Source organism: Salvelinus fontinalis, chromosome 10, assembly GCF_029448725.1.
Source record: "Salvelinus fontinalis isolate EN_2023a chromosome 10, ASM2944872v1, whole genome shotgun sequence".
In the NCBI taxonomy this organism is placed as follows: domain Eukaryota; kingdom Metazoa; phylum Chordata; class Actinopteri; order Salmoniformes; family Salmonidae; genus Salvelinus; species Salvelinus fontinalis.
In genome coordinates, this window is record NC_074674.1 from 20055762 (window position 1) to 20199044 (window position 143283).

The 143283-nt window shown below is 43.8% G+C and overlaps 8 protein-coding genes and 1 long non-coding RNA gene across 12 annotated transcripts; 6 read left to right on the forward strand and 3 right to left on the reverse strand.

The window, feature by feature from the left end:
- The first annotated feature begins 10657 nt into the window (after positions 1–10657).
- On the forward strand, positions 10658–13788 carry LOC129863221 (uncharacterized). Of its 2 annotated transcripts, none has more exons than XR_008760947.1 (3): positions 10658–10992; positions 12626–12885; positions 13002–13788. It is a non-coding gene; the product is annotated as an uncharacterized LOC129863221 (long non-coding RNA). The 2 variants fall into 2 exon arrangements; XR_008760946.1 differs by lacking the exon at positions 10658–10992 and adding an exon at positions 11014–11375.
- A 12464-nt stretch (positions 13789–26252) lies between these two features.
- On the forward strand, positions 26253–29838 carry wdr45 (WD repeat domain 45). Of its 2 annotated transcripts, XM_055936034.1 has the most exons (11): positions 26255–26393; positions 26623–26764; positions 26889–26963; positions 27048–27152; positions 27472–27577; positions 27736–27830; positions 27922–28001; positions 28229–28437; positions 28529–28630; positions 29141–29286; positions 29487–29838. In XM_055936034.1, the coding sequence occupies exons 2-11, from the start codon at positions 26716–26718 to the stop codon at positions 29594–29596; spliced, it is 1077 nt and encodes a 358-aa protein (XP_055792009.1). In that variant the 5' UTR covers positions 26255–26393; positions 26623–26715; the 3' UTR covers positions 29597–29838. The 2 variants fall into 2 exon arrangements, with proteins under 2 accessions (XP_055792008.1, XP_055792009.1); XM_055936033.1 differs by having other exon boundaries at positions 26253–26393; positions 26889–27152.
- A 189-nt stretch (positions 29839–30027) lies between these two features.
- Positions 30028–39154, forward strand: LOC129863783 (ras-related protein Rab-7a-like). Its single transcript, XM_055936038.1, has 6 exons — positions 30028–30235; positions 32888–32978; positions 34759–34885; positions 35608–35826; positions 37164–37292; positions 37569–39154. The coding sequence occupies exons 2-6, from the start codon at positions 32926–32928 to the stop codon at positions 37656–37658; spliced, it is 618 nt and encodes a 205-aa protein (XP_055792013.1). The 5' UTR covers positions 30028–30235; positions 32888–32925; the 3' UTR covers positions 37659–39154.
- Positions 39155–39761: 607 nt separating this feature from the next.
- LOC129863784 (EKC/KEOPS complex subunit Lage3) lies at positions 39762–40710 on the reverse strand. Its single transcript, XM_055936039.1, has 3 exons — positions 40606–40710; positions 40335–40463; positions 39762–40168 (listed from the first exon to the last, which is right to left on the reverse strand). The coding sequence occupies exons 1-3, from the start codon at positions 40653–40655 to the stop codon at positions 40018–40020; spliced, it is 330 nt and encodes a 109-aa protein (XP_055792014.1). The 5' UTR covers positions 40656–40710; the 3' UTR covers positions 39762–40017.
- A 183-nt stretch (positions 40711–40893) lies between these two features.
- Positions 40894–54535, forward strand: LOC129863780 (cGMP-dependent protein kinase 1-like). Its single transcript, XM_055936035.1, has 21 exons — positions 40894–41339; positions 41639–41829; positions 42099–42231; positions 42349–42415; positions 42644–42743; positions 45431–45544; positions 47445–47550; positions 48615–48678; positions 49209–49286; positions 49477–49571; positions 50977–51042; positions 51423–51497; positions 51662–51758; positions 51861–52000; positions 52088–52177; positions 52760–52901; positions 53048–53211; positions 53320–53442; positions 53609–53671; positions 53902–53968; positions 54049–54535. Exons 2-21 carry the CDS (start codon positions 41643–41645, stop codon positions 54145–54147), a joined length of 2070 nt encoding a protein of 689 aa, XP_055792010.1. The 5' UTR covers positions 40894–41339; positions 41639–41642; the 3' UTR covers positions 54148–54535.
- Positions 54536–54626: 91 nt separating this feature from the next.
- Positions 54627–59410, forward strand: stc1l (stanniocalcin 1, like). Its single transcript, XM_055936037.1, has 5 exons — positions 54627–55584; positions 55856–55998; positions 56150–56257; positions 56511–56614; positions 56682–59410. Exons 1-5 carry the CDS (start codon positions 55470–55472, stop codon positions 56974–56976), a joined length of 765 nt encoding a protein of 254 aa, XP_055792012.1. The 5' UTR covers positions 54627–55469; the 3' UTR covers positions 56977–59410.
- Positions 59411–63109: 3699 nt separating this feature from the next.
- On the reverse strand, positions 63110–85888 carry fgfr1b (fibroblast growth factor receptor 1b). Of its 2 annotated transcripts, none has more exons than XM_055936042.1 (17): positions 85287–85888; positions 73143–73381; positions 69980–70069; positions 69647–69819; positions 69225–69348; positions 68941–69116; positions 68680–68824; positions 68353–68543; positions 68062–68207; positions 67436–67557; positions 67166–67276; positions 65922–66112; positions 65638–65760; positions 65197–65267; positions 64894–65031; positions 64582–64687; positions 63110–64443 (listed from the first exon to the last, which is right to left on the reverse strand). In XM_055936042.1, exons 2-17 carry the CDS (start codon positions 73258–73260, stop codon positions 64144–64146), a joined length of 2325 nt encoding a protein of 774 aa, XP_055792017.1. In that variant the 5' UTR covers positions 73261–73381; positions 85287–85888; the 3' UTR covers positions 63110–64143. The 2 variants fall into 2 exon arrangements, with proteins under 2 accessions (XP_055792017.1, XP_055792015.1); XM_055936040.1 differs by having other exon boundaries at positions 68926–69116.
- An 18620-nt stretch (positions 85889–104508) lies between these two features.
- marchf5l (membrane-associated ring finger (C3HC4) 5, like) lies at positions 104509–108582 on the reverse strand. The gene is made up of 7 exons (XM_055936043.1): positions 108435–108582; positions 107898–107984; positions 107594–107796; positions 107322–107452; positions 106958–107132; positions 105476–105642; positions 104509–105376 (listed from the first exon to the last, which is right to left on the reverse strand). The coding sequence occupies exons 2-7, from the start codon at positions 107924–107926 to the stop codon at positions 105200–105202; spliced, it is 882 nt and encodes a 293-aa protein (XP_055792018.1). The 5' UTR covers positions 107927–107984; positions 108435–108582; the 3' UTR covers positions 104509–105199.
- Positions 108583–116420: 7838 nt separating this feature from the next.
- Positions 116421–124894, forward strand: LOC129863787 (beta-centractin-like). Its single transcript, XM_055936044.1, has 11 exons — positions 116421–116633; positions 118831–118895; positions 119019–119094; positions 119274–119399; positions 119542–119666; positions 119766–119982; positions 120123–120215; positions 120365–120539; positions 120697–120758; positions 120918–120958; positions 122884–124894. The coding sequence occupies exons 1-11, from the start codon at positions 116586–116588 to the stop codon at positions 122984–122986; spliced, it is 1131 nt and encodes a 376-aa protein (XP_055792019.1). The 5' UTR covers positions 116421–116585; the 3' UTR covers positions 122987–124894.
- Positions 124895–143283: the final 18389 nt, after the last annotated feature.

The window sequence follows — 143283 nt, forward strand, 5'->3', positions numbered from 1 at the left end:
TTATTTTTTATATTTTATTGTCATTGCGACATTGACTGTGTAATCATCTTGATAAGACGTTTTCAGCAGCTTTCAAGCGCACGGATGCTCATGTTCGTTTTACTATCCTTTTGGGCACCAAACAATTGATTCACATTCAAAATTCTATTTTCCCTAACGCATAACCCTTAACCTAACCAGAGCTATAAGCTTAACCCTAACGTTAACCCCAAACCTTAACCGTAATTGTACCCCTAACCCTTAACGTAACTAAGCGTAAAATAGCCTTTTTCCCTATGGGGACCACTTCGCAGAATTGTCCTTGTTTTACAATCCTTGTGAGACCCTTGGATCCCCACAAGGATAGCAAAACCAAAGACACACACACACACACACACACACACACACACTCAGAGGACATCATTCACATCTTAATTAGCAGGTAATGGGACTGAGGGTGATATACTAGATGTGTGTGTGTGTGTGTGTGTGTGTGTGTGTGTGTGTGTGTGTGTGTGTGTGTGTGTGTGTGTGTGTGTGTGTGTGTGTGTGTGTGTGTGTGTGTGTGTGTGTGTGTGTGTGTGTGTGATGTCCTAGGGGGAAGTATTCTACCTAACTGCCTTTCCACCAGCTCCCCATCCCAGATACATTTTCTTCCCCAGGGGAACAGGAATATCGATTTGTGGTTCCCAGGACATCAATCTTGTTTGGAGGAGATGAACAAGATTAGAGAGAGATGAGAAACAGGGGAGGGAGGTGATAATCTGTGTGTGTGTGTGTGTGTGTGTGTGTGTGTGTGTGTGTGTGTGTGTGTGTGTGTGTGTGTGTGTGTGTGTGTGTGTGTGTGTGTGTGTGCGTGTGTGCGTGCGTGCGTGCGTGCGTGCGTGCGTGCGTGCGTGCGTGCGTGCGTGCGTGCGTGCGTGCGTGCGTGCGTGCGTGCGTGTGTGTGTCAAATCATATCAAAGTTTAAGGGTCACGTATACAGTTTAGCAGATTTATAGCAGGTGCAGTGAAATGCTTGTGTTACCAGCGCCTAACAGTATAGCAAACTGTCAAACAAGAACACAAATTATAATAAAATACAAGAAATCACAAATGTCAGAATGAATCCAACTAACACGGTTTCAGTAATCTAAATACAATCTATTAGCATACACACCAAAAATATATACTTCGAAAGATATGAGATAAATTGTAGTGAGCTATGTCAAGAATCCAGTGTATAAATAGTGTAACAAAATGCAATATAAAGTAGTAGATACAGTGCATTCGGAAAGTATTCAGACCCCTTAATTTTTTCTACATTTTGTTACATTACAGCCTCATACTAAAATTGACACAATTACTTTTTTCCCCTCATCAATCTACACACAATACCCCATAATGACAAAGCGAAAACAGGTTTTTAGAAATTCTTGCAAATGTAAAGAAATACAAATAATAATATATATACGTATATATATAAATACCTTATTTATGTAAGTATTCAGACCCTTTGCTATGAGACTCGAAATTGAGCTCAGGTGCATCCTGTTTCCATTGATCATCCTTGGGCAGTTTCTACAACTAGATTGGAGTCCACCTTTGGTAAATTCAATTGATTGGACATGATTTGGAAAGGCACACACCTGTCTATATAAGGTCCCACAGTTGACAGTGCATGTCAGAGCCAAAACCAAGCCATGAGGTCGGAGGAAATGTCCTTAGAGCTCCGAGACAGGATTGTGGTCTGGGGAAGAGTACCAAAACATTTCTGCAGCATTGAAGGTCCCCAAGAACACAGTGGCCTCCATCATTCTTAAATGGAAGAAGTTAGGAACCACCAAGACTCTTCCTAGAGCTGGCCGCCCGGCCAAAATGAGCAATCGGGGGAGAAGGACTTTAGTCAGGGAGCTGACCAAGAACCTGATGGTCACTCTGAATGAGGTCCAGAGTTTCCCTGTGGAGATGGGAGAACCTTGCAGAAGGACACCAATTTCTGCAGCACTCCACCAATCAGGCCTTTATGGTAGAGTGGCCAGACGGAAGCCACCCCTCTGTAAAAGGCACATGACAGCCGCTTGGAGTTTGCCAAAAGGCACCAAAAGGACTCAGACCATGAGAAACAAGATTCTCTGACCTGATGAAAGCAAGATTGAACTCTTTGGCCTGAATGCCAAGTGTCATGCCTAGAGGAAACCTGGCACCATCTCTATGGTGAAGCATGGTGGTGGCAGCATCATCATGCTGTGGGGATGTTTTTCAGCAGCAGGGACTGGGAAACTATTCAGGATCGAGAAAAAGATTAATGGCACAAAGTACAGAGAGATCCTTGATGAAAACCTTCTCCAGAGTACTCAGGACCTTAGACTGGGGTGAATGTTCACCTTCCAACAGAACAAAGACCCTAAGCACACAGCCAAGACAACGCAGGGGTGGCTTCGGGACAAGTCTCTGAATGTCTTTGAGTAGCCCAGCCAGAGCCCAGACTTGAACCCGATCAAACATCTCTGGAGAGGCCTGAAAATAGCTGTGCAGCGACACTCCCCATCCAATCTGACAGAGCTTGAGAGGATCTGCAGAGAATAATAGGAGAAACTCCCCACATCAAATCAAATCAAATGTTATTTGTCACAGGTGTCGACATTACAGTGAAATGCTTACAAGCCTTTAACCAACAATGCCGTTTTAATAAAAATAAGTGTTAAGTAAAAAATAGAGAAGTAAACAATTCAATTAAAATAAAATAACAAATAATTAAAGAGCAGCAGTAGAAAAGCAGTACGAGTGTGCCAAGCTCGTAGCGTCATACCCTAGAAGACTCAAAGCTGATATCGCGGCCAAAGGTGCTTCAACAAAGTACTGAGTGAAGGGTCTGAATACTTATGTAAATTTGACATTTCAGTTTCATATTAAATAAATAAATGTGTAAAAATGTCTAAACCGGTTTTTGCTTTGTCATTATGTGGTATTGTGTGCTGATTGATTTAACATTTAATCAATTTTAGAATAAGGCTGTAACGTAACAAAATGTGTAAAAAGTCAAGGGGTCTGACTACTTTCCGAATGCGCTGCATATTAGAATGAGTTATGTGAAGAATAAAGTATGAATACACGGCGTGTAAAGCAGTATAAAAGAAACGTTCCAGTGTTTAATGTCTCTATTTACTGTACATGGGATAGCAGAGTTCGCTGTGTGCGAGTTTGTCTATGTGCGTGTGTTTGTGAGTATGGACATATGCGTGTGTGTGAGTGTATATGTGATTACAAGCGTCTGCATGTGTATGAGGTGTGTGTGTGAGCTTACAGTATGTGTGAGTGTATCTTTGTCTCTTACTACAGTAGATTGCGCGATCGCTGTTCAACAGTCTGATGGTCTGGAAATAGAAACTGTTTTTCAGCCTTTCCTTCCTTTGATGCACCTTTACTGTCTCTGTCTGCTAGATGGTAGCAGAGTGAACAGACCGTGACTCGGATGGCTGAGGTCCTTGATGATCTTTGACACAGAGTGCTGTAAATGTCCTGGAAGGGCAGGCAGCGTTTAGCCTCTGGAGAGCCATTCAGTTGAGGGCGGTGCAGTTACCATGCCAGCGCTTGATGCAGCCCGACAGAATGCTCTCAATGGTGCATCTGTAGAAGTTTGTGAGGGTCTTGAGGGCCATGCCGAATTTCTTCAGTGCCTGAGGTTGTGTGTGTGCTTGTGTTTCTGTGTGCCTGTCTTTGTGTGTGTTTGGGCGTGTGTGTGTGTGTGTGTGTGCTTGTGTTTCTGTGTGCCTGTGTTTGGGCGTGTGTGTGTGTGTGTGTGTGTGTGTGTGTGTGTGTGTGTGTGTGTGTGTGTGTGTGTGTGTGTGTGTGTGTGTGTGTGTGTGTGTGTGTGTGTGTGTGTGTGTGTGTGTGTGTGTGTGTGTGTGTGTGTGTGTGTGTGTGTGTGTGTTAGTACCCATTATTTTATTCACATCATCACCTCAACTTATCCAAGGTGTCAGACAGGACTGTATGATCAATCATACTACGCTCATGACTACGTCTATATTCTGATAGGTGAAATATATCTCCATAGACATTAAATGCAAACAGAACATGTTAGTATTCTTTGACATTGTGTTTTGGGTTGTTCTTCAATCCCGGAGAGCTACAGGTTGTGCTTTAATATCAGCCCAGCACAGTCACCTTATTACGCATTGTATTTATTATGAATCCCCATGGCAGCAGCTACTCTTCCTGTAGTCTGGAAGAGTAGTTGATTGGTTATCAATCAATCTTGATTAGCTAAAGCAGGTGTGTTAGTGCTGGGCTGGAACTAAAGCCTGCATATCCTGAAGACTTACGTGCTGGATAGATTTCTTTTTGGCTCCCTCTTGAGCCACCCACGGCCCTCCTACAAAGCAGCACAGGAGCAGAACCGTGTGTGTGTGTGTGTGTGTGTGTGTGTGTGTGTGTGTGTGTGTGTGTGTGTGTGTGTGTGTGTGTGTGTGTGTGTGTGTGTGTGTGTGTGCGTGTGTGCGCGCGCGCGCGTGTGTGTGTGTGTGTGCATTTGTGCAAGCAAATGTGCGTATGGCTGAAAGAAGTAATCCATTAAAAGCCGCAGTTATACACAATACCACAGCCAAGCAATACCACAGCTACTGTGTAACCTCATCAATATCATAATATAAGATGGCGCCGTACTGTATGGCTGCCGTCTTGAGAGCTCCGACCCAACTTTGCTAAATTGGGATTATTTTGGCGTTTATCTCTACTCTTTTTGCACTACATGTATTTGCTATCCTTTCTTATGAACGACAAAAACTTTAAAACATCAGATTGGCAGTTACTAACCTACATTTCAGCTGCAACTTCGACCCATCCGCACTGTGCTCTTTATGTACCCCTGATCTAATCAATCTTTGGGCTAGCCAAGAGGAATCGCTGGTGAATAAGATGCAAAAGATTGGGTGTTCTGTTGATACTAAGGCGAAGGGAATACCGGCAACCACCTCCCTCCATTCTATTGGCCAATGTACAGTCACTTCATAATAAGATGGATGACCTCCCATCGCAGATTTGCTACCAACAGGACTCTCGTAACAGCAACATGTTATTTAACAACATGTCTCTGTTATTCTGAAACATGGCTTTCAGACAAGATAGCCTGTCTATCCAATTGGATGCATGCTCCATTCACTGAGCGGATAGGACACCGGATTCAAGGAAATCCAGAGGGGTATGGGTATGTCTCTTTATCAACAACAGATGGTGTTCAGACTGAAGTGCAGTGGAAGTCTCTACCTATTGTTCACCTGTCTTGGAATACCTGATGGTCAAATGCCGACCCTTCTACCTCCCGAGAGAGTTTTCATCTGTTATCGTGAATGCTGTATATATTCCACCTCAGGGCACACTCTATATATTCCACAACAACAACAAGCTTTGCAAATCAGATCATGTCTCTATACTCCTGCTTCCTGTTAATGAACAGAAGCTTAAACATGAAGTACCTGTGACATACTCCATAGAAAAATGGTTCCCCGAAACAGAGGCTAAGTTACAGGACTGTTTGCTAGCTCTGACTGGAATATGTTTTGGGGACTCCACCGATAGCGTTGATGAGCTAACCACCTCGGGTTTCATCAGGAAAAGCATTGCTGACTTTGTCCCCACAGTGAAGGTTCACTGCTTCCCCTATCAAAAGCCCTGGATTAACACTGAGGTACGTGCTAAGCTAAAGGACAGACACACATAGGGCCATTGCAGCCAACTCTGAGGCGACAGCTGTGGACACGAACACATACCAGAACTCCCGCTATGACCTCCGCAGATCCATCAAAAAAGAACAATATAGGAACATGGTGGAATCCTATTACACCGGCTCCGACGCTTGACACGTGGCAGGTGCTACAGTCCATTGTGGATTACAAAGGTAGACGTGATCTATCCAACAATGGCTCTCTACTAGACGAACTCAATGCATTTTATGAACACTTCGACAAAAACAACACAGAGCCGTGCATGAGGGTCCTCGTGGTCTCAGAGGACTGAGTAATCTCGCTCTCCGGGGCTGTCACGCCCTGACCATAGTTTGCTTAGTATGTTTTATGTTTGTTTGGTCAGGGTGTGATCTGAGTGGGCATTCTATGTTGTATGTCTGGTTTGTCTATTTCTATGTGTTTGGCCTGATATGGTTCTCAATCAGAGACAGGTGTTTTGCGTTGTCTCTGATTGGGAACCATATTTAGGTAGCCTGTTTTGTATTGTGGGTTGTGGGTTATTGTCTATATGTTAGTTGCGTGTGTCTGCACTGTTTATATATAGCGTCACGTTCGTTTGTTGTTTTGTAAGTTTGTCAAGTGTTCTTCGTTTCTTCTTTAATAAATAGAAGAAAGCATTCACTTCACGCTGCGCCTTGGTCCTCCACTCTTCCACATTACGACGAAAGTGACAGGGGCCAACATAAGGTCAACACTCACAAGGCCACAGGACCAGACGATATTCCAGGGTGAATTCTCAGAGCATGCAGACCAGCTGGCAGGCATCTTCACGGTAATTTTCGGGGGTGCACACCCCTTTCCACATCGACGGGGCCACAGTGGAGAGGGTCAAGAGCTTCAAGTTCCTCGGTGTCCACATCACTGAAGACTTAACGTGGTCCTCTCACACCCCAGAAAAGACCCCAGAAACCGAGACATGAACTATTCTCCATGCTCCCATTCGACAGGCGGTACCGGTATATCAAGGCTCAGACAAACAGACTCCCAAACAGCTTCTATCCCCTGGCCATAAGACTGTTAAATGGCAAACAACCACTCCCTCTCCCACAGACTATCCACAGTGAATCTATGCCCATGCACAGGTCTCTACCCACTCAGACACAACCTACAATGCTGCTAAAATGAAAATTGATTGCCATAACCATTAGTATTTATCTATTTATCCTGCTACTGGTCACTATTACTTCTGTTTACATGTAGATTTTACCATTAGTATATTACCATCAGTATTTATATATTCCAGCTACTAGTCTCTTTTCAGCCCTGTTTACATGTGTATCCTACCACTAGTCAATTGTTAGTGCCTCTGCACATTAAATAAGGTACTGGTACTGACCTGCATTCTCGTGTTCTCATCGTGGTTCTTCTCTGGTTTTATTCTTAATTTTAAAAAAATATACACTACCGTTCAAAAGTCACTTAGAAATGTCTTTATTTTTATAAGAAGATTTTAAAAAATGTCAATTTAAAATAACATCAAATTGATCAGAAATACAGTGTAGACATTGTTCATGTTGTAATGACTATTGTAGCTGGAAATGACTGATTTTTAAAGGAATATCTACATAGGCGCACAAAGGTCCATTATCAGCAACCATCACTCCTGTGTTCCAATGGCACATTGTGTTTGCTAATCCAAGTTTATAATTTTAAAAGGCTAATTGATCATTAGAAAACCCTTTTGTAATTATGTTAGCACAGCTGAAAACGGTTGTCCTGATTAGAGAAGCAATAAAACTGGTCTTCTTTAGACTAGTTGAGTATCTGGAGCATCAGCATTTGTGGGTTCGATTACAGGCTCAAAATGGCCAGAAACTTTCTTCTGAAAGACTTTCTTCTGAAATTCATTAGTCTATTCTTGTTCTAAGAAATGAAGGCTATTCCATGTGAGAAATTGCCAAGAAACTAAAGATCTCGTACAACGCGGTGTCCTACTCCCTTCACAGAACAGCGCAAACTGGCTCTAACCAGAATAGAAAGAGGATTGGGAGGCCCCGGTGCACAACTGAGCAAGAGGACAAGTACATTAGAGTGTCTAGTTTGAAAAACAGACTCCTCACAAGTCCTAAACTAGCAGCTTCGTTAAATAGTACCCGAAAAACACCAGTCTCAACGTCAACAGTGAAGAGGCGACTCCGGGAGGCTGGCCTTCTAGGTAGAGTTGCAAATAAAGAGCCATATCTCAGACTGGCCAATAAAAATAAAAGATTAAGATGGGCAAAAGAACACAGACACTGGACAGAGGAAGTCTCTATATTTATGTATTCATAAATATATAAAAAAATACATGAAACAGAAAACAAACAGCAAACGTTGTTTCCAACTTGACCGCCGTTTATCTCCTCCACACTTTTCCTTTGTTCCCATTGATTTGTCCTCTTGGCCCCTCTCTCTGCTTTGCCGGTAGTGGGTGAATGAGTGCGCGTGTGTACATGAGAATGCGTAAGTGTCAGGGCCTTAGCTTCTCTCCCTGCTTGGCCAGTGGTGTATCTGCTCCAGCTTCTTCACACAGATCTGTACAGAATTATCCTCATTAAACTGGATCCATCCACATTAAACATATTGATCTGCCCTGCACCGTCTCCCAGCTCAAGACTTCCTCCTCCACCTCTCTCTCTGTCTCGCTCTGTGAAGTTAAGAGCCCACCTCACCTCTGCTCTGTGAAGTTAAGAGCCCACCTCACCTCCGCTCTGTGAAGTTAAGAGCCCACCTCACCTCCGCTCTGTGATGTTAAAAGCCCACCTCACCTCCGCTCTGTGAAGTTAAGAGCCCACCTCACCTCCGCTCTGTGAAGTTAAGAGCCCACCTCACCTCCGCTCTGTGAAGTTAAGAGCCAACCTCACCTCCGCTCTGTGAAGTTAAGAGCCCACCTCACCTCCGCTCTGTGATGTTAAAAGCCCACCTCACCTCCGCTCTGTGAAGTTAAGAGCCCACCTCACCTCCGCTCTGTGAAGTTAAGAGCCCACCTCACCTCCGCTCTGTGAAGTTAAGAGCCCACCTCACCTCCGCTCTGTGAAGTTAAGAGCCCACCTCACCTCCTCTCTGTAAAGTTAAAAGCCCACCTCACCTCCGCTCTGTGAGTTAAAAGCCCACCTCACCTCCGCTCTATGAAGTTAAGAGCCCACCTCACCTCCGCTCTGTGAAGTTAAGAGCCCACCTCACCTCCGCTCTGTGAAGTTAAGAGCCAACCTCACCTCCGCTCTGTGAAGTTAAGAGCCCACCTCACCTCCGCTCTGTGATGTTAAAAGCCCACCTCACCTCCGCTCTGTGAAGTTAAGAGCCCACCTCACCTCCGCTCTGTGAAGTTAAGAGCCCACCTCACCTCCGCTCTGTGAAGTTAAGAGCCCACCTCACCTCCGCTCTGTGAAGTTAAGAGCCCACCTCACCTCCTCTCTGTAAAGTTAAAAGCCCACCTCACCTCCGCTCTGTGAGTTAAAAGCCCACCTCACCTCCGCTCTATGAAGTTAAGAGCCCGCCTCACCTACGCTAAGTGAAGTTAAGAGCCCACCTCACCTCCGCTCTGTGAAGTTAAGAGCCCACCTCACCTCCACTCTGTGAAGTTAAGAGCCCACCTCACCTCCGCTCTGTGAAGTTAAGAGCCCACCTCACCTCCGCTCTGTGAAGTTAAGAGCCCACCTCACCTCCGCTCTGTGAAGTTAAGAGCCCTTCTCACCTCCGCTCTGTGAGGTTAAGAGCCCACCTCACCTCCGCTCTGTGAAGTTACGAGCCCACCTCACCTCCGCTCTGTGAAGTTAAAAGCCCACCTCACCTCCGCTCTGTGAAGTTAAAAGCCCACCTCACCTCCACTCTGTGTTGTTTGCTCATTTTTATTCACTGTTCCCAAAATGCAATATCAATGCCCTCTACTCTGAACTGTGTGGTGCTAGCATCCCACAAGCTATAATTACGCACACACACACACACACACACACACACAAATTACCCTCCTTTCTGGTACAAATGTACTCAGATGCACAGGGGGGTGGGAGGCATGTTTTAGATTCCATTCAATTCCAGGAAAACATTTTAATCACAGACCTTTAATTGTGGTGATGAGTGTGATGACTGAACCAGAGGAGGGAAACACAGACCTGATTGTTGAGTGTGACAACCTCAGTCTCTCTTACAGGCAAACAAATGGTGAGGGTATGGCTGCGTCCCAAATGGCATCCTACTCCCTATATAGTGCACTACTTTTGACCAGAGCCCTGGTCCCTGCATTTGGGAAGCATCCTATGAGTGGCCCCTGCGACAGTCCTTCATCTGAATAACTGCTGTTATTCTAATGAAGCATAATTACAGCAGACACTGTTAATTAACAGGATCATCATGTGGGCACATTGTATCTGTTCATTAGCATTATCCACAGACAGACACAAATTAAACTCAATCAGCAACCCTTAGAAGGTGCTTAGTTTTCTCGGAAAACCAAGTCTTGGACAACCACAGAAACATTAACACAAACAAATTACTTTAACCTCTTTCGAGGACCAACACCTTGTGACCCCTACTCTCCCTCGTTATGTAGTTATAGAGAGAACGAGAGAGAAGAGAGAAAGCAGGGAAAAGAAAGAGAGAAACAGAAAGAGAGAGGGTGGGAGAGGGAGAGAGAGAGAAAGAGTAGTTAGTATCATTACATCATTAGCATCAGTCCCAGTCCCAGGCACAGGCGGTTGGGGAGAAAGGCTCGTGGTAACGGCTGGAGCGGAATGAGTGGAATGGTATCAAATACATCAAACACATAGCTTGACTTTATTCCATTTCTGCCGTTCCAGACATTATTAGGAGCTGTCCTCCCCTCAGCAGCCTCCACTGGTCCCAGAGCACCATCAGCCTATAGCCCAACGGCCGGCAGATGACGATATTGAGTCTTTTAACATTACCGTCCAACGGGAATGCACGCAGCTGGCTATAAACTTTGTACATTCAGGCTGCTAAGTCACCAATTTCCTCCTTAACTCGATTTAATGGTGAGAAGGCAGAAACAAACGGAACGCTAGTCCCGGATGTTGCGTATCACGCTCAGCCAATCAAGTGGCAGCATGTGGGGAGCAACGTGGGGCGCAACATCACGAAGTCTCATTAGCCACTCCAGCATGGTGATGGGAAATGTTTTGTAAAGAAAGTATGCACATTTTCCCTCTTTATTTCCATACCTTCTCACCATGAACTACTGTTAAGGAGGAAATCGATGCCTTTGCAGCCTGAATGGACAATGTTTTATGTATGAACCGGTCCACGGGGGATACGGGTGTGTACAGCCAGCTGCAAACATTCCCTTTTAACGGTAAGATGAAACGAATCAATATGGCCATCTGCCGGCCTTTAGGCTACATCAGCCTGCTAGCGGCAGTGCCAATTAGCCGTTAGCGCTGGCTAATCGCTAGATGGCTAAAGACGACCACAACAGCTGTGTGTGTGTGTGTGTGTGTGTGTGTGTGTTCGTGCATGTGAATGTGCGTGCATGCATACGTGTGTGTGCAACACGGAGTGTGTTAGTGTATCCCAGCTTATTGTCACGTATGAATGATTGTATATAATGTTTTATCATTAATATATTATGCTCTGAAGTTGTGAAGTAGTTGAGTTGACGAAGCAGTTTAATGTAGTTTAATGCACACGCACACACACACGTCTGGAAACCAGGAGGGGAACAGAGATTGGAAAGAGGTGAGGCGGCATGATGGAAATATATTGTCATTTAAGTGTTGCAGAGACAGTTTGCCTGTGTGTTTTTCTGTGTATAGAGAGGCAGTGTTAGAGAGGGTTAGTGACTCAGTGAGGGCTACCGAGTGGTTGTTATGTGGAATGAGGAGCCGAGGTTTGGCCTTGTTTAGATGCGCTGGCTGAGGCAGGCTGGCGTTTTCTGTCTCTGATTATTTCTGTTTCTCTCTCGCTCCTCTTGTGGACTGCCCTCTCACTCCCTCTTTATAAACGGGTAATTTGATAGCATGATATCATCCAAAATAGTATTATGATGTGATGTAATCTCCCAGTCTCCAACCTACAGCAGAGTACCTGTCCCTCCAGTGCAGCTCACCACATGAGTCTACAGCGCCCTCTACAGCATGGCTATGGCAACACACGTGTCACGTGTGCCCATGGCTCTTTTTAGTCCTTTTTCTTTCGCCCCTCGCATGCTTTATTTTGAATGTATTACAGTTTTAATCTGAATGCTGAAACACTAACGGTGATTCTTGAAGCACTATCTCTGATACCATTAACACTTGTCGCCAATGCGTTTACCAAGTGTGCCAAACTGAATGCACAGTCTCTGCTTTACACTCAGGTTGTCATTTTTAAAACTCACTTTTTGCAAAACTGCAAACACAACTCACTGCTTTACAGTCAGTTTGCAATTTAATAACACACTTCTAGCAAAACGGTAAACATTGGCCTCTACGTTGGTACGCTATTTCGCCACTTGCCTTTCCACATTGACACATGAAAACACTTTTAGATAATGAGTTCACTTACAAATCAGAGCTTGAGCACTATAAATAGGCCACAGGCAAACATTTGGTTTGGACAACAATGGAGGCCAATATTGGACAGAGAGTAAGAGAGTTGAGAACTAGAGGAGGATGAGGAAGAGATGAAGAAGGAAGAGGTGAAGTAGGACGGGGGTGAAGGAGAGGATGGGGAAGGGGAAGAGGAAGGGGAGTCAGGAACACAATAACTGATTAAATCAGAGCGACTCTGGTTGACCATGTTGTCAACCATGGGATGAGCATGAGGGAGGCTGGGCAACGGGTTCAACCAAATCTGAGCCGCTATACTGTTGCAGGTGTCATCCGGATATTTTGAAATGAGAACCGGTAAGTAACTGTAAATGCTGTAGTCTTACTGATACAGTAATATGTACTGTACGTTCACAATGAGAAGGATCTATCACTAAAACCATTCAAATGTTTTCACAGAACTGCAAGAAAACCAGTATCTGGTGGAAGAGGTCGACTGTTCACCCCAGAGCAGGAGACCCACATTGTAAATATGGTCATTGCAAATAACTGCATCAGACCCAGAGAACTGCAGGACCACATAATGGCAGATAACACCATATTCCAAAACGTCAACAGTCTCTCGGCACTGTCTCGTCTACTGAAACGCAATAGAATTAGGATGAAAAAGCAAAAGAAACTCAGACCGTGTAAAACAACTGAGATATGAATATGTGCAGGTAAGCTATACTATCCTATCATTGGTACTGGATCTGGAAGTGTCTGGTGCTACATCATATTGACTGATCCCTGTCTTTTCCTACTGTGCTACATTGTCTTGTCTTGTCTCTTTCAGAGAGTCATGGAGCTAGAAGCAGACGCAGTGCATCATGAGCTAATATATGTGGACGAGGCAGATTTCAACCTTGCAAAAAAAGGGGCCGTGGCAGAAATATAATCGAACACCGTGTCAACGTCCCGGGACAACGTGGTGGCAACATAACAATGTGTGCGGCTATTAGTCAAAACGGTGTCCTTCACCATCATGCAATCCTAGGCCCATACAACACACCCTTTCTGGACACCCTCCACAACAGATTAATCCCTAATGACCAGGGGCCAGAGCAGCCCAGGTACGTTATCATCTGGGACAATGTTAATTTCCACCGGGCTGCTGTGGTCCGCAATTGGTTCATAGGTCACCCACTTTTTATCGCACTCAATCTCCCCCCCATACTCTCTGTTCTCGAATCCCATTGAAGAATTCTTCTCTGCATGGCGTTGGAAGCTGTATGATCGCCAGCTCCACCAACCCATACCCTTTCTACAGGCAATGGAGGAGGCTTTTGCAAGACATGTATAATGTTTTGCTGGTTTGGTGTAAGGTTTTGTGGTTAGTGTGTAGAGTTTTGTAAAAATAGCCTATATTTTCAAAGATGGTGCCTAAGCAATCAGGAAAAAAAAAATACCCGCACACTGCTCTTGATAGTATCACTGCTCTTTAATAAGCTTTACGTATCAGCCTCACGGCTTATTAAAGAGCGGTGATACTTTCAAGAGCAGTGTGCAGGTTTCTTTTTTTCAAAATTTTATTCAACTGTTACCATGCACTTTCAAAAAAGAGATGTGCGAGGGCCTTTTGAATTTTGACTGTATTAAACTTAAATGTTTTCCTATCGTGTGTTTTGGTTTATTTCTTGTCTACTTGAGTGACTTTTCAGTGTTTGGCTCATTTTGTGAATGAGGGGGTTAATCAGGGACCTGAGCCCCCCCCCCCCCCCTCCCAACACCTGAGGAGCATTGGGGTTAATGAGCTGTCCCTGAACAAAGGCAGCTCTCAGACAATGTTCAGGAGATTCAAGCCACACCCCATTACATCTGGGGAGAGGAGAACTTCTCAGGATAGAGAGCCGAACTCAGAGTACCAATGGTTTCCAGTATGATGACGTTACTGATAAAGCTTTCTCCACCCTCTCCAGACGTGGCCTGCTACGACGAGACTGCGACTACCGCATTGGAACCCTGTGATGTCGAGGTGGCGAACGTTCCATCCCAAACAATTCTGGACTCTAGCGTGTATGTGGTGTGAGTGTGCACGGGCCTGTCCTTGTTCTTTGTTGCTTTACCCCTTTTTTTTCTTTCATAAATAATATTAAAAAGAACCATAAATTGACTGTCTGTTCGTGGTCCCGGAATTCTAATGAATTGGTTCACACCCCAGAGGACTAGATGTACCTACGTTAACTAGATATTGATTCCAAGACAGCCCCAGAACAAATGACATCTCATTTCATATCGCTGATATAAAAACCTGTTTTCATTCTCATAATCAGCACTATGAACACTTGCTGTTCTCTTATTCTCTCCCCCTCCTGAGAGGGTAACACAGCCTCAGATGGGTCGGGGGGAATACAAGAGGAAAACCTGCAAAAGGATACATTAGACTAGAAGAGATTCAAACTGACCTGATCTCGGATGGCTGTCTTCTAAATGCATTACCTACAGCTGTTGGAATTGCAAGTACATCTTTCTAAAGTTTCTCTCCTATAATGTGTAAGGAGGTACAGCAGGTAGCCAACAGTATGGCATATTAGCAAAATGATACAGTAGCTATTTGGCACATTGCAGTGGAGCTGCAGTACATTAATACTAGGCAGAGAGGAGGCAAGCAGTTCATTTACATACCGCCCACCTTATATCCCTCATACTGTGGGCACAGCTAGGGAACAGAAGGGACTGCATACGACACACACTTGGCTGGGTGTATTGTTCCTGAGGCTTTGCTTTGTCATCAAATTAGCTGTAATTACTAGACTGTACAGTATATTCTCACAGATCTAGGCACACTGCCTGCCAATATTAGTTTCACCTTTTTAATATGGCCACTGCTGCCTGTAGTGCTGTTGATGGGGCTTATTGTAAATACCTCACACACACCACAACAGTCAACTTTTCATTGCCGCATTGGTTGAGAAGGTTTTCAAAAACAAGACAAAACAACAGCAGAGCAATTAAACTAGAATCTCATTTCGATTGGATTCCGTCAATGCCACGACCAGCTCTGTGTGTGTGTGTGTGTGTGTGTGTGTGTGTGTGTGTGTGTGTGTGTGTGTGTGTGTGTGTGTGTGTGTGTGTGTGTGTGTGTGTGTGTGTGTGTGTGTGTGTGTGTGTGTGTGTGTGTGTGTGTGTGTCTTCTAGTGCATTATGAAAACCTCATATTGAAGCTGTTTTGATTTGATGGCAGCCATAAAGACAGAGACTTTATGAAACATAGAGATATACAGCAGCGATTTGGCCATAACTCAGTGATTTGTTAACTTATTAATTCACCATGACTGACTGTGTTGCACTGATGTGGATTTGGTGGAATGATAAGCTATGAAGGCAGAGATGAATAATATCAACTTCGGGACTATGGATGATTCCTCACAAAACTAGAACAAAAAAGGACAATTTTTTTGATTTTCACAAAAAGTAATCTATAGACGGGTCCTTCGGAGGAAGGATTGTTGGAACATTGTTGACATTTTAGTCCTACCCAGACCTTTAAGACTCCATTATGTTTAATCTGTATGTGCTCTGTAGTATTTGGATTTCAATAAACATTTTCTTGCATTAATATATTAGTATTGAAAAATATAAACATGAATATTGAAAATACAATTTTATATTTGGCTAATATTTCTATATACTGGCACAAATGTTCCAACTTCAATGAATTATTCCTGAATTATGCTTTAAGACAACAATCCTTCCTCCAAACGACCCTTCTGTTGATACAATTTTGTGAAAATAAAAAAGAACCCTTGTTTCATGAGGAATCACCCATATCTAAGGCTATAGATCCCTGTAGTAGACACTTCTCTAATTCATAAGAGTGTGTAACAAGATCTCAAGCCAGTTCTTCTTCATAATGACGGCCTATACTGGCCAAACCCGGACGACACTGGACCAATTATGAGACGCCCTATGGGACTCCCAATCACAGCCGGTTGTAAAACAGCCTGGATTCGAACCAGGGTGTCTGTAGTGACACCTCTAGCACCGAGATGCAGTACCTTAGACTGCTGCACCAATTGCGGCTGGTTAGGTTTCGGTAGTAATTCTGAATAGGGTCAAGGTTTCGGATAGGGTTAAAACAAAAAAAAACTAAAACTAGTGCCTATCACTAGGCTTGAACACAACACCCTTGGAGCCGCCCCTGTCCACAACACACTAGCAAAACCCAAGCCTGCTTGATGGTAATAGCGCTCACTGTTGCCCCTATCGGCCGGTTTTGAAGGCATCTCCCGACGTCCTGGGTACCTAAACAGACAGCAGATTTCGAAGTGGATCTTGAGCTACCTGACTGGTGTGTGTGTGTGTGTCTTTGATCTGTGTGGTCTATTGCTTCCCCTTCTCAGTGGGTCATCATAACAGGAGAGAGTGAGGGAGTGAAGGATAGGAAGGGAACTTCAGGGGACACGTGACTATTCCTTTCCTCCTCCTCCTCTTCTCAGACACCCTGGGAGAATCCCAAATGATTTTGCTCTTTTCCTTTCTGCCGTCCTCTCCTTGCCTCTTTTTGAAAAAGGTCAAAAGGTAATCGAGACTCTCCTTCTCCACTCGCACGTCATCAGACAAATTACGTTTCCAGGGGTTGGAATCCCCAAATAAATGTGTAAAGTGATCAAAACAAATGTAGCTAGTTGTGGCAGATGACAGCATATGTTTTTAAATGTGTGCATGCTTTTCTCCATTGAGAAAACAACAGCTGATTCAAAGGGGGTGTGGCATATTGTGAGAATAGTCTTGTGCATGCTTTGTCGAAGTAGGTAATCGGGGAGGGGATCAGATTCTCCTATAACACTTGACACTCTCCTTGACCACTTATCAGTTTCCGGGTCAAGGAGGAGAGAGGATGGAGGAGTTGAGGAGAGAACAGACTTTTGCCCAAATCTCCATTTGTCACATGACGGGATCAGGCAGGTACTACCTGCATGCATATCTCATTTAACTCTTTAACACATATATCTTGGTCATTTTTCACTCGGGGTCCCTCTTCCAGCATTGGGGAACATCCCGCACCCCCACCTGCGCGCACGTGCTGCGTCTACTTCTGAGGGCACAAGGACTGTTCATGACATACACACCCCTCTTGTTGTTGGACAGACTTCTGTAGATTTAAAATGTATTTCCTGTAATTCTACACAATTTGTCATGGGTTGCAGAGAAAATGGTGCAGTTTTAAACCAAATGTTCTTGCAATCCTATATATTTTCCCATGTCCAATGTGTATCCATGTGATATTTGAGTGACAAAAAATTACAACAATATCTATGGGCTAAAAAAATGTGAGCTGACATGGGCTAGCTGATCTGGACATGTTATAAATGGCTCTCTACGGTATGCAATGACTAAAATGACAAGAGGAACTGATGATGCACTACCCAATTTCGAAATTGCAGCTTGTGCGATCTATATTAAAACTTTCAAGAGTAACGGCATTGGCCGTGCTGCATTTAAAGGGATACCGTCTCTGCAGAAGTCAGGTCATTCATACCTCTTGCGCTTCGCAGAGCAACACAGAGCTGTTGCGCAGAGCTTTTGTCAAGGAAGTGAGTTTGTGTTTATACCAAATCAAATGTATTTATATAGCCCTTCTTACATCAGCTGATATCTCAAAGTGCTGTACAGAAACCCAGCCTAAAACCCCAAACAGCAAGCAATGCAGGTGTAGAAGCACGGTGGCTAGGTAAAACTCCCTAGAAAGGCCAAAACCTAGGAAGAAACCTAGAGAGGAACCAGGCTATGGGGGGTGGCCAGTCCTCTTCTGGCTGTGCCGGGTGGAGATTATAACAGAACATGGCCAGGACCTCCAGCAACCCACCTATCATCAACCAAACATGTCATTTCGGAGCTACAGTGCATTCGGAACGTATTCCTACCCCTTCCCTTTTTCCAAATGTTGTTACGTTACAGCTTTATTCTAAAAGGTATTAAATACATGTTTTCACCATCAATCTACACACAATACCTCGTAATGACAAAGTAAACAATTTTTTTTTTTGCAAATGTATGAAAAAACTGACATTACTTATTTACATAAGTATTCAGACCCTTTGCTATGAGACTCGAACTTGAGCTCAGGTACATCCTCTTTCAATAGATCATCCTTGGGACGTTTCAACTTGATTGGAGTCCACTTGTGGTAAATTTAATTGATTGGACATGATTTGGAAAGGCACACACCTGTCTATATAAAGGTCCCACAGTTGACAGTGCATGTCAGAGCAAAAACCAAGCCATGAGGTTGAAGGAATTGTCCGTAGAGCTCCGAGACGGGATTGTGTCAAGGCACAGATCTGGGGAAGAGTACCAAAACATTTTTGCAGAATTGATCGTCCACAAGAACACAGTGGCTTCCACCATTCTTAAATGGAAGAAGTTTGGAACCACCAACACTCTTCCTAGATTTGGCCGCCCGGCCAAACTGAGCAATCAGGGGAGAAAGGCCTTGGTCAGGGAGGTGACCAAGAACACAATGGTTACTGTGACAGATCTCAAGAATTCCTCTGAGAGAACCTTCCAGAAGGACAACCATCTATGCAGCACTCCACCAATCAGGCCTTTATGGTAGAGTGGCCAGACGGAAGCCACTCCTCAGTAAGGAGGTAAAGTAAAAGGAAGTAAAAGGCACATAAAAGCCTGCTTGTAGCCAAAAAGCACCTAAAGGACTCAGACCATGAGAAACCAGATTCTCTGGTCTGATGAAACACAGATTGAACTTTGGCCTGAATGCCAAGCGTCACGTCTGGAGGAAACCTGGCATCATCTCTACGGTGAAGCATGGTGGTGGTAGCACCATGCTGTGGGGATGTTTTCCCAGGGACTGGGAGACTAGTCAGGAGTGAGGGAAAGATGAACGGAGCCAAGTACAGAGATATCCTTGATGAAAACCTGCTCTAGAGCACCCAGGACCTCAGACTGGGGGCGAAGGTTCACCTTCCAACAGGACAACGACCCTAAGCACACAGCCAAGACAATGCAGGAGTGGCTTTGGGACTAGTCTCTGAATGTGTTTGAGTGGTTCAGCCAGAGCCTGGACTTGAACCCGATCAAACATCACTGGAATGACATGATAATAACTGTGCAGCGACCCTCCCCATCCAACCTGACAGACCTTGAGAGGATCTGCAGAGAAGAATGGGAGAAACTCCCCAAATACAGGTGTGCCAAGCTTGTAGCATCATACACAATTAGACCCGAGGCTGTTATCCCTGCCAAGGGTGCTTCAACCAATTACTGACTAAAGGGTCTGAATACTTATTTAAAATGTGATATTTAAAGTTTTTTTTTCTGCAAAAATGTCAACAAATCTGTTTTTGCTTCGTCATTATGGGGTATTGTGTGTAAATGTAATCAATTTTAAAATAAGGCTGTAACGTAACAAAATGTGGAAAAGGTCAAGGAGTGTGAATACTTTCTGAAGGCACTGCAGATCCCATGTCACAATAAGTTGACAAATTAGGTTGAAACAACATTGATCAATCAGTTTGTGCCCAGTGGGTCCCTCCGGTCCAAAATCGTCTCTGGTTTGATCATCAGGGCAAGACTTGGAAGTCTCCGCCACACCTGTCGCCACAAGTACCTCATCCAGGTCAGGCTAAACTTCAGAGCAGTCACTACTGCCGAATGACTCCATTTCAAAATTCTCAAGGTTCTCAAGAGAGCAATTAGATTCATAAGTAAGTTTACTTGGTTTGTACTCAGGAGACAGTGGTTTGTAGTTAGTGCCATTGTTTCGCCTTTGTGTCGTCACACTTCTGTCAACCTGAGCTTCTTCTTCTTCTTCTATAATATATTGGCGATTGCACATTTTAATGTGCTTCCTGCCACCTACTGTACGAGATGGAAACAGGATTTCCCCCAAGAAACTGAACAAACTACATAAAATAAAATAAATCAAACAACTTTATTGTTAAAAAAATCCCTTCGCAGGCTCAAGGGGAGCTTGGGAGGGTGGGCTGTTTTCCAGCGCCAGTAGCCCTTGCAAGTCTTCAGATGTAAAATCCTTAAGCTCCAAAAACATTTCTGCCACAGCCCCAATTTTCAGTTTCTTAGACTTCTTTGAGACTTGAGCCGTACAGTTTATAACTGTGGTAATGAATGCCACAAAATCCACCTTTTTAACACACAGGGTATCTTTTGACTGGCAGAAAACATTTACTACAGGCTGTGGTGCTTCCACTATCATATCTTCACTAGCGTCACTTGTTTTCTCAATTCTTTTAATCGCCTTCGCCTCTAAGATTAGATTGGTCACTCTAACTTTTGCCACCTCAATCTCCTTCACAGGGCACTCCAGGAACTCAGCATTATGATCCCCATCACAATTGCAACACCGCCGTCCTTCTACACACTGTTCTTTAGTATACTCCGTCCTTCTACACACTGTTCATAAGCATGCTCCGTCCTTCTACACACTGTTCATAAGCATGCTCCGTCCTTCTACACACTGTTCATAAGTATGCTCCGTCCTTCTACACACTGTTCTTTAGTATGCTCCGTCCTTCTACACACTGTTCTTTAGTATGCTCCGTCCTTCTACACACTGTTCATAAGTATACTCCGTCCTTCTACACACTGTTCATAAGTATGCTCCGTCCTTCTACACACTGTTCTTTAGTATGCTCCGTCCTTCTACACACTGTTCTTTAGTATGCTCCGTCCTTCTACACACTGTTCATAAGTATGCTCCGTCCTTCTACACACTGTTCTTTAGTATACTCCGTCCTTCTACACACTGTTCTTTAGTATGCTCCGTCCTTCTACACACTGTTCATAAGTATGCTCCGTCCTTCTACACACTGTTCATAAGTATGCTCCGTCCTTCTACACACTGTTCATAAGTATGCTCCGTCCTTCTACACACTGTTCATAAGTATGCTCCGTCCTTCTAGACTGTAATTTAGTATACTCCGTCCTTCTACACACTGTTCATAAGTATGCTCTGTCCTTCTACACACTGTTCATAAGTATGCTCCGTCCTTCTACACACTGTTCTTTAGCATGCTCCGTCCTTCTACACACTGTTCTTAAGTATACTCCGTCCTTCTACACACTGTTCTTTAGTATACTCCGTCCTTCTACACACTGTTCATAAGTATGCTCTGTCCTTCTACACACTGTTCATAAGCATGCTCCGTCCTTCTACACACTGTTCATAAGCATGCTCCGTCCTTCTACACACTGTTCTTTAGTATACTCCGTCCTTCTACACACTGTTCTTTAGTATGCTCTGTCCTTCTACACACTGTTCATAAGCATGCTCCGTCCTTCTACACACTGTTCTTTAGTATACTCCGTCCTTCTACACACTGTTCTTAAGTATACTCCGTCCTTCTACACACTGTTCTTTAGTATGCTCCGTCCTTCTACACACTGTTCATAAGCATGCTCCGTCCTTCTACACACTGTTCTTTAGTATACTCCGTCCTTCTACACACTGTTCATAAGTATGCTCCGTCCTTCTACACACTGTTCATAAGTATGCTCTGTCCTTCTACACACTGTTCTTTAGTATGCTCCGTCCTTCTACACACTGTTCTTTAGTATGCTCCGTCCTTCTACACACTGTTCATAAGTATGCTCCGTCCTTCTACACACTGTTCATAAGTATGCTCCGTCCTTCTACACACTGTTCATAAATATGCTCCGTCCTTCTACACACTGTTCTTTAGTATACTCCGTCCTTCTACACACTGTTCATAAGTATGCTCCGTCCTTCTACACACTGTTCTTTAGTATACTCCGTCCTTCTACACACTGTTCATAAGTATGCTCCGTCCTACACACTGTTCATAAGTATGCTCCGTCCTTCTACACACTGTTTATAAGTATGCTCTGTCCTTCTACACACTGTTCATAAGTATGCTCTGTCCTTCTACACACTGTTCTTTAGTGTACTCCGTCCTTCTACACACTGTTCATAAGTATGCTCCGTCCTTCTACACACTGTTCTATAGTATACTCCGTCCTTCTACACACTGTTCTTTAGTGTACTCCGTCCTTCTACACACTGTTCTTTAGTGTACTCCGCCCTTCTACACACTGTTCTATAGTATGCTCCGTCCTTCTACACACTGTTCTTTAGTGTACTCCGTCCTTCTACACACTGTTCATAAGTATGCTCCGTCCTTCTACACACTGTTCTATAGTATACTCCGTCCTTCTACACACTGTTCATAAGTATGCTCCGTCCTTCTATACACTGTTCTTTAGTATACTCCGTCCTTCTACACACTGTTCATAAGTATGCTCCGTCCTTCTACACACTGTTCTTTAGTATACTCCGTCCTTCTACACACTGTTCATAAGTATGCTCCGTCCTTCTACACACTGTTCTTTAGTATACTCCGTCCTTCTACACACCGTTCATAAGTATGCTCCGTCCTTCTACACACTGTTCATAAGTATGCTCCGTCCTTCTACACACTGTTCTTTAGTATGCTCCGTCCTTCTACACACTGTTCATAAGTATGCTCCGTCCTTCTACACACTGTTCATAAATATGCTCCGTCCTTCTACACACTGTTCTTAAGTATACTCCGTCCTTCTACACACTGTTCATAAATATGCTCCGTCCTTCTACACACTGTTCAAAAATATGCTCCGTCCTTCTACACACTGTTCATAAATATGCTCCGTCCTTCTACACACTGTTCATAAGTATGCTCCGTCCTTCTACACACTGTTCATAAGTATGCTCCGTCCTTCTACACACTGTTCATAACTATGCTCCGTCCTTCTACACACTGTTCTTTAGTATACTCCGTCCTTCTACACACTGTTCATAAGTATGCTCCGTCCTTCTACACACTGTTCTTTAGTATGCTCCGTCCTTCTACACACTGTTCTTTAGTATGCTCCGTCCTTCTACACACTGTTCATAAGTATGCTCCGTCCTTCTACACACTGTTCATAAGTATGCTCCGTCCTTCTACACACTGTTCATAAATATGCTCCGTCCTTCTACACACTGTTCTTTAGTATACTCCGTCCTTCTACACACTGTTCATAAGTATGCTCCGTCCTTCTACACACTGTTCTTTAGTATACTCCGTCCTTCTACACACTGTTCATAAGTATGCTCCGTCCTACACACTGTTCATAAGTATGCTCCGTCCTTCTACACACTGTTTATAAGTATGCTCTGTCCTTCTACACACTGTTCATAAGTATGCTCTGTCCTTCTACACACTGTTCTTTAGTGTACTCCGTCCTTCTACACACTGTTCATAAGTATGCTCCGTCCTTCTACACACTGTTCTATAGTATACTCCGTCCTTCTACACACTGTTCTTTAGTGTACTCCGTCCTTCTACACACTGTTCTTTAGTGTACTCCGTCCTTCTACACACTGTTCTATAGTATGCTCCGTCCTTCTACACACTGTTCTTTAGTGTACTCCGTCCTTCTACACACTGTTCATAAGTATGCTCCGTCGTTCTACACACTGTTCTTTAGTATACTCCGTCCTTCTACACACTGTTCATAAGTATACTCCGTCCTTCTACACACTGTTCATAAGTATGCTCCGTCCTTCTACACACTGTTCTTTAGTATGCTCCGTCCTTCTACACACTGTTCATAAGTATGCTCCGTCCTTCTACACACTGTTCATAAATATGCTCCGTCCTTCTACACACTGTTCTTAAGTATACTCCGTCCTTCTACACACTGTTCATAAATATGCTCCGTCCTTCTACACACTGTTCATAAATATGCTCCGTCCTTCTACACACTGTTCATAAATATGCTCCGTCCTTCTACACACTGTTCATAAGTATGCTCCGTCCTTCTACACACTGTTCATAAGTATGCTCCGTCCTTCTACACACTGTTCATAAGTATGCTCCGTCCTTCTACACACTGTTCTTTAGTATACTCCGTCCTTCTACACACTGTTCATAAGTATGCTCCGTCCTTCTACACACTGTTCTTTAGTATGCTCCGTCCTTCTACACACTGTTCTTTAGTATGCTCCGTCCTTCTACACACTGTTCATAAGTATGCTCCGTCCTTCTACACACTGTTCATAAGTATGCTCCGTCCTTCTACACACTGTTCATAAATATGCTCCGTCCTTCTACACACTGTTCTTTAGTATACTCCGTCCTTCTACACACTGTTCATAAGTATGCTCCGTCCTTCTACACACTGTTCTTTAGTATACTCCGTCCTTCTACACACTGTTCATAAGTATGCTCCGTCCTACACACTGTTCATAAGTATGCTCCGTCCTTCTACACACTGTTTATAAGTATGCTCTGTCCTTCTACACACTGTTCATAAGTATGCTCTGTCCTTCTACACACTGTTCTTTAGTGTACTCCGTCCTTCTACACACTGTTCATAAGTATGCTCCGTCCTTCTACACACTGTTCTATAGTATACTCCGTCCTTCTACACACTGTTCTTTAGTATGCTCCGTCCTTCTACACACTGTTCTATAGTATGCTCTGTCCTTCTACACACTGTTCTTTAGTGTACTCCGTCCTTCTACACACTGTTCTTTAGTGTACTCCGTCCTTCTACACACTGTTCTATAGTATGCTCCGTCCTTCTACACACTGTTCTTTAGTGTACTCCGTCCTTCTACACACTGTTCATAAGTATGCTCCGTCCTTCTACACACTGTTCTATAGTATACTCCGTCCTTCTACACACTGTTCATAAGTATGCTCCGTCCTTCTATACACTGTTCTTTAGTATACTCCGTCCTTCTACACACTGTTCATAAGTATGCTCCGTCCTTCTACACACTGTTCTTTAGTATACTCCGTCCTTCTACACACTGTTCATAAGTATGCTCCGTCCTTCTACACACTGTTCTTTAGTATACTCCGTCCTTCTACACACTGTTCATAAGTATGCTCCGTCCTTCTACACACTGCTCATAAGTATGCTCCGTCCTTCTACACACTGTTCTTTAGTATGCTCCGTCCTTCTACACACTGTTCATAAGTATGCTCTGTCCTTCTACACACTGTTCATAAATATGCTCCGTCCTTCTACACACTGTTCTTAAGTATACTCCGTCCTTCTACACACTGTTCATAAATATGCTCCGTCCTTCTACACACTGTTCATAAATATGCTCCGTCCTTCTACACACTGTTCATAAATATGCTCCGTCCTTCTACACACTGTTCATAAGTATGCTCCGTCTTTCTACACACTGTTCATAAGTATGCTCCGTCCTTCTACACACTGTTCTTTAGTATACTCCGTCCTTCTACACACTGTTCATAAGTATGCTCCGTCCTTCTACACACTGTTCTTTAGTATACTCCGTCCTTCTACACTGTTCTTTAGTATACTCCGTCCTTCTACACACTGTTCATAAGTATGCTCCGTCCTACACACTGTTCATAAGTATGCTCTGTCCTTCTACACACTGTTCATAAGTATGCTCTGTCCTTCTACACACTGTTCTTTAGTGTACTCCGTCCTTCTACACACTGTTCATAAGTATGCTCCGTCCTTCTACACACTGTTCTATAGTATACTCCGTCCTTCTACACACTGTTCATAAGTATGCTCCGTCCTTCTACACACTGTTCTTTAGTATACTCCGTCCTTCTACACACTGTTCATAAGTATGCTCCGTCCTTCTACACACTGTTCTTTAGTATACTCCGTCCTTCTACACACTGTTCATAAGTAAGCTCCGTCCTTCTACACACTGTTCTTTAGTATACTCCGTCCTTCTACACACTGTTCATAAGTATGCTCCGTCCTTCTACACACTGTTCTTTAGTATACTCTGAGCAGACAGGCCTAAGCTGGAGCCTAGTGGCACCTACTATATAAGTCTATGGCTGGCTGGCTTGCTGACACACACACACACACACACACACACACACACACACACACACACACACACACACACACACACACACACACACACACACACACACACACACACACACACACACACACACACACACACACACACACACACACACACACACTTCGGGTTGCAACCATTTATCTACAGTTCTATTTTACTTCAGCACGCTAGGTGGCGGTATAATTCGTTTGTGGCGTGGAGACACGAAGTCAGAAACCGGATACACGCGACCATCGTCATCTGCAGGAAAAATAACAACAAAACATTTCGTCACTGTGTAGCTTTGTTGGAGACATTTTAACAGTGTCAAGCGCTTTTAATCTTTAACTCGTGTTCTGCCCTCGCTTCATGGTAAGCTTTTAAACACCATATTCGTTGTTCAATAACATGATACAGCTGTTACGATGAAAAATAACTGCAGCAGATAGAGATAGCCAAATTTGCTTGAGTTCTTCACTGGCTGGGTTTGTTTACCAGGCTAGCGAACTTATTTTCGCTTGGGGAAAAAACACGTTGACGGTGCCCCTTCTAAACAGTGGTCGGTGATGTTTCCTTTCTCTTTTCTTCTGTTTCAATCAAGGTGCCTAGCCCTGTCCGTAAGGCAGAAACAAGCCTGGGTTTTCTTCTAAGCTATATCTACCTGGTAACATCAGCCTAACGTCACTCCTCCAACATGGCCCAACCGAGAGGAGTCAACAGCCTGCAGTTCAACCAGGACCAGAGTAAGACAAGAGTAGCCTCCTCTGTGAAGCCAGAAAGCGATCTGTAGAGTACATTACTTTTGTGAGTCTTACTCTTGTTTCAGACAGTGTACATTTATCAGTGTACCTCCCCATCCCTCCCCAGGTTGTTTCTGTTGTGCCATGGAAACCGGTGTCAGGATCTACAATGTGGAGCCTCTTATAGAGAAGGGACACCTTGGTGAGTGGAATTCAGACCTGTGGTATGAGCGAACTGTGTGTTCTCATACTGTGTGTGTGATCATCCTGTGCTTGTGTGTGTCAGACCATGAGCAGGTGGGTAGTGTGGCCCAGTGTTCAATGCTGCATCGCTCCAACCTGCTGGCTGTAGTAGGAGGTGGAGTCAACCCCAAGTTCTCTGAGATCTCAGGTGAGTGGATGAGCGGACCACATATTTTATTGAATTACTGATTAGACTTGATTTTCCAAACTACTAAGGGTGTTGAAGAGCGGAGATAAACTTTACATATGCCCAGATACTCCGTATGACTGTGAGAGCAAATTCCTGCATCGTGCTCATCTCAATGTCAGCAGTGCTGGTCATGGCAATGTCAAATTGCTGGGTCTCAGTTTAAATTGTGGTAGTGACTGGGACTGATTGTATTTAGATTTTAGAACATTTTTGATAATGATTCTCATGTATTGTTTTCATTTAATTCAAAACCGAATGTATTTTTTTTAAATCCTAGTGTTGATCTGGGATGATGCTCGGGAGGGGAGGGACCCCAAGGACAAGCTGGTGCTGGAGTTTACCTTTACCAAGCCTGTTCTGGCCGTACGCATGAGACACGACAAGTGAGTTACTATCTGAACGTTTAGTAACATTCTCCTGAACAAGCCCCAACTTCCCATAGAGCCCCCTGTAGTGTGTTGTTTTACTAACCCTTCTCTCCCTCTGCTTTCTCACACTCCAACCTCTCCCCTCGCTTTCTCTCTCTCTTTCTCTCTCTCAGGATCATCATTGTGTTAAAGAACAGGATCTATGTCTACAGTTTCCCTGACAACCCTGTGAAACTGTTTGAGTTTGACACCAGAGACAACCCTAAAGGTACAAACACACACACACACACATATACGCACACGCACTTGGTTATGTTATCTGATAGACGTGTGGATACTCCCCTCTCTCTCTCTGTCAGGACTGTGTGACCTGTGCCCCAGTCTGGAGAAACAGCTGCTGGTCTTCCCTGGACATAAGTGTGGAAGTCTACAGCTTGTGGTAATTCATCCATTTCATTTAAAAGTGTATAGCATGGTACCTTACTATGTTGGTTTATAAGATGTTCATAAAGCACACCTTCACATGTCATTCCATTGACTGATGGATTCCTAGTGTTGAAGACTATCTGCCCTTTCGAAACTGCTCTGTGTGTGTTGATCATTTTTCACATTACCCATGAGGTCCCAGTCAGTCAGTGTTGAACTCTCTCCCACTATCCGCTCCAGGACCTTTCCAACACCAAGCCTGGCACATCGTCCGCCCCCTTTACCATCAACGCCCACCAGAGTGAGATCGCCTGCCTGGCGCTCAACCAGCCTGGCAGCGTCGCGGCCTCGGCCTCCCGCAAGGGCACCCTCATCAGACTTTTTGATACTACCACCAGAGACAAACTAGTGGAGCTACGCAGAGGAACAGACCCTGCTACACTCTACTGGTACTGGGGGGAGAGAGAGTAAGGGGGGGAATGGGGAGATGGAGGTGATGCAGAGTGTCTCATCGCTTCTCCTTCTCGCTCTCTCTTCCAGCATCAACTTCAGTCATGACTCTTCGTTCCTGTGTGCCTCCAGTGACAAGGGCACTGTTCACATCTTCGCTCTCAAAGATACTAAACTCAACAGACGCTCAGCGTAAGATGCACGCATGTGTGTTTGCGTGTGTTTGAGAGAGAGTTTCGCTGTGTGTTTTTAGCATTCCATTTGAGCTAATATTCCAATCCTTGTACTCCGTGTCATATGCCAATGACAGATGACACGGAATACAAGAAGTGGAATTTTAGCTAAGAAGACTGGCAACCAGGCTAGTGTTTGTGCGTACCTCAAATCCAAATTTGACAATTTACTGTTCATGGCTTGTTTATACCACTATCAGCCCTCTTCCCCTCTCTACAGTAAATTGTCAAATTTGGATTTGAGGTACGCACAAACACTAGCCTGGTTGCCGGTCTTTTTAGCTAAAATTCCACTTCTTGTATTCCATTACATCTGTCATTGGCATATGACACGGAATACAAGAAGTGGAATTTTAGCTAAAAAGACTGGCAACCAGCCTAGTGTTTGTGCGTACCTCAAATCCAAATTTGACAATTTACTGTTCATGGCTTGTTTATGCCACTATCAGCCCTCTTCCCCTCTCTACAGATTGGCTCGTGTGGGGAAGGTGGGCCCAGTGATTGGTCAGTATGTGGACAGCCAGTGGTCATTGGCCAGTTTCACCGTTCCGGCAGAGTGTGCCTGTATCTGTGCGTTTGGGAAGAACACCTCTAAAAACGTCAACTCTGTCATCGGTCAGTCCTCTAAGCAACTAGACAGCAATGTTTCATATCTATCAATCAATATAGTTATCGTCCTACATGTAGCTGGAACATTCATTGTACTGTGGGAATTAACAATATATTTATTTAATTTATACAATGAAGCTGTGTCGTGGAAAATTGTAATAATAGTTTTAAATATGGTTTTTTTTCTGCATTCCTCCCTTTTCTAGCTATCTGTGTTGACGGGACGTTCCATAAATACGTGTTCACCCCCGATGGCAACTGTAACCGAGAAGCCTTTGACGTTTACCTGGACATCTGTGATGATGATGACTTCTAAGAGGATGGAGAGAGGGAAGAAGGAGAGCGGGAGAGAGAGGGAGGGAGGGAGGGCAGGGGAGAAGAGACCTGGTGATAAAGTGATAATGGTAGGTTGGATCTAGAATCACAGAGGTGAAGCAGATGTTGTACAGAACAAAATACAGGTGTCTGAAAAGGTCTGTTTAACACGATTGCCTCGTGTTTTTATTGTAACCAAGTGTATTTAAAAATGTATGAAGATTAAAAACATTTTTAAGATGACTGCTGGCTTGTCTGTGGTCCCTTTTGTTTTAACTGTGGATAAATCAAATCTGTTTAAATGTAGTGTAGTCACTTCCAGGACACGCACAGATACAGGGTGCAATTCATATTATAGGAAAATAATAAACAATTGATGCGAATATTTAAAGGGCGTTCATTGGTTTCGACCTGGGGACACGTCAACCCCTCGTGACTGCCATATTGAGCAACAGCGTAACAAAAAGCGGATGTTCTTAGCTAGGACAAGATTTCATCAAGCTAGTTAACGTTAGTTGGTCAGGTTTTTTCACTTTCACTTCTTGAAAAATAGTGAGTGATCCCGGCAAACTGACATCAACGGACTAAGTTGTTAAAAATTGTCCCGGTGCCGTAACATCGTCGCTTGATTATTGAACAGGTAACGTTAACTGGTCCACTTTTTTTTTTTATATTCTTACACTAGCTAGCTCGCTAACGTTAGAACATTGTTTTCTGTGACAGTCCATATAACGTTAGCTAGCTAGCTAGTATTTCGATGATAAATTAGTAAAGTTAGCCAACGATTTGTCGTATATCTGTGTACTTGGTTGGCACCAATCAATATGAGCCGTTAGCCTAGCTGTTTGACAGTTCTTGATAGTCGGCAGTGCAGCGTGACCAGTCAGCAGATGGCTAGGTAGCATACACTGCCTGCTAGCCAGAATAGATTCCGACCCTATTTTTGCTTACACTCTGCACTGGGGTCTGACCGTCTTCCTGTTTAGATTAAGACAGCGGAGGCGGTGCGAGATAAGGCTCAGAAAATGTACCTCAATCCAGGGATGAGATATGCATTAAACTCAGAATTGTCTCATTATCCCAACCATTACACTGAAGATTGAACTACTGATAGTTTTCTCGGAAAACTGTCCTTGTCATCATGCTAGGTAGCAGAAGCCATTTTGAAATGTCAATGTAAGCCAATCAGCTCTTTTGTTGTTAAATGCAACGTGCCATTCCATAATGGCTGCTGTGGCTACTGCTAGTTAGCATGAGGACAAATGGCGTTTATTAAATACTAGCAGTCTTTACGGTGTAACAGTTGGAATAATGGGACAATTTGGAGAAAAACGCATTTCTCATCCCTGGATCGAGGTATGTTTTCTGAGCCGTACATTGTGCCCGCTCAACTGTCTCTAATCAGGAAGTCTGTCTGACCCTAGCCCAATTGTGGACTAAAAGAGGATTACCTTACTCCTTATACTCCAAAGACCATACAATTTCTGTTTAGAGGTGAATTGGCTTTGGCAGCCAAATACTCCATCTAAATGTGAATTAATTCTCAATTGCGGTACGGTTCTGGAAACATATAACCCTCTACTTTCATATCACATCAAAATAATTTCCCAAATGCTAAATATATACTTACTGTACACTGTTTTAACTGGATTTAACACAGTTGCCACCAACAGTATTTTTCAGTGACAACACCTTTGTGGCTTCAGTCTTATATTTAAACACAGGTGTTCGGAGACGCAGATGGCTAATTAGCACAGGCACGCCTCTGTCTTCGGGCTGTTTTCCATAAACAAATGCTGTAACATGGAAATATGGCTGTATAAGAACCATAACCCTATAGACGGGTTAGTTGTTTAGCAACAAAACCGACGTGTGTGCAACTATGGGGCAAAACAGACGGTCTTAGATTGACAACATGTAAACCATATTTTGTCTCCAGCGTTTATTGAAAACATAAATACATTTGCACAATGAGCACTTGTTGTTTCTCAAATACCTCGTTAGTTGTTGGTTAGCTGGCTAGTGCATTTTTGCCATATTAGCATAGGCGTGACATCTGTTAAAACGCCTCAAAACAAGACCTGGTATCAAGAACAAGATAAAACTATCTCAAATGTGCCACCTACGATTCCCCACATAGCAGCTTCTTGCCATTTTGTTTCTCGCTGATGAGAGACATGTTTCATATGTTTTTAACGTTCAGAACGAGCATTGGGGCTCTTAACAAAAATCCCCCAGCTAGAAGATACTATCATCAATAGGTGTTAAAGGCAAAGATTTTTATAATTTACCCAAGATGGACCACCGCCTGTCATTTCCAATGGAAGCAAATTCATTATAGTGGGCAGAACAAGCAAGGAGGTGGACAGAGCCAAGCATGAGCTAGCGAGATCCGTTCTAGCATGTATTTGCGTATTTCTGTTAGGGAACGCCAACTCTGTGAAGTGTGCGGGTGCAATAACTCTATTCGCCCTTGCACTCCTTCTAAACAACACAATTTAAAAAAAACTTTGGCAAAGAGTAAAGTCTACAAAACTTGGTCCAGTCTGTTCGTAACAGATTCTAGTACAGAAAGCTGTGTTGAGATCAAATGTTTCATCAATGACAAAATTAGCAGAATGACAGACAAAATCCACATCTTCTTCCACAGCTGGCAACTGGGCTTCCTCTCATCACTATATTTGGTGATTAGTGGTAATGCTAACCAGATGCTTCAGATATATTCATCCAGTGAAACATCTGGCTCGTTGTTCTCCGTGCTAAAGGTAGTTGGCTTCTATGAATGAGTTAATCTGACCCCAGTGCAGCTGTAAGCAAGAGTAGGGTCAGAATCTATTCTGGCTACAGTGCCAGCCTGGTAACATTAAGGTCACATTTTTTAGTTATTAGCTACAGTTAATAAGATCACAATTTGAATTAGATTTGAACTCGCTATTCTGTTTAACGGTTTCCAGATGGACAGTCTATTGCATTTCAAGTTAGCTAGCTACATATTTAGCTAGATGGTATGCTAATTTACTAACGGTTTTTAAAGGAAAGGGGTGATGGGTTTGGATTTCTAAACTTAAAATGGTATTAATCATTATAATAGAGACCTGAGGGGTGCCATACCTAGTCAGTTGTCCAACTGAATGTATTCAACTGAAATGTCTCCCGCATTTAACCCAACTAACAAGTCTGTGTCACGTGTAAATAAGGGTGTTATCACAATTAACCCAAAAGCCGACTGTTTCGTGACGACTGACTTCCCAGATCCAGCTAGTTGACTGTTGTCCCGTCTGTCTCCTCTCAGAAGAGTAACACTCAGAAGAGTAACACCCCCAGGGAAGGATGGCCTCCCGTAAGAAGGTGCTGCTGAAGGTGATCATCCTCGGAGACTCTGGGTGAGTGATCAGAAGATCATCATGGTGTTTACACAACCAGATGTCACTCATTTTCCCAACAGACGTGTATTAGTTCTGTAGCACCCTTGCATGTGAGTGTACAACGGCCTCTGTCAAGAAGTCAGGATCTTTCTGGCACATGTAGTTGTGCAGGTCGTCAGTGGTTCGAAGTAGAGGTCGACCGATTATGATTTTTCAATGAAGATACCGATACCGATTATTGTAGGACAAAAAAGCCGATACCGATTAATCGGCCTATTTATTTTTTTAAATAATAATTTTATAGATATATATCATACACACACACACACATTTTTGTAATAATGACAATTGCAACAATACTGAATGAACAATTAACACTTATTTTAACTTAATATAATACATAAATACACACACGCACACAGCTCTGAAGTGACAATGATACTGAAGAGTCTGCTTAGGAGACCAATACTCTCAACTGTTTGAATAAAAATAGAGTTTAAGTTACCTGTGATGAATGTTGAAAACAAAAACTTTAATTTCTATATGCAGGAAATCCTATTTTAATAATGGGCATGGTAAGAATTGACAACCAAAGTGCGAGTCATAATTCCTATTACACCTAGCAAAATCTGAAAAGCGGTTCCTTCATTTATTCCATAGGATATTTTTAGATTCACTTAAAATAAGGTCTGTGTTTCGTGTAGGCTTACATCACTGTGCCAATTTTATAACTGTGTAGATATATATAGGACAAGGTAACTCTGATCAATATTGGCTAAATATAAGCGAAGATTAAAAAAATTGTAGAGTGGATTTATGAAAATATGTTGACAAACGTTACCTTATCCTAGTGAGATTTACACGGGTATCAAAACGTCGAGGCGGTTTAAGCCTGCACGAAACACAGACCTTATTTGAAGTAGATCAAGACATTCTCTATGGAAGACATGAACGGTAAAATAACGAAGGAACCCCTTTCAAATTCAGCCGCAAGTTATTACAGGAATTATAACGCGTCGACTATTTCTCTCTAAACCAGTATATGGCTAATTTTGACTAATCAGGAAACTATCACCTCGAAAACAAAACGTTTATTCCGTTCCGTATTTTATCTAACGGGTGGCATCCATGAGTCTAAATATTCCTGTTACATTGCACAACCTTCAATGTTGTCATAATTACGTAAAGTTCTGGCAAATTAGTTCGCAAAGAGCCAGGCGGCCCAAACTGTTGCATATACCCTGACTCTGCGTGCAGTGAACGCAAGAGAAATTACACAATTTCACCTGGTTAATTTTGCCTGCTAACCTGGATTTCTTTTAGCTAAATATGCAGGTTTAAAAATATATACTTGTGTATTGATTTTAAGAAAGGCATTGATGTTTATGGTTAAGTACACATTGGAGCAATGACAGTCATTGATTGATTGTTTTTTATAAGATAAGTTTAATGCTAGCTAGCAACTTACCTTAGCTTACTGCATACGCTAACAGGCAGGGTCCTCGTGGAGTGCAATGTAATCAATGCAAGATTGGATCCCCCGAGCTGACAAGGTTAAAAATCTGTCGTTCTGCCCCCTAGGCCGTCATTGAAAATAAGAATGTGTTTTTAACTGACTTGCCTAGTTAAATAAAGATTAAGGCGCCCAAGAATACCGATTTCCGATTGTTATGAAAAGTTGAAATCGGCCATTCCGATTAATCGGTCGACCTCTAGTTCGAAGCCCTTCTCTGGCTGTTACCCTCAATCGCTACAGTTCTATATGTGCAGTTAAGTGTGTGTGTGTGTTCCTTCCCAGGGTAGGGAAGACTTCTCTGATGAACCAGTATGTAAATAAGAAGTTCAGTAACCAGTACAAGGCCACTATAGGAGCTGACTTCCTCACCAAGGAGGTGATGGTGGACGACAGGCTGGTCACCATGCAGGTGCGTCTCGTGTGTGTGTGCTGGTATATTTAAGCAATAAGGCATGAGGGGTGTGGTATATGTCCAATATACCACAGCTATGAGCTGTTCTTAGGCACGACGCAAAGAGGAGTGGCTGGATACAGCCCTTAGCCGTGGTGTTGGTCATATACCACAAACCCCCAAGGTTCCTTATTGCTATTATAAACTGGTTAGAAAGTGTAATTACAGAAGTAAAAAGACCGGTTTTGTCATACCCGTGGTATACTGTCTGATATACCATGGCTGTCAGCCAATCAGCATCCAGGGCTTGAACCACCCAGTTTATAATATTAGCCTAGTCATGAGTGCTTACCTCTGCTGGCTTGTCATAGTGTGTTTAAGTCAGAGATTGGGCAACTCATTCTGTGACGAGTCATATGGTTTAATTCTCTCTTTCCCTCTCTTTATTACCTCTTACGCCTCTCTCACCCTTTCCCTCTCCCACTTTCCTCCCTCTCTCCCACCCCCATGTCCTGTAAAGAGTTTTTGTTGCAAGGCACATTTCTGTGAAAACAGACAATTAAATGCTATTTTATCTTAATCGCTGTTTCCCCCCTTTCTCACCCTTTCTCTTTTTCCTCCTCACTCCTGTCCTCTCCCTCTCTCTCCTTTTCTCTCCCTCTCTGTGTAATCACCTTTAAAAATGATACAACAAAGTACTAAAATGCCAAAAACATGGTAATCGTCTTCTCTTCTGTCAGATCTGGGATACGGCGGGGCAGGAGCGGTTCCAGTCTCTGGGCGTGGCGTTCTACCGCGGCGCTGACTGCTGTGTGCTGGTCTACGACGTCACGGCGCCCAACACCTTCAAGACACTGGACAGCTGGAGGGATGAGTTCTTGATCCAGGCCAGCCCCAGAGACCCAGACAACTTCCCCTTTGTGGTGCTAGGCAACAAGATTGACCTCGAGAACAGACAGGTTGGTGTGTCTGTGTCCGTCCATTGGAGAGACAGAACAGGCAGGTGGTGGGGCGTAGGCAGTACAGAGTCAGACTTGGTCAACTGTTTGTTGTGATTGCTACATCCCTTAACCTTTTAATGCATGAGTTCCAAATATCTCTAACGGTCACCCTAGCGTGAGTTTTTATTTATTTATTTACATTTATTAATTTTTTTATGTGCGTGATGTCAGAATGCACTCACTGTTCCAAAATGTGATTGTTACACAACAGGACCGGTCAAACCAAGGCACTCTGCCTGCTAATTATCTATAGGCTATGTTTTGTCAATTTTGAAGTTATTTTCTAGCAAGTTTTATTTTCGAATAACATTTTGAATTAAGGCGTGTTCTGCCTGCTCATTAATTCACACAGAAGTCGGCCCTTTCACTGTATATCGCGTTGTCGTTTCTATTGTAGCACATCGTATGTATGGAGCATAATGTATTTAACTGTTATTCACATTTTTAAGCACTGGTGACAAATAATGCATTCCTATTCTTGCATAGATTATAATGGACACATAATGTGTGTGTAATACTTTTTGAAGGTTGTACTGATTATGGTGAGCTAATGCTAAGCTAATTGCCAGCTATATGTGGCGCCATGTTTGTTGACATGCAATGCATTCTGGTTGTCACGTAAACGTCTGTCAGACCAAAGATGTTATAATAATAAAATGAGGTAAAGAGATGGTTCACTCATCTTTCGAGTAAACTTCCAGAAGTGATGGTAAACGGACGCAACTCATCTTGTAACCTTTTTTGAGAGTGTTTTACGCAATTATTTCTATCACTGGTGAGGTCCCCCGTGATGTGATGAATTGTAAGTAGTAATTACTATTAGCTAATTCATATATTACGGTTTCTGTCAGGAGAGTTGGCTAAATATGACCTCTTGTGTTGGGTCAATCTTTCCTCAGTTAGCGCTACGACTAATGTAGCCAAACTGTTCCCGTTTTGGATGGGAATTGTGTTGTGCTGTCGCTACTTCTGTGAATGTGTGAACATTGCGTCCCAAAATAAACTGCTCACATGGAGGATATAACGCTGTAAAGAAGACATGCAAAATGTTTCTGTGACAGAGAAGAGAACTGTGTGGCCAGCTCGAACGCTGACTGTTGCGTCAATCCTAACTGGGCCTTCGAAATAAGTGTTCTAGTTTGAGCGTACGCTGCAGGAACCACTGTAGAACGATTACACCCGTGTGTTCGTACGTGTTAAAAAGATGAGTATATGCCACAGGTAGTTCCATGTAAAATGAGGAAGTATGTATGACACAATGGCGTTAATAATAATAATAATCTTATGTTGTGTAGGTGACGACAAAACGTGCCCAGGCCTGGTGTGCCAGTAAGAACAGCATCCCGTACTTTGAGACCAGCGCCAAGGAGGCCATCAACGTAGACCAAGCATTCCAGACCATTGCCCGCAATGCCCTTAAACAGGTACACACAAAAAATATAGACTCAAGCAGCCACAGGTAAACCTGTAGGCAGAGTGCCTCCAGCTGTTCAGAAACCCCCTTTCTCTCCCTGGCTGGGAAACACCTGTTAGACTGGTTCACTGAGGTTGCTGTGGAACTCATGATGTCATAGTAAAAACACTGTGTCATCAATGAAGAATATTTTTTTGGGGGGGGGGTGGGGTAGAGTTCTTGTACCTCTGATTTGTGCACACTGTGTTTGTGGCTGTGTGTAATCCCATGCTTTGTGTGTCTGTAGGAGTCTGAGGTGGAGACGTATGACTTCCCAGACCAGATCAAACTGAGAGACGACCGGCCCGCCGCCCCCAGCGACGGCTGCTCCTGCTGAGACCAACCAACCACGGATGGATAGAGGGGACCAGGAAGACATGGGGTGCAGCTCAACACTTCTCCTCGTCTCGTTTAGCTCCTCTGCACTGGTGTGAAAGACTGGGACAGGTGAGGCTAATTCGGAGGCCGTCTCCCACACAGCCTTCCCGTGCTCTCACATCAGTGCAGATGAAGGTGAGTCGAGGGGAGATTGAGATGCACCCCATGGAGAGAGCCAGGGGACACACCCCCAGTCAATGCCCCCAGTCCTCTCCCCTCAGTCAGCTACAGAAGACTCCAGATGAGAAAGAGAAAAAAAGGAAACACTTATTTTTCTTAACTCCCCATCTCCAGTGGCGACCTGACCGACAGGAAGGAGAGAAAACCCCTCTTGCACAGCATCACTTTTTAATAAGGTAGAAGAATCCTTGCTACTATGGAAAATACAATCATGATGCTCCTACTATAATTATTTCTAATGATGTTTTCATGTCTTTTGTTCTGGTTTTAATTGTTCCTTTCTTAATACTGAGGTACAGACTGCTCATCTGTCTGTTTGTGATCCAGGTAGACATTCTCCTTAACTACAGATCTAGGATCAGATTCCCATTTTCCACAGAACCTAACCTTAACCATTGGAGGGATTAGAAACGGATCCTGTGTCAGTGTTAAGGAGAAATTTGTACCTACTCGACTCGCTCTGTGCCTTTCATCTCATGACAAGTATTACTGTGGCAGATCTCATATATGTATGTATACGTGTTATTTTTCTGCAGTTATGTTGCCAAACTTTGTCAATCCTAGACCTTTTCTTTGACATGTTTCTCGTTGAACCAGTTCTCTTCAATTATTTAGTGTTTTAAACCGCTGTGTAGAGAGTGATAAGCTAACCAGATGCATTGAAAGTAAATCTGCAATTATAATACAAAGGTGTGCACCGAAATTCGGTCAACCCAACAGCAACCCTCTGCAGTATCAGTTCTGTGTTTAGGTTCTGTTCTCCTTTTTGTATTGTATTAAGTTCTGTACGTTTCTTGTTTTTTGTTGCCTTATCCATACTACACATTACTATGTCCCTGTACATTGGCTGTAAATTGAGTCCAAAGTCAAACCTAACCTCAAGGCCCCTAATAAATCTAAACATATCTGATTTGTGTTATCAGTATAGTACTACAATAGTTTGTCATATTATTTTACACCACTTGTCAGGTCTAGGAGCCTATCTCGAAGTGTCTAGGGAAAGGAATAGGGTCTAAGTGTTGATTTGGGATGTCCTCTGCCCCAACAGTAGTCCCAGGCCAGACCTTCATTCCACTGTAGCTTACATCTGCCTGTCTACACCATCAACTAGTGTCGCTCTATATTCATGTAACAGAAATGAACATGTTCTTAAACCAATTAACGAGAATCCTTAGTCCTACGTGGTGATTTTTAGCACAACTTCAACTGTCATCTTTTGTTGAATATGCTCTTTCTCCACCGTAAACAAATAAATGTTTACTTTATGGAAACGTGTCAGTTGTCTGTCTTCAGTTATATTATTGGACCTGCAGGGCCCACTGCTCTAAATGGAATTCTAATCTGTGACAATGTTTGCGATGAACTACACTGAATGTACAAAACATTGGGAACAGCTTCCTACTATTGAATTGAACATTTTGCCCTCAGAACAGCCTCAATTAGTTGGGGTGTGGACTCTACAAAGTGTCAAGCATTCCACAGGGTTGCTGGCCCATGTTGACTCCAATGCTTCCCACAGTTGTCAAGTTGGTCGGATGTCCTTCGGGTGGTGGACCATTCTTGATACAGAAGCGTGGAAAAACCCAACAGAGTTGCAGTTCTTGACAAACTCAAACCAGTACACCTGGCACCTACTCCCATACCCCATTCAAAGGCACTTATTTTTTGTCTTGCCAATTCACCCTCTGAATGGCACACATTCAAAATCCATGTCTCAAGGCTTAGAAATGCTTCTTTAACCGGTCTCCTCCCCTTCATCTACACTGAAGTGGCTTTAACAAGTGACCTCAATAAAGGATCATAGCTTACATCTGGTTAGTCTCATGGAAAGAGCAAGTGTTCCTAATGTTTTGTACAATCACACTATCTGATGTAAAACTAATTCATTTTGAAAAATAGAAAGTTTATTCCACAATACAACCAAATTAATACATAGACAAATCTAAAAGAAATAGTCTATCCATATGTCACCGAAATAAGGCAATTCCCATGTGTCTAAATAAATAGCACTTGTACTTATATTGTTTTTTTGTTCCAGTTTCCTTATTTGAATAGGATGATTGAAATTGGGACATGTGTCCGTCTGTACTGGGGATCATTGCAGCTCATCCTGGGTTTCTCTTCTTTCCCTCTGGTCATCATGTCATTGTAGAGCAGAAGCTGTGTGTTTGTGTGGTCACAGAGACAGGGGGTCCAAAAGCCTCCATGGTCTCCATCACAAGGGAGAGGTGGTCCATAAACGACCCCACAGAGACACGCAGAATACGGGCCTCATCGGCTCTCCACCTCCTGATGGAAAGAGGGATGGAAGAGACAGGAGATAAAGGAGGAAGACGAGTGGAGGGAGATAGATGGACATGGACGGTCAACTCAACAACCTCGTATACAGTAGTACCACCATACACACACCATCGATACACTTCGTGGTAGCACACGGGATCACACAGACACTCACACAGACAGCGTGCTGCCGGACACCATGAGCTCCTTGCTGATGCCTCCTTTCCGGGGCTCGCGGTCTGGGGAGAGGGACTGGAGCGCGATGGACGCCTCGCGACTTGTTGGGAACGGGACGTCTAGTGCACTGCGGGACTGTCAAGGAAGTTTTCACCCTGTTTCATGCTAAATTATCAAAATATGCATACAATATTAAAGAGGCAATTTACGACCAAGCGTTAATGTCAATAACCGTTATATTGACGTCTTATGTGGAGTACATAGGATACAATTCCAATTTGCCTTGCTTGTGATTGTTTTCCGTGCAGGGCGCCGCCATGATGGTTTTTCTCCTAAGTAAATCTAGATGTTGGCGACCGCAGATTCGCCTGAATGCAACAAATATAGATTTACAATCTGATGTGGAGATTCGCCACGGTTGATAAATAAAGTTGTTTTTACATATACAAAAAGATGTAACGTGGGTTTGTCTACATAAAAAAGTTTTTAAAAGTTGTTAACAATCTTATTAGCAATAGACCTATTCAACATATTGAGCTTGACACATCTCAGGCAAAACATGTGAACCCAATATGGATGTTGATAAGGATATTATTTAATTGGTGTAAACTAATCACCCATACATTTATGTAAAAATATATCTACATTTGTATGCCAATGGACGCGCGCACACCGCTCCGCGTATGGCTATATTGCATACTCTAGAAATTGTCATTTGAGCGATCGGTTCTTCACTCGAGCGCAATCGACAAAGGGCGAGAATGTGTCTGGTTGGTATGTCTATCTTCATGATCTGAAGTGTCTTTTTACACCTTTAAAACTTTCGTTTTAATTAACATTCGTCGCAGTCTCATTTCGATTAGCCTATCCTGTTTGCTTTTCACATCAGCTATAAATCAATTTACACATGATGAGATTGGAGATCGGCACATAACTGTGAATGCAACATTAGCAGTCGGTACGAGCTTCTTCTTCACTTACACCCAGACAAGCGCTTGGACAGGTAAGACAAAATGTTTTACTTCTTCAAATGTATTTTTACTGCATAAACTCGACATTCCCTTAGTATCAGTAAGTGGTTTATATGTGTTAGATATTTCCGTTTTATTGTAACCTGTATGTGCATATGGTTATTGTATTTCACTGTGTTTGTGGGATTAAGCAGGCAATAATTAATTTAGCATGTGGTGGAGTCCCCAAAACTCACTAGTGAAACTCTTTATTCCCCATGGCTGTGTGTGTGCCTCTGTCTGCCTGCCTTTCCTCCTGCATGTAATGTGCATGTTTATATGTGCGTATCAGGGCTATGGGTACTCTGAGGGACTTGCAGTTTGCACTGCAGCTGAAGATCGAGGAGCTCCGTCAGAGAGACAGTCTGATAGATGAGCTGGAGTTGGAGCTGGACACCAAGGATGATCTCATCCGACAGCTGCAGACAGAACTGGACCGCCATCGCAACGCTCCACAACACACAGGGAGCACAGAGAACACAGGTAGGTACTGCTCGTTACACCTTAAATAACATTAACATACACCTCTAATACACCACAGACCTAGGGGAAACGGAAAACAACACAGGGTACCAAACCAGTCCTAACGCTCCTGGAGGTGTTCAGTGAATTCAAGGGTAGTTAGGCATGAACCTATGAGCCATCACTCTCAAGGCTAATGTGACAGATTGGGGTTGAACGTGGTCTCCTACTTGCCACGAGACTGTGTTAGCTCGCTGAGGTAAAGCCTAACCAAAATGGGTGTCTGTCAGGACCCGGGCTGTCCCCACCAGTGCCTGATGAGCCGCAGAGGACTAAGAGACAGGCAATATCAGCAGAACCCACAGCCCTGGACCCTGCCCAACTCACACACGTCACACTCACCAACTACAGCAAGAGTGAAGAGTGAGTACGCGCGCGCGCGCGCACACACACACACACACACACACACACACACACACACACACACACACACACACACACACACACACACACTGATCCCGTCTCTGTACATGTGTACAGGTCTAGAGAGCTGATCCATAGAGCTCTGTTGGAGAATGAATTCATGAAACACCTGGAGCAGGGACAGGTACTAGTATTACTACGGCTGTATAGTATTACTGTGGTACTACTGCTACTCTCACTGTCTATTCTTAGATATCCATTTAGTTATCTCCTCCCCCCTCTCTCTCTCACATACTCTCTCTTTCTCTCTCAATTTAATTAAACAAATGCTATATTTTTATGAACAGTCTCTTGCGTTGTCTCTCTCTCTTTGTCTCTTTCTCTGTCTCTCTCTCCCACTCTCACTCTGTAGATTCAGACCATAGTTGACTGTATGCATCCCACTCGTCTGGCCCGGGGCTGCTGTGTCATACAGGAGGGAGACGACGGATCTCTGGTCTATGTACTGGAGGGTGAGAGGCATGGAGGGAGGTGGAGGGATGGGGTGGAGGGAGGGATGAAGCGAAAGAGAGGAAGGGGGAAAATAGGGCAATGAAGAGGGATAGAGAGAAGGGGGGAGGGAGGATGAGAGATGGAGGGAGGGAGGGTGAGAGATGGAGGGAGGGAGGGTGAAAGAGAGGAGGGCGAGACTGAGAGAGTAAGGGGGGAGGGAAGTAGATAGGTGAGAAGTTATGACAGTCTAGGCGAAAGGGGAGGCAAGGGAGGGACAGATAATACCACAATGAGACAGATATTTCACAGAATGTATAAATGTGAAGCATCCGGTTGGCGTTTCACTACCAAGTATGGTAGTGAGAGGAAGCCCAGTGGCCGGCAGTGGGAGATGATGGAACGAGATGGATTTTGGCAGACATTCTGCTAATTTACTCATCAAACATTTGATCTCAATACAGTTTTCTGTTCCCAAAACTACAATTTGTTACGAACAGAGTGGACTACGTTCTTTAGACTTTACCCGTTGCCAAGATTAAAAAAAAAAAAAAAAAAAAAATAGAAGGAGTGGAAAGGTGTATTGAGTTACTGCACACGCGCACTTCAGAGTAGGCGTTCCCCAAATGCTAGAACACGCCAATAGGATCTCACTAGCTCGTGCTTGGCTCTGCCCACCTCCTTGCTTGTTCTGCCATCTATGGCTCATTTGTTCCCATTTGAAACAACAGGCTGTGGTCTATCTTGGTTTAGTTATAAATATCTTTGATTATACTGTATATATCAGGTGATATCATACAGTGAGCTCACTGTAGCAGAGGCAGACAGGTCACACACACACACACACACACACTTCTTGCTCTCTCAGGCGCTCTGAAACATCTGTTCCTGACACCTCGACTCCTCTCCTCTTAAAAATATCTAATCTGTCCTCTCTATTTTTACCACAGTCTCTTTGTCTCTCTCTGTTTCTCATTCACACACACACAGACACACAGAATTAGACCATGTTGATTATACAGTCCATTCACTTTGAAACATCCATCTAGAGAGTGTGGGTGTATTACCATGAAGAGATGATTAATATTAATGCAGTCCTTTACAGTTAAAGTCGGAAGTTTACATACACCGTAGCCAAATACATTTAAACTCAGTTATTCACAATTCCTGACATTTAATCCTAGTAAAAATTCCCTTCCTTAAGTCAGTTAGGATCACCACTTTATTTTAAGAATGTGAAGTGTCAGAATAATATTAAAGAGAATGATTTATTTCAGCTTTTATTTCTTTCATCGCATTCCTAGTGGGTCAGACATTTACATACACTCAATTAGTATTTAGTAACATTGCCTTTAAATTGTTTAACTTGGGCCAAACGTTTCGGGTAGTCTTCCACAAGCTTCCCACAGTAAGTTGGGGGAATTTTGGCCCATTCCTCCTTACAGAGCTGGGGTAACCTGAGTCAGGTTTGTAGACCTCCTTGCTCGCACACGCTTTTTCAGTTCTACCCACAAATTTTCTGTAGGATTGAGGTCAGGGCTTTGGATGGCCACTCCAATAACTTGACTTTGTTGTCCTTAAGCCATTTTGCCAAAACTTTGGAAGTATGCTTGGGGTCATTGTCTATTTGGAAGACCCATTTGCGACCAAGCTTTAACTTCCTGACTGATGTCTTGAGATGTTGCTTCAATATATCCACATAATTTTCCTACCTCATGATGTCATCGATTTTGTGAAGCGCACCAGTCCCTCCTGCAGCAAAGCACCCACACAACATGATGCTGCCACCCCCGTTCTTCACGGTTGCAATGGTGTTCTTCGGCTTGCAAGCATCCCCCTTTTTCCTCCAAACATAACAATGGTCATTAAGGCCAAACAGTTCTGTTTTTGTTTCATCAGACCAGAGGACATTTCTCCATAAAGTATGATCTTTGTCCCCATGTGCAGTTGCGAACTGATACTTTTGTACCTGTTTCCGCCACTGTCTTCACAAGGTCCTTTGCTGTTTTTCTGGGATTGATTTGCACTTTTCGCACCAAAGAACGTTCATCTCAAGGAGACAGAACGCGTCTCCTTCCTGAGCGGTATGACGGCTGCGTGGTCCCATGGTGTTTATACTTGCGTACTATTGTTTGTAAAGATGAACATGGTACCTTCAGGCGTTTGGACATTGCTCCATGGATGAACAAGACTTGTGGAGGTCTACAATTTTTTTCTGAGGTCTAGGCTGATTTCTTTTGATTTTCCCATGATGTCAAGCAAAGAGGGACTGAGTTTGAAGGTAGGCCTTGAAATACATCCACAGGTGTATAAGAAGCTTCTAAAGCCATGACATAATTTTCTGGAATTTTCCAAGCTGTTTAAAGGCACAGTCAACTTAGTGTATGTAAACTCTGACCCACTGGAATTGTGATACAGTGAATTATAGTGAAATAATCTGTCTGTAAACAATTGTTGTAAAATTTACTTGCGTCATGCACGAAGTAGATGACCTAACCGACTTGCTAAAACTATAGTTCGTTAACAAGAAATTTGTGGAGTGGTTAGAAAACGAGTTTTAATGACTCCAACCTAAGTGTATGTATACTTCCGACTTCAAGTGTAAGTGTGAATGAGTGGGGAGTTCTGTTCAGTTCAGGCAGGTTTGATGATGTAATGTTGTTTATGTGCGTGCCTGAGTGTGTGCGTGTGTGCGGTTGTGTGTGTGTAGAGGGAAAGGTGGAGGTGACTAAAGGGGAACAGAAGCTGTGCACCATCGATCCCGGGAAGGTCTTTGGAGAACTGGCCATCCTCTACAACTGTACCAGGACTGCTACTGTTACAGGTAACTCACACACACACACACACACACACACACACACACACACACACACACACACACACACACACACACACACACACACACACACACACACACACACACACACATCACTGCTATTTTAGGTAGGACACACACACACTTATTTGATTGAGTTCAGGATTAGGAATTGTTTTTGTAGTTTTTGTAATTTCTTCATCCTCCTCTCTGCCACTGACGTTTAGTCTGATGGATTGAGGTGAGATTTGGTGTGTGTGTGTGTGTGTGTGTGTGTGTGTGTGTGTGTGTGTGTGTGTGTGTGTGTGTGTGTGTGTGTGTGTGTGTGTGTGTGTGTGTGTGTGTGTGTGTGTGTGTGTGTGTGTGTGTGTGTGTGTGTGTTGAGGCTAAGTGATTGGGGTGAGGCGTGGTGTCAGATCTACGCTGTGCTAAAAGTATTTATTTAATTTCAGCAGAGAGATACAGTAATAATTGAAAATCCTCCCACGGGTCATTTTCACACACATACACACACTGTAGGCGGTGACTGTCTGATTTGGGCTGTAATATGCCAGTCCTGTCAGTAGGCCGCCTGCCTGTTGTGTGTGTGTGTGCGTGAGTATGTGACAACCTCCGCAGTTCACAAATCGTCCTCTGACATCTTCTACTCTTTCTTCTTTTTTGTCTCTCGCTCTCGCTTTCTCTCTCTCTCTCTCTCTCTCTCTCTCTCTCTCTCTCTCTCCTCTCTTCTCTCTTCTCTCTTCTCTCTCTGAGTGGTGAAGTGTTTACTGTACAATGCTATTCAGGGTCAGGCAGATATTGGTCTGCTGAGCGAGAGGGGGAGAGAGAGGTGAATGGGAAAAGAAACAGCTCCTCTGACAGCTTTCTCAGTCCCTCTCCTTTAGCATCTCTCCCCCGTCCTTTCCCCTCTTCTGTCCTCTCCTCTTTCCACACCTGCAAGTCTTTTGATTTGACCATGTGTCGACAGAGTTCAGTTTTGCCCCTTCATTCTTCCTCATCCTTGCCTCTGTCTCTCTCCATCACCGGAGTTGATTGACAGGTAGTGAACATGTGTGGTGTGGGCGGGGGGGGGGGGGCAGGGTCTGTGAGGGGTGGCAGGAGGAGGTGAGATATATATATATATATAATCTATATAATTACCCTCTTATTAGAATAGAGAGAAACAATGTGTGTGTGTGTGTGTGTGTGTGTGTGTGTGTGTGTGTGTGTGTGTGTGTGTGTGTGTGTGTGTGTGTGTGTGTGTGTGTGTGTGTGTGTGTGTGTGTGTGTGTTATAGCAGATAGTTAGAGTGGGATGTGAAGGCTCTCATCTCTAGAAGGAGAACTGTTGAGATAAGGGCATTTCCTATCAACTGCTATGTGTACTGTGCTGCCACGTGTTGTTGCACATGTGACTGCATGTGTACTTTCGTCCGTGTGTTATTGTGTGTGTATGTTTTTCATAAAGTGTGCGTTAATACAGTATGGGTGGTTGTAAATGTGTGTGAGAGAGAAAGAGAGAGACCTTGAAACTGTGCCCTGTTCATTCCTTTAGCAACCACGCACACACACGCATGCAGGGCCTGCATCTCTCTGATTGTTTGTGTATGTAAGGCTTTCATTGAGATTCCCTCTACTGAATACATGCTAAAGGATTGAATCATATTATCATCTTTTTTTTGTGTGTTGAATGGGATGGAGAGTGTTCCTGTGAGCAGTAGGTGTGAATATGGAGGCTTTGAAATTCATTGAAATTGTCCTGCTTTTCTTTCACCCCTCTCCACTTCCTCATATCTCTCTCTGAACTCTTCGCTCTGCCTTTCTATCCCCCTCTCTTCTCTCTTTCGTTCTCTCTCTCTCCCCTCTCTTTCTCCTCTCCCTATTTCTTCCTCTGTCTTTCTCGCTCTCCATTTCTCCGTCTCTCCCTTCAGCTCTGACTGACATTAAGCTGTGGGCGATAGACAGACAGGGTTTCCAGACCATCATGATGAGGACTGGACTCATTAAACACTCCCAGTATATGGAGTTCCTCCGCAGGTAACATACACACACACACACAAGCACGGTTCGCTTCTGCTTGGAACACACTCGTTATTATGCAGCTATGCAGACTTCTGTGAGCCTAGTTGGATAGACAGATGATTAAGATTCAGTAGCCACAGAACACAGAATGTTTGCTCGCTAGCTTCTGTCACGTCTAGGGTTGCGAAGCTACAAGTCATTTACCAAAGTTACCGGAATCTTCTGTCATTTTGGTCATTAACAGGTCATCTAGGGCAATCTATGGTAATTTTGGTCATTTATACTCAAATATATATTTTTTTAAATAAGTATTTATATATATTATTCATTTTGTATATCTGTGTCCATATCGCGTGTGAGTAACGTGCGAGCGGATGGACGGACGGAGACAGATACACATTCATCTCCACGATTTCATCTGAGGGACAATAAAGTGCTGAAACCCTCACATTAAATGGTATTCACTAAGTTGATGGTTTATATTTAGAATAATGTATTACAGCTTCGTCATTAAATTTTTTATTTTAAAATCATCTTATTTGATTATTTGATATATTTTACGTGTGATAAGTCCACACAGAGGGACAGAGATAATTACAAACACCTGTGATAATCTGAAGTACCCCAAATCGCCACTAGATGTTTTGTAATAAATTACATGAATTTCTTGAAAGTTACCAAAATTCTAGTAGTTTACTGGTAAACTTAGAAAGTTTCAAGTAATATACCCTCCCTTTGCAAGCCTAGTCACGTATTTTCAAATTATTATTCACACAATTGATTTTGGCAAGAATGTTATTGTTGTTCTCTCTCTCTCTTCCTCTTTCTCTTTCTCTCTCTCTCTTCTCTCTCTCTCTCTTTCTCTTTCTCTCTCTCTCTCTTCTCTCTCTTTCTCTTTCTCTCTCTTCTTCTCTCTCTCTCTCGCTCTCTCTCTTCCTCTTTCTCTCTCTCTCTTCTCTCTCTCTTTCTCTTTCTCTCTCTCTCTCTCTCTCTCTCTCTCTTCACCGTCCTCTTTCTCTCTCTTCTCTCTTTCTCTTTCTCTCTCTCTCTCTCTCTCGCTCTCTTTCTCTCTCTGTCAGTGTTCCCTCCTTTCAGTTGTTGCCTGAGGACGTTCTTAGTAAGGTAGCTGATGTTCTGGAGGAGGTGAGGAGTACACACACACACACACACACGCACACACACACACACACACACACACACACACACACACACACACACACACACACACACACACACACACACACACACACACACACACACAGGCATGGTCAGATGGAGAGCAGCTGGTGGTGACAGTCAGTGTGGATTTGTTTTAAGAGTTTGTGTGTTTGTGTGAGGGCACTTGCGTGTGTGTGTGTGTTGACTGCATACTGCCATAGACACCAGTCACATGCCTTCCAGCTTTTAGAGACACGCAGACTGTTTCTCCTTTCTGTGGTAAAGTGCTTCTGTCTGAGAGCCATGCCCATCTCTCTCTTCTCCCTTGCTGTCCTCTCTCTCCATCTCTGCCTCCCTCCATATTTCACCCTCTCCCTTTGTCTCTCTGCCCACCTCTCTCTCTCCTATTCTGCTGTTCTCTGTCTCTCTCCCTCTCCCTTATCCTCTCCCACTCCCTTTCCTCATCTCTCTTTCTTTCTCTCTTTCTCCCTCTCTCTATCTCTCTCTCTCGGCAGACTCACTACAGTGAAGGTGATTACATCATCAGGCAGGGCGCCACAGGAGACACCTTCTTCATCATCAGCGAAGGACAGGTGAGGAAGAGGAGGTGGAGGAGAGAAGTGTAAAAATCACAATCACACTGCCACCATGTGGACACAATCAGTAATGAAATTAAAACATACCAGTAATAATCATAATTTAAATTCACAGACTTCCTCCCAATAACTTCCTCTCTCTTCCCCTCTCCTCTCCCCCATTTTTTTCTCTCCTGTCTGCGCTCAGGTAAAGGTCACGCAACAGAAATCATCCAATGAGGAGCCAGAGTTTCTGACCACACTCTCTAGGGGGGACTGGTTTGGAGAGCAGGCGCTAAAAGGGTGAGACAACAACACCTCTAAAAACCAAGCACACCTGTAACAACCCAACAACACCTCTAAAAACCAAGCACACCTCTAACAACCAAACAACAGCTCTAAAAACCAAGCACATCTCTAACAACCAAACAACACCTCTAACAACCAAGCACACCTCTAACAACCAAACAACACCTCTAAAAACCAAGCACACCTCTAACAACCAAACAACACCTCTAAAAACCAAGCACACCTCTAACAACCAAACAACACCTCTAAAAACCAAGCACACCTCTAACAACCAAACAACACCTCTAACAACCAAGCACACCTCTAACAACCAAACAACAGCTCTAAAAACCAAGCACACCTCTAACAACCAAACAACACCTCTAACAACCAAGCACACCTCTAACAACCAAACAACACCTCTAAAAACCAAGCACACCTCTAACAACCAAACAACACCTCTAAAAACCAAGCACACCTCTAACAACCAAACAACACCTCTAAAAACCAAGCACACCTCTAACAACCAAACAACACCTCTAACAACCAAGCACACCTCTAACAACCAAACAACACCTCTAAAAACCAAGCACACCTCTAACAACCAAACAACACCTCTAAAAACCAAGCACACCTCTAACAACCAAACAACACCTCTAACAACCAAACAACACCTCTAACAACCAAACAACACCTCTAACAACCAAACACACCTCTAACAACCAAACACACCTCTAACAACCAAACAACACCTCTAACAACCAAACACACCTCTAACAACCAAACAACACCTCTAACAACCAAACAGCACCTCTAACAACCAAACAACACCTCTAACAACCAAACAACACCTCTAACAACCAAACAACACCTCTAACAACCAAACAACACCTCTAACAACCAAACAACACCTCTAACAACCAAACACACCTCTAACAACCAAACAACACCTCTAACAACCAAACAACAACCAGCAGCTTTAGAGAACAACCAACCAAACAACACCTCTAACAACCAAACAACACTTCTAACAACCAAACAACACCTCTAACAACCAAACAACACCTCTAACAACCAAACACACCTCTAACAACCAAACAACACCTCTAACAACCAAACAACACCTCTAACAACCAAACAACACCTCTAACAACCAAACAGCACCTCTAACAACCAAACAACAACTCTAACAACCAAACACACCTCAAACAACAAAACAAACCTCTAACAACCCAAACAACAACCAGCAGCTTTAGAGAACAACCAAACACACCAACCAATTGCCTAAGTAAACATATACTCTCATTGGATTAGAGTAGAGTTGTGTTTTGCAAAGGAAGATAATAAAGATGACTGCTTATTTATGTTTATAATGAATGAATGAATGAATTAATTAATAAATATTTCTCTCTCTCCCCAGGGAGGATGTTCGTACGGCCAATGTCACAGCAGTAGGAGGAGTGACCTGTCTGGTCGTGGACAGAGAGTGAGAGACCCCTGGGGGGAGAAAGCAAGAGTGTGTGTGTGTGTGTGTGTGTGTGTGTGTGTGTGTGTGTGTGTGTGTGTGTGTGTGTGTGTGTGTGTGTGTGTGTGTGTGTGTGTGTGTGTGTGTCACAAGAGGCTGATGAGGGGTGGATGGCTATTAATAATGGCTGGAGTGGAGTGAATGGAATGGTATCAACCACGTGGAATCCGTGTGTTTGATGACTGATAGCATTACATTTCATCCATTCCAGCCATTACTATGAACCCGTCCTCCCCAATTAAGGTGCCACCAACATCCTGTGGTGTATGTGTGTGTGTACCTGAACCCTTCTTCATTGGTAGATGCGGGGTTGTGTAAGCCTAAGCCCTCCCCTGTTCCAGGTCGTTCATGCAGCTGATAGGAGGGCTTGATGACGACAGCAGCAGACACAACGAGAGTGACGAGCTCAAGGCCAAGTAAGTGTCGCTACACCTCTGAATACTCTTCTTTCACTCCTCCTTTCTCTTGTTTCACCAAACCAAGTTTAGTACATATAGTTTGTGATATATCCAACCACACACTCGCTAGTTTCATTGGAAATATATTGGGCAATTGATTGACCCCCCCCTCCCGTCTCCAGGTTGGAGGCAGAGGCAGTGTTTTTCTCCACCGTGACTCTCAACGATTTCCACGTCATCTGCACCCTCGGAGTTGGAGGCTTCAGTCGCGTCGAACTGGTGAGTGTGTGTATAACGTGCGCGCGCTAACAGGACTGTGCGTGTGCAACTACTGTGTGTGTGTGTGTTTAATATGTATAATGTGTGTGTGTGTGTGTTCAGGTGCAGTTGAAGAGTGACACCAGCAGGTCGTTTGCTATGAAGGTTCTGAAGAAGCGTCACATTCTGGACACCAGTCAACAAGGCCACATCCTCTCAGAGAGACGCATCATGATGGACGCACACGGCCCCTTCACCGTCCGGTACACACACACACACCACACAGCCACTTCACTGACAATTACGCACACACACACACACACACACTGACGCTGTGTGTCCTTGTCCAGGTTGTATCGGACGTTTAGGGACTCTAAGTATCTATACATGCTGCAGGAGGCCTGTCTGGGAGGAGAACTGTGGACTCTACTGAGTGCCAGGTGTGTGTGTGTAGGTCTAGAACGACTGCAAATGAAAACCTGACTGTACACAAACTGCTCAGACAGCTATCCACTAACCCTAGCTTCATGTCGACATCTTGGTTCAACCCTGAATCTAGCCTCAACCACAACCCACAACCCCTAACCCTAGCTTCACGTCCACCTCCCAGTTCAACCCTACCCAGAACCCTAGCTTCACGTCCACCTCCCAGTTCAACCCTACCCAGAACCCTAGCTTCACGTCCACCTCCCAGTTCAACCCTACCCAGAACCCTAGCTTCACGTCCACCTCCCAGTTCAACCCTACCCAGAACCCTAGCTTCACGTCCACCTCCCAGTTCAACCCTACCCAGAACCCTAGCTTCACGTCCACCTCCCAGTTCAACCCTACCCAGAACCCTAGCTTCACGTCCACCTCCCAGTTCAACCCTACCCAGAACCCTAGCTTCACGTCCACCTCCCAGTTCAACCCTACCCAGAACCCTCAACCTGGCAAATTGTTACATATCAGTAGAGTGGCAGTTGATAGTCTGAGCACCCCTAGATCATCTATGGCCCTAAACATGTTCATCTCTCTTCTAGGGGTTCGTTTGAGGATGGCACCACACGGTTCTATACAGGCTGTGTTGTAGAGGCTCTGGACTTCCTCCATGTTAGAGGCATCATCTACAGAGACCTCAAACCTGAGAACATCATACTGGACCACCGAGGATACGCCAAACTGGTACACACACAAACACCTCCGACGCAGCATAGAGTTTCGGAATAAGCAGGCAGTGTGGTTTTCCTTCGTCTTCAGTTGATTGAACCTCAGGGCACAGACACACAGAACAAAAAGCACCATATTTAGTGTGCGTGTTTATCTATCAGGTGGACTTTGGCTTTGCTAAGAAGGTGGGTCTGGGTCAGAAGACGTGGACGTTCTGTGGGACTCCAGAATACGTGGCCCCAGAGATCATCCTGAACAAGGGACACGACATCTCTGCTGACTGCTGGTCCCTGGGGATACTCATCTATGAACTGCTCAGCGGCAGGTACACCGCGTGTGTGTGTGTGTGTGTGCACGTGCGTGCACAGCGATGGGATCTTCTTATTGGTCTCAATGCCGAGATTGTCTTTCTCCCTCCCCACCTCTTCTCCAGTCCTCCGTTCTCTGGTTCTGACCCTATGAACACCTATAACATCATCCTGAGAGGAATCGACATGGTGGAGTTCCCCAAGAAGATCTCCAAGAGTGCTGCCAACCTCATCAAACGCCTCTGCAGGTTACACACCCACACAAACACACACACGCACCACACACAAACACAGAGCATAGAAACCTCATCAAATGATGCTTGCGCAGAGTGTGTATATGTGACTGTGTGTGTGTGTGTGTGTGTGTGTGTGTGTGTGTGTGTGTGTGTGTGTGTGTGTGTGTGTGTTGCCCAGGGACAACCCATCTGAGAGGGTGGGGAACCAGAAGAATGGGGTGAAGGACATCCAGAAACACAAGTAAGAGTTACCATGGTGATGAGGACTACTGGACCTACCAGCCAATAGGACTGCATGGAACAGAAATAGCTACATTCTCTGAAAGGACGTTTTGTTCTTCAGCTCCCATACAGCTCCCTATTCCCTATTAAGGAATAGGGTGCCATTTTGGACACAGCCAAGGTCATCTTGATACAAGGAGAGCTGAGTTTAGTTGTCCAAGCTGTGACTCTTTTTTTATTTTTCTTCAGGTGGTTTGAAGGTTTCAATTGGGAGGGACTCCGACAGACAACTCTGGCCCCTCCTTTCACTCCTACTGTGAGCATACACGTTAATACACACACACATATACACACACACAGACACACACACACTCAGCCGTGTCTCCTCTTTCCCAGGTGGAGGGTCCACTGGACACCAGAAACTTTGACTGCTTCCCCGATGACAGCGAGGCCCCGCCCCCAGACGAGGAGTCCGGCTGGGACCTGGAGTTCTGATTGGACAACATACATTATGTAGAACAGACATGCCTTTCTGACATATAGATTAAGGCATCAGGTGATGGTATTTCTGATGATGGTAGTTCTGTCTGCGCCCTCCCGAATGCGAGCCTGGTCGTGCTAGGTTTAACTGGTGGGTTTACCAGGTAAGCTAGGTATATCAGGTTGTGGCTCTGCCAAAGTGAGCTGGGGGAATCCTAGTAGCAGCGGCCAATCAGCTGCTGTTGTCACCTGCTCCTCCTCATGACAGTTTTCTACAATACAATAAGACTTTTTAGGAGATTTGTTTGTGTTCATCTGTTTTGACTGGGGTGATTGTTAGTTCCGCAGTATTTGGTCATAAAATATATAACCAAAATAAAAACATCTATCAAAAAACGTTCAACTCTGTATCAAATGTCTGAATAAGCCAACAGAGCGGTGTCATGCAGAAGCACCAAGAGGGAGAGAGATGTGACTGTGCATGCAAAAGGAAGAATGAGGGGAAGAGTGTGAGAATGAATGAGGGGAAAGTTAATGAAAGTTAGAACAGAACAATTTCCTTTCTCAGATGTCACAGCTCTGAGACCCTTAACAACTAGTTGAACCTCTTATGAGCTGTGACAGGTTATCAGATCCAAATAGGTCGTCCTGGGTCACCAGGGACTGTTACTCCATGGCAACACAGGTCATCATGGAAACCCTGCCACCTCCACTAACAATCTTTCCCCCCCAGAAAACACACACACACACCAACACGCATGCCTTTCACAATAATTGACCTGCCTTTCTACATGACTGAACCACTGCACATGAAACATGACTTGAATTTTTAAAACAACTCATTTCAGTTTCCTAGGCCTAATTTAACTAGGGAAGTAGCCTATTCTAAATCAAACTTGAGCTAATCGTAGTCATATTACAATACTGAAAGGTTTCTGTCATTTTTCCTACAACCACACCTGAACAGCTGCTTCTCACATTAGCAGACCCATTGAAACCTCGCCCTATGCATTTTGAAATAAAATAATCACTTTAGTTTCAATTTCCACAATGAACGTTCTTTCATGAATAAATATGAGCACAAAGCGCTCAGTGGAAACATTTTATAAATTAGCCTAACGCACGCACCGCGGCCCCCCCACTGGAGATGCCGGTGGCTGATTGGACAAACCCGCTGGGGGTCCAGTAATTTGTGTAACAAACGGCTATAAAAAACAGCTCGTCAACGTAACACTAAGGGAACTAACAGAGAGCTACATCCCAACTGTTCTCCACCAAAAATCAAGCCGACCTCTTCTACCTCTTGCACCCGATGAACGTCACCATATTTCAACAAGATGCTAGCTAAATTCGGCCTGTTCGCGATCTTTCTAGTCCTGGGGACCTCCGCCTTCGATGCCGAACCGGAGGAATCCTCTCCTCGCCGTGCACGCTTCTCCTCCAATAGCCCCTGTGAGTACCGTTGGTTAGGATAAAGTGCACAACACAATGCAAACTGCAGTTCTTATCCAAATAAGACTGTAGATACATAGTGCGTTGGGTTCATGCACAATAGTTGGGTATGAAAGTTGCCTCGTGTAGTCAAACCTCCCTAAAATAGTTGCGTTCCCATGAATAGAGACATAGGCACTTTCTTAAACGTATGTGACTGTAGCCCACTATAGCCTCTGTCAATTGCTGAAGTTTGATGTATTCCCCCCCCTCAACCACCCTCTCTCTCCAGCGGATGTGGCTGGGTGTTTGAATGGTGCTCTAGCTGTGGGATGTGGAACATTTGCCTGCCTGGAGAATTCTACCTGTGACACGGATGGCATGCACGATATCTGCCAACTGTTCCTCCACACTGCAGCTACCTTCAACACACAGGTAATCTATACACACACACACACACACACACACACACACACACACACACACACACACACACACACACACACACACACACACACACACACACACACACACACTTTTTTGATGACCCACCGCAGTGTCTCTAACCGTGTGTGTGTGAGCGCAGGGTAAGACATTTGTAAAGGAGAGTCTGAGGTGTATTGCCAACGGCGTCACATCTAACGTGTTCCAGACCATCAGGCGCTGTGGAATCTTCCAGAGGATGATCTCTGAGGTCAGTCACTGGCTTTATTAGAGATTCACTCCATGTCAGCCGTCATCTCTTCCTATCGGCGCCAAAATGATCCCAAATAACCTCTACTGTGTGGTAGGATGAAGTGCTAGTCTCTGAGAGTTAAAAGGAGTGTGTATGTGTGTGTGTGTGTGTGTGTGTGTGTGTAGGTCCAAAATGATCCCAAATAACCTCTACTGTGTGGTAGGATTAAGTGCTAGTCTCTGAGAGTTAAAAGGAGTGTGTGTGTGTGTAGGTCCAGGAGGAGTGTTACAGTAGACTGGACATCTGTGGTGTGGCTCGCTCCAACCCTGAGGCCATTGGAGAGGTGGTACAGGTACCTGCACACTTCCCCAACAGGTGAGCCAAACTGTGTGCGCGTGTGACTAACCCGGTGTATTTGTCTAATGCAACGTGTGTATTCCAGGTACTACAGCACTCTGCTTCAGTCCTTGCTGGCCTGTGATCAGGAAACAGTGGCGGTTGTCAGGGCGGAGTTTGTTTCTAGGCTGGGGCCAGACATGGAGATCCTCTTCCAGCTGCTGCAGAACAAGCCTTGCCCCCAGGATTCTAACCAAGGTGCTATTTCCGCCCCCGGCTGGCACTGGCCAATGGGGTCTCCCCCCTCCTTCAAGGTCCAGCCCAGCATGAGAGGAAGAGACCCCACCCACCTGTTCGCTAGGAAACGCTCTCTGGAGGAGTCGGATAGCGAGATGGAGTAAAGAGGAAACTTACACTACCGGTCAAATGTTTTGGAACACCTACTCATTCAAGGGCTTTTCTTTATTCGTACTATTTTCTACATTGTAGAATAATATTGAAGACATCAAAACTAGGAAATAACACATGGAATCATGGAGTAAACAAGAAAGTTTTATATTTGAGATTCTTCGAAGTAGCCACCCTTTGCCTTCATGACAGCTTTGCACACTCTTGGCATTCTCTCAACCAGATTCATGAGGTAGTCACTTGGAATGCATTTCAATTAACAGGTGTGCCTTAAATGTTAATTTGTGGAATTTCTTTCCTTAATGTGTTTGAGCCAATCTGTTGTGTTGTGACATGGTGGGGGGGTATACAGAAGAAGCCCTATTTGGTAAAAGACCCATTCCATATTATGGCAAGAACAGGTCAAATAAGCAAAGAGAAACGACAGTCCATCATTACTTTAAGACATCAGTCAATACGGAAAATGTGAAGGACTTTGAAAGTTTCTTCAAGTGCAGTTGCAAGAACCATCAAGCGCTATGATGAAACTGGCTCTCATGAAGACTGCCACAGGAATGAAAGACCCAGAGTTACCTCTGCTGCAGAGGATAAGTTCATTTAGAGTTACCAGCCTCAGAAATTGTAGACCAAATAAATGCTTCACAGAGTTCAAGTAACAGACACATCTTAACTTCAACTGTTCAGAAGAGACTGTGAATCAGGCCTTCATGGTCAAATTGCTGTAAAGAAACCACTACTAAAGGACACCAATAATAAGAAGAGACTTGCTTGTGCCAAGAAACACGAGTAATGGACATTAGACCTGTGGAAATGAAGATTTTTGGTTCCAACAGTCTTGTCTTTGTGAGACGCGGTGTGGGTGAACGGATGACCTCTGCATGTGTATTTCCCACCGTAAAGCGTGGAGGAGGAGGTGTTAGGGTATGGGGGTGCTTTCCTGGTGACACTGTCTGTGATTTATTTAGAATTCAAGGCACACAACCAGCATGGCTACCACAGCATTCTGCAGCGATACGCCATCCCATCTGGTTTGCGCTTAGTGGGACTATCATTTGTTTTTCAAAAGGACAATGACCTAACACACCTCCACACTGTGTAAGGGCTATTTTACCAAGAAAGAGAGTGATGGAGTGCTGCATCAGATGACCTGGCCTCCACAATCCCCCAACCTCAACCAAATTGAGATGGTTTGGGATGAGTCGGACCGCAGAGTGAAGGAAAAGCAGCCAACAAGTGCTCAGCATATGTGGGAGCTCCTTCAAGACGGTTGGAAAAGCATTCCAGGTGAAGGTGGTTGAGAGAATGCCAAGAGTGTGCAAAGCTGTTATCAAGGGAAAGGGTGGCTATTTGAAGAATTTTGATTTGTTTAACACTTTTTTGCTTACTACATGATTCCATGTGTAATTTCATAGTTTTGATGTATTCCCTATTATTCTACAATGTAGAAAATAGTCAAAATAAAGAAACCCCCTTGAATGAGTAGGCGTGTCCAAACTTTTGACCGGTATTGTACATGCACACCGCTCATACCTTGAACACACACTCACATATACACACAAACACACCACAGCTACCTTAAACACACATTCATGAACGCTTCAACCCTCTATGCATGCTGACACACACAGCTGTCTCCTCAAATGATTAAGGCTAAATGATTAAGGGAAGTTTGGTACTGCTGTAATGTGGTAGGTGATTTGGGGAAGCGTCTATCTCTAGCTGCTGTTGAAAGTATTTCTGTGTTGGCTGATGCTTGATGAGAGGGGGATGAAACGTGTTAGCTGGACGTTGAGTGTGGAGGATAATATCTGCTCAGAATAGACTCAATTTAACCTAGAGAGCTGATGAAAAGTCTGATCATTTAATGTTAGCCTTTGAAATGTTTCAATTGATTATCTAAGAAAACGAACTGTCATTGTAGTTCCATCTGATTTCAACATGGCACAGATAACGTCCCAGTTTTGACCAGTGATTTCCAAGAGAAGCCTATTTAAAAAGACGTTTGGATATATTACTATAATATTATTATTGGTATTTATTTTCTTACTAAATGTTTATTTATGATGTTGTATTACGTCTTTAGTTGTAACTTGTGTGATTGAGTTGTCGGCAGCGGGTGGAGTTTGACATCGTGATGTGACGTCAAATTCTGATGCCGTGCTGTATGTCGCTCTATGACGATGTCACCACCCCCTCACAGGGACATGATGTCAACGCGCTGGTCGTGGGGCTCACCGCGTCCTTCTCCGTCACTTTCTGTGTTAATGTAAGATCCTATACTGTGTAAGAACACGACAATAGTATGCTGTGGAAGATGTGGTTAAATCGTGTGTGTGTGTGTGTGTTATAGTGTAGTCAAGTCTGGTACTTTACACTATGGGGGCTTGTGGTAATTCTCTCTGCTACAAATAAATGTTGTGATCTGCATCATATTGACTACAGTGATTTCAAATCAGATGTTATTTGTCACATGCGCTGATTGCAACAGGTGTGGACCTTCCAGTGAAATGCTTACTTTCAAGCCCTTAACCAACAATGCAGTTTTAAGACAAATGCGTGTTAAGAAAGTATTTACTAAAATAAGCAAGTTAAAAAATAAATAAATAGAAAAGAAGAAAATAAATAATTAAAGAGCAATAACAAAATAACACAGCGAGGCTATATACAGGGGGGGGGGCACAGGTAACTTGAGGTAATTGAGGTAATATGTACATTTAGGTAGAGGTAAAGTAACTGCATAGATAATAAACAGAGTAGAAGCATCGTAAAAATGTGGGGTGGGGACAATGAAAATAGGTCAAAAAAAAGTTTAACTAGGCAATTCGGTTAAGAACACATTCTTATTTACAATGACAGCCTACCCCGGCCAAACCCTAATCCGGACAACGCTGGGCCAATTGTGCGCCACCCTACGGGACTCTCAATCACAGCCGGTTGTGATACAGCTTGGAATCAAACCAGGGTCTCTAGTGAAGCCCCTAGCACCGCGATGCAGTGCCTTAGATCGCTACGCCACTCAGGATCATTTTATTAACTGTTTAGGAGTCTTATGGCTTGGGTGTAGGTACCGCTTGCCGTGCGGTAGCAGAGACAACAGTCTATGACTAGGGTAGCTGGAGTCTTTGGCAATTTTTAGGGCCTTCCTCTGACACCGCCTGGTATAGAGATCCTGGATGGCAGGAAGCTTTGTACCAGTGATGTACTGGGCCGTACGCACTACCCTTTGTAGTGCCTTGTGTTCGGAGGCCGAGCAGTTGACATACCAGACTAGTGATTGAGCGATCCTAGTTTCAAACATTGGTGATCTTTAATCGTTTGCATTGGTGTTAGATTTGGGCTCCTGAGTAGCTCAGCGGTCTAAGGCACTGCATCTCAGTGCAAGAGGGGTCACTACAGTCCCTGGTTTGAATCCAGGCTGTATCACATCCGGCCGTGATTGGGAGTCCCATAGGGCAGCGCACAATTGGCCCAGTGTCGTTCGGTGTAGGCCGTCATTGTAAATAAGAATTTGTTCTTAACTGACTTGCCTAGTTAAATAAAGGTTAAATAAATAAAAATATAGAGTGTGAGGTTAAAGTATTTTCAAAGTTTATTCTGTAATTTCCATCCACTTGGTGGCAGTATACTCCTGTCGTTGATGGGGCTGTGCGTCCTTAGTACAGGATACTCCTGGCCAGGGGCGGTGCGTCCTTAGGACATTCTATCCTACAACGAGATTATCTCTGGTACAAATCTCCAGTCCCAGCCAAACTCCCCAGGCTTATGACTTTACCAGACCTCTGCACATACAGCCAGAACCAGCATTCTAAATCACAGGCCTGTAAGCTCTCCTACGTTCTTACCACTTTCTCACAGTCAGTTTCTATGCTTTACAAACTCGTCTGTTAGATGACTTAGGGCTGGTTTACCAAACAGGTCTGTAGTGTACAGCAGTGGTTCAAAACATCCCACATTTTCAAATTGAGGCAACGATAATTGAGGCAACGATAATAAGTCTCCCTAATCAATCCGTGTGATCAGTTAGGAGGTTGTTGGCCCAGACAGTTTGAAAGGGAGGGGAGGTGTACCAGAGGAAAAGATCTATACTGCTAATGGCCCCCTAAGTGTTCAGTAATGACATAGAAGACATTATTTCTCTGTCTCTTTCTGTCTCGCTCTCAGGAGTACATGCGGAAACACTTACCTGTTTCAACTGCTTCAGAAAGAAACTATGCTATACTAAAAAGTTCAGTTTCTAAAATGGTGGTTTGGGTCACAGCTGATCCCATTCCTTCTAGGTCGTTATTGGGGCCAGAAACAGAAACAGTGGTGATTGTGGTTATTGGGTGGGTCGCAGCAGGGAATTTTGGAAGGCTTTAGATGGGTCACAGTACAAAACAGCCTGGGAACCAGTGGTAATGAAGTACTCAGCGCTGACTTGAGGGAAACTTGAACTCTCTGACTGTCTCTCATGCAAGTGCGCGCACACACACACACAATAGGAGGTCTGGGGGGGGACAGGGGGAGCACGTAGCTGACTAGTGGTGGCTATTCAGTAGCCTGATGGTCTGTGGGTAGAAGCTACTGACCAGTCTTTCAGGTTTTGCCACGATGCCCCTATACTTAGCGAAGGAAGTGGGGAGAACAGGGCGTGGCTCGGGTGACGGGTCCCCGATGATCTCCTTGTCCTTCCTGCGACTCAGGCAGTGTGCACCCAACGGTGCGTTCGGCTAAGCGTACCACCCTCTGTAGCACCTTGCGGTCAGCGGCTGTGGAGTTGCCGTACCAGGCTGTGATGCAGCACGACAGTATGCTCTCGATGGTGCTCCTGTAGAACACTGTGAGGGCCCTCGGGGGACAGGCTGAACTTCTTCAGCATCCTGAGGTTGAAGAGTCGCTGTCGTGCCTTATTCACCATGGTGTCCGCGTGGTTTGACCATTTCAGCTCCTCTGACATGTGTACGCTGAGGAACTTCGCACAGTTGATAGCCACCCTGTCAATAAATCTCCAGCGTTTTTTTTTTACAAAAGCCTGATAACCCTGACAGCCCCTGTGGTTCCCAAGGCTGATCCTCCGCTAGCTCCTACAGGTGTTGATAACAGCACCACACTGGATATGCCAGTGACTCTGACGCCCCTCTGAACCATCTGTCCCTGGTGGAAACTGCAGCCCCATTATGGCTCCTCACACCCAGTAACGGCAGCTCACGGCCCATAAACCCCAATAGAGCCCACATACAGCCAGGAGAGCACTTAATAATGGAGAAGGGTGGCAGGGGTGGGGTGTTTGCATAAACACCGTGGTGGGGGACATTGATTGCCGTCTTTATGTGTGTTTGTGTGGTGGTCAGCATATAGGGCAATAGGGCAGATGGCTGTGCCAACAGCCCTCATTTCCAGGAATACGAGCAACCCTGAGAAAACACACTCAACACGTTTAGACAAGCCCAGATTTACACAGTGACACAGGAAGAGCTCAGGGAATATAACCCTATTCAGGGTAATCAGGTTAGAATAGGCTACTTCAAATTTTTGAGTGAAAGTGTGGGTGCTTTATCCTTACGCCTTCGGGGAAGTTTCTGGAAAATTCCTATCTTCATCTGAAACAATAAGGATAGGATCCACATGAAATGTTTTTATTCAACACATAACTAGCTATGAGCTGTGAATAGAACACAGGGCATAGAACACAGAAACAGCTGAAATCTCACCAGAGAGAGAGAACGCAGCCAGAAATTTAACAGAATGTTTCCTCTCCAGGGGACAGACATGCTATCCAGACCCTGGACCTCAGCCAAACAAGCTGCCAGCTATGTGTGTGTCTGGCAGGAAGCTGCTGTCTGTGCTGTAAGGTCCAGATCTCAGGGTGATTGATAGAGCGAAGTTACTGGCCAATCCTCTCTTCCCACCATTAATCACACACACACACACACAAACACACTTCCCATTTTCTGGAGAGAATGCTTCCTCTGCAGTCAGCAGCAGAACCTCTCCTCCCTCTCTCTCATCACACACTCGTTCACCAGTCCTTTATTCAGCCCCTGAAGTCCTAGAGCACTACTACGCAACATTTGGGCTGACTGATCACTTCAGCATGCGCTCTCTCTCCCTCCATTTTCTCTCTCCTTCAAAAAGACTTCAGTGACGTTTTGTAATACTGTCGTCTTTATTAACAGTCCTTTAAATAAAGGCATTCACTGTAAAGGAAGGTCGACTTCCATTGGCGATAAGTGCATTTGCCACTGTTTTAAAACCATTTACATTATCGTTAACATTATCAACAACATCATCATTACCTTCAACGTAACACTGGTGTCCATAGAGCCTAGACTAGAGAGTGATACTGTAACTGTAGACAAGCCCTGACTAACACTGCTGGTATGATATTAGCTTATTAAAACACATAGCATCTTACCTACTTCTTTCTTCTGATTCGAACACATAGCATCATATCCACTCCACTCTTAGGTGTACTTTCATTGACAGGGATAAAAACAAGCAGCCATCTAAAAAAGTAACACTGGAGATATATTTTCAGATGACACAATTCATAATATACTGTATTTATATAAAAAAGCCCCCGTCCCCGCAGGAGGCCTTTTGCCTTTTGGTAGGCCGTCATTGTAAATAAGAATGTGTTCTTAACTGACTTGCCTAGTTAAATAAAGGTTAAATAAAAAATAACTGAATTATTTGTTTTCCCATGGGAAGATTTCCTTTTTATAGCCTGTATGGTTTACTCATGAAGCAGCAGTTTGTTGCATAATATGGCGATGAAAATAATGTTTAGCAGCCTCCTCCTCCGCCTCTTGCTCCTGTGTGAGTATCCCTTTATTAATAGTTCAGTATACTCCTAGGGAGGAGAACAGAAGAGCCCAGTCTTTGTGAAAAGTCATGGTTATAACAGAGTCATAAGACCTCTGTCTGTCTATCTTTGCCATTGTCTTAATCTTTGTTAATGAGCCTCTCCCCAGAAATGCTAAGCAGGTCAAATGAAACCGCTCCGGGGCAGACTGGATAACGAGGGGTTAAAGCACTCAGGTAGTGTCCTCCCCTCTGGTAGGCCTCCCAGTCACCAAGGAGGGGCTGGGGGTAGAAGCCAGGGGGTTGGGGGAAGGAGGGGCTGGGGGTAGGAGGGGGGCAGAGAACATGGTAGAGACTGACTAAAAGTGAGGTGTAGATCAACGTTGGCTGTGTCCCCGGGTGGTGGTGTGCCGGGTAGGTATGGTGTAGGTCAGGGTGGATGTCCGGGGGGGGGTCCAGGAGGGAATATGGTGGTCGTAGGCCAGGGTAGAGGTTCGAGAAGGGGTCCTAGGGGGGGTGTGCTGGTTGTAGAGCAGGGTGGAGGTCCGGGACGGGCTCCGGGTAGAGTACTCTGCTCTGTGGGTCGGCTCCCGGGAGAAGACAGAGTCAGAGGAGCTGCTGGTGTCTGGGCCCACTGAAGAATACTGGACCGCAGGGATGGACAGATCCAAATACTCCTAGAGCGAGAGCAGAGACAGAGGGAGGGAGAGAGAGAGGACATGTTCAGGGGAACAATTCAAATGATACAAAAATGACACTGTGTGTGTGTGTGTGTGTGTGTGTGTGCGTGTGTGTGTGTGTGTGTGTTTTTTTACCTGGTTGGCCATGAGTGAGAGCATGCGGTCCAGATCCTCTACCAGTTGTTTGAAGGTTGGTCTGTGAGACTGAACAGCATGCCAGCAGTCTCTCATCATCATGTACCTGAGAAAAAACGCCACAGGGTCAGAACAGACAGTGCATTTGCATCACTATACATGCAAGGACATTTATTATACTTGTATCACTATACTTGCGAGGACATTTATTATACTTGTATCACTATGCATGCAAGGACATTTATTATACTTGTATCACTATACTTGCGAGGACATTGTACTGTATGTGTGTGTGTTTGGGCGTGTACTCACAGCTCCTCTGTGCAGGCGGCTGGTCTGTCCATACGATGTCCCTCCTTCAACAGTTTGAACAGCTCCTCCACGGGGACACCAGGGTAGGGAGAGCCTCCTAGAGTGAAGATCTCCCACAGCAACACACCAAACGACCACCTGCAACACACACACAGAATTCAATACAGTGAACTATCACTTTATCAGGGACAGTTATTGCTGGGCTTGAAAAGAAACCTACAGGTACATTACATGATGGATCAACGCAAAGCCACGGCACAACAGAGCGTAACGTCTATGAAAAGTTCGGAGGGCGAGACTTACACGTCACTCTGGTGTGTGTAGATGCGGTCGAACAGAGCCTCCGGTGCCATCCATTTCACTGGCAGACGACCCTGGGAGGAAAACAATGGGTTAAACGACCTATATTTTACATTTTAGTCATTTAGCAGACGCTCTTATCCAGAGCGACTTACAGTAGAGTGCATACATTTTACATACTGAGACAAGGATATCCCTACCGGCCAAACCCTCACGACGCTATGCCAATTGTGCGTCGCCCCACGGACCTCCCGGTTGCGACAGAGCCTGGGCGCGAACCCAGCCCAGCCTGGGCGCGAACCCAGAGACTCTGGTGGCGCAGCTAGCACTGCGATGCAGTGCCCTAGACCACTGCGCCACCCGGGAGGGTGTCCGTCTGTCTGTGTTTATGTCCGTCTGTCTGTGTTTAAGTCAAACCTGCTCCATTTTGACCAAGTTACTCACGTTGGTTGTCTTCTTGTAGTAGTCTATGTGGTGGATGTCTCTGGCCAGCCCAAAGTCTGCAATTTTCATCACATTGTCCTCTGTCACCAACACATTCCTGGCTGCCAAGTCTCTGTGGATACACTACAAAACAAACAATTGATTGATTAATTGATTGACAGGCACAAATGTCCACACATTTGAGAAAGGGAGAAGTAGAGTACCAGAAGAGAATAGATGCAGACGAAGAGAGAGAGAGAGAGACAGACAGAAAGAGAGACAATAACACTGGTCTCTTCTCTGACCTTCTGTGAGGCGAGGTAAGCCATGCCCCTGGCCACCTGATAGGCAGCAGACACCAGCTCCCTGACCTCCAGCGTGTCCAAGGGGGCCTGGGTAGGCCCAGACCAGTACTCCAGACCCACAGGCCTCCGACACCGCAGGTACTCTCTCAGGTTGCCCTGAGATGCATACTCTACCACCACGTGGAGAGGGCCTGGAGAGAGAAGAGGGTTATACTTAGGCTTGGGGCGGTATGCAGAGGTATTCTGAAAAAGCCACGATTATATTTGAATATTTGGAGATACTTTTAAATACCTGCAGTCAACTCGTGCAATAATTTAAGAGATAAAGCAGATTGCGTTCTTCATTTCACCTGTCACATTGTTTTACATTATGAAGCTTACCGTAGTTCCCCAGAACAGTTGAGCCAGTCACGTGTTTGTTTGTAAATAGCACAACGGGAGAATACAGGAGTGGGTGAGTCGAGCTGTGTATTTGGTTTAACTTGCTAGTTAGCTTAGTAAGTGGCTGAGTTAATAAAGAGACACTTTCTGCCGTGTTTGAGAAGTCAAAGTGCTTTGGATGAGTTATCTGTAAAGCTGGCACTGATGCCATCTTGATTTCTTTGCGTAAAATTGTTCTCCTCTCTGTTCTCGGCCGAGCAGAGCAGGCAGGCCCGTTACCGTAGCAACTCCAAACTCCACACAGACACAGCGTGTACACATACTGCTCCAGAGCCAGTACTGTTCTTCCTTCAGACAAGCATGCGTCAAAACTTTGTTCATTTTCACAATGTCTCTAGTTCACATTCGCTTGTAAATGTCCAAACGCAACAGAAATGACATTCAGTAGCTACTACCTATACTTGTATAACTGTATAAGCTGGATTGCATGTCTTTGCAATTAGTTTATTTCGTTTGCGCTCGTTAGCATATTTAGCTAACAGCCTCTATTGAAATTCGCTATTAGTTTGTGCTATTTTTGTTAGCATTCTGGTAATGGATGCCCAATGGCATTTCTTTTGCTTTTTTAGCACCCCCTTGTGTACAGACGGTAATACCATAAATCCAGAGATGAGAGAAGGACGGTATGACGATATGAAAATCTGGATACCGCCAAACCCTAGTTGTAATGTAACATTATGGTGTTCGCCAAGGTTCAGTGCTTGGACCCCTGCTGTTATCTTTATCCCTTCGTACTGTGCCTCTTTGTACTTATGGTTTGCCATTCTGCTCACACGCATGCACAAACACAGCGCCAGTCTTACCATCCTGTGTGCAGGCTCCTAGCAGGTTGATGATATTCTTGTGTTTCCCGATCATCTTCATCATCTCCATCTCAGAGATCAGATCACTCAGGTCCTTCTCTGTGGCGTCCGCTACACAGGAAATAGGACGTGACATCACATCAATATCAACCAATACGCACACCGTTTTCAAGGTTAGAAATGATGATACCAAAATCTACGTTTATTCTAATTTACTCCTCAAATTTCAGGAATATATTTCAAGAAGTAGTCAGCAGTAGTCTCACAAACCTTTAAGCATCTTCACTGCGACCATGGTGAGACGGGAGGGTTTTTCTCTGTCCAGACCTGCAGCCTCTGCTAGCACCACCTGACCAAAACAACCTTCACCCAGTGGCTTGCCCAGAGACAGCCTAGAACACAGAAACGCACGGCATATTGTTCTTTTTATTTTTTGCTCCTTTGCACCCCAGTATCTCTACTTGCACATTCATCTTCTGCACATCTATCACTCCAGTGTTTAATTGGTAAATTGTAATTGCTTCACCACTACGGCCTATTTATTGCCTCACCTCCCTAATCTTACCTAATTTGCACACACTGTATATAGACTTTTCTATTGTGTTATTGACTGTACGTTTGTTTATCCCATGTGTAACTCTGTGTTGTTGTTTGTGTCGCACTGCTTTGCTTTATCTTGACCAGGTCACAGTTGTAAATGAGAACTTGTTCTCAACCTGGTTAAATAAAGGTGAAATAAAAAATAAAATAAAATGAATGTCCTGTTCATGGAGGTTATGAATCCCCTTGGTTAAGTTATAAGCGCCTTATGCAGGGTTATGTATGCCATATGCAGGGTTATGTATTCCCTAAATTCTAGGTTGTGTCTCTATGCAGGGATATAAGCCTTCTAGTACCTGTCCCGTGACAGCTCCCAGAGCGGGTCCGCAGGCAGCTCATATTCTGACACGCCGGCCAGGTTGGGCGTGGCTCCACTGGAGAGGCGGTAGGGTCTGACCAGACACACGCCAGACTGCAGAGAGGAGGAGGAGTCTACTGACACCTATTGAAAGAGAGGGGGAGGCAGTGAGAGAGGCCATGGTAAGCAGTCAGCCTGCTGAACTAAACCCAGGGATTAGTTCTCAGGCAAAGGTTACGCATCATACGATCGTGGTTCACGGGTATGCGTGTATATGTGTGTGTGCTACCTGTCTGCGTAGGGGAATGCTCTTCGCCAGTTTATGAACAGCCAGCTGGCTACTGAAGTCACTCTTCTTCGGGGAGCAGCGTAATCGGCAGGCGGTCGCTATGGCGATTAGGAGCATGATGATGAAGAAGCCGACACAGTAGATGAAAATCTGCAGGTAGGCCTGAGACGGGACGGGGGAGGGGGGCACGTCTGCAGAGGAGGGAGTAAATGTTTTTATTTTATTGTCATTTTTGTTTGTTTGTTCTCTTCCATTTTGAGTGCACATTTGTAAAGCACACTGGGCTGCAAAGGTTAAGAATAATAGAGTGTAGTTATGTGTGCGTACCTTTGATCACGCTGAGCCAGGCAGAGTGGTGAGACATTCCAATAGAGTTTCCTGCCAGACAGGTGTACTCTCCCTCATCCTCCACAGACACGTTCCTCAGAGTAAACACCTCCATCTCCCTGTCTGTGGTGTTAAACCCTGCAGTCTGAGGGCGATAGAGAGATGTTTATGTGGGGTAGCCCTCGTGTGTACAGTGTGTGTTAACCTTCAGAATTCGTACGTAGATGTGTGTGTGTGTGTGTGTACCTTCAGTACACGTACGTAGGGTAATCCGTCTGTCCCCACTCTGCTGCCGTTAATGGTGATGCGTTTGAGCCACTGGATGTGGGGCTGAGGGTCACTGAACACTCGACAGACAAACTCCACGTCACTACCCACCACTGCCGTACGATTAGCTGGCAGGCCTGCCTGGAGGATGGGCCTGTGAGGGGAACGTTCTAGAACACACAAGCACACATGCAACGTGAGTGACGCAAACACACACATATACATACACATCTCTCTATGCACGTATATCACAAGTAAACACACACACACATACTGACCCACTACGTCCAGCTGGTAGGTGTGTGTGAGGCTGCCATGCTTGTTCTCCACCAGACATGTGTAGTTGCCTTTATCAGACGGAACCACAGACTCCATTATTATAGTCCACATGTGGTCTCTGAGCTGAAAGAGGGAGGGGGTGAGAGAGAAAGTCAGGGAGTGAAAACATAAGAATAACCAAGAAAAATACACATTTGGTGTGGTGTTTGTGATTGAAATTTGGTAAAGTAGAAATAAGTGAAATTTGGTATTCCCCAAGGTTCAGTGCTTGGACCTCTGCTGTTATTTTTATACATTCTTCCCCTTGGCACTGTAATCTAATCTTTACTTTTAAGGTATGCTATTTTACCTGCTGACTTTACTGATGATGCACTATACAGACAACACACTATGCAGCAGAGGGCTGTACAAACATACATACCTTGAAGCCTCCAATCCGCTGGTCTCTCCTGAACTCTTTTCCATTCCTGTACCACCGCAAAGTTGGAGTGGGATTACCAGTCGCCTGGCAACGGAATTTAACAGTCTTACTGGCAGGAACGGCATGGAGCCTCTTTTCCATCTTGTCTGGAGTCACCCAACGAGGAGCCATCGCTGGAGAGAGAGAGGTATTTATATTTCTAACTTTGTATTCAATATCAATCTTTTTGTAAATTGGTTTGGCTCCTACTTTTTAATACTAATAAAGTTAGAGGGAGTGAAGGGGAGTGACAGGTAAGGTGTGGGGGGAAAAAGGTGAGAGGAAGGGGCTTACGTTGGAGCTTCTGGTTGTTGTACAGTTTATTTTCCTCTGAGGAAGACTCTTCGTCATCATCCTCATCCTCCGACGATGTAAGCATGTCAGCTATGGAGAGAGGGGAACACTTTCAGTATTGCTGTAGTTCTCAAACGAGTATGTAAACTAGAGTTAGAAACCAGTGTGTGTGTGTGTGTGTGTGTGTGTGTGTGTGTGTGTGTGTGTGTGTGTGTGTGTGTGTGTGTGTGTGTGTGTGTGTGTGTGTGTGTGTGTGTACGTGTTTAACTATTCTTGTGGGGACCAGAAGTCCCCACAAGAATAGCGAGAATATATATATTTTTGACCAACTGGGGACATTTTGTTGGTCACGACAAGATCAAATGCTATTTCTAGGAAGTTTAGGGTTAAGCTTAGAATTAGTGTTAGTATTACATTAAGGGTTAGGGTTAGGAGCGAGGGTTAGTTTTAGGGATAGGAGCTAGGGTAAGGTTTCAAATCAAAATAAAATGTTATTGGTCGCATACACGTGTTTAGCAGATGTTATTGTAGGTGTAGTGAAGTGCCTGTGTTTCTAACTCCGGCAGTGCAGTAATATCTAACAAGTAATATCTCACAATTCCACAACCTATACCCAATATACACAAATCTAAGTAAAGGAATGGAATTAAGAATATATAAATATGGATGAGCGATGTCAGAGAGACATGGACTAAGATATAGTAGAATAGAACAGAATACAGTATATACACGGCAGTTAACCCACTGTTCCCTGGTAGGCCGTCATTGAAAATAAGAATTTGTTCTTAACTGACTTGCCTAGTTAAATAAAGGTAAAATAAAAAATAAAAAAAATGTAATAAAAAAAAATACATATGAGATGAGTAATGCGAAATATGTTAACATTATTAAAGTGACTAGTGTTCCATTCATTAAAGTGGCCAGTGATTTCAAGTCTATGTATATAGGCAGCGGGCTCGAATGTGCTAGTGATGGCAAAATAATAATACATAAATAATACATTTAGGGTTCAGGTTAGGTTTTTGGGTAAGTACTGGGTACTTTTGGGGTAACTACAGGTTAGGGTAAGAGTACGGGTTAGGTTTAGTGAAAATAGGATTCTGAATGGGACTGAATTGTGTGTCCCCACAAGGTTAGCTGTACAAGACTGTGTGTGTGTGTGTGTGTGTGTGTGTGTGTATGTGTGTGTGTGTGTGTGTGTGTGTGTGTGTGTGTGTGTGTGTGTGTGTGTGTGTGTGTGTGTGTGTGTGTGTGTGTGTGTGTGTGTGTGTGTGTGTGTGTGTGTGTGTGTGTGTGTGTGTGTGTGTGTGTGTGTGTGTGTGTGTGTGTGTGTGTGTGTGTGTGTGTGTGTGTGTGTGTGTGTGCAAACAGGAAGGGCTGAGACAAGGTTACTCTGTGGGGGTCTGCTGAGTGGTAATGGAAATGCCATAAAGATTAACCTTTCACCCCTTTTTAAGGTGCCTCGACTATCGCCACAGCGCACACACCACCGCTCCTTCAGAGTTCCCACGTAGCTCCCTAACCCCAAGCTCAGAGATAAACACACACACTAATCATCAGCACCTTCATCCTGACAAATGGCTGCAAACAAAAGGGTAAGGATGGGTGTGAGGGTGAGTTGAGGAAGGAGGCCCCAGAGCTTTAATAATGGGTCCTGTTTGAATACGTTGAATGAGAAAAAAGCCTTTTTCCCTCTACCATTAGACACAGTCCGATAGGGTTCCAGTCCACAGCATTCACAGATCCAGCCACGTCAGATCAGTGATTACTATAAGCAGGGACATTTTCTACCACACATCCCTTTCCATCTCTCAGCAGAATGTATATATTGATTACTATACAATATAGAACTACTATATTACTAACTAAGGGCATTTTCTGCCACAGATCCCTTCCCTCCCCACATCTCAGCAGGACTGCGACCAGAGAAAGCACGCCTCACCATCATATCTACTGTAATCTAGGGAGATTAGGTCCATAATCATCACCACCACAGAGTGACATAGACCATCCCGGAATCCCAGCTCCCAACCTCACTACAGCTGGTCTGTAATCTACAGGGAGAGGTTTACAGAAACTGCATTATGGGAAGTCCTGAATACTGTCTGCTCGTGGCAGGGGGAATATTCCTAATGAAAGGTTGTCAAAGATAGACACAGAGAGAGAGAGAGTTAGAGAGAGAGTTGGAGAGAGAGAAGAGATACAAACAAACAAGGATAAAATAACTGAAAAGAAGAACGGAATCCACTAAACAAGAGCAGAGCAGGGGGAGGTGGTTGAAATCCAAAGACCAACAACTTTATTTGAAAGATGCAGCGAGACAGAGATGGAAAATTGGAAGCAGCCTTTGTATATGGACAAATTGTTTGCAGCAGAAGTTACATTTTGGTGTTTTTGACTGTGAGAAAAACAAGAGTTGATGTGTTCCAAAACATTAGTATCAAACACACATTCTCTCTGTATCCAAAACACACTCACTCACACATGCACACAAACAAACACACACACACATTCGCACGCACGCACACACACACACCATGGTGTTAGGGCTGGTTAGGATGGCCGTGGTTGCAGGACTCGCCAATAGAAGGAAAAGAACACCTCCTTTCAGACAGCATTCATCCTTTCCTACCAAACACAGCCTTTCTGTTCCACATCCAACCAGCTGTGTGTGTATGTGTGTGCGTGGACAGGATATAACCATAGCCAGCGGTGGAGACGCTAAACCGTGGTTGCGCCATGAAAAATCCCTGTAAACATCCTCAGTTTTTGAACTAAATGGACAAACCTTGAAGATTGAGGTCCTTTTTAGACCAATAAAGAGCCTCCACACCCCCAAATTGAAGAGTGTGTTCTGTCCTCTGTCTCAGAATAAAGACCCACTGCTAACTGAGTAATTCCAGACAGCGGAACAGAGTCAGTGGGATTGAACCATCATGGAAGCAGCCTGAAACCCAGAACCCTCAGCCTGGCATGAAAGAGATCAAATAAGAAAGAGGAAGAGAAAGCTCACGTTAAAAATGCACACGAGCGAGCAAAACGGAAGCGCACGCACGCACACACAGAAGGCTAATGAGACGCAGCCCTGCCGAGAGAGAGAGCAAGCAAGCGAGAAAGAAAGAGCAGAGAATTTAAGATCTTTTATGTGGTCCATGTCTCTTACCTGTGTCACTGTCGGTGTCACTGAGGGAAGCAGCTGGTCTGGACTGGGTTAGGGGGGACTGGACCAGTAGAACCAGTAGAGACCAGAGTAGCAGCAGATACCAGCGAGACAACAACATAATGGCACTGGTATAGCTTAACTGGTACAGTACTGGAATGGCAAGGGCAACTGGTACAGGGTTGGCTGTAGACGGCGCTCCAACAGATCAACCCACAACCATCAACTCTTCAGGTGGGGAACTGTAAGAGAAGAAAAAGGAGAGGTTCGAGAGGGACAATAGTGGTTATGTTAAAAAAAGGTGAGAAAAGGTTGCGTCACCACTACCCTGTCAGCCCATGCTGTCGGGAGGACATTGGTGGAGACACATGCTTTAGTGTCTCTTTTCACAGGTCTGAGATGGGAACTCTGCTTCCCACACTCCTCAGCCCTCACACATTAGCACCTGTCCCCGAGGGGAGGTGAGAGAGGGGCACCTACCACACACACACACACTTTTGACGCGTGTCTCCTGTCAGATCACCTGTCACACCTTAAATGCCCATCGAACATCACAAAACAAAATCTGTGTCATATCACAGTTACGCCATACATCCTCTTCACAGAGTCTTGCCCCGCTACTGAATGGACAAGTTTAGTGTCTCTCGTCAGAGAGACCATTTATTTTGGGAGATTGCAAAATATGACCTTTTTATTCAAGAGAGAATAAATATATTTTTCAGGTGATAATAAAGCATGTTTCGCTAAGTTACTTTCTTCTCAGCTTGTTTCTCTAACTTTATAGCAAGTCAAGCTTGGCATGAAATGTTTTGAAAAAATTATTCAAAAACAAATTCTTTCTGGTCTCTCATCCCAATTAGATCCAAACCAATTGGCCTACCGTGCCTCCAGGGGTGTTGATGACGAGTTACTGGTCATGCTGAACAATATTTACGAACATTTAGAAAAGGCATATAGCCTAGTGAAAATTGTATTCCTTGACTTCAGTAGCGCATTTAACACCATCCAACCCCAACTACTGGTGGATAAGCTAGTGAATTTGGGTTTCAACTCTCTACTGATCAAGTGGATTAATAGTTTCCTTGTGAACCATACTCAACAAGTGAAGTTTAACTCTGCCATCTCCACATCTAGAACGGTGAATACGGGAGCCCCTCAAGGTTGCGTACTTTCACAGATACTGTAAAAACTGTACACAAACGAATGTCAAGCCTCTGACTCAGCCCACACGTTTCTTTCAATATGCAGATGACACAGCTGGTGTGGGTTTCCTCCACCCAGACCAAGCCTCTCTTCAACGTTTAGACAGAGAAACAGACAAATTCGTCCAGTGGTGCGCATATAACTTTCTTGAAATAAATGTTAAGAAAACCGAAGAGACGGAAATTGATTTGAGAAGGAACAAAACTCTACCTCCTACGAAGATCAATGGGGAATCAGTCGATAGAGTGACCACATATAAATACCCGGGATTCGAAATAGACAATAAACTGAAATTCAATGACTGTGCCTTTGCAAAGATAAAGAAAATGCAACAGGGAATGTTTTTTTTAACGCAAACTGAAACAGTTTAATGTTGACCGCCATATCTTACAAATGTTCTATAAATCTGTCCTGCAGAGTGTGTTGTCCTTCGGTCTGATATGCGTGTTTGGAAACATGTGAGTGCAAGACCAAGTCAAACTTCAGAGCTTGATTAAGACGGTGGGAAGGATAATTGGTATAGATCAAGAATCAGCCTCCAGACAGTACTCATCCCCTTCACTCAAAACTCAGTCACAGCAGCAGCCGGACAACTGCAAAGAGACTTCTTCAAAAGAAAATCAAAACAGATAGATATGGGGACTCTTTTATTCCAACAGCCATTAGACTGTTTAATAGATAGTCTGTTGGGTATACGGCATATTGCACTTTCACTTTAAATGTGTAGTTATAGCACTTTGAATGAATTCTATTGTGTAGATTCTGTGTTTTCATGTTTTATGTACCATCTATATAAGCACATGAAAAAATGAATTTCCCTCTGGTTGTAACGTCTGCTTCCAACTCACACTCTCAAACACATAGATCCCCTGAACACAGCTCACTTTCCAGACCACTTTCCAGCCCACACTCTCAAACACATAGATCCGCTTGAACGCAGTTCACTCTCCAGATCCCAATCACCTGAATTCTAATCACCTGTTCACACACCTGTATGTCATTATCACACACTATTTTGTTCAGTTCTTTTCACCCCATCACTGTGAGGTATTGTTTGTTTTGTGACACACTTCTTTCTTACTGGTTTTATGATAGTGAGGCAGGCAAAAACTAAGGACGCCTTTTGCCTATTCCCTGCCTGTACTTTAGCCTATCGGATTTCCTGTTATCAACCTATTGCCTGATCTTCCGGACTACATTACTAACCTTTTCCATGCCTGTACTGTTGCCCTTTTGGACCCCCTGTGTATGACCTTCTGCCTGCCCCTGGACCCAGCTACCTGCCTTCTCCTGTGGTCCTTTGAAATAAACACCTGCTGCGCCCTGCGCTTGAAACCAGCTCTCTGTCTCCCCTCGTGTTCGTTACACTGGTGGGATAATAAAGTTCATCTGAATCACCAAAAACAAATGTCATTACCAGCACAATAAACTTAAATGGGAGGGAACAGTCATATAATATAATTGGCTCAACAGCCAATATTAGCCGGCCGCAACCGGGAGGTCCGTGGGGCGACGCACAATTGGCATAGCGTCGTCCGGGTTAGGGAGGGTTTGGCCGGTAGGGATATCCTTGTCTCAGTATGTAAAATGTAATAAAATGTATGCACTCTACTGTAAGTCGCTCTGGATAAGAGCGTCTGCTAAATGACAAAAATGTAATGTAAATGTATTATTTAACATTACTATTAAAATAGTACTCACTTATAGGAATGGGTAATTGTTTACAAGTTGCTAGTTAACCCATAAAGCCATCAATATTTTCATCTTCTGTGGTTTGGTAACTTCCTGTTCTTGACGGACTCTGACTGGACTGAGGACGACGCAAATTTGAAACATTTCAAAGTATGTGGCGTCCGTCTCGTAACGGAGCCTTTAACCGCCATAGGGCATTGCGTTTCCACTCTGTTGTGGACATCCACATTGAAATGCATGACATCCGGAGCAACATAACAGAGTGCTTATGGGTAATGTGAATGAGGATTGAGTTACACCTCCCTCTAAAGGCTGCTACACTGTTTACGTGCATGTTCATAGGTGGAGTCGGTTTTTGGGGGCAGCAGACACTTTTCCTTGCATTCCACCCGGTGTATATCCACTAGGTGGTGCGAGAGTAGCTTACCAAGAGGGGCCGAGGCACTCTTTATGACTCTAGCTAGCGACGGCATTTGAAATTCAGGATCCAGTGTTATAGGCCTGTTACAAATACTAGCTAGCTAGCTACATGTCTGGTGTTCTATGCTTTCAACTCTACTTCACAGAGTTAATTAGCTACAGAAGCAAAAATGTCTGCCTCCAAATTGGAAGAGCTTGAAGTGCTCTTACAACTCGTGAGAAATAAAAACAAACGGTGGCAAATTCGTCCACAGAACACTACTAGGTGGGGAAGGAGAATACGCCTCTTGTCCGACCTATGCGAAGCATTGACGAGGAAAGACAATTTCAATACTTTCGGATGTGGGCTGGCAGATTTCACAACCATGGTAGACATGGGCGCATTTGGTCGGGAGGGAGATGCGGGAAGTTTGGCTCCCAACTCATTGCAGGCCAGCTGCTGCTACCAAGGCCAGAGTGCTTGCCTGGGGACCCAAACACAAGGCCATATGTCTTCGGGGGAGACGAGGCGCTTCCTCTGAAAGTCAACATGTGACCATGTCCAGGTAAGATACTGTAAATGGATGTGACTTGTAATATTATGATGTGAAAATTACACCAATGTAAATAGAATAGTTGTAATGATATGCCTCACATAAAAGTGCTTTGGCATCCCAGTAGGAGGATAGGGACCTATGTCCAAAGTATAGACTACACAGTTGTTACAGTACATATTTGATAGCATTCATGTTGGGGCTCCCGAGTGGCGCTGCGGTCTATGGCACTGCATCTCAGTGCTAGATGCATCACTACAGACCCTGTTTCCATTCCAGGCAATCGGCGCAGTCCCACTCCTGGTCTCTTTCTCCTTTATCAGACTGCGAACATACCGGTCCCGAATCTGTCTCCATGTCGATGCTCCCGAGTGGCGCAGCATTATAAGGCACTGCATCTCAGTGCAAGAGGTGTCACTACAGCCCCTGGTTCGAATCCAGGCTGTATCACATCTGGCTGTGATTGGTAGTCCCATAGGGCGGCGCACAATTAGCCTAGCGTCGTCCGGGTTTGGTCGGGGTAGGCCGTCATTGTAAATAAGAATTTGTTCTTAACTGACTTGCCTAGTTAAATAAAGGATTTTTTTTTTTAAATGTTGTGCTATCTCACCCCAGCTGTTGACTTTGCGTTATGGTCCATATACAACCGCAGCAAATTATTTTACAGAGGTGCTCGTATCGTCTCACCTCCTCTGACAGACACTCCTCAAAATTGGACAGAGATTTCATTTTGCATAAGGAATGTCAAAATCAAAGCAAATATGCAAGTAGAATAGCAGTAGCAGCATGTCCATTGAATCCGTGTTTATAAATACCAGAAAGTAGACACAGGGGCGGGACTTCCGCTGCAAAGCTTTCTCAATACTGCCCATCAATTGTATATGTTGCGTTCCAAATTTCATGGGCGCACTTGTTCGTAGTAGGTTTGTGAGCACAACAAGGAGCTGCCCATTTTGTGACATAAAATGACACTGCAACACTCTGTCGGCTCCGACTGCATACAGTGTCCTGCCCTTAACCCCTTTGTCGCTGTACATGTGCTCGTCGGAACTTGGAAACTCTTAAATGTCCGACTAGATAACTAGTTAAAGTTATACACGTGCCGCGTTCAACCAATCAGCGAGTCAGAAATGTCAGTTTCCTAGTTCCGATTAGCACGTGAACCCAGCATAACCCCTATCCAAAACACCTTCTGGCCAGGGAACAGAACACCATTTGCTTCCAGCCTGCCTGTCAGTGTCACAGTGTTAAAGTCTCATTGAGAAGATGGATCTTGTGTTTAGGTGTGATGAGACCATTCCAACCCACAAACACACACTGTGAGAGACTAACAAAAGGGAGAGCTGTAAAAATACTCTGTAATACATCATCTCCGTGCTTATGGCAGAACAACCTGACGAAACACTAGACCTGGACATTACTGTAGCTGGCAGTAAGGAAAGGTGTGTGTGGCCATTACTGAGGGTCCGATTCCATAATGAGATCTGTCCTTCGGAGCTGGCAGCCAGTGTGCTCGTGTGTGCGTGTGGCAGGATGGTAACCCAGATAGGGAGGTATGTAACCGTGAAGAGTAGAGCGGGAGGTTTATGAAGACATCATTAATGCCCTTCATTAATGCCGCCCGTAACTCAACCCCACACAAACATTAAAGACTCTCTTAAACGAATGAGTCTGTTTGCAGATTTATGGTTTTTACGGTGTAGAGTCTCCATCATACTGCTGGCTAGCAGACAGCAGAGCACAGCGACATCCAAGAAGAGACAGAGTGAGGGAGTAAGAGAGAGATATAGAACATTCTAAGTATGCAGGCTTTTGCTCCAGCACTACTCCAGAGCACGGTAGGAGTAAAAACTTGCAAATCCCCGCCTTAGCTCTTCAGCAGGAGGGTTGATCAGCCCTGCCATAGAAGCTAAAAGCTAGTTAACAGCTAACACACCCAGCTCTGTAAACCTCACTTTGGTAGTTATCACACCACCACCACCACAGACACAATTAGAACAGAAATAAGAGTGATTTCTCCCTGGTCTAGCCATGCTGTGTGGCTTCTTTAAATTCTAAAGGAACATTTCAGCAATTTAACAGACACTCTTATACGAAGGGACTTGCTTTCAACCAGAGTAGGGAAGACAACTACCATAAATTATGATCTTCACAAGTACAAATAACTTTAAGAGCAGTGATAATTATTCTGCAGATGCTGTTGAACTAAACGCCATTGGCTCAGCATGTTGGTACTGTGTATAGCTTAGCGATGGACTGTTACAATGACTCCGGAGGTTTGATATGATTCTAAATTGATGGTCTGAGAGTAGCTACACACACACCCAGGGTGGTGTATAGTCGCTAGGCCAGGAATAGAGCATCACACCAGATCTCTATCGAGGAGAGGGCCTCTACCTATTGGAAACATCTCCCCACTCCCATGCACACTCTCGCTCTAATCTCTTCCTTCCCGCTTCCTCCCCCATACACCCCCTCTTTCCCTCATCTGTTCTTCATCTCCTGCTCACCCCTAACCCATCCCCCACTCTCTTTCCCCTCTCATCCCTTTAGTTAGATACATTCTAGTTCTCATAAGAATATATTTTTATTCTCCCTCTCTTTCTAGCAGATGTGACCTCTCCGGATTTTCCATTCCGGAAGCCCTCACCTACACACCAGATTTTGCCTCAGATCCGGCCTGTTCCACCCGTCAAAGTAACGCTGTCATAGTATAACTATGTCATAGTAACACACAATTTCTCGGTAGAGGCCCACGCCACCAGCAGACTGGAAAACAGATGACGGTGTGTATGTGTAAAGGGGAGCCATGACTAAGGATATGCTACCATTATCAAATCTGTTTTCTTTTCCCAAATTCCGTTTTGTTTTTCCAGATTTTGTTTCCATGTTTTTTTCTTCAGGTTTTCGCTCTCAAAATCACACTTTTTTATTATTATATAAAAACAACTTAATTTGATGTTTTAAGTCCACAACAATGCTTAAACCACATCAAGAGACCACTTTATGTAGATGTTTTGTGTGTAGTTACTCTTTAATTCCAGTGCACCTAGCAAGAGGCAGTTGTTCAGTGGTGTTTCTGTAGCGGACATGTGGTGGTAGCATAGCAGTGGGAAGTAGGGGTGCTGCAACACCCCCTGATAAATATAAATATTTTCGCAAAAATCCAGCACAAAAAAATATTTTGCCCAAAATGATATTGCTCCTTGCTGAACAGACATAAATACAATTATTCAAAATACTACACCAGAGAGCATAATTTAACTACAGAAAATCTGCTGTCTCAGCCACTGCCTGTCACCAAGGGAGTACCACAAGGCTCAATCCTATGCCCCACGCTCTTCTCAATTTACATCAACAACATAGCTCAGGCAGTATGAAGCTCTCTCATCCGTTTATATGCAGATGATACAGTCTTATACTCAGCAAGCTTTCTCTACCATTAACCTTGTTCTAAACACCTCCAAAAACAAAGGTCATGTCGTTTGGTAAGAAGAATGCCCCTCTTCCCACAGTTGTTATTACTACCTCTGAGGGTTTAGAGCTTGAGGTAGTCACCTCATACAAGTACTTGGGAGTATTGCTAGATGGTGCACTGTCCTTCTCTCAGCACATATCAAAGCTGCAGGCTAAAGTTAAATCTAGACTTGGTTTCCTCTCATAATCGTCCCTCTTTCACCCCAGCTGCAAAACTAACCCTGATTCAGATGACCATCCTACCCATGCTAGATTACGGAGAAAAAATGTATAGATCTGGGGGTAACGGTGCTCTCGAGCGGCTAGATGTTCTTTACCATTCGGCCATCAGATTTCCCACCAATGCTCCTTATAGGACACATCACTGCACTCTATACTCCTCTGTAAACCGGTCATCTCTGTATACCCGTCGCAAGACCCACTGGTTGATGCTTATTTATAAAACCCTCTTAGGCCTCACTCCCCCCTATCTGAGATATCTACTGCAGGCCTCATTCTCTACATACAACACCCATTCTGCCAGTCACATTCTGTTAAAGGTCCCCAAAGCACACACATCCCTGGGTCACTCCTCTTTTCAGTTCGCTGCAGCTAGCAACTGGAACGAACTGCAACAAACACTCAAACTGGACAGTTTTATCTCAATCTCTTCATTCAAAGACTCAAAGACTCCTGGCCCGGGTATCCTGGAAGGATTTTGACCTCATCTTGTCAGTAGAGGATGACTGCTTGTTCATTAAAAGTGCTTTCCTAACCATCTTAACTTCTCTAGGGTAGGGGGCAGCATTTGGAATTTTGGATGAAAAGCGGGCCCAAAGTAAACTGCCTGCTACTCAGGCCCAGAAGCTAGGATATGCATATAATTGGTAGATTTGAATATAAAACACTATAGGCTTCCTATTTCGCAACAAAACCTCCTTCACTCATGCTGCCAAGCATGCCCCCATCTCTTGTTGTGATGTGTGTTTTGTCCTATATTTATATTGTATTTGTTTTTTATTTTTAATCCCAGGCCCCCGTCCCCGCAGGAGGCCGTTGCTAGTTAAATAAAGGTTAAATATTATTTTTTTAAACAGCTTATACAAAATAGCTGTGGGTTTAGTTTTATCACAAGCACTTACAGCTGGGAAGGCCGCAATTTGGGCAGCACGTGAGCCAAATGTATACTCTATAGAAGGATTTTGGAACCTCTAACCCTGGCACTCTAACTGTTAAACTCATTAGTACACTAACAATGGCTACCAGTCCTGAATTGAATGGGAACTGCCCATCTATGGATCATATATCTATGGTTGTTCGCAGCTGTCAGTTTGCCTTTCACAAATGTATAAAAACAATTGTGAGAAAAACGTGGCCTACCAATTGGAAAGCAAATGCCTAATGCTGAAAAGAGTGGACTAATCTGTCTGTGGAAGCAAACTATTTTTTTCTCAACAACTTTCAGCGATTCTGAGCAAACAGCACCTTGAGATATTGGCACGAGCGCATCGGGCATTACTGCTGAGTGGCCTATGAATCATTTTCATCATCGGGTGAGTCAGTGTCACTGGAAAGTTTATTTCGTAGCTTAATGTAGCCTACAGTGCATTTGGAAAGTATTCAAAAATCTTGACTTCTTCCACATTTTGTTACGTTTCAGCATTATTCTAAAATAAATGTTTTCCCCCACCAATCTACACACAATACCCCTAATGAGTATTCAGTCCTTTTACTCAGTACTTTGCTGAAGCACCTTCGGCAGCGATTACAGCCTAGAGTCTTCTTGGGTATGACGCTACAAGCTTGGCACACCTATATTTGGGGAGTTTCTCCCATTCTTCTCTGCAGATCCTCTCAAGCTCTGTCAGGTTGGATGGGGAGCGTCGCTGCACAGCTATTTTCAGTACTCTCCAGAGATGTTCAATCAGGTTCAAGTCTGGGCTCTGGCTTGGCCACTCAAGGACATTCAGAGACTTGTCCCGAAGCCACTTCTGCGTTGTTTTGGCTGTGTGCTTAGGGTCGTTGTGTTGGAAGGTGTACGTTCGCCCCCAGTCTGAGGTTCTGAGCGGTCTGGAGCAGGTTTTCATCAAGGATCTCTGTACAGTTCTCTGTTCATCTTTCCCTCGGTATCCAACTCCCTACCGCTGAAAAACATCACCACAGCATGATGCTGCCACCATGCTTCACCATAGGGATGGTGCCAGGTTTCCTCCAGACATGATGCTTGGCATTCTGGCCAAAGAGTTCAATCTTGGTTTTATCAGAGCAGTGAATCTTGTTTCTCATGGTCTGAGAGTCTTTAGGTACCCTTTAGCAAACTTCAAGCGGGATGTCATGTGCCTTTTACTGAGGAGTGGCTTCCGTCTGGCCACTCTACCATAAAGGCCTGATTGGTGGAGTGCTGCAGTGATAGTTGTCCTTCTGGAAGATTCTCCCATCTCCACAGAGGAACTCTCAAGCTCTGTCAGAGTGACCATTGGGTTCTTGGTCACCTCGCTGACCAAGGCACTTCTCCCCTGATTGCTCAGTTTGGCCGGGCGGCAGCTCTAGGAAGAGTCTTGGTGGTTACAAACATCTTCCATTTAAGAATAATGGAGGACACTGTTTTTGGGGACCTTCAATGCTGCAGAAATGTTTTGTTACCCTTCCCCAGATCTGTGCCTCGACACAATCCTGTCTCGGAGCTACGGACATTTCCTTCGACCTCATGGCTTGGTTTTTGCTTTGACATGCACTGTCAACTGTGGGACCTTATATAGACAGGTGTGTGCCTTTCTAAATCATGTCAAATCAATTGAATTTACCACAGGTGGACTCCAATCAAGTTGCAGAAATATCTCAAGGATGATCAATGGAAACAGGATGCACCTGAGCTCAATTACGAGTCTCATAGCAAAGGGTCTGAATGGTTATGTAAATAAGGTATTTCTGTTTTTTGCAAAAATATCTTTTTTTTTTGTCATTATAGGGTATTGATGAGGAGAAATTGAATTTAAACAATTGTAGAATAAGGCTGTAACATAATTAGAAAAAGTCAAGGGGTATTTTCTGAAGGGACTGTATATAGACGGGGATTCTCGTTGCCTCTTCAGAAAGTTGCAATAAATACGAATCACTCATGCATTCTGTTGATGTCTTATGATAAACTTGGTCAAATTAATAAACGTTCAAACATTTAGTTGATTGCTTGCTAAGTTAGTCCCGTGTGGCTCAGTTGGTAGAGCATGGCACTTGCAACGCTAGGTTTGTCGGTCCAATTCCCAAGGGGGACAAGTATGAAAATGTATGGACTCAATACTGAAATCACTCTGGATAAGAGCGTCTGCTAAAATGTCAAATGTCCAACATATTGTTGAATTCCATTATAATGTCTGGATTCAGTGTTTTGCGGCCATGGTCTCCACATCACATATTTTATAGGGCCCTATACCATGAAATGTCCATGGTCCCAAAGTGGGCTACATGAATCATTTGATTGTACAACTATACAACCCAGCTGACGTACGGTTACATACAGAGGCTGAATGTTTGGAGACAGAGAAGAGGACATGCTGAGAGTAGCACTGGATAACAGCTCACTCTTACCATACACTTCTATCTACCTCTCCACTCTCTCTCTCTCTCTATTTTATTATATCTCTCTCTCTCTCTACTCTTCACCCATCTGTCTCTCTTTCTCTTGCTCCTCCCTGAATGAGGCATCTGATATAGAACAGCAATTACAAATTCGCTCCGTTCACAAATTAGTCAGGAGTTCTTACACACACATTCAGCGTCTCTCACTGTTACCCCGGTGAGTAAGATTTCCAACGTATGCAGTATGCAAATACACTTGAAACTGAACTCTCACACCATGACATGATTATCATTATTGTGTGCGTGTGGCTATATTACCCTATATGTGTAGATATGAAAATCCAAAGTTGTCTTCTGAACATAATGTTCCGATTTCCCAGACAGAGATTAAGCCTAGTCCTGGCCTAACAATGCTCAATGGAGAATCTCGATGTAAAGTGCTTTTTAGTCGAGGACTAGCTTTAATCTCTGTCCAGGAAACCGGTCCAATAACATTTTCAGTGCCACGGATCATGTGGCAATATAACTAATTCAATTCCATTCTATTCATCAGCTGGTGCCAGTTGGTTCCGCGCGTGAGTCACCGGTCAAGCGCGGTGAGTCAACAAAAATCGCATGCATCAGCCAGGTCTCATCAGACGTGACACAAGCGTCATTTACCGTACACCGACACATTTACAGCCACGTCTGTCGGACACAATGTCCCCACATTAGCAGTGACCTGTGACTGACTGCTTGTGCTGTGTTCCTCAGAGAGAGACATGGGTCAAGTATTACCAGCTGGACTCTCCCCTCTGGTTTGTAAATGTGGTCACCTTTGTGTATATCTTATACATTATTAATGGCGCCTTCATAAGCCCTTTATAAGATATATGGATTAATGGTTATAAGTCATTTGAAGCATTGTAGTTCATGAAGGGTTCGTTCGTCTAGCTGATAAATCAAGAGGAAACCCTCGGATATCCAACTAATTCCAAACAAACCCTTTGTTATTGCAGTTACATAGTTATTCAATAGGCTACCACATGCAGGGGCTCGACAATTCCATAGGCAATTTTTCTTATATAGACTATGCATTTAAAATCTATATGAACATGCTTGACTAGATACCCTTCACCTACTTAATTTAAACGTAGCATTGTTTTTATCAAAAGAGCAATGATTCTGAAAAATAATGAACCAATGTTTCCAGACCACAGAATGCAAGCTGCATGCAACATTGTGTGTATACAGTCTTGAAATTTATTGGATTGCATTGGCGTCTCACCTGCGTTTCTGATCCTTGTGCAACTACCCTCGAGGAGGTAGGATACGAATTAAATGTCCGATTCCTTTGATGCCTTCAAGTCACAACTCCCGAAAAAACATCGATATTTTTCCGAGTTCAAATAGAGTGGCGCGGCGAAGCCACGCGTAATGGACATTGACTGCGGAGTATGGTGCGGTCTCTCTTTCTACCTTCCAACAATGTTTTAAAACTAAGAATTTCAGTTCGAATACAACATAGTTTAGTTGTTTATCCGTTTCAGTAAACCAGCAAACCTCAAGGCATTTTAGTTTACTCCAAATGTGCCTATTCCTGCCTGGAGAAAACGTCGGAACTCCGACCGTTTTCTGTATTGTCTTGGAACGGTCGAATAAAGTCGCGAAAAAAACGTTTGCACAATCCTGCAACCTAATATTTTGCTAAAATTATATATATATATTTTAAGTCAACAACGCAGAGATGTACTGTATTTTGTGAATAGCATGTGAGGTGAAGTGGCTGGCAACTTCAACTAATATATTTCAGAGCAGCGAATTCCAACTCCCTGCAGGCAGCGTCTGTGACCTCCACAAAAAACTTCGCACCGCGCAGTGTGTGCGTTGTATGCGCGTGTTTGGGAGGATGGGGTTACAGAGCTGGGAGATTCTGAAGGAGACCTCCCCCTTCCCTGCTTGTCGCCCCACCCTCAGTCTCAATTGCAGGAACTCCAAATGATTTTAGCCTACACTGTAAACCTGTTGGTCTGTCCCAAATAAAACAGAGTTCTCTACTGACTTGACTGACCAAAACACGGCATCATTTGGAAATAGACAGTAGCCTATGTTTGTTTGTGTTTTGGCAACATTCTCATAGGCATTGATTACTCATCGTTGTTGTCCACTGCATTTTTAACTATGACCTAACAGGGAAATTGCCTTCATATCTTGTTGGAGGGAGAGCCCTGCTGTGTGAGTTTGTGAGTTGTGGGGGAAGGGGGGCTGACTGGCTAAGCAGTGATGTAACTGGGCCTGGTCTAAGTAGGTTATACAGTTGATTAAAATAAGAGGAAAGCTATGCCGAGAGAGAAACACACACACACTTTTATGTTCTGTCTGCGTCCATTTACAGGAAACCTTGGGATGGGATACTGTATGTTGGCTGGCTACAGTAGGAATGGCTGTTTTATAATTAGCAGTAAATGCTATTGGGCTGTGATGAATGAACTGTAAGGAGTGATAGAGATGTGATACAGACAGTAAACGCGGTCCTTACATTCAGTACATTCTGTTGGTGTGTGTGTGTGTGTGTGTGTGTGTGTGTGTGTGTGTGTGTGTGTGTGTGTGTGTGTGTGTGTGTGTGTGTGTGTGTGTGTGTGTGTGTGTGTGTGTGTGTGTGTGCGTGTGATGGATGAACTGTGAAGGGTGTTACAAGCTGTACTTCCTGGTGTTGTCAATAATGTCCAAATTTTAACTACTTTCCTAGCATGCATTAGAGATCCCAAAGTGGAAAATAACCCAATAACATCTATTTATGGGGTACCTCATTCAATCTATTCTATCTATCTGACTGTCTATCAGTCTGTCCGATAGTGTGCAAACTCCACTGAAGACAGGTTAGTGTGGTGCTATATAAGGAATACGTGCTGTATAAAAATGCTTAATAAAATGCAAGCAAACAAATAAAAGGCCCCTAAATTCAATAAATAAGCCTACAGTTATATTTGTATACATAGGCTATCTCAGTTGGATGGATTGACACCATACAGTCACAGATCGCTAACCTAGTACACATCGTTAAATGCCACACATGTTGCACTACAAAGCAGCACTCGTCACATTGTTCTGGTTAATCTGCTGTTAATGCAGACACAGAGTCTGCGCCCTGAGTGTGTGACACACACACATACACACACACACACACACACACACACACACACACACACACACACACACACACACACACACACACACACACACACACACACACACACACACACACACACACACACACAGGGCCTGGTCCGCTCTATGGCTTTTCTAAAAACACCTCATAAACCGAGAGCTTCTTTTCTCCTCTGGTGGCTGTGTGTGTGCAGAAGCAGGTGTGTATGCATGTGTGTGCCTGTGTGTGTGTGTCTGTGTAGGGTGGGGCATAGGCAGGGTAGGCGGGCAGCATGGCGCCCAGACCACATCACATGTGTGAGCGGGGGGCACATATGGAGCTGGTTGCTGCTGACGCCACATTAGGGGGGACAACGAGAGATGAGAATGAATGAGGAATGGAACAGGAGGTCCTAAACCAGGGGTTTATTTTTTTAAGCACAATTGTTTCTAGTTCCACCCCAGCCAGCCCTGTCTCCAGCCCCAGAGACAATCAGCTTCACATACCATTAAGGAAACACTAACCCTAACACTAACACTGTGTGTTTATCCTCTAGATTAGAGAATAAACAGCTCTGATTGCCTCGTAATTGCGGAGCCCCAAACACCCCTCTACTATCTTTAAAAGGTGGCCAGAGATCTGTCCAATACACACCGCTACACACACACACACACACACACACACACACACACACACACACACACACACACACACACACACACACACACACACACACACACACACACACACACACACACACACACACACACACACACACACGCATAAAGGTGCTGGATTATGACCTGTCTTGTTTGCTAAATGAACAAATGAAGAAGGCAGTGGCATGATGCATATACAGCCAGGTCATCCGTGATACAAATCAGTATTGTCCATGTCTGAGGACGTCGGGAGACGATGTGGAACCGGCCACTAGGGGCAACAGTGAATGCTGTTACCTTCAAGTAGGTTTTGGTTTTTGTTTTGCTAGGTCATTGGGGGTGGAGATGGCATATGGTTGTAAGCATATGCCTCTGGTCCAAGGTTGCATGTTTAAATCCAGCAATAGAAAGTTGTTTTTGAGATGTTATTTTTAAGCCTATCCCAAACCTTATCTCTTACCTTAACCATCAAGAGTTAATGCCTAACATTAAGATTTTGGAGTTAATACCTAAACGTAACCTTAAACACTTTGAAATGTGATGTTTGGAAAAAAATTGACATTTGAGAAATTTGGATGAGTGTCTAATTCTGACGTGAGACTGTGAGAGCTAGTTCTGCATATAGCCTTAGAAGCACAATGACATATGCCTCAATGCGGTCATATTCGTGCGGTGGAGGCTCCTCAGAGGAGGAAGGGGAGGACCATCCTCCTCATAGGATTTTATAAAAATAGCGAAACACTTAAAAAGTTATAATTTTTAGTTAAAACTACAGTAAATATATTCACGTCACCAAGTAATTAAAATACACTAGTTTGCAATGAAGGTCAACAGTAGCCTCAACAGCACTCTGTATGGTAGCACCATGGCGTAGCCGGAGGATAGCTAGCTTCTATCCTCCTCTGTGTACATTGACTTCAAGACAAAACTTGGAGGCTCATGGTTCTCACCCCCTTCCATAGACTTACACAGCAATTATGACAACTTTCGGAGGATGTCCTCCAACCTATCACAGCTCTTGCAGCATGCTGAAATGTTGTCCACCCAATCAAAGGATCAGAAAATGAATCTAGTACTGAAAGCATAAGCTACAGCTAGCTAGTACTGCAGTGCATAAAATGTGGTAGAGATAGAAAGACAACAGTTGAACAGTTTTGAAAAATGAATTCAAAAATTATCGAGAAGCAAGAGAGAGATATTTCGTCATCTTTTTCACTTTTACTTACTTAGCTAGAAAATTCAGCTAGCTGGTTTAGCCTACTCAAACACCTGGCTATGACTATCCAACATAACACTGGAACTCTTCCAAGTCAAGGTAAACTTTTGATTTGACTAATTTATTGCCAACGGGGTCCGCCTGTGTAACTGCTAAACTGCTTACTGACTGTACTGCATGATTGTAGTGGTTTTGTGCAAGGCGCTTTTGAATGTGTCACTGTCCATGTGTCACTGTATGTCACCTCAAATTTTTCTCTCAACCGGTTTGCATCTATGTTGTAAACTTTCATTCATAGGCTAGGTTGTAGCAACCTCATGATGTGGGTATAGGGAAAATTAGACTATCATGTAGTAGCATACACCTATCAATGCTGCATGAATGGAATATGAATGACAGTCATCCAATATGCTGTAATAGTAATAAGGCCATGCTCATGAAAACAAATAATAGTACTCCCTCATTTTAAACAGCACCGACCGCCACTGTATTTGTGTCTTATTGGGGATGTGGCTTTCAGTTAGTTATTTTTGGCCACCCATCCGATGAGAGTCAATGTCATTCCAGTTCATCTGAATGTCATTCCAGTGCACTGCTTGCTATGAATTCAATCGGATGGTTTTTGCATGCTTAGGTAAAAATAATAATGTACCGTTTGAAACACTGACATGTAGAGAGCATAAAAATGTATTAAAATAAAACACTGTTTTAGCTATTGCTCAATCTGATTGGGTGGACCTTGCTCCCCAGCGGGTGGGCCCGGGCCCACCCAGGCCAACCTGTGCCTACACAGCTGACACACACACATACACACCAGGGCACATAAGGATGTTACCAACTGTAGCAGGCTCAGTCCAGTCCAGCCCCAATCCTCTCCCCAGACCCTAACCCGGCCTTGTCAAGTCACAACAGTCCTCTCCCTCTAGCCCAGTAAATACTGTGAGACCCTTGTTCTCAGCCCTGACCATGCCACTGATCTCAGCCCTGTCTAAGTCACTGTAACTCCAACACACAGATACTGTACATACGCTCAAGCACAAGCAGGAGCACACAAGGACATCAAGTCATGACCACTACTGCTTAATATGCACGTTTTTCAGGCCTGCCAAGCTCTGTGTGTGTGTGTGTGTGTCTTCTGTCTTCTGGCCTAGCCCTGTGTGTGTGTGTGTGTGTGTGTCTTCTGTCTTCTGGCCTAGCCCTGTGTGTGTGTGTGTGTGTGTCTTCTGTCTTCTGGCCTAGCCCTGTGTGTGTGTCTTCTGTCTTCTGGGTTACCCCTGTGTGGTCAGGCTGACCTCAGAAGAGCAGTGAAATATGTTTTGTATATGTATGTGTTTGTGTTTGTATGTGGCTTTATATGAGGCTGTTTTATTGGGCGTTACCCGGGACGACCTCGGACCACAAAGGGTGACATGCCATGAGGAACCAAAATGGTTGCAGAGAGCGAAAGAGAAGGGCAGAGGTAGAAAGGGGGATGGGGAAAAGGAGAGGGAAGCAAAGAGAGGAGGGTGGCGAAGGAGATAGAAGGAGGATGGGGGAGACTCCCAAACCCTCGAAACCACAGGTCTTATAAGAGGCACATAACATCCTAGAACAGGATTTAAAATATGACACATTCCCTCAAACCAACAGGAACATCCTGGAAGGAGCCTTCTTAAAGACATTCATGGTCTGTAGAAACACGCCATTACGTCTGTGTGTCGAAGGAGAGGACACTTGGTGCATTTAGCCACCTCCTCCAGTAGTCCTAGGTTCGCTCCACAGGCAGGGTGAGCCAAGATGGGCATGAGTGATGACCATGCCTGCCTCTCTGTGTCTGGTCAGGTCCCCACCTCTTCACTCTCACTTAAATAGGCACAGAATCAGCTAACATTAACTAAACCATACACACAGCTCAAGAAGTGAAATAAACACACAACCCTCAAGCAGTCAAACCCTAACCTCTCATTACACACACCCACTCGATCACCTCATCTTATCTTTATCAGCTATCCTCTCCACATCTCTGCCTTCTCTCTCTCTCCTTCCCTCTCTTCTGTCTGTCTCCAGTGACAGTATGCCAGCTCATCTAAGGACCTGGTCCTTAGATGAGCTCATCTAAGGACCAGCTGCTGGAGGGAAAATGGTTGCTGTTGCTGAGTCACCAACTGCCCACAGGGCACACACTGGTTGAATCAATGTTGTTTCAACGTAATTTGTCAACGTATTGTGATGTGGGATCAACGTGGAAAATACATTGGATTTTTAAAAAGTAATCAACTGTTTTCATCTCGTCTTATTAACAAGCGTTGTAAACACTGCAATTAGGTTAAAACTTCAACTTAAATACGTTGACTTAACCTGACTAGCAAGTTGTTACATCATTTTAGTTTCAACATAATCATCAGATCTATGTATACGTTGAAATTGCGTTGAAAATTCCACATATAAACTTTAGAAATATATTTTTCATATTGGTTGGTTCAAATTATGTTGCATTTTAGATGTGATTAAACATATTTTAGTCGACCTTGTTTCAATGCTGATAGTAAAATGGCATGTTTGAATAAACATTGTTTCACCATCATGCTATGATCCCTAAATAATCAGGTATATTTAAATAAAATGTGAAGCCAAAAGTCCAGCAATTCCTGCCTGAACAGTGACTCCTGCTGGTATATGAGGGGTGATGCACTTCAGATGCTTCTAGATGCTTTCCTCTATGTACCCTGTTTTGGAAACAAGATGTGCTCGTTTCAGCTGAGCTACCATGTCAACACATTCACATTGATCCGCATCCACACTCATTTGCGTAGACTACCTAAATCAAATTGAATAGTTCAAAGGGACTCCTCCAACTGTTCTTACACAAGCCATATGTGAAAGTAAATTCGGAGTGAGGTTGGGTTTATGTAGGCTACATTGACCTCTGATTTGTCCAACAAAGGACACCATCATGTAGCTAGGTATATTATCATTCGTCCATGGTTGATTGGTTCTTTGGAAGTTTAGAAGTACACTACCTGACCTAAACTATGTGGATACGTGCTCGTCAAACATCTCATTCCAAAATCATGGGCATTAATATGGAGTTGGTCCCCTTTGCTGCTGTAACAGCCTCCACTCTTCTGGGAAGGCTTTCCACTAGATGTTGGAACATTGCTGCGCGGACTTGCTTTCATTCAGCCACAAGAGCATTAGTGAGGTCGGGCCATGGAAACCCATTTTATGAAGCTCCCGACGAACAGTTCTTGTGCTGACGTTGCTTCCTAGGACAGTGGTCCCGCTCAAGGCCTACCACTTCACAGCTGAGCCGTTGTTACTGCTAGGCGTTTCCACTTCACAAAAACAGCACTTACAGTTGACCTGGGCAGCTCTAGCAGGGCAGAAATTTGATGAATTGACTTGTTGGAGAGGTTGCATCCTATGACGGTGCCACGTTGAAAGTCTCTGAGCTCTTCAGTAAGGCCATTCTATCGTCAATGTTTGTCTATGGAGATTGCATGGCTGTGTGCTCAATTTTTTCCACCTGTCAGCAACGGGTGTGGCTGAAATAGCCGAATCCACTAATTTGAAGGGTGGTACACATACTTTTATATATATATAGGGTAGTTACCATTAGCCCTATAAATAGGATGCCAAATTAATGATATTACCAATACACTTTTACCTTTGTATACTTTTCGACCTCAATATATCAAGTTTAAGTTTTACCCTAATTTTAATGTTTACAATGCTGGTTGAAATGAGACGAAAACAATACCGGTTGATTACTTTTTTCAAATCCAGTTTATGTTCCACGTTGACAAATTATGTTAAAACAATTCAACCAGTGTGTGCACACTGGGTGTGTTCAGACTGGCACGCTGACCTGTGAGTGTGTGTGTGTGTATATATGTGTACATGTGAGTGTGTGCATGCGCGTATGTGCATGTGTTTGCGTGAGCATGCACGGGTGTGTGTGTGTGTTTATGTCAGTCCATGTGTGTGTCTACATGCGCGTGTGTGAATGAGTGTGAACTTGTTCGTCTTCTCTGAGCTTTACAGCTATGTCTGAGCTTTACAGCTATGTCTGAGCTTAGCGGAGAGAGGAGAGTGTCTTTATAAAGGAAGTGAGTTCTGGGCTGACTGAAGGGACATTCTCTGTTCTCCAAATAAAACTGCCTGGCCGTGTAAACTCCTCGTTCCAGAGCTGGTGGTCTCTCAGTCTCTCTGAAAGGGAAGGACTGGGGCAAGACTATATTCATGCTCTTCAACCACACACACACGCACACACACACACACACACACACACACACACACACACACACACACACACACCACGCCATTACCCACAATGCATACCAGGGGTTACCCAGCAATCCCTCCATGAATGGCCTTGCTGACCCTCAGTTCTGCTTTGTTGGGAGAGAAGGGGCACATATGAACACGCGTGCAAATTAAGGCCACACACAGAGCTGGATCATCTGTGAGGTCATATGAATTAAAGCTTCTCCACCATACACAAGGCTCCACTATAAATACAATGCATTACCATGCATATTATACGCACACTTGCATACGCATGTGCAGTGAGCACACACACACACAAGTGCACACACACGCCGTCCAAGCCCGCACACACACACAATCTAGCCCAGTATCAAGACCCTGTCATTATTTTAGAGTTCACTGGGTCTGAGAATTTGAAACTCACCAAAATAACAGTTTTACAGCCCACATTCATGAGAGAGAGAGAGAGAGAGAGAGAGAGAGAGAGAGAGAGAGAGAGAGAGAGAGAGAGAGAGAGAGAGAGAGAAGAGAGAGAGAGAGAGAGAGAGAGAGAGAGAGAGAGAGAGAGAGAGAGAGGAGTAGAGAGAGAGAGAGAGAGAGAGAGAGAGAGAGAGAGAGAGAGAGAGAGAGAGAGAGAGAGAGAGAGAGAGAGAGAGAGAGAGAGAGAGAGAGAGAGAGAGAGAGAGAGAGAGAGAGAAACTTTGTGTCTCTGCCCCGAAAATAGATATTAAGTTGTTTTGGTATGTCTGGCTTTGTGTGAACGAGTGGGAGCCATTTTCACTTATACTGAAAGATAGGGAGAAAACAAATAATAAGAATTGATGCTCAGTAATAACATGAGAGTTCTTGCTGAAGTAAACACTCATGAACAGTCATTCTACCTATGACGTGTACCTCATCACCCTCTCTGATTGGACCACTGGCCACAGCCCCCCAACCTCTCCCCCCTCTCCTGTGGTCCCGCCCCCACAGCCTCAAACATCCAAACAAGGCCCCCTACCCACAACCCCATTTAACCATCTTCTTCGACACACACGCACGCATGCACACACACTACCCCATCAGTCACAGCATGTTAGTGAAAACCACATCCATCCAATCAGCCCTGTGGTTTGTCTAAAGAAACAAGGAAAAAGAGATTGACAGTTGACTGTTTATCACCATCATTTTGGCTGCAAGGACTTTTTTAAGCCACGCTCATTGAGATTTTTAAAGAGAGGTGGAGGTCTTCTCTGTCCTGGGACCCCAATGGTGGAACAAGCTTCCTCCTAAAGTCAGGACAGCGGAGTCCCTGCCTATCTTCTGAAAACGTCTGAAACCCTACCTCTTCAAAGAGTATCTTAAATAAATCCTGTCATAGGCAGGAGTCTCACCTGGCCATTTTAAGATGAAGGGACCAACTGTAAGTCGCGCTGGAAAAGAGTGTCTGCTAAGTGACTAAAATGTTGGATGTAAATGTGAAGGATCGTCTTTCATTCTTTCCAATGGATTTATACCTGGAAAACAGGGTCTGCAGACCAAGCTAATCAATGACGTTGATTGATCGATTATACAAAAAAGTCCGGACAAATCCAAAAGGAAAACCCACAGTAAATGCCCAGGGTAAATCTCTGCACTCTTTTCAACAACTTCTGAAGGAATCCTGTATGATTTAAAAAATATATATATAAGGGCAGGCATCTGACATTTGCTTAGGCTAAGCACTTGATACCAAACCTGGCCACTGATACTGAGACACCACCACTGAGACATCACTGCCCTCATCTGGATATAGAGGGAATTACAGCCAGCACCAGTAGTATGAAACTGTTTTTCAAATCCAATCTTATTTGTCACATGCTTTGTAAACAACAGGTGTAGGATAACAGTGAAATGCTTACTTACGGACCCTTTCCCAACAATGCAGACCGAAAAATAAAAAAATATTATAATACGAGGAATAAATACACAATGAGTAACGATAATTTGGCTATTCTGTATAAACAGGGTTCCAGTACCGAGTCGATGTGCAGGGGTACGAGGTAATTGAGCTAGTTATATAGGTAGGGGTAAATTGACTAGAAAACAGGACAGATAATAAACAGTAACAGTAACGTATGTGATGAGTCAAAAGAGGATCAATTCAGATAGTCCGGGTAGCTACTTGGTTAACAATTTAGTAGTCTTATGGCTTGGGGGGTAGAAGCTGATCAGAGTTCTGTTGGTTTCAGACGGTGCATCGGTACCGCTTGCCATGCGGTAGCAGAGAGAACAGTCTATGACTTGGGTGGCTGGAGTCTTTGACAATTTTTAGGGCCTTCCTCTGACATCGCCTGGTATAAAGATCATGGATGGCAGCGAGTTCGGCCCCAGTGGTGTACTGGGCTGTACACACTGCTCTCTGTAGAGCCTTGCGGTCGGATGCCAAGCAACTGCCATAGCAAGCAGTGATACAGCCAGTCAAGATGCTCTCAACAGTGCAGCTGTAGAACTATTAGAGGATCTGAGGGCCCATGACACATCTTTTCAACCTCCTGAGGGGGAAGAGACCTTGTCATGCCTTCTTCACGACTGTGTTGGTGTGTGTGTGGACCATGTTAATTCCTTAGTGGTGTACCAGGTTTCAAACCAAAACCCTCACAGTGTGGTACATTCCTGTTCCTGCATATTTCTTCTTTGCCAAGATAATCCATCCACCTGACAGGTGTTGCATATCAAGAAGCTGATTAAACAGCATGACCATTACACAGGTGCACCTTGTGCTGGGGACAATAAAAGGCAGTTTAAAATGTGCAGTATTTTCACACAACACAATGCCACAAATGTCTCAAGTTTTGAGGGAGTGTGCGATTGGCATACTGACTGCAGGAATGTCCACCAGAGCTGTCAGAGAATTCAATGTTAATTTCTCTACCATAATGCCATTTTAGAGAATTTGGCAGTACATCTAACCATCCTTCCTCACAACCGCAGACCACGTGTATGGTGTCGTATGGACAAGCGGTTTGATGATGTCAACGTCGTGAACAGAGTGCCCCATGGTGGCAGTGGGATTATAATATGGGCAGGCATAAGCTCTGCATTCAAATTGCCATCGATAAAATGCAATTTTTGAATGCAGAGATAACACGAGTAGGGCCAAATGAATTGATTTCAAACTGTAACTCAGTAAAAACCTTTCAAATTGTTGCATGTTGTATTTAGATTTGTGTTCAGTATAGATACTAAAAATAGGCTAGAGACTTACTGTAAAGAACTACATGATAAAACAGTCATTATCCAGTGATGATGAGGTAATCAGATACAGTGTAGCAGCACCATGTGATGAGAATCCAACACCAGCCATGACATGGAGAACATGGCCCATGTAGACCAGTGTACATTGCCACGAGCAGCAGAATGAACTGCAGATAATGCAGATAAGAACAAGGCAAGACGGTGCACTCACAGAGTATCTGCGCATGTGAACGGGTGCATTTCACGTTGCGGCGACGTGAGAGCTGCGGGACCAAAACAGCGGAGAAGTTTAGCCTCTTGCCTCATATTCTTAGTTGTAGCGGAAGTCGGCCCTACTCGGTTGCTTACTTTGTGCACCGCTGAATTTACTTTTAAAAATAAATCTAGTATTTTAAATAGATGTGGGACCTTTTTTCAATATTACAAACAAACGTTTGATACATTCCTGTGTGTCTGAGAACAACCTGGTAGTCATTTCTATCAAGGCACAAGGCGAGACCCAGATGCAGACACAGGAGGCTGATGGTTGGAGTCTTACAATGTTTATTAATCCAAAAAGGGGGTAGGCAAGAGAATGGTCGTGGACAGGCAAAAGGTCAAAACCAGTTCATAGTCCAATAGATACCGATGGGCAGGCAGATTCAAGGTCAGGGCAGGCAGGGTGATCAGGCAGGCGGGAAAGTAGTCCAGAGTCAGACAGTGGTCAAACCCGGGAAGACTAGCAAAAGAGAATAGAAAATGAGTACAGGGGGGAAACCACGCTGGTTGACTTGACTAAACATACAAGGCAAACTGGCACAGAGAGACTTGAAACACAGGGATAAATACACTGGGGAAAATAAGCGGCATCTGGAGGGGGTGGAGACAATCACAGGGACAGGTGAAACAGATCACAGCGTAACAATTTCACATTCTCTGCTCATCCAACCGCTGCTCTCAGACAAGGCCAGGGCAACCAACATACTGTCTAGGAGGGGTAACTAAGTACAGCAACAACAACAAAAATGTTCTTAACTGACTTGCCTAGTTAAATAAAGTTTAAATAAATAAACACCAACATAAATTGTCTTAATAGGGCGTTGGACCATTGCCAGAACAGCTTCAATGCACCTTGCATAGATTCTACAAGTGTCTGGAACTCTATTGGAGGGATGTGACACCATTCTTCCACAATAAATATTTTAAATACATGTGGGACCTTTTTACAACATTACAAACAAACGTGTGTTGAGCCTAGATCTGATACATTGCTGTGTGTCTGAGACCAACCTGGTACTCATTTCACATTCTCTGCTCATCATCCGCTGCTCTCAGACCAGGCCAGGGCAACCAACATACTGTCTAGGAGGGGTAACTAAGGACAGCGCAGCTCTGACTTGGTGGGTGGGGCCAACAGGAAACGCACACACTCCTTCCTGGTTAGAGGGGAATGGTCATCGGCAGGCTGGGAACTCTGGATAGGAGACAAGATGGTTCAGTGAGGACACATACAGGGATTGTGCGCACCTATAGCATTCAAGACACACACAGGCACACACACACCTTGATCAGGGTCTCCAGTTGCTCAGCCGGCTGATCGATGCCGAAGAACCGAGCCTCCTCCAGGACTGATCCAGATGTGTGTGTGGGGTACCCAGTGGGTTGATGATGAGTTGTCCGTATCTCAGGTAATTGAGGATGGGCTCAAAGTAGTCTGGACTACTGTCTATTAGATAGGCACCCCTCTCTCCAATTCCTCGTTTGTCAGTGTGCATCAAACGCATGGTGTGAAGAGAGAGCGGTTGTCATGGTTACCGGGTGGTGGTGAAGCAGCAACACCCGACATTGAACATCAGCCAATCAGTGTGAGCCTGGAATCTCTCTGGACCGCCAGGGCTATCCTGAGGATCTGCACACAGATATCCTACAAATAGCTAGTACAGTGCTCAGAAAGTATTCACACCCCTTGACCTTTCCCACATGTTGTTGTTGTTGTTGTTACAGCCTGAATTTAAAATTTATTGATTTTTTTTACACTAGACTACACACAATACCCCATAAAGTGAACGTTTTTAGAAATGTACTAATTCATTTAAAAAAATGAAAAGCTGAAATGTCTTGAGTCAATAAGTATTCAACTCCTTTGTTTTGGCAAGCCTAAATAAGTTCAGGAGTAAAAATGTCACATAACAAGTTGCATGGACTCACTCTGTGCAATAATAGTGTTTAATTAACATGATTTTTTATGACTTCCTCATCTCTATACCCCAGACATACAATTATCTCACCCTCAGTCGAGCAGTAAATTTGATTTGATTTGAATTTCAAACAGATTCAACCACAAAGACAAGGGAGGGTTTCCATTGCCTCGCAAAGAAGGGCACCTATTGGTAGATTGGTAAAAAAATAAATAAGAAGCAGACATATAATATCCCTTTGAGCATAGTGACGTTATCAATTGCACTTTGGATGGCATCAATACACCCAGTTAATACAAAGATACAGGCATCCTTCCTAACTCAGTTTCTGCAGAAGAAGGAAACCGCTCAGGGATTTCACTATGAGGCCAATGGTGATTTTAAAACCGCTACAAAGTTTAATGGTTGTGATGTGAGAACTGAGGATGGTCAACAACATTGTAGTCACTCCAAAATGCTTACCTAAATTAGTGTAACGAAAGAAACCTGTACAGAATATAAATATTTCAAAACATGTATCCTGCTTACAACAAGGCACGTGCACATACTGCAAAAACACAACACAGCCCTGAGAACCACTCTTCATATTTTCAAGCATGGTGATGGCTGCATCGTATTTTAGGTATATTTCAGGTATGCTTGTCATCTTTCTTTACCAAGACGACATTGAATGTTCCTGAGTGGCCTAGTTACAGTTAACTTAAATTGGCTTAAAAATCTATTGCAGGACTTAAAGGGCTTTCTAGCAATGATCAACAACCAACATGACAGAGCTTGAATTTATTATTAAAGAAAAATGGGCAAATATTGTACAATTCAGCTGTGCAAAGCTCTTAGAGACTTACCGCAAAAGACTCACAGCTGTAACCACTGCTAAATGTTTTTCTAATGTATTGTCTAAGAGGGGTGATTACTTATCTAATCAAGATATATTAGTGTTTTATTTTTTTAATAACTTTTGAATAAATGTTAGAATTGTAACGTTAATCCCACTTTGTAAAACAACAAAATGTGGAAAAAGTCAAGGGGTGTGAATACTTTCAGAAGGCACCTGTATCTTCTTCCCGGGGGCCTTTGGTTAACACCCTGACGCTAGGTCTTGACGCGAACACGCATCGCTTGAGGTACTGTTTTGGAAACATAAGGAACGTACGTACCTTTCATATCAGCGAGAAATAACACAAAAACGAATGAGGTTAAATTACTACACACCTTTATAGGGTTAGTGTTCCCTCATGGCCATATCTCTATGTTACAGCGCATGTTTAAGAAAGACAGGCGTAAGACTTAGGAGACCAACTGTGCTAATTAGTCTTCTAGCATGCTCCGAACATCTGTGTGGGACGGAAGAAGGCCTCCAGAAACGTATTGTAACTGAAAAATACTGTCGCCTGCAACTATGATAAAGCTGGGCAAAACAGTAAGTGTGTACTTTGCATTTGTGAAATTATTTTGGATGTGATATGAAAGTAAAGGGCTTGATGTTTCTAGACCAATATTGCAATTGAGAGTCGATTCATGTTTAAATGCAATATTTGGCTGTTTTGACTGCCAGAGCCAGTCTACCTCTGAAAATAACATACACTACATGACCAAAAGTATGTGGACACGTGCTAGTCGAACATCTCATTCCAAAATCATGGGCATTAATATGGAGTAGGTCCTCCCTTTGCTGCTACAACAGCTTCCACTCTTCTGGGAAGGCTTTCCACTAGATGTAGGAACATTGCTGCGGAGACTTGCTTCCATTCAGCCACAAAAGCATTAGTGAGGTCTGGCTGTGTTGGGCAATTAGGCCTGGCTCGCAGTCTGCGTTCTAAATCATCCAAGGTGTTCGATGGGTTGAGGTCATGGCTCTGTGCAAGACAGTCAAGTTCTTCCACACCGATCTCAACAAACCATTTCTGTATGAACCTTTCTTTGTGCACGGGGGATTTGTCATGCTAAAATCAGGAAAGGGCCTTCCCCAAATTGTTGCCACAAAGTTGGAAGCACAGAATCGTCTAGAATGTCATTGTATGCTGTAGCTTCCCTCCAATGGAACTAAGGGGCCTAGCGCAAAGCATGAAAAACAGCTCCAGACCATTATTCCTCCTCCTCCTTATGCTTTGATAGAAATGAGTACCAGGTTGGTCTCAGACGCACAGGAATGTATAAAAACTGTACAGTTGGCACTATGCAATCGGACAGGTAGCGATTTTTGATTTGTCAGTCAAACTGCCAGATGGTGAAGTGTGATTCATCACTCCAGATAACGCATTTCCACTGCTCCAGAGTCCAATGGCGGCAAGCTTAACACCACTTCAGCCAACGCTTGGAATTGAGCATGGTGATCTTAGTCTTGTGTGCAGCTGCCATGGAAACCCCTTTCTATAATTTCGATTAAGACATTAAATGAGCGAGCAACAATGGATGTAGTCAATGAAACTATGTGTTCAGCACTTTTGAAATGTACAGCGACAGAATGCAGAACATGGGCTGCTCTTAGAGTATTTTCCCTGTACACCAAATCAGAACCGTAGGATGAATAAAGAGGGCATATAAGCAGACAATGAAACCTCTTACAATATTAGATGATGACATTTCTCAAAACAGGTTTTAGGCTACATGTGCAGGACCATCGAGTCAGAACAGTCACGTTAGGCAAAATTAAGAGCTGAAAATCGACAAATATATTAGGTGAGGCACATTGGCTACTAACAGCTTACTACACAACTTACCCTTAGTATTACTTTCTTAGCTACAGTATGCATATCTCCCTTGCATATTACATAATTTATGCAGCAGCATACAAGACATTTTTGGACTCACCTTGGCTTGTGATGTGCTCACTTAAACATGAAGGCGGCGCGGCGGTTTTGTTATCAAACTTTGTCATCAAAGTCTGACATTCTCTGGATTTATGGTGGGAACTCTGGGGGGAAAAACACACAGCCACTCCATTGAATAGCAGGCTACTGGTTGCTTTGCACTGCTGGAAGTTGGCAGTTAGCCACCGATTCATTCCAAACTACTCATTGTTGAATTTGTGATTTCCAACTTGTTGTGTAATCTTTATGTCCAATGGCCGATACGTTTTATCTATAATTTCTCTTCATTATCTCTCTTCATATGACAAGGATTAAAAATGATTTGCCTGTAGATTGTAGACTTGATTCACGATGACGACTGCTAGCTAAGACTTTGAAAGTAATTTGTTGACATGATCAGTCCCATCAAAGCTACTGTACATATAACGTGATTTGACGTCATTTTATCTGTAGCCAATGACCTTGAGCCTTCTTGGAAGGGCACTTGTAATAAACTCATCAAAAACATCCTCTCACTGTCAACTGTTTATTTTCAGCAAACTTAATATGTGTAAATATTTGTATGAACATAACAAGACTCAACAACTGACACATAAACTGAACAAGTTCCACAGACATGTGACTAACAGAAATTGAATAATGTGTTCCTGAACAAAGGGGGGGGGGGGGTCAAAATTAAAGTAACAGTCAGTATCTGGTGGCCACCAGCTCCATTAAGTACTGGAGTGCATCTCCTCCTCATGGACTGCTCCAGATTTGCCAGTTCTAACTTTGCCAGTTCTAACTCTTCCACCAAGGCACCTGCAAGTTCCCGGACATTTCTGGGGGGAATGGCCCTAGCCCTCACCCTCTGGTCCAACAGGTCCCAGACGTGCTCAATGGGATTGAGATCTGGGCTATTCGCTGGCCATGGCAGAACACTGACTTTCCTATCTTGCAGGAAATCACGCACAGAACGAGCAGTATGGCTGGTGGCATTGTCATGCTGGAGGGTCATGTCAGGATGAGCCTGCAGGAAGGGTACCACATGAGGGAAGAGGATGTCTTCCCTGTAGCGCACACCATTGAGATTGCCTGCAATGACAACAAGCTCAGTCCGATGATGCTGTGACACACTGCCCCAGACCATGACGGACCCTACACCTCCACATCGATCCCGGTCCAGAGTACAGGCCTCGGTGTAACGCTCATTCCTTCAACGATAAACACGAATCCGACCATCACCCCTGGTGAGACAAACCCGCGACTCGTCAGTAAAGAGCACTTTTTGATAGTCCTGTCTGGTCCAGTGACGGTAGGTTTGTGCCCATAAGCGACTTTGTAGCTGGTGATATCTGGTGAGGACCTGCCTTACAACAGGCCTACAAGCCCTCAGTCCAGCCTCTCCCAGCCTATTGAGGACAGTCTGAGGGATTGTGCGTTCCTGGTGTAAGTCGGGCAGTTGTTGCCATCCTGTACCTGTCCCGCAGGTGTGATGTTCGAATGTACCGATCCTGTGCAGGTATTGTTACACGTGGTCTGCCACTGCAAGGACGATCAGCTGTCTGTCCTGTCTCCCTGTAGCGCTGTGTTAGACGTCTCACAGTACGGACATTGCAATTTATTGTCCTGGCCACATCTGCAGTCCTCATGCCTCCTTGCAGCATGCCTAAGGCACGTTCACACAGATGAGTATCTTTCTTTTGGTGTTTTTCAGAGTCAGTAGAAAGGCCACTTTAGTGTCCTAAGTTTTCATAACTGTGACCTTTAATTGCCTACCGTCTGTAAGCTGTTAGTGTCTTAACGACCGTTCCACAGGTGCATGTTCATGAATTGTTTATGGTTTATTGAACAAGCATGGGAAACAGTGTTTAAACCCTTTACAATGAAGGATTTTTATGAATTATCTTTGAAAGACAGGGTCCTGAAAAAGGGACGTTTCTTTTTTTGCTGAGTTTATAACTCTGGCAGGATACAAAGGGCTGAAATTTTGTATGTCTATGTAACAGATGTAACTTTACGTCATCCCCTCGCCCCGACACGGGCGCGAACCAGGGACCTTCTGCACACATCAACAACGGTCGCCCACGAAGCGTCGTTACCCATCGCTCCACAAAAGCCGCGGCCCTTGCAAAGCAAGGGGCAACCCTACTTAAAGTCTCAGAGCAAGTGACGTAACTGATTGAAATGCTACTAGCGCGTACCCGCTAACTAGCTAGCCATTTCACATCCGTTACATCTACATTTACTAAGGACATAAACTTCGCGATGACAGTGTCCCCATGAGTGACAGAACAGAGTCAATCATGGTGTAATACTCCTATTTTTTGGTGGCTCGCCCCACCGCCACAGAAAGCACTGAGCTAGGCTGAAACACCTGCATTTTGGAGCTGCCTTACTCAAGAAAACAAAAATGAGACCATGTGTGTATGATATATATATTTTTTTACATTGTTTGCAAACCTATATGTGACACATATTAATGCAAAAATAACATGCAAAACAGGCAAGTCCCCCCCAAAAAAATATTTATATTCTTTTTTTCTAAAAATGTGGGGCTCAAAACATGTAGGGTTCTGATTTAGCTTATTCATAATTAATTCATCATTAACGTTTGGTTCATGCATGTGACCGACCAATACCTCACAAGGCTTCTTCTCTCCAAGCTGAGACCTTGAAACTGAGATATCCCTTTGTTCTGGGCGTACTGCCAAATTGCTTAGGCTGATGGTGAGGATTCCTCCCAGGCACCATCAATCAGTCACTTGTATGAACCCAGTCAAATTGGTTATTAGAAAAGCACAAACATAAAATGTTCCTTCACAAATTGTTGCAATAATGTCAGCCAATCAGCAATCAATGAGTAAATGTTGTCCAATTGCAATGGAGGCAGTAACTCACATGGACTTACCGAGATGGCATTGGGCATCATTTGCTCCCCTTGTTTCCTCACTTAAAGTTCTACACCACCCCTACTATCAAATTGACCTACCTCTGGCTGATGAGGCACTAACGGAAAGTAGAAGTCATCCCACTTCAATAATAACAGAGAGAATGTAGTATTTAACAATCAAATGAATTTATTAGCTAATTCATTCTTACAGGCAAATAAAATAGCAAGGGTTCTACAAAGTAGACCAGGGGTGTCGAACTCCTTTTATCCAGGGGGGCACGTTCAGTCTTCAACGAGGTCCAAAAGGGCAGCACTAAAAATTGGTTATATTTCCTTGTATTAAAAACTTGCGAAAAATTGTTCATATATATATATATATATATATATATATATTTTCTTTTTAATATATACTCAAAGCACCCACGGGCCGGATTCGACCCCCTCGCTGGCCAGATCCGGCCCACGGGCAGTATGTTAGACACTCCTGGTGTAGACATGCGCACACACAGAAACACACACACACACATGGTTGGGTGGATATCTTACAATGAAATACCAGAGCATGGTTGAGTTCAGGAGACACCAATGGGAGAAAACACTTTCAAAGAAAAAACTAACAAATGCATTTCTATTTGACAAGTTATCTGTTTGGAAATGTAACACACCTCTTAAACACACCCCTTGTCTGAGTAAAATAAAACTACATTGTGCTTGATTGCAGGTTTCTCTTTGTGTGCGGTCAGGGAACAGAGAGGATTCTGGGAGGCTGTCAATCGTTTCTGCTCCAACTTATTATATCTCCGCTCTACCTCTTCGTCCCTCCTTCACCCTCTAGGGTTAGGGGGAGTGTTGTGTTCACTCGTTTCCACTATCCTCTGTGTCGTCCTCTCCTCCCTCACTCCGTCCCTCTCCATCTATGTCCCTCTCTCTCTCTGGGTAGTTGAGGATGTGGCGGTTGGCCTGGGTGAGGTACTGCTGCTGTTTGAAATACACCTTAAACACTCCCTTCATCACCACAAATGCTATACCACCCTACAACACAGAGGGAGAGAAAGGGAGAAAAAGAGAAATATAAAACACCTGCCACCCCATACATACTGTGTACACAGACACACAGACACACACACTCACCAGAACGGTGCGTTGCAGAGATGAAGGTACCCTGCTGAAGATCAGCCGTCCCACCAGGCTGGCCACGGAGGGGAAGATGAGAGCTCCACACAAAGTACGAGACACTGACAGGTGGTCCCCTCCATTACTCCCATCAGCTGGCACACGGGGCAATGGACGCCCTATACCTGTGTGGGGGTGAGGGGAGGAGAGAGACAAAAAGGAGTTAAAAAAAATAATTATCAAGTGAATTTAATTTGCAGAATGTACCACAGCGCCTTTGTAAAATATTCAGACACCTGGAATTGTTCCACATTTTGTTAGGTTACAGCCTTATTCTAAAATTGATTAAATGTTTTTCTTCCCCCTCATCAATCTACACACAATACCCCATAATGACTAAAGCAAAAACAGGTTTCTGTAGCATTGAAGGTCCCCAAGAACACAGTGGCCTCCATCATTCTTAAATGGAAGAAGTTTGGAACCACCAAGACTCTTCCTAGAGCTGGCCGCCCGGCCAAACTAAGCAATTTGGGGAGAAGGGTCTTGGGCAGGGAGGCGACCAAGAACACGATGGTCACTCGAACAGGGCTCCAAAGTTCCTCTGCGGAGATGGGAGAACCTTCCAGAAGGACAACCATCTCTGCAGCACTCCACAAATCACGCCTTTATGGTATAGTGGCCAGACGGAAGCCACTCCTCAGTAAAAGGCACACCTGACAGCACTCTTGGAGTTTGCCAAAAGGCACCTAAAGAGTCACTGGTGTGATGAAACCAAGATTTAACTCTTTGGCCTGAATGCCAAGTGTCACGTCTGGAGGAAACCTGGCACCATCCCTAAGGTATAGCATGGTGGCGGTAGCAGCATCATCATCACACTGTGGTGATGTTTTTCAGCGTCAGGGACTGGGAAACTAGTCAGGATCGAGGGAAAGATGAAAAGGGCAAAGTAAAGCGAGATCCTTGATGAAAACCTGCTCCAGAGCGCTCAGGACCTCAGACTGGGACAAAGGTTTACCTTCCAACAGGACAAGGACCCTAAGCACACAGCCAAGACAATGCAGGTGTGGCTCCGGGACAAGTTCTTTAGTGGCCCATCCAGAGCCCAGACTTGAACCCGATCGAACATCTGTGGAGAGACCTGAAAATAGCTGTGCAGCGACGCTCCCCATCCAACCTGACAGAGCTTGAGAGGATCTGCAGAGAAGAATGGGAGAAACTACCCAAATACAGGTGTGCCAAGCTTGTAGCGTCATACCCAAGAAGACACTGTAATCGCTGCCAAAGGTGCTTCAACAAAGTTATGAGTAAAGGGTCTGAATATTTTTATATATTTGCAACCATTTCTAAAAACCTGTTTTTGCTTTTGTCATTGTGAGGTATTGTGTGTAGATTGATGAGGTGAAAAACATTTGATCAATTTTACAAGAAGGCTGTAATGTAAGAAAATGTGGAACAAGTCAAGGCGTCTGAATACGTTCCGACTGCACTGTGTGTGTGTACCTGGAACTAGCAGCTGTAGTTTAGAGGAGTGTCTCTGCCACAGCCTCAGTATGTAGTCCTCCCAGCGTATCATCTTGCCCAGGACCAGCATCACAGGGATGGTAGGTAGACCCATCAGGAGGAACAGAGGGTCGGCTCTCTCCATCACATCCAAGCCCTTCTTATGGCCTACCACCTGTAGAAATAGGGGGAGGAGGGAAAGGGAGGGAGGCAAGGAGGGAGGGAATTGTGGATCTCGTGTTCTGTGTTGCATTGGCGTTCGCAATGGATTCACCGAACTAGTTAGTAAGTTAGTGTTAGTTATGGTCAATGGCAAGGGTATAATGGTTTGAGGTTCAGGGGTCAGGAGTAGAGGGTCATGTACCTGCATGACAGTCACAGCTCCATAGGTGACAGCTGACCAATAGACTGTCCCCACCACCACCCCAGCAGCAGCGAACGGACTGGCCCGCGACAGAGCCCTGTCCACCTGCTGGAGGAAGTACACCAATGGCCCTGGAGGGGGGGACAGACAGACATATACAGTCAGTAAAATACACACACCTGGACAGAAGGCACTACAGAGTAGAACTATCTTGTGTGTGCGCTGCAAGTTGCCCATATCGGGAAAGACTATACTCTGTGTGTGTCAGTTACCCATCTTGGGGAAGACGATGCTGTACTCTGTGCCACACTGAGGGCAGCAGACAGCTCCTCCACTGTTTCCTTTCTGCTTCTCATCGAGCCAGCGCTGCAGGCAGGCCTGGTGGATCCACTTGGTACAGCCTTTACACCTGCAGGGGCTCACCCACTCTGCCACGCGGTCCTCTTTCTCTGTCGCAAAACACACCCAGCAGTGCCTGGACATGCACACACACAGTGGGAGATACAGGTGAATACACACAGACAAAGGCAGGCAAAGGTCTCACACACACACACACACACACACACACACACACACTTCTCAGGGGGCTCCTCTACACAGGCCATGTTGAGTCCGTTCAGTTCCTCTAGGTCCCTGTCTCAGCATGGGCCAGCCAGGAAGGACCTGCATACAAAGAGTCATTTTCACTTTCTCTACATCCTGCATCTGGTTATTTTACAGACAACATTTACCAACTGTCTGTATTAGCTTGCTTCTCCTACATTCAACTAACTCACTTTTGGTTTGGCCAAACTTGTAACTAATTTAACGTTAGCTGTCTCGGCCATGCCAAACTGACATGCCCCAGTCAGTGAACAACTGCAAGCTAACCTGAGATAACGTTAGCTAGCTAATGCTGTGATGCTGGTTTTCTGTGTTTTAGTTAGATCATAAAATGACATGTCGTCCATACAACTTGCCATTAAAACGTTTTAATCGCTTTGTGATTTTTGCTAAGGCCTAGATTGCGTCAAGTGTATAACGTTACCGCAAATAGACTAGCAAAATAGTTTAGTAGCTATGGAGGAATTCATAACTTCTAGTTGTTGTTGAACAATGACAGTTGTTTCTTACCTCAATAATGCCTCTATATAAATACCCCGAAGTACCTCACAGTCAGTTTTAAACTAGCTGAATGACAAGAGAAGAGTTTTGATAGCTAAATAATCTTCGTCAACTGTCACCACCATAAAGCAGACAGGAATAATAAAGTACTTCCGGGTCACGTATTTTTGGAATCCTTCAGAATAAGAGTAACGTCCTGTATACGTTGTAGCTGAATTAATAAGTAGAGCGAAATTGTGCAGAATTATACACTGCTCAAAAAAATAAAGGGAACACTTAAACAACACAATGTAACTCCAAGTGAATCACACTTCTGTGAAATCAAACTGTCCACTTAGGAAGCAACACTGATTGACAATACATTCCACATGCTGTTGTGCAAATAGATTAGACAAAAGGTGGAAATTATAGGCAATTAGCAAGACACCCCCAAAAATGGAGTGATTCTGCAGGTGGTGACCACAGACCACTTCTCAGTTCCTATGCTTTCTGGCTGATGTTTTGGTCACTTTTGAATGCTGGTGGTGCTCTCACTCTAGTGGTAGCATGAGACGGAGTCTACAACCCACACAAGTGGCTCAGGTAGTGCAGCTCATTCAGGATGGCACATCAATGCGAACTGTGGCAAAAAGGTTTGCTGTGTCTGTCAGCGTAGTGTCCAGAGCATGGAGGCGCTACCAGGAGACAGGCCAGTACATCAGGAGACGTGGAGGAGGCCGTAGGAGGGCAACAACCCAGCAGCAGGACCGCTACCTCCGCCTTTGTGCAAGGAGGTGCACTGCCAGCGCCCTGCAAAATGACCTCCAGCAGGCCACAAATGTGCATGTGTCAGCATATGGTCTCACAAGGGGTCTGAGGATCTCATCTCGGTACCTAATGGCAGTCAGGCTACCTCTGGCGAGCACATGGAGGGCTGTGCGGCCCCACAAAGAAATGCCACCCCACACCATGACTGACCCATCGCCAAACCGGTCATGCTGGAGGATGTTGCAGGCAGCAGAACGTTCTCCACGGTGTCTCCAGACTCTGTCACGTCTGTCACATGTGCTCATGTGCTCAGTGTGAACCTGCTTTCATCTGTGAAGAGCACAGGGCGCCAGTGGCGAATTTGCCAATCTTGGTGTTCTCTGGCAAATGCCAAACGTCCTGCACGGTGTTGGGCTGTAAGCACAACCCCCACCTGTGGACGTCGGGCCCTCATACCACCCTCATGGAGTCTGTTTCTGACCGTTTGAGCAGACACATGCACATTTGTGGCCTGCTGGAGGTCATTTTGCAGGGCGCTGGCAGTGCACCTTCTTGCACAAAGGCGGAGGTAGCGGTCCTGCTGCTGGGTTGTTGCCCTCCTATGGCCTCCTCCACGTCTCCTGATGTACTGGCCTGTCTCCTGGTAGCGCCTCCATGCTCTGGGCACTACGCTGACAGACACAGCAAACCTTTTTGCCACAGCTCGCATTGATGTGCCATCCTGGATGAACTGCACTACCTGAGCCACTTGTGTGGGTTGTAGACTCCGTCTCATGCTACCACTAGAGTGAGAGAACCGCCAGCATTCAAAAGTGACCAAAACATCAGCCAGGAAGCATAGGAACTGAGAAGTGGTTTGTGGTCACCACCTGCAGAATCACTCCTTTTTTTGGGGTGTCTTGCTAATTGCCTATAATTTCCACCTTTTGTCTATTCCATTTGCACAACAGCATGTGGAATTTATTGTCAATCAGTGTTGCTTCCTAAGTGGACAGTTTGATTTCACAGAAGTGTGATTCACTTGGAGTTACATTGTGATGTTTAAGTGTTCCCTTTATTTTTTTGAGCAGTGTATATATATATATATTATACTAACTATCATACAAAGAATACTTTCAAATATTTCTATGACATATTATGGGATAATGATTTGTATAAATATTAAGCCTAAATGGTGAACAATATTTTTTGTGCATGTAGAGTGCACGGTGCACTCCAATCGTTTAGAGAACCATACACAATTTCCTGTAGGTTGTGTTGCAGTAAATGGAGGTTCCATTCTACTTAGCAGCACTTCTAGTTTCCAAATCCACAGAGTTACACCCAGAGGAGCGTCACTGCTTGTTTTTTGGCCCTTCAAGAGAGTCCAATCAGCTGAAATCCAGTTGTTTTTTCACATCGGACATAAATATTGCACTGTACATAATCGATTGTGTGTCCAGAAAACCAGAGGCCTACTTACTAGAGTCCCTAATATACAAAACAGTTGAGTTTCAACCAAAAGTTTGCGTAGGGCCCCTGAACACTATATGCTACAAACATAGCACTGTAAAGCAAAATCTATTGTTTGTGTTCATCAAACCAGTGTCCAGTCTACACTTTTGTACTATCACTTTAACTCTACGCTGACTGACTAATTCAGAACTATATCTTATTTACAAAGGAACAAATAAACTACTTTAGCTTACTCTTTGTTTGCTTTCAGTGTGAAATAAAACACCATTCCATATCAGACGTGCGCTCTTGACTTGCGCTACAATGATGGTGCCAAATTCCGACAATTAGCAGGTGGTTAGGTGAGAAACGAACTGCTAAAGCAAAACAATGGAAACAATGTGATCAGTAGATGGAGTGCATTCCTGTAAATTACCTACTTTTTCTAATGATGATGAGCAGGCTGCAGACCTTATATCAGACTTTAAATCGGTGCAAGGCCAGCCTTTTGTGACAAAATATGCCTCAGGGCAAGCGTTTTGGCTGGACAAATAAAAAATATCACCCTAGTAAGATCATGTAAATGGGTTAGTATTACACCAATCATCAGATTGCTTATCTTTCTTAAAATGGCGGGGAAACAATGTTGATTTGTGCCCAGTGGGCTGATTCTACGGATGAGTGTTACTGTTGATGATCAATTTCTGTTGATGATCAAGTAACTTCATTGTGATATTTGTTATGAATAAAGCATGCTTTAAAAAAATATATATATATACTTGCATCTCTCTTGACTTTTTTAATGTAGTCATTTATTACTATTCTTTGTATGTTTTCCGAAGTGTTCACCAGAAGGCTTTGACTTTTACATTGTAAGCTATTTTGGTATGCAATGCGTCCTGTGACTCAGTTTTTTCATTCAAACTCACCTGTTTTGTACTTTAGGGACTCTAGTGAGTATACTGGACTCTAGTTTTATGGGCATACAATCAATCAATTTTCCTGTATAGTGCTATATTTGTACCATATAATGTCCAGGGCCGCATTATAAGCTGTTTGACCACAGTAAAAGTGCAGCAACACTTCCTGACCTAAGTTTTTGTTCAAACTGACCACTTTTGTATTCTAGTGACTCTAGAATACACTTTAAGCTGTTTGACCACAGGAAGGGTTCTATTCAATCTGTATCGCAGAAGTTCAGCGTTACAGCGCTATTGACATTTAAAGGCAATATTCCTGTGTTAGTGAAGACTGCATTGACAGTAAACGCTGCACATATCGGCTCAATCAGGAAATTATCTTTACATTTCTATTGCGCAATCTGTAACGCTTCAGCAATACAGAATGACTAGATCACTGAAGGTCCAGAAACACTTCCTATGACCTAGGTTTTTGTTCAAACTCATCTGTTTTGTACAGGTACTTGCCTATGGTGCAATATCTATGTCCAATATGAAAAACATACTGCATTTAAGCTGATTGGCCACTCTTTAATGGCTGCAAAAGGAGCAGCAAAGCTGTCATCAAGGCAAAGAGTGGCTACTTTGAAGATTCACAATATAAAATATATTTTAATTGGTTTAACACATTTTTGGTTATTACATGATTCCATATGTGTTATTTCATAGTTTTGATGTCTTCAGTGTTATTCTACAATGTAGAAAATAGTAAAAATAAAGAAAAACTGTAAGGGCTGTCGTTCTCCTCATCCTCGGACGAGGAGAGGAGAGAAGGATCATCAGACCAAAATGCAGCATTCGGGAAATAAGCCATCTTTTATTTAAACACGACGATGGCAACACGAAAAACAAAACACTTTCAAAATTACAAAAACAAGAAAACGACGTAGACGAAAAAACCTGAACATGAACTTACTTAACTAAAACGTAAAACTCACGGACAGGAACAGACTACATCGAAACGAAACGAACAACCGAACAGTCCCGTATGGTGCAAGACATAACACTGATACGGAAGACAATCACCCACAAACAAACAGTGAGAACACCCTACCTAAATATGACTCTTAATTAGAGGAAAACGCAAAACACCTGCCTCTAATTAAGAGCCATACCAGGCAACCAAAACCAACATAGAAACAGATAACATAGACTGCCCACCCAAAACACACGCCCTGACCATAAACACATACAAAAACAACATAAAACAGGTCAGGACCGTTACAAAAACCCTGGAATGAGTAGGTGTCCAAATTTTCACTGACACTGTATATATATATATATATACTACATGACCAAAAGTATGTGGATACCTGCTCGTCGAACATCTCATTCTAAAATCATGGGCATTAATATGGAGTTGGTCCCCCCTATACCAGCCTCCACACCTCTGGGAAGGCTTTCCAGTAGATGTTGGAACACTGCGGGGACTTGGTTCCATTCAGCCACAAGAGCATTAGTGAGGTCATGCAGTGATGTTGGCAGATTAGGCCTGGCTCGCAGTCAGCGTTCCAATTCATCCCAAAGGTGTTCAATGGGGTTGAGGTCAGGACTCTGTGCAGGCCAGTCAAGTTCTTCCACACCAATCTTGACAAACCATTTCTGTATGGACCCCGCTTTGAGCACAGGGGCATTGTCAAACTGAAACAGGAAAAGGCCTTCCCCAAACTTTTGCCACATAGTTGGAATCACAGATTCGTTTGGAATGTCATTGTATGCTGTGGCATTAAGATTTCCCTTCACTGGAACTAAGGGGCCCGGACCATGTAAAACGGCCCCAGACTGTTATTCTTCCTCCACCAAACTTTACAGTTGACACTATGCATTGGGTCAGGTAGCGTTCTCCGGGCATCCGCCAAACCCAGATTCGTCCATCGGACTGACAGATGGTGAATTGGGATTCATCACCTCAGAGAACACTTTTACACTGCTCCAGAGTCAAATGGTGCAAGCTTTAAACCACTCCAGCCGACACTTGGCATTGAGCACGGTGATCTTAGACTTGTGTGCGGCTGCTCGGCCATGGAAACACATTTCATGACGCTCCCGACAAACAGTTATTGTGCTGACTTTGCTTCCAGAGGAAGTATGGAACTCGGTAGTGGGTGTTGCAACCGAGGACAGATGATTTTTACGTTTCTCCTAGACGTTTCCACTTCACAATAACAACACTTACAGTTGACTGGGGCAGCTCTAGCTCAGGGCAGAAATTTTATGAATTGACTTGTTGGACTCCTATGACGGGGTCACGGGGAAAGTCACTGAGCACTTCAGTAGTGCCACTTTACAAAAAAAAAAAAAGTATCAATTGAGATTGCAGGCCTGTGTACTTAACTTTATACACCTATCAGCAACGGGTGTGGCTGAAATAGCCAAATCCACTAATTTGAAGAGGTGTCTACATAATACTGTATATATAGTGTATATACAGTTGAAGTCGTACGTTTACATACACTTAGGTTGGAGTCATTAAGTCGTTTTTCAACCACTACACAAAATTCTTGTTAACAAACTATAGTTTGGGAAATTTGGTTAAGACATCTACTTTGTGCATGACACAAGTAATTGTTCCAACAATTGTTTACAGACAGATTAATTAACTTATAATTCAATGTATCACAATTCCAGTGGGTCAGATGTTTACATTCACTAAGTTGACTGTGCCTTTAAACAGCTTGGAAAATTCCAGAAAATTATGTCATGGCTTTAGAAGCTTCTGATAGGCTGATTGACATCATTTGAGTCAATTGGAGGTATACCTATGGATGTATTTCAAGGCCTACCTTCAAACTCACTGCCACTTTGCTTGACATCATGGGAAAATCAAAAGAAATCAGCCAAGACCTCAGACAAAAAAATTGTAGACAAGTCTGGTTCATCCTTGGGAACAATTTCGAAATGCGTGAAGGTACCATGTTCATCTGTACAAACAATAGTACGCAAGTATAAACACCATGGGACCAAGCAGCCGTCATACCACTCAGGAAGGAGACACGTTCTGTCTCCTACAGATAAACGTACTTTGGTGGGAAAAGTGACAATCAATCCCAGAACAACAGCAAAGGACCTTGTGAAGATGCTGGAGGAAACTGGTACAAAAGCATCTATATCCACAGTAAAACAAGTCCTATATCTACATTACCTGAAAGGCTGATCAGCAAGGAAGAAGCCACTGCTCCAAAACCGCCATAAAAAAGCCAGACAACGATTTGCAACTGCACATGGGAACAAATATCGTACTTTTTGGAGAAATGTCCTCTGGTCTGATGAAACAAAAATAGAACTGTTTGGCCATAATGACCATTGTTACATTTGGAGGAAAAAGGGGGATGCTTGCAAGCCGAAGAACACCATCCCAACCGTGAAGCACAGGGTGGCAGCATCATGTTGTGGGGGTGCTTTGCTGCAGGAGGGACTGGTGCACTTCACAAAATAGATGGCATCATGAGGAAGTAAAATTATGTGGATATATTGAAGCAACATCTCACAACATTAGTCAGGAAGTTAAAGCTTGGTCGCAAATGGGTCTTCCAAATGGACAATGACCCCAAGCATACTTCCAAAGTTGTGGCAAAATGGCTTAAGGACAACAAAGTCAATGTATTGGAGTGGCCATCACAAAGCCCTGACCTCAATCCCATAGAATATGTGTGGGCAGAACTGAAAAAGCATGTGCAAGCAAGGAGGCCTACAAACCTGACTCAGTTACACCAGCGTTGTAAGGGGTAATGGGTCAAAATTCACCCAACTTATTGTGGAAGCTTGTGGAAGGCTACCTGAAATGTTTGACCCAAGTTAAACAATTTAAAGGCAATTCTACCAAATACTAATTGAGTGTATGTAAACGTCTGACCCACTGGGAATGTGATGAAAGAAATAAAAGCTGAAAGAAATAATTCTCTCTACTATTATTCTGACATTTCACATTCTTAAAATAAAGTGGTGATCCTAACTGACCTAAAACAGGGAGTTTTTAATGGAATTAAATGTCAGGAATTGTGAAAAACTGTGTTTAAATGTATTTGGCTAAGGTGTATGTAAACTTCTGACTTCAACTGTAATTTCAAGCCTTATTCATACAGTTTTGTTGAATAGAAATACATCATATTTCATATTTTTATTATATTTGTAATGTGTATTTCAGCTATTTTTACTTTCTTTGAGTATACAGCATTACTAGTTGTTTTTTGCCCTCTCATGATAATTACTTTTGGGTATTATGTAGATTACATTTTCGATGACATTTAGTTTAATTTAACTGGTTAAACAAAATTGTAAGTGCTAACATTTCCTCACAAAATGTAACGAATTTTTTACATTTGTATAATTTTTTACCATCTTCATTATAAATACTTTTATTTTGAAGGGAAATCGCCAAAGTCACTGCGTTATTCTTTCTAGGTCTTGCTTTTTCTTGCTTGCTTCTCAGAGGTCTGACTGTCCTACTGACCGCCAAAAATCCATACATCAGTGCCAAAAATACACAACAGTCCTTCTGATTACAGAGACTTTATTCTTAAAGGGAAAGAAACACTGTCATTTAAAAAAAAATCTAAACATTTTGGGGTGTTCTGAAATTTACGACAGATACACTACACATATTCAGTAAGAGCTAATTACCAATGCTAATTAATCATGATTTCAATAACATTCACATAAATATAACTTTTCTAATGCTCATCTAGTCATTTTGTAAAGGGAGCAAAGTTGATGTAGCTGAAGATAAACGTATTCATGAAGATGATGGAAAAGCCAGCCAGCCAAAACGGTGCACACGCTGACAACCCTGAATAGAGGGTTTAACAGTGAGCACGTAAACTCTAGCTGGCAGCATTGCGATTGGCTGTTGCCAGTGTCCGTCTAGACAACCAGACACAAGTTAGGTTGTGATCAAAGCAAGCATCGGCAGCGAGTCGGATGAGCCCAGAGTGACAGGGCGTTATTTACATGTTTAAAATATCCAATAGGCCACATTTTATTGAAGGAATAATTGAAACATATCTTAAACAATCAGTTCGTCATGGAGTCCTATGACATTATAGCTAACCAGCCGGTTGTGATCGATAATGTAAGTATGATGTCACTCACCCACACCCTGACTTGCCCGCTAAATGACTAGCCAGGAAGGTTAGCTAGCTTATTGTGTTGGACGCTTTGTTAGCTGACATTATTGAATATTGTGTACTAGCCTGCTATTCATTAATATATTCCAGTTGCACCTAGCTAGTTAGCTCTTCCCATGTGGATGTCGTGTAGAATGTCTCTTTGTCGATTTAGTTTTGTTGCATTGCATAGCTTGCTAGCTAACTTGTGTGCTGCAGAACCAGCTTGCTAATGTTAGCTATCCAGCTTACGTTACGTGTTTTTTCATTTAAACGCTGTATAACGCTACCTACATCTCACATCTCCATCATTTTCTGTGCTGGAAGAATAACAAGATGCACATGATGAAATTATAGTCGCATCAGCTACTAGGTAACTAGCTGCAACACCGGCTAGACACATTATTTCGCCGGGAGACGAACCCCACCTTGGCTTGTTAACGGCTAGCCATCTATGCTGAGTCGTTCCATGTCATTTCAGCAAGCCATGACACCCACCATCTCCGACTGTTCTGATATTTTTTTCAGTAGTTAGAAACCGATAGGATTGACATTCCTGAAACATTATTTTCATAAAATGTAATTTTGTCTTGGAGAAATTAAGCTATTTGATTGCACCCAAATTGGCAATTTTTGTTAGACCATTCCTGATGAACAAGCTAACTATTCGACTAGAGCAGTTCTAATGGTTTCAATGTTATGGTCTCTGATGGTCTTCAATGGTGAAAGTCCCAAACACACACTGTATAGTGTTTGGCAATTGGTGTTTTTTGTTGTTGTTGGTAAATGTCACTAATCACATACATATAGAGCTGTTTCCTGATCATTGTTTTGGAAAACATAAGACTGCCATGCAATTCATTATTTTATGAGGGTTGTCACAACATTTTAGCCCATTTGTATTGTTTTATTTTAGCCCATTTGTCCATCAACATTTTGGTCGAAAAATTATTCATATGGGAATTGAATAGGGATAGCCCTCTCAGAGAGCGGCCGCTTGTTGGTCTATTCAAGGAGAGTTGGGTTGAAGTATAAGGTTGCTAAGAGATGGGAAAACTGAATTGCTTTCATGGAGGACTGGCTTGAATTGAGCTAAATCGATTTACCATCTAAAGTTGCAAAGGAAATGTTGTGATATATTTAATACACATAAGAGACCAGCCAAATGGATAGTGTGGCGGTATAGCAGAAACAACGACATCTAGTGGTCAACTTGGTATAATGGTAAATATTGCAAGCGACTTCAATTACACATTCTCCGAACAGGAGGAAAAACATCACCAGATTTACAGGGAATACATTACATAGTATGGAGAAGCAATACTCCAAGTCACAGCTTCATACTACTTGTCTAACATACATAACTTATACTGTTTACTGGTTGTTGGAGTGGGATTGGCGTGGGGTGTATGTGGATTGATTTTGACAATTTTGGGGGGATTTTTAGGGAATGCTAATCGTATCTGTTAGTAGCTACATCAGCATTTTAAGAGCAATCTGAGATGGTGGGTGTCAATCCATTTTCTTATGCTTTTTGAAGTGGAACGACCCTGATGCTAGCCCTGCATTGCCAGAGAAATTAGCTAGCTAGCAGCATTAGCAATCGCTAACTATCGCCATCAGTCACTGATCATGCGCCTTAGGGCATACCAATCTAAAAATGAACAACTTCAATCCCCCAAAAAAAACACTTGAAATTGCATTTTCAATTTTCTTTGCTAGATTATTTATCCTGAATGAGTGTACCCGACCTTGCAGGTTGTTGTCAACGTAGTACTACCTGTGTCATCTGTTTGCCCTGATTAGCCCAGAGGCTTGTCATGGGCTCTGTTATTAAAGCTATACAAGTAGCATACTGTTTTACTAGAATGGTACTCAAACCCTTATGAAAAGTTGAATTATAAAGAAGGGACTGTGATGCTGCCATGACCCAGCAGACAAAGGCTGCAAAGTGTAATATCTCATCCAGAGAGGGATGATGCCTTCTTCAGCTTCAGGCGGTGTCTTGTGAGACACACACACACACATATGAGGAGTGTTAATTGCATTGGGTGAGGACAGACAACACAAGCAGTTTTTAGCTCAATATGGACCCATTTCTCTCCTCTCCTCTCTGTTTTAATTTCGACTCCTATTTACCTATATCGTTCTTTCTCTCCCCAGGGTTCAGGCGTTGTCAAAGCTGGCTTTGCTGGAGACCAGATCCCCAAATACTGCTTCCCCAACTAGTAAGACCTCCATTTTTACTTATCCTACAACAACAACACACCACTTATATTCAGTCAGATGGCATCCAAGGTATTTGTGTTGTGTTCATGACTCTGTTGTGTTCCACTGTGTGCGTGATCCAGTGTGGGCCGTCCCAAGCATGTGCGTGTGATGGCAGGAGCCCTGGAGGGGGACCTCTTCATCGGACCCAAAGCAGAGGTAGGCTTCACACCATAGGCTTCCTCACACACACACACACACACACACACACACACACACACACACACACACACACACACACACACACACACACACACACACACACACACACACACACTATGAATGGACCTGTCTCAACAAGCCTCTATCTAACCCTTCTCTTACCCCTCCCCTCTCAGGAGCACAGAGGGTTGCTGTCAGTGAGGTATCCCATGGAGCACGGCATAGTGAAGGACTGGAACGACATGGAGAGGATCTGGCAGTACGTCTACTCCAAGGAACAGCTGCAGACCTTCTCAGAGGAGGTGAGCTCTCCTCTCTTTCATAACCTCATTCCTTGTTTTGGTGGTCATTGCAGAACAGTCGACCACATGCTTCCTTCAGTAGCCACGGCCACTGGCTTTAGTCACAGATGATAAAACTGTCCTTCTCTCTCCTTCCCTCCAGCACCCTGTCCTGTTGACTGAAGCTCCCCTGAACCCCAGTAAGAACAGGGAGAAGGCGGCTGAGGTTTTCTTCGAGACCTTCAACGTCCCCGCCCTCTTTATCTCCATGCAGGCAGTCCTCAGTCTGTGAGTATGTTTCACTGTGTGTTTGTGTGTTTGGTAGTGTGGTAGTGTCTCACTCACGCTTTTGTGTGTATGTTATACTCGCATCCCTCTCTTGCTCAGCTATGCGACAGGGCGCACCACAGGGGTGGTGTTAGATTCGGGCGACGGGGTGACCCACGCGGTGCCCATCTACGAGGGCTTTGCCATCCCCCACTCCATCATGAGGGTGGACATCGCTGGCAGGGACGTGTCCCGCTACCTCCGACTGCTGCTACGCAAGGAGGGCTACGACTTTCACACCTCCGCCGAATTTGAGGTGGTTCGCACCATCAAAGAGGTACGGGACGGACTGTGTGCGCGTGTGACCCCCACACACACACACACACACACACACGTGTGTCACCAAACGAAAAGAAACGCAGGGCTCTATAGCTGTTGATAGGAATGTGTTGATAATGTGTGTGTTTCTGTCCTCAGAGAGCCTGCTACTTGTCCCTGAACCCCCAGAAGGATGAGACTCTGGAGACCGATAAGGCCCAGTACACCCTCCCCGACGGCAGCACGCTGGATGTTAGTATTTAACACACACACCTTTTTTGTTTTCTTTTGAAGGATTACAAACATCAACAACATCATAATCACCATGATGACCCTGAGCCTAATCTCTGACACCCAGTTGACCCTAACTTTGACTTTTGACCTCTGCCCCCCCTGTCCAGATTGGTCCAGCCCGGTTCCGAGCACCAGAACTGCTGTTCAGGCCAGACTTGATCGGAGATGAGAGCGAGGGCATCCATGAAGTGCTGGCCTTCGCCATCCAGAAGTCTGACATGGATCTCCGACGCACACTCTTCTCCAACATCGTACTGTCTGGAGGATCCACACTGCTCAAAGGTTACACATGCACACACACTGACTGTTCAACATCAACTAATACCAGTGTGTTGTGAATGGGAAGTGGGTGTTTTCTCATGTGGTTTAAGGCTCCTTAGCTCAGCATTGCACAGAAACACATACACCCTGTTAGCTAACATAGTCTTTTCTGCTGTAGGCTTCGGTGACAGGCTACTAAGCGAAGTGAAGAAGCTCGCTCCCAAAGACGTGAAAATCAAGGTATAGTAGCTAACAAGTTCCTGCCCAGGGGCCTCTTCTTGGCCAGAGCTCAGCATGTTAGTATGTAAGCCTGATGTTTTTAGCATATGTTGGCAGGATGTTGTCACGTCAGCAAGCCCCTGCTGACTTTCTGTCTCCCTCGCTCTGTTTCATGTCCAGATCTCCGCCCCTCAGGAGAGGTTGTACTCCACGTGGATTGGGTAAGAGATCACCACACACACACCAGGGATGCAAACTCGTCGCTTATTGGAGGTGTTCGCCGTTTTTGATCTCAGAATAGGCTGTCCATGTAGATCCAAAGAAAAGAATTATGGAAATCATTGACTGAGCACAGCATGCATCCCTACGCATTCTAATAAGGGAATAGAATGACGTCAGATCAGAATCAGCGTTCCATTCAAAATCACGTGTGTCCGCTGTGATCAGCCAGCCGCATCCTCTACCAACCATTACTCACCAGCGTCTCCCCGTCCACTCTTTCTGTGCATCTTTAAATGTAATTTAGCCGCGATGGCGAGCCGGGGTATGCAGGAACAAGTCTTCTGTTACATTTGTGTAATTATTGGAGCAGCTCAAGCAAAGTGGATACATAGTGTCTTTTCATTTCGCCTGTTTAGAACCAAGAGCACAGACCAGTCTGACTAGGCTCCGCTGTCACGCAGCCCCTGAGTGCCATAGAGGAAAAACAGAGCACAGTGGCGGTCATGCTTGCGCCTTTTACATCGCTGAAAACCATATGTCTCTAGCCTAAACCATTCAAAAGTTATGCCCCATTTACTGGAGCTACCTTTCTACCACCAATTCCTGCGCTTTTTATATGTTTTCATAAACCATGACGCGGGCTGTCTTTTAAAGTGGAACTGACAGTGTTTTAGCAACATGAAGTCGTATTAAAATCTGTTCATATTTTTACAATTTCTGACAAGCGACAACTTGAAAATGTACCATATCTAAGTGTTCATACTTTCATAGAATGTTTGGGAATGACTTAGAGTGAGGCATTTGTGAAAATTCTATAGCAATATAGAGTGGGAAAGCGGCCGTGCGTTTGGAAAATCAATAGATACTGCAGTAAATAAAACCTAATAAAACATCTGTCTTGTCCAGGACCGGACTCTACACAGACCGGTGCGCCATTGCCAATCAGAGCTACTGTAGGCCTATTGCAGCCATCATTCACTTTGAACTGGACTGTGTGTTTACAGGCAGTTGCAACAGCGCGACTTTAGATCATTAGAATGCATTCGCCGAAAGCCACAAAATACACCTGAATGGATTTCTGCAAATATGTAAACACCACGGGAGTCCTCTTACATTTGGGAACTTTATAGTCTTATTGCTCAAACAACCATGAAAAGTTAGGCTCTCTCTCCCTCAGTTTCCTATCCACATCAACAAGATGAACAACTAATGTTAGCCAGAGTGAGATGAGCTAAAATCGAACGAGTGAACAGTAGATAAACCCTTTCAAAATTTCCCGCTTGAGGTTGGCCGTCAAAATAGCACTGTTAAACGATGGGGAATGGTAGCCTGCTCGCCATTCTGCAGCTCGCCTGCCGATGCATGCTTGTCACCCAATGCATGCTGGCCCCAACCGACATTTGAATAACTGAATGGGAACTTGCCTGCCTCCCTGCCCATTTTGATCAATACATTGGATGGACAACTAAGAGATATGCTAACTGTGGATAACAGTCGTTCGAGTTCAGCATAGCTAGCTAGCAAGGTGATTCACATTTCCTGCTAGCTAACCAAATGACACCTGCATCTCTAGCTGTAGCAACAGAAAAACAACATGGGGGTGGAAAGGTCGGCCACTCACCCATTCGTCCAATGACATGACATCGTCCCAGAAGATAGCTAGCTAACATTAGGCTCCGTGTTTGTAGCTCGCTAAATAAATGGCCACACAAATAGATAACCTAGCCTATTAGTCACGTTATGAGTAATTTGTGATCATTGCCCTTGCTAATTTAAATGTGTTGACATTTGTCTGTTTTTGTCCAAAATATTGAGTCATTGAAACTGAATCCCTAATGGCTGGAGGCAGCAAACAATGTACCAGGCCAGCTGTGATTTACGACCTGCACTCACTCACCTCTCATCCCTCTTGTGTTCTGTGTAGTGGCTCCATCCTGGCGTCGTTGGACACCTTTAAGAAGATGTGGGTCAGTAAGAAGGAGTATGAGGAGGACAGAGCACGGGCCATCCACAGGAAGACCTTCTAACACCGCTGCCCTTTAGCTGCTCTCAACATTAGCTATCTGCCCCCAACCTTCCCTCACACTACCATCCAATGCTCCTGTATCAGCCCTCAGTTGCCCCACATTACCAATTTGCCCCAGATAATTCCAACTACCCCCATATTGCCCTCCATTACCACGCCATACAGCCCAATGTCTGCCCCCCCCCCCCCCCCCTGCTGGCTCCCCTCCCCTTTGCTACCCCCATCCTCTGGCCAGGGGAGTTTATATACACCTTCCCTCAGTTCAGCATGCCTTTTGTTGCCACCCACCGCACCCATGGGTGTAGGGAGAGAGCAGGGTGCCCCTTCAGGTAAACCTGTGACCCCATCACCTCCTCCCTCCACACAGACACACCCCTCGACCCCAAAGATAACCCTCACACTGTGTGGGCATCTGTCAATACTGTGGACTGTCTGTTTTTCTGTTCTTAAGGGGGCAATGCTATACTTTACTCAACCCTGAAGTATTTATATTACTTTCCTATCTACCCCGCCCTGTACGATACCTAGCATCATATCATTCAGTGACAATGAAGGTGAATGTATTTTTTGTTTTTTTCGATACTGTAAGAATTTCATTCCAAACCGAAGAGATTGACTTTTGCTTTTTAAAATGATTTTGTAATATTTCGGTCATCACGGTTACAAATCACCACGTTGAAGTCACCGTTTTGTTAGTTTCCATTTGTTGAATTAGTTCGTATTGAGGGGTATTGGAATGGGTCACGCTGCTCTGTGTGGTCTGGGGTAAAGAATACCACTGTGTTTGACATTGGCTCATAAAACATTAAAGGAACTTCTCTCTCCGCCAACCCTCCTACAGGTGTTTAACAACAATGACTACTGGTCATGTTTAGACGGCAGCGATGTTTAACGCTTCCTTATATTGATGTGTCAAAATATAAAGTGTCTCCATTCGGTTAGCTGTGTTTTTATCCCCTCTTTGTCTAAAAAGGATGTTTGTGAAATGGTGAGATGTACCCTCCTCACTCAGTACAAAACCCAATATGGGGATTTAGACATTGTGACCATTACTATTTCTAAATGACCGTTTAAAGATATGAAAGCTAAACTTGAATGCCTTATAAAAATTGTATCTGACAAAGTGCTGTCTGTGAAAAAGTTGGCATTTAGGCCTACATCAGATGTGTTCCTGTTATTGGTGGTCTGTGTTCAACAGAGAGGCTGGTCTGAGAGCTGTGTACCTGGACAGGTTACATTTTGAGGAGGTCTTAAGTCTCTCCTAACCACTGATGCAGGGTCAGATTTATTCATCGCCCGATTGTTTGATTGTTTATCTGATCCTAAACCTGGAGTGAACTCTGATCTCAGTGTTAGCGGTCAAGGGAAGGTCACTGAGATCCTCCTCCGACGTACATTTGAGTTTTTCATCTCCAAAGGCTCCATTTTAAACCATGGTGGGGATTAACTGTTAAATATGCAACTGTTATTTTAAGTGTATGTATGGGATAGAAACATTGAGAGATGTTTAGTTGCTATAGACTGTAGTAAGACCATTCTCATAATAAGCATGTAGAAGCACAAGATGAGTATTATCAGTTAGTTTCTACCATCTATTCCCCCTCAGTAGAAGTCTGGGTGTTGTTATGGCTAAGCTGGGTTCCCTGCATCTCATTGGCAGTAAAGAGGTTGTGTCCAAACCTTCCTTCCGTTCCCCGACACCGGAAAGTCCACTTTATCTTCTGGGTGTTTTTAAAAAGGTTCGTAACTTGATCAGCCTTGTGTACAGTGGAACACTTTTCAAAAAGTCAACACCATCTAAAGAAGATCGTTAAACACAGGAATAAAAATGTACAATACTGTTTATTCAAGTCTTGCTTTTACTTTTCATTTTGTAAATTCAGTATAATAAATAAGTTAATGACTGCTGTTGGAGGTGTCTGTGTTTTATAAATAATTAATTATAGTCGTAATTATAACCACAACCAACAAGATGCTATGAAGTCTTTTAGACATTGTGACCCAGTTCGGTTACACTTGTAACTTTGGTCACATTTTATTAAACAGACATAAAAAGGCTTTATAAGGCATTCATTTGTAAGCTCTACACAAATGCTTAAAGTCATACCACATTTATAAGCGTCCTATTAAATAAACAGAGTGCTCTCTGGATCTTTTCTCACGAGGTCATCCATGGAGAACAGAAGGAGGCTGCAGTGGGTTTATTGGTCAGAGGTAAGTGCTGTACACTACAGTACATGTTTATGAACATCTAAAAGATAACCAGTCTGTTTCCTTGTACAGCACACTCCTACTTTCTCATGTACAGTAGGTAGGATTAATAGACAATATTAATTCTGAATATGAACTAGTTATAATGCATATCACAATAACTCTTGGCTTGATGTTCTAAAGCATTTGAATCTCGTTAGTAATACATGTGATGAACGCTCATACCCCTCTGATGCATATTACATCTCACTGGCATTTAATTGGATAACGTGCCAGATAGTTGAGTTATCACTACCTTCAAATCACTATTTTGTTTTACATGATCATTATTCATGACTCTCCATCGTAGATAATGGATGATCAGGAGGGATATTGGGTGGGTAAATACTTATTTGGCTGTTTTGTACCAATGACACTAATACTATAAAGAAGTAGTTGGCCTTGTGAACCGCGGTGTGTCTTCAAGGCTTAAAGTACATCTGTTTGCTTACATTTAACAATACTCTCCCCAAATGCTCCCGAAGTAGGTTGCATTATTGTGTGCTTGTCTTTCAACTTCCGGCCCATTGACACACAAGCAAAACCATCAGTAAATGTGAATTACATTTGTCAAAACTATGTACTGAAGTGCACAGAATTTGAAAGATATCATAGTGAATTCGGGAGGTATCCCCGACCGGGACTTAAGCCCAGATCTAGTGACTTGCTAGCTCATTTTGACTGTATCTAATGGTCGTTATCCACACAGGTTATTTCCCTTGTTGCCAGGCTAGATAAGGTGAATAGACATTCATCAAAATCTACTGAATGTGTTCACCTTATGTATCCCGACAAGGACATATTTATTGCGATTGTTTTTCAACTTCCGGCACATTGACGAACAGGGAGGAGATGTCCTAAAGAGAAATTACATTTATCAAAAATATTAAATAAAATGCACATAATCTGAAAGATGTTGATTCTCTGTTGAGGAAAATTCTTAGATGATGTCTAATGTTGACGCCAAATAAGATCCAACATTATTTAACAACCATCTTAAATGGGTCTCTGATGAGTCAGTATGTTGACCAGTGTCCTGTGGTATGTTGCAGTGGGGGAAGTGACCACAAACTTCCACTGAAGAGAAGAAAGAGCATGGAGGAACCTCCACTTAGTGAGTTAGGTTGGGCTGGGTCAGGAGAAACTCATCAAGTTGGCTTCTTCACAATCTGATAGGATTCACCATCACAGTCCATGTGTAGAACCAGATCAGATCTACTGTCCACTGTACCGTGGTGTGTGTCATGGTGAACCTGGGGAATACCGGTCAGTCTGGTCCTGTCTACTGGGTCTAGAGAAGGAGGGGGAGGGACGTCTGTAAAGGTCTTGATGAAAATTTGAACTACATTTCTAACCAAGGTAGATAAGTGACCTTGCCCTGCACACTTTTAGAATGGATAGGCTTGTTAGGGGTGTTCTGGCAGGTAGGTTGGAGGACCTGGGAGAGTCGGAGACTGACAACTCTAAAGATAAGTGAGACTTTTACTCAGTGTTGGAGAAGGTTTACTATTGGCAGAGAGAGAACTGCACTGTATTTACCCCACAATATGTATATGTTTTAATCAATCCAAGTGCACAAGTTTCATGTTGAAACTTTAAACATATCTCTACAGTGAAGGATTGATGAGTGATACATGTGTTTATTGTTCAATGCTTGTTACTTGAACAATACTTATCAAGTTACTAAAACGTACTGTATATCAATAAATTCATGTTTTTAAAAAAATACAAAAAAGGCTGTTACTTTTCCTGTGCGCACCCATCTCTTATCTACAGGGAGTGGCACTAGGGGGTGGTGGTAACGTCAAGTGGTGGGCCAGTAACCAGAGGTTTGCTGGTCTGAATGGCAGGGCTGATGGGGTTAATCTAGCTGGAGTGAGCTGGAGTGGTTGCTGGCATCAGAATCCCCAACATGCAGTAAAGTTTATTGCCAGCAGGTAACAGTAAAGTATATAATGTGATCTATGATCTAAGTTGATCCTCAGTGGAGTTGGTGATTTTGTCATTGTCACTGATCTTTGGAACTAGAATGTTCAGAGCCAAGCCTCAAGAACCAATCAAGACTTTATTATCTGATGGCAATAAACTGGACTGAATGTTGCTGATTATCTCACGCTTTTCCTACACATATCTTTGACAACAATAGGTAAACAATTGTGTGGATGGCGCTTACACTGTGTTTTAAAGTGGTCCAACACTAAAACCACAACCTTATGGAACAATCCTTGTATAGAATTTCAGCATTCACTGTTAATTCGGTCCACGTGTAAAACTAAAGGCATAGAAAACGTAAATTACTTGGTAACGGAAAATACATTTATTTCCATGACAGAGTTAAAAAGGGATTTTGGACTGACCAATGTAGATAGTTTCAAATACATGCAACTTAAAAGTTTCATAACACAAAATGTTGATTTAAAATCTTTTGGACATCAGAGCAACCTTGAGGGAAGCTTGTTTGAGTCAGAACATTTTGTTCATATGACAGGAAAGATATACAAAACCTTGCAGAGAGAATATCCAACTGACAATCTCTTAGAAAAAAATATAAACTATTGGATCATGGTAAATAATGATCACTTAAAAATAACTGATGTTGGCATAAGATGGAGGGAAAGTTGGAGCATAACTAATTAAATTACAGTTAATGAAAATGTACACTTAATCCAGTATAAAGTATTATTATACAAGAGACAAAATTCACAAATTTTACAGCACAACAGCAGTGTAAAACGAATAATGACTCAATAATCAATGCTTTATGGGAACGCTATAAAGTCCGGAATTTGTGGGCAGAACTAGAAAGTTGGCTGTCAGAAGTATTACAAACTTTTACTTTTAATCCGCCTGTCTGCATTTTTCAAGACATTGCATATAAGGGTGTAGTGAGATACACAACGGGCTGGACAATACACTTCTCATCACTCATCTTGAAAAAACATATAGTAAAAACTTTCAAGTCAATCAATCCGCCATCATTGACACAATTGGAAAACCGAATGATTTCATATGAAATATTGAAAGTGCGTGCGCTATGGAGAGAAACAAAATGGTGCGGTTTCAGGACGTGTGTCGGAAAGTGATCCGGGTCCTGGAGATATGGGTGTGTGCTAGTGGTTGAATTAGTTGATGTTTATATGATGTTGTCATTTGTATGTGTTGTATTGTTTATAAAATATCAAATACAATCTTGCAACAACAAAAAATAAAGTGGTCCAACCTCCAGAGAGTCAATGTGTTGAGCTGTGTGTTATGTTGCCGTAGGAGGAGAGAGCAGCAGTTCAGACTCCCCAGTGCCTCCCAGTGTGTCTGAGCTGAGACTGGTGCTGCTGTGGAGGACTGAGGGTGGGAGGAGTGCAGCAGGAAACACCATCCTGGGCAGAAAGGAGTTTTGGGCCCAGGCCAGCCCCTCTGCAGTGACCCAGAGGAGTGTGAGGAGAGGCGGACGTGTGTGGGACACGGTTGGTGCTGGTGGATAACAACGTTATTGCAGTTAGAATTCCCATCGAGATAAAGTGGATGATTAGCTAGCTAGCGCATTTTGACTGGATCTAATGATCGGTATCCACACAGGCTATTTCCCTTGTTGCCGGTGCTACATAAGGAGATTAGACATTCTTCAAATTCTACTAAATGTATTCACCTTATGTATCTTGACAACAAGGACCCGGACATATTTATTGCAATCATTTTTCAACTTCAGCAACATTGACAAACAGGGAGGAGATGCCCTGAATATAAATTAAATGTATCAAAAGTATTAAATAAAATGCACATAATCTGAAAGATATGTTTCATCTCTGTTGAGGAATTTCAACGTTTGTTTTAATTCTGTATAAGCAAAATTACGCAGACGTTAGAGCATTTAGCATTCCTATAAAGATAACATTGATGGTTAGCTAGCTAGCGAAATGTGGCACAACAGTTATCCACATTAACAATATTTCCATTGTTTTGGTCCTTTGTTAATCGTATTCTTTCAAGTATTACTCTTTGATTGAAAAGGAAAATAGATACACTAGATACAGTCTTAATGCGCTAGCTAACTAACCATCCATGTTTTCTATATGGGAATGCTAACTGTGCCGAAGACGTGGATGTCGATTATGGCAGCCCCCCGCCCCTGCCTGTCCACGACCATTCTTTTGCCTACTCCTTTTTGGATGATTGTATTTAGACTCCAACCATCTGCCTCCTGTTTCAGCATCTGGGTCTCGCCTTGTGTCATGATAGTACGAACTGGCCATGACAGACTTGGACCAGCTTCACCACGCTGTCTCCCTGCAGGGAGCCACCATTGGAGCTGTTACAAGACCTACTGGAAGGGCTTCGTTCTCTGACAGAATGCCACGACCAAGGGTTTAAGGCTACTATGGAGCTAATTAGGGAGTTAACTCATAGGCTGTCTGCCATCCCTGAGAGACCCCAACCTCCCAGTACATTTTTTTCCTTTTAGTGGTGAGTTGGTACAGCCTACCCCGGTTCCCCAAGAACCCTGCTTACCTCCTCCGGAGCGATATTCTGGAGATCCTGGTACCTGTCGAGGCTTTCTTTCTCAGTGCTCGCTTATTTTGAGCTACAGCCATCTTCATCCCCTTCGGACCGATCGAAGATAGCGTATATTATTACGCTAATGTTTGGAAGGGTGCTCTCCTGGGCCACGGCTGTTTGGGAGCAACAATCCACCCTTTGTTGTCATCTGGAGGAATTCATGGCGGAGGTGAGGAAGGTATTCGAGTCTCTGGTATCCGGGAGAGAGGCGGCCAGTAAACCTCTTGATTTACGTCAAAATTCCCGTAGTGTGGCAGACAACGCAGTTGATTTTCGCACATTGGCCACCGAGAGACTCCGGATTCCAGGCACTCTCTTTGATACCTTTCTTCACGGAATATCTGAGGTGGTAAAAGATGAGCTAGCTGCTCGGGAATTGGCGGTGGATCTCGACTCCCTCATTGCCCTAACCATTAAAATGAATGGATGCTTAAGGGAACGCAGGAGTGAGAGGAGGTCTGGCCTCGGGCACACTCATTCATCCGCTATGGCTCGCTCACCTTCGAAGGAATCCGGAAGTTCCCGAAGGCAGTTTTCCCAAGAGGATCCGAAGCCACGCGAACTCCCTCGTGAATTATCAACGATGGGTTAGTTGGATTCTCCTGAGCCTATGCAATTGGGAAGAGCTAGGTTTCGGTTGGGGAACGCTCACGTAGGCTGAATTACAACTCTTGTCTGTACTGTGGAGGGGCAGGACATTGCATAGCTACCTGCCCTGTTAGGAAACCCCATGTCTCTGGTGGGTACAAGTACTTTGGTGAGTCAGATTGGGAGTTCCCTAATTCCCATCACCCGCACACCTTTTTTGTGCTTGTGCTGTGGGGAGACCAATCTAAGTCTCTCCGAGTGCTTATTGACTCTGTGGCAGATGAAAGCTTTATGGATGCTACTATTGCTTCTGAGCTAGGTATTCCCATTCAACCTCTCTCGGTTCCTAGGGATGCTAGTGCACTGGACGGCCACTCAATAGGTGGAGTCACCCATTGTACTGTGCCCATTCAAATACGGATTTCCGGTAACCACAGTGAGACCATACAGTTCCTCCTCATTGCATCTCCCCATGTTCCTGTTGTCTTGGGGTTTTCCTGGCTCCAAACAATAAACCCTGTTATTCACTGGACCACAAGCTCCATCATGGGTTGGAGCCCATTTTGCCATTCCCACTGTCTTCAAACAGCATAGCCTTCCCCCAGACGTCTTCCTCAGGACGTCAGCAAGGCTTTGGATGTTTCTGTCATTTCCACTGAATACCATGATCTACTTGAAGTTTTCAGTAAGGCACGTGCTACTTCCCTTCCTGGAAGGAGCAGAACAGCCATTCTTGGTCTGGACCGACCATAATAATCTGGAATATCTTCGTACAGCCAAGTGCCTTAACTCCAGGCAGGCCCGGTGGGCTCTGTTGTTTACCAGATTCAACTTCACCATTACCTACCGCCCAGAGTCCAAAAATGTGAAGCCTGACGCTCTCTCTCGCCTATACAGTTCCTCTGTCACCGAAACAATTCTCCCTACCTCATGCCTAGCAGCCATAGTGGATTGGGGTATTGAGACCCTGGTTCGCAAGGCACAATGCTCCCAGCCTGGATCTGAAAGGGGCCCGGATAACTGGCTGTCCCCAACTCAGTCCGGTCCCGGGTCCTGGAATGGGCTCATTCCTCCAGGCTAACCTGTCACCCTGGTTCCCGCCGGACCCTAGCCTACCTTCGACAACGTTTCTGGTGGCCCACAATGGTTCCTGACGTCTCTGCCTTTGTCGCCGCATGCACGGTGTGCGCCCAGAACAAGACTCCACGGCAAGCTCCTTCTGGCCTTCTTCAGCATCTACCGGTCCCTCATCATCCCTGGTCCCATATCTTTCTGGACTTTGTCACTGGGCTTCCCCTGTCTAGAGGCAGAGTATCTCATGATAAGCTGTAGACCACACTATCTACCTAGAGAGATTTCATCTGTATTTTTCGTAGCTGTCTACATACCACCACAGATGGATACTGGCACTAAGACCGCACTCAATGAGCTGTATACCTCCATAAGCAAACAGTTAAATGTTCATCCAAAGGCGGCGTTCCTAGTGGTCGGGGACTTTAATGCAGGGAAACTTAAATCCGTTTTTACCAAATTTCTATCAGCATTTTAAATGTGCAACCAGAGGGAAAAAAATCTAGACCACCTATTCTCCACATACAGAGACTCGTACAAAGCTCTCCCTCGCCCTCCATCTGGCAAATCTGACCATAATTCTATCCTCCTGATTCCTGCTTACAAGCATAAATTAAAGCAGGAAGCACCAGTGACTAGATCAATAAAAAAGTGGTCAGATGAAGCAGATGAGGGACTGTTTCACTAGTACAGACTCCAATATGTTCCGGGATTCTTCCAATGGCATTGAGGAGTACACCACACCAGTCACTGGCTTCATCAATAAGTGCATCAATGACGTCGTCCCCACAGTGACTGTACGTACATACCCCAACCAGAAGCCATGGATTACAGGCAACATCCACACTGAGCTAAAGGCAGGAGCTTCCGCTTTTCCTAGTTAAAACTCCCTGTCTTCAGTCAGTTAGGTTCACCATTTATTTATTTTAAGAATGTGAAATGTCAGAATAATAGTAGAGAGAATTATTTCAGATTTTATTTCTTTCATTACATTGCCAGTGGGTCAGAAGTTTACATACACTCAATTAGTATTTTGTAGCTTTGCCTTTAAATTATTTAACTTGGGTCAAACGTTTCGGGTAGCCTTTCACAAGCTTCCCACAATAAGTTGGGTGAATTTTGGCCCATTCCTCCTGACAGAGCTGCTGTAACTTAGTCAGGTTTGTAGGCCTCCTTGCTCGCACACGCTTTTTCAGTTCTGTCCACACATTTTCTATAGGATTAAGGTCTTGACTTTGTTGTCCTTAAGCCATTTTGCCACAACTTTGGAAGTATGCTTGTGGTCATTGTCCATTTGGAAGACCCATTTGCGACCAAGCTTTAACTTCCTGACTGATGTCTTGAGATGTTGTTTCAATATATCCACATAATTTTTCTTCCTCATGATGCCATCTATTTTGTGAAGTACACCAGTCCCTCCTGCAGCAAAGCACCCCCACAACATGATGCTACCACCCTGTTCTTCTGGGTTGGGATGGTGTTCTTTGGCTTGCAAGTGTAACGGTGGTCCTCCTCCTCTTCAACCGAAAAGGAGGAGTAGTGATGGAACCAAGGCGCAGCGGGTTGTGAACACATAATGTATTTAAAGAAAACACGAAAACACGAACTCGACTATAAATTAACAAAACAACAAACGGTGTAGACAGACCTGGACGACAAACTCACATAAACACGAAGAACGCACGAACAGGGAAAAATAGACTACACAAAATGATGATGTACAAAACAAACCGAACAGTCCCGTATGGTGCGACAAACACTGACACAGGAGACAACCACCCACAACGAACACTGTGAAACAACCTACCTAAATATGACTCTCAATTAGAGGAACGCCAAACACCTGCCTCTAATTAAGAGCCATACCAGGCAACCCATTAACCAACATAGAAACAGAAAACATAGAATGCCCACCCAAACTCACGTCCTGACCAACTAACACATACAACAAACTAACAGAAATAGGTCAGGAAGGTGACAGCAAGCCTCCCCCCTTTTCATCCAAACCTAATGATGGTCATTTTGGCCAAACAGTTCTATTTTTGTTTCATCAGACCAGAGGACATTTCTCCAAAAAGTACGATCTTTGTCCTCATTTGCAGTTGAAAACCGTAGTCTAGCTTTTTAATGGCGGTTTTGGAGCAGTGGCTTTTTCCTTGCTGAGCAGCCTTTCAGGTTATGTCGATATAGGACTCGTTTTACTGTGGATATAGATACTTTTGTACCTGTTTCCTCCGGCACCTTCACAAGGTCCTTTGCTGTTGTTCTGTGATTGATTTGCACTTTTTGCACTAAAGTACGTTCATCTCTAGGAGACAGAACGTGTCTCCTTCCTGAGAGGTATGACGGCTGCGTGGTCCCATGGTGTTTATACTTGCGTACTATTGTTTGTACAGATGAACGTGGTACCTTCAGGCGTTTGGAAATTGCTCCCAAGGATGAATTGTTTTTCTGAGATCTTGGCTGATTTCTTTAGATTTTCCCATGATGTCAAGCAAAGAGGCACTGAGTTTGAAGGTAGGCCTTGAAATACATCCACAGATACACCTCCAATTGACTACAATGATGTCAATTAGCCTATCAGAAGCTTCTAAAGCCATTAAATAATTTTCTGGTTTAAAGGCACAGCCAACTCAGTGTATGTAAACTTCTGACCCACTGGAATTGTGATACAGTGAATGATAAGTGAAATAATCTGTCTGTTAACAATTGTTGTAAAAATGACTTGTCCTTTGCAACCTAGGTGTATGTAAACTTCCGACTTCAACTGTACATATTACAATTTCCTTGACTAACTGGTGCCCCCACACATTGACTCTGTACCGGTTATATATATATAGTCTCACTATTGTTATTTTCCTGCTGCGCTTCAACTACTTGTTACTTTTATTCATATTTTTGAAACTGCATTGTTGCTTGTAAGTAAGCATTTCACTGTAAGGTCTACACTGTATTTGGCGCATGTGGCTAATAACATTTGATTTGATTTAATTTGATCACTGGGGCCAAGCTTCCTGCAATCCAGGACCTATATAATAGGTGGTGTCAGAGACTCCAGTCACCCAAGTCATAGACTGTTTTCTCTGCTACCGCACGGCAAGCGATACTGGAACACCAAGTGTAGGACCAAAAGGCTCCTTAACAGCTTCCACCCCCAAGCCATAAGACTACTGAACGATTAATCAGATGGCCACCGGACTATTACATTGACCCCCCTTCCATTTGTTTTGTACATTGCTGCTACTCGCTGTTTATTATCTATGCACTTCACCCCTACCTACATGTACAAATTGCCCTCAACTAATCTGTACCCCCACACACTGACTCAGTATATAGCTGTACCCCCTGTATATAGCCTCATTATTGTTATGTTATTGTGTCACTTTAAATTTGTATATTTTTTTTCACTTTAGTTTAATTGTTAAATATTTTCTTAACTCTTCTTGAACTGCACTGTTGGTTAAGGGCTTGTAAGTACGCATTTCACGGTAAGGTCTATACTTCTTGTATTCGGCGCAAATGACAAATAAAGTTTGATTTGAAATATTGTTAACGCTGTCTTTGGTGTGCTTTGCTGTGCTCATCAATGCACAAGCACCTTTTTCTCACTCGATCCTTCTGGAACAGCTTGTTGTGTTGTGGGCCATAGACATACTGTATAACCCATAGAAGGGTTTTTGGAACCTCTAACCCTGGCAATTTGACTGTTATTAAACTCATGGGCACACTACCAATGGCTGCCAGTCTTGACTTGAATGGAAACTGCCATCTACGGACTATGGTTGGTTGCGGCTGTGAGTTTGCCTTTCACAACAATCAAAATATAATCACGCTAAAAGTATACAGTTTGGAAAGCAAATGCTGTCCTAACTAAATGTGTATTGTGATAGATATTTTAACATGATCATTTTTTATGAATAAAATATTGAATCACTTGTTATCCTCAAATGAAGGGGATGATGACACAACCTTTCCGAGAGGGAGGGTATCTGATTTCATTAGTCCTCAACTCGTGGCTCAGACACTTTATTCAGGATAAATTGAGTTAGGCCTTGAGCTTGCCTGCCCTGGAGCAAGTTAGTTCTGAAGGATTTGTTGCCATAGAAATGTACTTGGCTATAAGGTGAGCCACTTTCACGGTACAGGTTATCCCGAGTTGAACTCAGAGTTGACCGAAGTTACCTCACTAACTCCTTCAACCTGATTCATAGTATAGGGCTCATGAGAAAACCCTCTCTGTTGGCCGCCCCTTGGTCCCACCTCTACAGCACTGTGCTCCCAGTTCACCCCCCAACAAGCTGATTGCTGTGTCTGTGAATGCATCCACACACACACACACACACACACACACACACACACACACACGCACACGCACACGCACACGCACACACACACACACACACACACACACACACACACACACACACACACACACACACACACACACACACACACACACACACACACACAGAGGAGACAACATACCACAATCAACAAACCAATCAGTAATTAGGAATGGATGATTCATCAAAATGAGATGGTAAGTGAGTACTGAATGACCCCAACTACTTAAGACCTTTGCAGCGTGTACGATTTTAGCCGTCTTATGCCACAATTTTGCCGTTCCAGACAACATTTAAGTCGTGGGCAAATTCTTAGGTTGTAAACGATTGTCGGAAGTCTTGGCTCATTCAGTATAACAGGGTCTAGGTCTGCCGATTAAGTGGTCGTAGGCTCAGACAAAGTTCTGGCAGTGTCAGGATTTTTTGCCCTTTATCGTGTAGCGTGGCTGGTGTTACGAGCCGATCCCGGTGACTGACCAATAGGAACACGATCTGCACTGAGTATGCGCACAATAATGCGATCATTGTGAAGTCATATTAATATAATAGTTCGATAAAAACATTTACATGCTGTGCAAGAAGAACGATTTCCCTAATAATCTTGTTTACATGACACATCTGTAATCAGGCTACCTGATGGGATTTTGATAAATTCACAAATAAACTTTCTACCACAGCGACCATGTTATTTTGGGGAAGCCATTGGATTCTGAATTCGGACATGTAATGTTTGTAAGTAAAAACAAGATACATAGGCCTACTTTCATTTTTTCCGAACTCACTTCACTCAAGCGTAAGCATTAGGGCCGGGACAATACCAGTATCACAGATACTTGTTAGTGTCATGGCAAGGAAACAAAACGCGAAGCAAACTTAACTTCTTTAGGAAAACGGCCCTCATGTTGGAAACAAACATATTCACAGCGTTCTCTCAAGCTTTCAGAACGTTTGTGGTTAGCTGGGATCTTTGTATCCCTCTCTCCCTCACTGTTTCTCTTTATACTTCCTCCCACCCTTTCTCTCTGTATTTCTCTCTTAGTATGCAATCCATCTCTGAGAATCAGGAACTCATTATCAAAGTAAATTGTGAACAGTTGTGAACAAAGGCAGTTCTACAATCTGCTTGTTTCATTTCTCCCCAAAGTGGCTTTTTTTCACCTTCGGCAGCATTTATTCTGAACAATGTGTGAACTCAGATTGCACAGTGAATGCAACTTCCCTGAAGCTTCTAAAGAACATTAGCAATGATTCCCCCCCCACCAAAACGATGTGTCCCCATAGAGATGTGTGGCATCATGTCCATACATTCACTTCAAAGAGAGAGTAGAGGCCTGTTGAGCACTGACACACGCACACTGATTCCCAATTACTCATGGCAGACAGGAACTCTACTTACATCTGCCTCAATGTAGCGATTGTAGAAGACAGCGGTAGTTGAGCTGGGCTTGAACCAGCAACCTTACGGATAGGGCAGCCAAACTAACTCCTGGGCCATAAAGGTCAGGGTTTATAGTGTCCTCACATACAGGGAAGCTCCACTGAACAAAAATATAAACTCAACATGTAAAGTGTTGGTCCCATGTTTCATGAGCTGAAATAACAGATCCCAGAAATGTTCCATACGCACAAATAGCTTATTTCTCTCAAATAGTACATCCACCTGACAGGTGTGGCATATCAATAAGATGATTAAACAGCATGGTCATTATACAGGTGTACCTTGTGCTGGGGACAATAAAAGGCCACTCTAAAATGTGCGGTTTTGTCACACAACACAATGCCGCTGATGTCTCAAGTTTTGAGGGAGCGTGCAATTGGCATGCTGACTGCTGGAATGTCCCCCAGAGCTGTTGCCAGAGAACTGAATGTTAATTTCTCTACCATACGCCGCCTCCAACGTTGTTTTAGAGAATTTGGCAGTACGTCCAACCGGTCTCACAAACGCAGACCACGTGTATGGTGTCGCGCTGCATGAGACAAATGGTGGTCACACCAGATACTGACTGGTTTTCCGATCCATTCACTGATTTTCTTATATGAACTGTTAATCAGTCAAATATTTTGTTACATGTTGCGTTTATAGTTTTGTTCAATATACATTACATCACAAAAATCTATCTAGATGAGAGAGTCGCTAGTTGACAGATTACCAAGCGAATGTGTCCCACAGGAGATGATTGATCTGAAAGGAGAGGTGAGGGACGTTCTGTCCTTTTACACTTGATAAATATGGACCTACCCGCTCCTTTTACTGACAGAAAACGCCAGGGGTACAGCTCAATGAGCTAACATGAGCTTCCTCTCAATGCTTTTATACTGTACGGGTTCATCTCATTTAGCTTTACCTCTCCTACCTCCTCGTCTCTTCATCTCAATGGTCTTGGCTGGCTTCCTCTCCTCACCTTCCTTGTCTCCTCTTCTCCACTCCTTCCCTTTCTCGTCTCCTCTCATGTACTCTTTCTGCACTGATCTGAAAACGTAGGGGAGGAGAAAGTAATATTGGTGATGTTAACTAATTTACCTTCACCCCACCTGAATTTAATGTGACCTGTACTGTTCTTTCACACCAGTGTAGTTAAAGGAAAGGAGAGAAGAAGAGAAGGAGAGGAAGCTATCTTAGAGTATACTATCAACACAGTAGCCTATCAGATTGAAACCAACTAATTAAACCATAAGACAAAACCATTATTTTATAAATTTGCGAGCATCTCCAGCCTATTCTCTTCTGGAATACGTCAGGAGGTGCTGATTCTGCAGGTATCAGATTACGTTTGAACCTGGCGAAATGTGGACGCTATACCAGCCACTAGGGACAGGAGCGCCTATTAGCATCTAGTAGACTTGTCAGGTCAAAGAGTACCACTGTATGAGTCATAATACCCACAAAACCTAATGGTCAAACAGAGAAATGGTTCCAATTGATTTTCCATCATTAATTTTCCCCATTTTTGTAATATTTTTTTTTTTTTTAGAAACACTTAAAATAAGGGCTGTGCTTCGTGTGGGCTTACGCTGGCTTGACGTTTCGATAACCATGCAAATCTTTCTAGGACAAGGTGACTTTCATCAATATATTTGCCTGTATTTACCCCCCCAAAATGAAATGCTAATTTGCTGCTAATGTGGCTATCATAAAGAACTACAAATGCCATGATGATCTGGACAAGACTGCTGAATCGAGGCAAAGGTAAGAATCTCTGGATTAACTATCTAATATTAGATAAATTGAGTAATTAATAAATTGGCTACATTTCTTTAAATTGACAATTCTATGAACTGTCTTCTGCAAGTTTTAAATTTACACAATACCTGCTAGCAAAGGTGTTGGCTAGAGATGACATGCAGGAGCTTACAATGATTTGTAGTCTTGCATGATGTTTACTTTGATGCTAATTATTATTTTCGAATCTGAGAGGAAATAGAGTGGAATATATGGATAAAAGTCACCTTGTCCGAGAGATATTTACATGGGTATCAAAACGTCATGCCAGGGTAAGCCTACACGAGAAACAGCCCTTATATTAAGTGTTTTTTTGGAACCACTAAGACTCTTCCAAGAGCTGGCCACCTGGCCAAACTGAGCAATCGGGGAGAACTCTTTGGCCTGAATGCCAAGCGTCATGTCTTGAGGAAACCTGGCACCATTCCTACGGTGAAGCATGGTTGTGGTGGCATCAAGCTATGGGGATGTTTTTCAGCGGCAGGGACTGGGAGACTAGTCAGGATCAAAGGTTCACCTTCCAACAGGTCAACAGGTCAACGTTCTTAAGCACACAGCCAAGACAACAGAGGAGTGGCTTCGGGATGTCTGAATGTCCTTGAGTGGCCCAGCCAGAGCCCGGACTTAAACCCGATTGAACATCTCTGGAGAGACATCTTCCATTTAAGAATGATGGCCACTGTGTTCTTGGGGACATTCAATGCGGCAGAAATGTTTTGATACCCTTCCCCAGATCTGTGCCTTGTCACAATCCGGGCTCGGAGCTCTACGGACAATTCCTTCGACCTCATGGCTTTTGGTTTGAATAAATGTAAAGAAATGTCTAAAAATCTGTTTTCGCTATGTCATTATGGGGTATTGATTGCTGAAGATTTTTTATTTATTTAATCGATTTTAGAACAAGGCTGCGACGTAACAAAATGTGAAAAAAGTCAAGGGGTCTGAATTCTTTCCCGAATGCACTGTACATTTACTGCAACCGCCAACCACAGGGGGAATCAGGAGCCCGCTCTCAATGAGTGTAGACAGCCTGCTGCTCTGCTAGTTGTCAGATGGGGGAGGGGAGGAGGTAGGGGCCCACGTGGGTAACTGGAGGGCCCTGCCTTGATTGGGTAACTGATTAACACAAAATAAAAAAGTTAACTGCATAATAAATAAATATGACTGGTCAATTGTGTGAGTCGGGGGCCCAACCACAGGAGCCCGCTCTCAATGTTCAAAATACACCAGAGAGCATAATATAGCAACAGAGGATCAATAGTTTCAAAAATATTACTGTGGATAAAATGCTATCTCAAGAGCATACGGGTAACTGCCAAAATAAAGGAAACACCAACATAAAGTTCTTAAAAAGATGTTGGTCCACCACGAGCTGTCAGAACACCTTCCATTGTCGTGGGCATAGATTCTACAAGTCGACTTAAACCATGCCAGGAAAATACAGCCCACAAACATATTGCCACGGTCTGCGCCTTGCTGAAACTTTCCCTCCTCTAGATCTGAAATAATTGGATGGCGAAACTTGCATCCACCCAACCAGAATAGCAAGGTGAAGCATTTCAGGCAATATTGAAAGTCAGGGTAATCCTTGTCCTGCAAATAAACATTTTTATATTTGAAAAAATAGATGAAGTAGGCATTTAAAATACGTTGTGGAGTGGAGCTTTATAGTTATGTGACAACATCACCTGCCCCAGGTACCTTCAAAATGATTCAGCAATCATAATTTATTTGAAAAACAATGTCTCGATCATCATTTGTCGCAATAAAGTTTGACAAAAGAAAAATACAACCCTGTCGAACATATGCAAATGTTGTCTATGTTTAGAACATTTCTCCTTACAGCTGCCATTTCCATTACCCATGTCCCAATGTTGTTGTTTTTTGCGACAATGTTTTTGTCAAATAAACCTGGGTCAATGAAAACCTGCCTAATGACTTCACTGAGCTTCAGCAGGTCCTCCACACAGCTCTGTCTCCAAACTATTGATGTTACCTTTGATACCGGAGCTTCGAGGCATGCACTGCATTTGCTAAGCAGCTAACATGCTGACCAAACTGCTCGCATGTGCGAGTCAGCGCGCGCCATCACGCGCATGTTGTCCACCCACACCAGACCCGATCAGGACACGCAGATTGAGATTTCAAAAGGAACTCTGAACCAACTATATTCATTTGGGGACGGGTCGAAAAGCATTAAACATTTATGGCAATTTAACTAGCTAGCTTGCTGTTGCTAGCTAATTTGTCCTGGGACATAAACATTGGGTTGTAATTTTACCTGAAATGCACAAGGTCCTCTACTCTGACAATTCATCCACAGATAAAACGGTAAACCGAGTTTGTTTCTAGTAATCTCTCCTCCTTCAGGTTTCTACTCCTTATTTGGACTTTATATGGCGGTTGGCAACCAACTTTGAGGTGCATAACCACAACCAACTGGACTGGAGTGTGGACTTCTGTTCATCTTCAATCACCCACATGGGTATATGCTCCTAAAGACCAATGAGGAGATGGGAGAGGCGGGACTTGCAGCGTGTCAAGCATCACAAATAGAACCAAGTTCTATTTTAGCGCCTTGCTACGCAGACGCTCGCGAGCAAAGTGGGTGCAATGATTGAATAACATGTAAGTGCAGTGGTGGTTTTAGCTTGTATGGCTCCCTTGGGGAACCCCCCCTTCTGCACTAACTGTAATTTTTATTCAGACATTTGGAACAACACAAATAAATAAACATAACATTTAGAAATATATACATATAAAAATATATACAAAAATAAGACTCATAAATATCAAAAAGAAGTAACAAATACAAATAGAAACAAATTGTAGTATATAAATACAAATAAAAAAGAGAATCAAATTATTACACTATTACCCTATTGCTAACAAAAAACACACAAATAAAACTAAATTGCACAAATCCTATATCACACAAATACACAAATAGAATAACACGCTTATAAAGAAGAGCACCTGATTTTGACACTATTGCACTTCAAACAAGAAACACACAAAATAAATTGCACAACTGCCATCTAACCCTTTCTTGCCTTCCTTGATGCAAAGTCATCAATTACATTGTCATAAGAAATCTGCCCAGCAATTGCATGGTTAATACTGATGACAGCAAGGCCACTAAGGCGTTCCTGTGACATGGTGGACCTCGGGTAGGATTTGCTTCAGCCATGAAAAGCTCCTCTCTGCTTCAGCTACGGTCACTAGAAGAGTAAGACAAATTCTGAGAGCAGTCCACAAATTTGGATACATTTCTGAGAGCTCCCTTTCGTGTATAAATATCAGCATCTCAAGCAGGGTCATGGTCTTCGATGGCAAGTCAGACAAGTTCTTCATTTCCTGTGCAAGTTCTCTGCCATACAAGTCTGAACATCGACAACTACTGTGATTATTATTATTTGACCATGCTGGTCATTTATGAACATTTGAACATCTTGGCCATGTTCTGTTATAATCTCCACCCGGCACAGCCAGAAGAGGACTGGCCACCCCTCATAGCCTGGTTCCTCTCTAGGTTTCTTCCTAGGTTTTGGCCTGTCTAGGGAGTTTTTCCTAGCCACCGTGCTTCTACACCTGCATTGCTTGCTGTTTTGGGGTTTTAGGCTGGGTTTCTGTACAGCACTTTGAGATATCAGCTGATGTAAGAAGGGCTATATAAATACATTTTGTTTTATTTTATTTGCCTGTTCTTTATAGTGCAGTGTCATACTAAGGGCCTCACATTGTTCTGTCAGCTCCTTTTTTGAGAAACTTTGGAAGGTTGGCAGCACTCCAAACTTCTCTCCCACATTTTCCAATGTGTAAAATCTTTCCTGAAGGGCTGAGGTTGCACCATCAACAACGATGTTGAAAAATGTCATCGCCAGCTTCTTCAGGGCATCACTCAAAGGCTCATCAAATTATTCGTATGAAAAGTGCAGCTTTGTGGACATCAGTCTTTTTTGTTGTAGAACGGCCTCTACATTCATACCCTGGAAAATATCCTTGGCTGACGTTTGTGCAGTCATAAAGCCTGTTGCCCTGTAGTTGCTGAGACCTCTCTCTGTCTTTCTGAGAAGAATTACTGCAACATCCACATGCATGCTGGGAGACTGCATCAGCTTGATCACATGTAGGTCTGGCTCAAGATGTCATACCACACCACTGTACAGATGCTGAAGCGGTATGATCCCACCTCCTCTGACAAGGACTGGGCCTCAAGCTTTATCACATGGTCTTTGGTTTGATCCCTCACCTCAATCAGTGCCTCTCTCACCG

Excerpts from the sequence above, each read along its gene's own strand:
- stc1l (XM_055936037.1), top strand. The coding sequence starts at position 55,470 with ATGCTAGCTAAATTCGGCCTGTTCGCGATCTTTCTAGTCCTGGGGACC. Across the intron at positions 55,585-55,855 it reads CTTCTCCTCCAATAGCCCCT|CGGATGTGGCTGGGTGTTTG; the intron begins GTGAGTACCGTT and ends CTCTCTCTCCAG. Across the intron at positions 56,615-56,681 it reads CCTGCACACTTCCCCAACAG|GTACTACAGCACTCTGCTTC; the intron begins GTGAGCCAAACT and ends TGTGTATTCCAG.
- LOC129863784 (XM_055936039.1), bottom strand. The coding sequence starts at position 40,655 with ATGGCGGCGCCCTGCACGGAAAACAATCACAAGCAAGGCAAATTGGAA. Across the intron at positions 40,464-40,605 it reads AAGCAAGGCAAATTGGAATT|TGCACTAGACGTCCCGTTCC; the intron begins GTATCCTATGTA and ends ACAGTCCCGCAG. Across the intron at positions 40,169-40,334 it reads TCCGGCAGCACGCTGTCTGT|GAGGTGGAGAGCCGATGAGG; the intron begins GTGAGTGTCTGT and ends TCTTTCCATCAG.
- marchf5l (XM_055936043.1), bottom strand. The coding sequence starts at position 107,926 with ATGGCCTGTGTAGAGGAGCCCCCTGAGAA. Across the intron at positions 107,453-107,593 it reads CATCGTCTTCCCCAAGATGG|GGCCATTGGTGTACTTCCTC; the intron begins GTAACTGACACA and ends CCCCCCCTCCAG. Across the intron at positions 105,377-105,475 it reads CTCTGCAACGCACCGTTCTG|GGTGGTATAGCATTTGTGGT; the intron begins GTGAGTGTGTGT and ends TCTGTGTTGTAG.
- fgfr1b (XM_055936040.1), bottom strand. The coding sequence starts at position 73,260 with ATGTTGTTGTCTCGCTGGTATCTGCTGCTACTCTGGTCTCTACTGGTT. Across the intron at positions 65,268-65,637 it reads ACTACAAGAAGACAACCAAC|GGTCGTCTGCCAGTGAAATG; the intron begins GTGAGTAACTTG and ends TTTTCCTCCCAG. Across the intron at positions 64,444-64,581 it reads TCTCACTCATGGCCAACCAG|GAGTATTTGGATCTGTCCAT; the intron begins GTAAAAAAACAC and ends CTCTCGCTCTAG.
- LOC129863780 (XM_055936035.1), top strand. The coding sequence starts at position 41,643 with ATGGGTACTCTGAGGGACTTGCAGTTTGCACTGCAGCTGAAGATCGAG. Across the intron at positions 51,759-51,860 it reads GCTTCAGTCGCGTCGAACTG|GTGCAGTTGAAGAGTGACAC; the intron begins GTGAGTGTGTGT and ends GTGTGTGTTCAG. Across the intron at positions 53,443-53,608 it reads CTCATCAAACGCCTCTGCAG|GGACAACCCATCTGAGAGGG; the intron begins GTTACACACCCA and ends TGTGTTGCCCAG.
- LOC129863787 (XM_055936044.1), top strand. The coding sequence starts at position 116,586 with ATGGAGTCCTATGACATTATAGCTAACCAGCCGGTTGTGATCGATAAT. Across the intron at positions 119,095-119,273 it reads TCATCGGACCCAAAGCAGAG|GAGCACAGAGGGTTGCTGTC; the intron begins GTAGGCTTCACA and ends CTCCCCTCTCAG. Across the intron at positions 120,540-120,696 it reads AGGATCCACACTGCTCAAAG|GCTTCGGTGACAGGCTACTA; the intron begins GTTACACATGCA and ends TTTCTGCTGTAG.
- LOC129863783 (XM_055936038.1), top strand. The coding sequence starts at position 32,926 with ATGGCCTCCCGTAAGAAGGTGCTGCTGAAGGTGATCATCCTCGGAGAC. Across the intron at positions 32,979-34,758 it reads ATCATCCTCGGAGACTCTGG|GGTAGGGAAGACTTCTCTGA; the intron begins GTGAGTGATCAG and ends GTTCCTTCCCAG. Across the intron at positions 35,827-37,163 it reads TTGACCTCGAGAACAGACAG|GTGACGACAAAACGTGCCCA; the intron begins GTTGGTGTGTCT and ends TATGTTGTGTAG.
- wdr45 (XM_055936033.1), top strand. The coding sequence starts at position 26,716 with ATGGCCCAACCGAGAGGAGTCAACAGCCTGCAGTTCAACCAGGACCAG. Across the intron at positions 26,765-26,888 it reads GCAGTTCAACCAGGACCAGA|GTTGTTTCTGTTGTGCCATG; the intron begins GTAAGACAAGAG and ends ATCCCTCCCCAG. Across the intron at positions 29,287-29,486 it reads AAACGTCAACTCTGTCATCG|CTATCTGTGTTGACGGGACG; the intron begins GTCAGTCCTCTA and ends TCCCTTTTCTAG.